Source organism: Protopterus annectens, chromosome 9.part0, assembly GCF_019279795.1.
Source record: "Protopterus annectens isolate FY-2018-M chromosome 9.part0, PAN1.0, whole genome shotgun sequence".
NCBI lineage: Eukaryota > Metazoa > Chordata > Ceratodontiformes > Protopteridae > Protopterus > Protopterus annectens.
In genome coordinates, this window is record NC_056743.1 from 441,095,061 (window position 1) to 441,239,239 (window position 144,179).

A 144,179-nucleotide genomic window follows, 5' to 3' on the forward strand; every position below is an offset into this window, starting at 1 on the left:
CACATACCCAGAGATGCTCTAGTCCACGATTGGCCTTAGGGACTTCTTTATGCTTTTCCTCCATTTCCCCTGATACCGAAACTCATACAGAAATCAAAAATCGTTGGGTTGCAAAATGATCCTCATTGCCCCCCTACTGGCCTCGACAGCTATGGTTCCCGTTCCTGCACCCATTACCTTCTTGATCAACCCTGGACTCTGGAACCAATTCCAGATTTTCTGATTCATCAATCAGGCGGGTTGCATCAATCCCTCCAAACTCTCCAGCTCACAGCTTGGTTGTTCCACTTCCAACCTTAGCCAGGCCTCCCAGCATTTCCCCAGCAGTACGTGAGATTATCGTCTCCTCTCACAAGTCTACAACGAGAAAAATTTATGCTAGCAAATGGAAATGTTTTTCTTGTTGGGCAGAGGCTAGGAATGTGGATCCCTTTTCAGCCCCAGTCCACAAAATCCTGGAATTCCTAGCACAACTGTTTCACTCCGGGTCCGCTTCCACTACGATCAGGGTACAATTAGCGGCCATTTCTAACTTTCATGTTGGTTTGTCAAATTCTAACATTGTCTCATAAGCTCTGTAAAGCTTTTTTGAGAGGGACAACTCTTCTTAGGCCTCCAGTGAGAGATCCTCCTCCTCCTTGGGACCTTAATTTAGTCCTAACTTCCTTAATTCTGCACCCTTTTGAACCAGCAACATCCTGCTCCATCAAGTTTCTATCTTGGAAGACACTCTTTCTGGTATCTATTACTTCAGCCAGATGCATCTCCGAACTTCAGGCACTATGTGTTCATCCTCCCTACTTGGTTTTTCATAAGGGCAGGGTTGCTCTGAGGACTAATCTTTCGTTTCTTCCTAAAGTCTGCTCAGAAAATAATTTAAACCAATATATAGATCTTCCTGTGTTTTTCCCTAATCATACCAACAAGGCAGAATACAAACTACACCAGTTGGACGTTCATAGACAATTGCATTTTTACCTGCACAGAACTAAAGAAATAAGGAAGTTGGACCAATTATTCCTTTCTTATGCCTTGGGCAAACAAGGTCTCCCAGTTTCCAAGGTAACCTTGTCTAGATGGTTGTCACACTATTACTTTCATTTATCAGTTAAGGAACAAAGCGTTACCTATTAAACTGAAAGGTCATTCTACTAGGGCCTTGGCCACCTCTGTAGCCTTCGTGTCGAGGTTGCCCATGGATTCTATCTGTGCAGCTGCCATGTGGGCAAACCCTCATACCTTTATTTCTCGTTACAAGCTGGATATATGGTCTCCAGGAGCACAGCTGACTTTGGTTCCACTGTTCTGAAGAGTCTGTTCCACTGAGCAACCCAGGATATTAGGTGCTAGAGACGCTGTCCCAACCAGCAAGAATGAAGGTGAGATAGACAACTTAAATGTACCTACCATAACGTTCCATGTTAGTTGTCTTCATCTTGCCTTCTTTCTTGCATCTCACCCTCTGTCCCCCTGTCCTAGTGGACTGAGAGGAGTTCCTGTTTCACTGGATGTGTGTTCTCTTATTTTTCCTCTATTGAGTTAGAGAATATGGCAGGTAATGTCAACCTATTTTTTGGAGTGGTTTATTCTTTTGCTGTGTCTGGAGTTAGCTATTTCAAACGAGATCTGGGTAGCTATCGCTAGGCATCATGGGATAAGGGGTAGCCTCAAGCCAGTAATCAGCTCTCGAGCTATTGAAGATGGCTGAGTCGGAGCTGAGGATCGGCTCTGATCCCAACCAGCAAGAAAGAAGGCGAGATGAAGACAACTAACATGGAACGTTATGGTAGGTACATAACTTCTTTTTATAGTTATCTTTCAGTATTTTACATGATCTACTAATTAAACATTTTAAACAGCAGTTTTTGTTCTAGCCTCAACTAAAAGCTCTGCCAGCGCTGGTCTATCACTTATCATTTTCATATCCCTTTCTCCTTGACTATACTCTGTAACTGGCAATCCAGACATCTACTTGGACTCATCCCACTCTTTCATTTTCCATTTCTATTAATTTGCTTTCAGTACATTGAGTTCCTTTGCTAATTTTCTGCAGTAAATTCTACCCCCTTGCCTATTTTCTATGCCACTGATAATAGACTTCTTATAATAAAAACATAACTATACTCCAGAGTTTCTCTTGGTATAATAAATCGAAAAGAGCATGGAGAAAATTCTTCTGGGGGAGCTGACCTCAGATACCTTGGAATATCTTAACCTCTTTCTGAAGATAATATGTGCTGTAAGACCCTATAACGTCATTAGTAGTGGTATTTTTAATCAACCTATGCAAATGGCAGAATCTACAGAATGAACAACTATATAAGTTTTTCTCAAGTTTATGCCAGTTACAACCTGCCTCAATTTTTCAAATGCACAGGTTTTCAGCCCTAAAGAAACATTTATTGCAAATCTATGCAAAAGTTAATTAAAAACTCCACTTTCTGGCACATTAACTTTTTTGGTCAGTGATGCCTATGGAAGCCTGGTTAATTTTTAATATTACTACTAAGAGAACATCTTCTTATAAATTTCTAAAGCCTTTTAAGTTTAGAGTTAAAGACAAAACTTTCATGGCAGCATTTTTCATCAGCTTCTGTTATGTTCTTTCTTGCAGCTCAAAAGGGAGTCAACAAATGCAGAAATACATCTGGGTGTTCAAAAAACACAAAACTCAGTCTTTCTTAAAAATGGCTAAAAATAATTAAACAAGAGTAACATATTACAGATATATCTGCCAAGGTTTGGACAGATGAAATGTATAAATAAAGTCATCTTTGACAATTGTGGAGTTTTAATGTCTTTGGAAATTTTATACAGTCTACTTTAGATCATTAGTCATACAGCAAATAATAAAAACATTACACTTACTGAATCCCAATCAAAACTGAATGACAAAAATGACGTATTTGTTGTTACACCCAGGATATGTAGGGCAGTGCATGAACTTGCCACACTGTACATCAAATAGCTCCGTACCACAGAGCAAAGGGTGTGCAGGGAACACTCCTCATTACTTGCACCGGTGACCACTAGACCCATCTCACAGCAGTATGATGATTCTTCCTTTGCTGGAGATGACCTGGAGGGGTTACTTGTGCCATCCATGACTACTACTTAGAAAAGAAGGTAAAGGCTTCTCACCTGATAGTGCTCTTAAGGGATCTGCTCTGGTATCCTGGTGTTGGTTGCAGAGGCTGGTAGGTAGAGACTAGGTGCCTGCCTTAGCATTGTGGAGCACCTCCTGGCATAGTTTGTGGAGTTGCAGACCAGCAGCCTCCCCCAGTTAGGTCACAGAAAGTAGCCTTGTATAACATCAGCCACCCATGTTTGTAATGGTTACGTTTGATGGTCTCTGGGCCACCCTAGTATCCAGCTAGCCCCATTCTGTTCTGCTATTTAGCAAGCATAAGTATTGGTATGCTGCATTAAGTAGATTGTTTCCTAATTAATAGATTTTTGGCTGTCCCTTTATTTTACTGTCAATGTCCCTTTCTATATTGACCATTCATTTCTCCCAGTGGTTGCTCATATCCTCACGGCTGCCTGAATGACTGTGATCAGTAACTTGCTGCAAAATGATTCCCCAGCATAATAATATGAAATGAGCTTTTTTTCAGCATTGCATCACTGGCAAATGTCTTCTAGTTCACAGATAGTTCTTATTCAGCTCCAACACAGTTCACACTGTTGCTGTCATTGCATCTAGGCATTCTACAGTAGCGTTGGGGTGATGATATTCTTCATAACAAATGCCTACATCTGGAATGTAGGACGTTATTTACAGTTCAGTGAAAGCATCAGGTTGCTGGTATTTAATATTAGCAGGAAGTTGTGTACAAATAGCACACTATTAGTTAATGAAATATTTTTATCTGTATTCTTCACTTGGATGTTAAGGATAAAAGTTTCAAAATGAAAAGAGGTACATTGCCTTTATAGAGTAGCAATGCTAAAAGATAATCCAATTAAATTGGATTGTAGTTGGAAAGAAAAGTAAACTAAAATACCATGTCAGTGATAAAGGTGCAGGTCTAGTTTTCAGTGGTATTAGTAGAACAGAATGCTATGCATAGTGTGTACAATGTACCACTGGTTGGTACTGAAAAACATTTTGCATTCTGTCGTACTTTTGTACACATCTGTATCAGTGAAAAGGATTCCTCATCTCCAGATAAAGCTGACTACCTGGTACATTTTCTCTGTTCAGAGTTTTGCAGAGACTGCCACCTTTACAGAACACCAAAAATGAGGTGCTATTGGGTAATGAATAAAATGTGAGTATGTCACATGGAACAAAAACACAGTCCTTAACACATATCTCTGTATAGAAGGTATTCTGGTTCACTTTGGTGATACTTCACGTGTTACTGATGACTGGGCTTAAGATCCAACAGAAGAGAATTCTCAGGCAATATGACAAATGTGATTGTTATAAGGCTAAAACATGGGAGTGGTTCTAGGAATTAGACAAATCAGCTACCTAGCTGGTACTACAACTCACAAGAATTAGACACTGACCCAGGAAAAACCTAGAAAAATAGAATAGGATAAAGAGGTACAATGTTTTGGCAATCAAAGATGGAGGGTCTCATTAGGAATTGTACTGTCATGATAAGTTCGGTAACTATGGCAATATTTTTTCCAGTTTTTAAATTAGTTGTTTGTAAGATACATTCCCTCCAAACTGGAGCAGAACCAATCTATATTGAGGTTTAATATATAATTAAAGTAATGTTAGTGCCTCTTTCAGAAGGGAAAGAGAAGTAGCTGGTGTTGTAACAGTATTTATAAAACTCCCTGCAAGAGAAATCCATTTCTGCAGATCAGGAGCATCAGCTCTTGCTAAAATCCCAGGTTTGCATTGAGACTTCACTCTGGGCTGCTGATCTCTAGCGCTTACCATGCTCGTATTAATTTAGTCTTTACCATACCAGGGTCATATCACAAACCTGTTTAGATAAAGCACATAATCAGAAAATGAATAACCTTTTATTTCTCCTCATGTTTCCCTAACAAGCAGCAGCTTTAGTGGGGCCCTCACACAGTCGAGCTAAAACCAGCTATGATGTTAGTTTTAGTGGAGAGAATGCCCCCCCAGCAGGATTTAACTAAGTCAAGGGCACTGTATCAGTGGTAAAATGTTAAATGAAATTGTGAAGCCTGTGATTTGACAAAACAATGTTACTATAACCAGAAATTTCTTTGAGTTTTAAAGGAGATATAAATGAGTTATTCTTATCCACATGGTTTATTAAGTACAAAAGACTGCTGCACTGACTTTTGTTGGACTGGCAAATATGTAACAAAATAGCAGAGTAAAATAACTTACTGTATTTGGGGGCCTCCCAGGACAAAGGGGCCCCATTGACTGCAGGGTTCACTGGTGCCTAATGCCGGCCATGCCATACCTTGCACCCACTACTAGGCTTGTATCCTGTGCAGGACTTTTTCTTTCCCTTGCAACCAATGGTGGATTGGCATCCTGCCCAGGACTCATTTTGTGTCTTGCACCCACTGCTGGAGAGGCACCCTACCCAGGACTCCTCCTCTGCCTTGCACCCACTACTGGACTGGCTCCCTGCCCAGGACTGGTTCTTGGTCCAGCAGTGGGTGCATGACAGAGAACAAATCCTGGGCAGGATGCCAGCCCAGCAGTGTGTGCAAGGCAAAGAGCCACACCTGGATAGGATACCACTCCTTCAGTGGCTGCTAGACACAGAACTTTTCCTGGACAGGATGCCTCACCACCAGTGGATGCAAGGCATGGAACAAGTCCTGGACAGGATGCAAGTCTAGCAGTGGGTGCAAAGTATGGGGCCAGTCATAGACAGAATGTTAGTTCAGAAGTCATGTAATACACAGAACCAGTCCTGACAGGATGTCACTCCAGCAATGGATACAAGACAGACAAACTAGGCCTGGGCAGGGTGCCAGTCTACTGTAGAGCACACACACTGCAGCACAGTGGTGAAGCATCTAGCATTGTCATCTCCCTGTAAGAGGTTCTCCATTTTGATTCTTGGCAGATTCCACTCAAGTCTCCAAAATTGGCATTGGTATTTGCAAGTGATGATAGGGATGAGGACCTGGCTTATTCTGACCTATGCTGACTATGTAAGGGGTCTGTATACATCTTTTGGCCAGTGTGTGTCCACCATAATGTCCAGTATCAATGAAACAATAAGCTACTGATCAGCTGGTGTCCAGTATACCAGTCTGGGTAAGCTGGGATAGCGGTGTTGAAGGTTAAGTACATCAGCAAGTTTCTTCTCTATCAAAAGTCCATACTACTAATTGACCTGCCAAACATGAGTTAATGATTATTAAGTTGAATAGAAATTCACTGACATGAAGCAGCTTAGAAGTGATGACTTGATGGTAAGGAAGAGACTGGACATCCACATCCAGTATATCCAACAGCCAAGTTGAAAGTACAGTGCAGCAAAGCCACTTGGCTTGGGATGGAAAGTATGCTACTCTGAGGAAGGCAGACTAGAAGTGATGCTGGAAATGTGATGGAGGATCTTCTGAAAACAGTGAGGGATGCCATCAAAATTAATGATAGACTCATGGCAGTAAGACTTCAGTGTAAAGATAGAACAGTGTTCATGATCTCAGCCTGTGCTCCACAGCAAGGTTGTGATGGTGAGGAAAAGAGAGCATTAAGACAGAAAACGTAGGGCCTATTAGATAAAGCAGAACAACATGAGTTGGTGTTGATAATGGGGGATTTGAATGTTCGTATTGGGAGAGGCAAAACAGGATATGAGGACTTCAGGAGGGCAATAGGAATAAATAAGTAGAGGCCATCCTAGACTTCTGTCTGGCAGTTGGCTTGATGATGATCAACACATAGTTCAGCAAGAGAGGTAGTCACAAGATCACGTCCAGGAGTGGATAACATACAACTGAGTTAGACCTCTGCCTTGTAAGGAAATAACATTGGGGGTAGAATCAGAGATTGCAAAGTCATCCCCAGTGAAATAGTTGACCCACATCATAAATCACTGGTTGCCACAATCAGCTGCAAGCAGTGGTTAGAGAAGGACCTGTAAGTTGACTGGAGAGAAAGCACAAAATTTCAAGGAAATACTCAGAGCTCTAGCACCTCAGAAAATAGAGGAAAAAGGAGTAGTTGAAGAAGATTGGCAGCGTCTCAAAACAACATGTGTGAAGGCAACACAACAAATATGTAGCCGAACCAGGTATAGAAATAACGTAGATAAGGAAAGCTGGTGGTGGAAGGAAGTCCAAGAAGTTATCAAAAGAAAAGAAAAAGTGGGAGAAAGAAAAGACAGGACAGAGTAAGAAGGAATATTGGTTAGCAAACAAAACTGGCTAAGAGAACAGTCACTATAGCAAAGAAAATGCCATCGGAGGCATGATGAAAGAATAAAAATAACCTGGCCTAAAAAGAACAGTACTAAGGAAGATGAAGTCAGGGGAAGCAACAGGCTCAGAGGAGGTCACGGCTGCTAGATCAAGTTGTTGGATGAATTACAGAAGAAATGGCTTCTGAGGATAATCAGCGGTATAGAGGGAAAAACATACCCAGATGATTAGAGAATAATCAATCTGGTTCCAGGATATAAAAACAAAGAGGACAGTTACAATCGTGGGTAGTACAGAAGTATCAAAATCCTGTCAGATTGCAGGAAAGTACTGAAGAGGGTGCTTAAAGTAATATGTGAGATGAGCAATTTGGATTCAGACCAGGATGCATGGCAACCCACTCAATGTTTGTAGTGAGACAGATAGTGGAGCAGAAGCTAGAGATAAGGAAATAGTCCAAAAGGGGATTCCTAGACTTGAAGAAAGCATACAAAAGGGTGCCACGAAAGATGATTTGGGCAGTCCTACAATGGTTTGAAATCTCTGAAACATTGGCAGAATTAGTGCAGGCTGTATATAAGGACACAGTTATACAAGTATGAACAGAGGGGTTCCCAGTGGCAGTGGGGATGCATCAGGGTTCAACTCTGAACCCAGTGCTGTTTATACTGGTGATGGACTAAATTAGCACACAGATTTGGAGGGTACAGATAAAAACAATCTGCTTGATGCAGACAATGTTGCATTACAAGCATACTCTGAACAAGAACTTCAGGAAACAATAGGAGAATTGAATGTAAAACTGAAGGCATGTGGTATAAAACTGAGTATAGGCAATAAATAATACCAAGCAGGCTCACAGTCCCTATCCAGGGAAAAGCCAGGAGAAATGTCTGGTCAAGTGGCTTGCTCAAGGTCACAGAGGAAGCAAATGAGGCTGATGGAATGAATGAAAGCCTGTACCATAGGAAGTACAGCTCACAGCCTTAGCCCTCTGTGCCAGCTGTCAGACTACAAGCCAGTAGTCACAACAGCCAATGGCAGAAATCAGAAGAAACTGAAACTTGAGATAGAAGGTAAAATAGTGGAACAGTTTAACAGTTTCAAATACATGGGAGGAGTCATCGAGGTGATGGGAATTCTGAATGAGAAAGTCAAAGCTAGAATCAGACCGTCTGCAGCCAAATGGCACAGAATGTCATGCGGACAGTGTGTGAAAGAAGAATGTCAAAGAGGCAGAAAGGTAAAGTGTACAAAACAGTGGTGCGGCCCTTACTACTATATGGTACAGAAACCTGGGCAGTGAAGACTGAGCAGTTGAGGAAACTAGAGATGATGTAGATGAAGTGCCTGAGACATATTGTAGAATGAACACTGTGACAGATGAAGTGATGTTAGATTGAAGCCATGGTAGCCCCAGTTACAGAAAATGTTATAAAGAACAGAAAATGATATGTTGATGGAGGTTTGGGAGAGACAGGGAGAAGACAAAAGGAAACGAGGATATCCAGCAAAAAAATGGGCAGACTGTTTGAAAGAAAACCTGTGACAGTCAGGCATGACTGTTGAAGGTAGGAAAGTGGTAATGAATTGCGAGAGATAGTAACTGTCAATGCAACATCCCAACCAGAAAATGAAAAGAAAGAGGATGAAGATAATGATAAATTCAGTTGATGGCATTTTGCAGCCGTAGCAAATTATCTTGCAGGGTGGAGATGAATTCTTTCTGCCTTAGAATTGTGGATTAGTTATCTTTTACTTCCCTTCTCCATTTATATGTGCCTGGCAGGTTAAGCTTGGGTAATAGCAATGATTTGACAGCATGTCCATCTAGTGTGCTTAAGAAGTTGACTGCAAATGTTGTGCCATTATAAAATATCCAGAAGCCAGAAAGACACTTCATTAAACTGGTAGGCAAGCTGACCTATTATACCTTGATTTCAGTCACGAGTCAGTTTATGAAGAAAATGATAAATTCAGTAATTATATGGACACTTCAATCAGTCCTTCCACATGACATGTTTCTTTGAGGAAAAAGTGTTACCCAGAGAAAATCTAAGCAGCACAAGAACATTCAAACTCCATGGAGTCAACAAAGGACTGAAACCCAGGCCATCGAGTTGTGGGGCACAACTCAACCACTGAGACTGAAAATCAAGCCAGTGGGTAGTGATACGGAACTTTTAACCACTGAGACTGAAAACCAGACCACGGGAATGCAAGGCAGAACTCTTAATCACCAAGACTAAAACCCAAGCCATAGGGATGTGAGGCAGAACTCACTCATTCAGGGGGCGGCATTCCTGAGTGTGTTGCCCTTTGGATGGGTCATTAAACTGCTGTCCCATTTGCTAGAATTGGTAGCAGCTTAAGTGAAAGTAAAAGATCCCATGGCACCTGTTGAAAAGAGTAGGTGAAGTACCTTGATGCCATGATAAAATTCCCCCTAGTAGTATAAATACCACCACAGGTCCCCCTGAAAAGAGGCTACTAGCCTAGTGGGACTAACCTGGTCAACAAAACATAAATAAATATTACTGATACTAAAACCCAGGCTATGGGAATATGAGGCAGAACTCTTAACCACTGAGCTTGAACTCCAGGCTGTGGGACAGTGAGGCAGACATCTGATGCACTGAAGTGAGTCAAGTTAAGATGAGAAATAACAGAACTATTGAGCAAAAGTGTTAAACATTCTGTTTCTGATCCCTGAATAACCAAGGTTGTCACTGAAGGTGAGGTGAGTCATCAGTGTTACATATATTACCTTCCAAGCCATCCCTGACACTTGTGCTGCAGGACCAGCTCAGGTAACACTTTGCTGTATATTTTCAGCTTTTACTCATGTCAGTAGAATTTTAATCATTTTATATAAGATATTCCACACAACATTTTGATTACCACAAACGAAGAAATATCAGACTTTTCATATCTCATTTAAATTATGTTCCACCACACATTTATTTATTCACAGCTGAGACTGTGAGTGTACTTAACCTTATTAGGACAAAATTACATGGCATTTTAGCACTTCTAAGACTTCCACCTTTGAAAGTAGGTGGGGGACTGTTTAGCAGACATACTTGTATATCTGGGACTGGCCTTCTGACCACTAAGCAGTTACTGATTTAATGTGTGAAGTGTAGGTACAACTGTGCTTCATTTATGCAGATTTATGCCTGTGCTACATGATGTAACACATCTAGGAAGAGTTTATGGCTTTTCTGATGGTCAGGATATAACAGCTTAGAAACACAATGCACGCTTTCAATACCTGCAGCAGAAAATAGATGTAAAAGCTTTTCCTTCTGAGGTGTGACAAGGGCTTATCAGTGTTTCTTACAAGCACTAGAAGATCCTGCCTGGCACTTTCCTATCAGCTTCACAGGCAGTGCACTTTTGATAGAGATGAAACGTGCTGATGTACTTAAAGTCTGGCCTATAATATTTAAACAGAATTATTAACTGTTTGGTAAATATGATAACAGTGGGCACAGCTGAAAGGTTCTTCTCATCAAATGCAACAGTTGAGGAAAAAGAAGCTGAAGTTAATATCAATGAAATTATGACACAAGAATTCAAGAGTCAAGTCTAGAAAGTAATTTATTGCAATAAACAGTTCTTACATGTTATAAAGTGAATAATAAACATTACAAAATAAACATTAAAAATATAATTTATGTAGCTGACAGACTACTTGTTATAAATATATATATATGTTTATACAGCCAAAAGCCAAATGTCCAAGAAACAATAAAAAGACACAAATTCATATAAAAAAAAAATCACATATCCCCAAATGAAATGCTTCAAACCTTAGAATAACCATTCTATAACAAGATTTGATAAATACGTATTGAAAGGTCACAGAAGCCAACAGAAATATGTGTAACTGTTTTTTTTTTTTTTAGAATATTTCACTTACTGATGGAAGCATCCGTTCAATCAAAAGAAAATTATGCATTCAGTAAATGGCAAGTATGTTAACCGGGATACTAGCTATCTTGTATTTCCCATCAGCTCTAAAATTCTTATATTTCTGTATTAATACTGATATATTATGTATATGAAAAAGTCGATTGTTGTTCTATGAATAATTATTGCATTTTTGTGGTACATTTTCCTGGCCAAAGCCATGATATTCTTCTTATCTCATAAGTGTTACCATGGCAGTACTCCATATCACAACACATCACTACAATTTTAAGCACTGAAGACACTATGGAGACTGATGAATGTAAAACAATAAAGATCTTGTTCTTATGGGAATATCTGCAGCACTAAACAGGAAGAAATTTAGCACAGTTTTTGTACTAATCACATTTTCTCTTCTTCCAAATGCATCAGATGTTTCTTAAGATAAAGCAATATCTGATAAGGTGCATACTTTTTAAGTAAATAATACACACATTTCAGAACGATTCTTCAAGATACATACTTTGTAATGCCCATAAAGCTGTTCCCATTAAGCCGGAGGATCAGTTTTTGAGATTAATTCAGTTATAACAGTGTGTGTGTGTGTGTATATATATATATATATATATATATATATATGTGTGTGTGTGAGAACATGCTAAAAGTAAAAATGACATTCCAATGACTGTGGCTTTAACTTACTCAAGGTCATACTGCCGTGGGGAGATTCTACATAGTTTAGGGGTATGGGGACACATTCCCCCTAAGAATAAAAAAAAAAATGAAGATTATTTTTTTTACTTTATTCATTTAATTGGATAAGCCCACTGGACACAAATGTCCCTTTTCTTAGGTGACCTGAGAGTATTATCTGGTTAAGTGACTTGCTGCAGGTAAATGGAGGAGAAATAAGTCAGTCCCAATACCCTGAACTACAGGAAACAGCTTAGCAGTTCAGAACCTTAGATAATGTTGCTTTTTTGGTGTTACCAGTGCTATGAAATGGGCTCAGGAAAACAAACCTAGCAATCCTAAAAAAAGATTGCACAACAAAAGATAATTATCCCATTTCATTAAACATGTGATGGGTGGTGCTCTGGGCATATATTAATAACACCTGGAGATGTAAGCCACATGTCTGTTAGGATCATGCCACATAGCATCCTGGTGTGCAGTAATCCCATCAACACACACACCACAATATGCTATACATACATATATTGGTGAAGAGAAATAACCCGTGATCCTTTGTAGAATTTTCAGAATCTATCAACAATCAAGGTTATAGAATTTTAGTAGAATTTTATTTTTAAATATATATATTTTTTAATTCTGACAGAGTATTTTTCACATATTCCTGATCAGCAGTTTGTATAATACATTATTTTTTTCTGGTACTTGCAGGAAAATGATCCTGGTAATCACATTATTTGAAGAAAAAAAAAACTGTCCTGATGCTTTTCTAAATTTCCCAAAACTAAAATGAAATATTGAAAATGAATGAAGTACCTTACCGCATGAATTCTGCCAGCAGAATTCAATATTCTGCAATATTTAATGTCAATTACACTGCACTTTCAGTCAGGAGACAGAAATATTATTAATATAGCATTGAGGCTGTAAGACAGGATGTATAAGAAATTAAAGGACTAAGTTGCTTCTTTGAAAACATCTGTGGTTTAGAGGTATTTTTGTTTGTAACCACGCATTTGTTTAAACACCAAACCCATGCAGTGATGCAGTGATCCATGTGACTCAACTCTCAGATATGTAATCATCCCATTAAAATATAGATCTTTATGTTTTTTTTTAATAAACATGCTGAGATGGCCATCTTTATATGTTGCAGTTTTTCCAATTGCCATTACCTGGCACACTACTGTACCTGTTTTGCCTTCATTTATTTATTTTAGATTTGTTGACCAATATAGTCCGACTGGATACATGTCATTTTCGGTGGAGGCCCAGAGAGAAAAGTTCCAATACTACAGATAAACCTTTACACGATCATCACCTGGCATCTTTGCTGGAAATTAATACAGAGGCACTACAGCATACTTTGAAAAGCCATGCTTCTGTTATCAGGCTACCCTCCTATTAAGGGGGTAGATGACATGCCTAGTAGCAAGGTGGAAGGTTCCAAAATGGAAATGCCTGACAAAAAGAGAGAGAAAAACAAACACAGCTCTGTTGCACCCTGATTCATCAACTCCCATGCTTTATTACTGCGTTGTATAACCTTTGGTTGGGGGTTTCCTAACTGCTGTGTCCTAGACAGTAGTTGCTAGCATACTGTCATCCCTGCATTAATTACAAAGGGTCGCTTCCCCTGAATGTGTAAACTGCATGAAGTTCTGTTAGGGCACTACATGGCATGATGTGTGTTTTGGTAGAGGAAGAAGGGCACAGGCAGGAAGAAAAAAATGTGTTAGCTAAGGTCCTGGAATCAGTACTGTTTGTTCCCATCATGGCTGCAGTCTTATAGGTATGACACAAGATAAGAGGCCACAGCTATAGGTCAAATAATCATCTGATGTCAAATACCAACTCCTACAGATATTGAAGGTCATCTCGGGGAAAAAAACATTAACGGGGGTTAAATATCAGTATAAATCTCAAAGAATGCTTGCTGGATACTGACTGGTTTTACTGTTTATTTGCTAGTGGTATTATAACAATGAAAAAGACAAAATGAAACCATTTAAACACACATGGGTTGATAGATAAAAGGCCCGTTTTCCAATCAAAGCAGGCCAGTCAAGGGATGAAGTATTACATTATCATATATAGCAAAGACAATAGTAATCCATTACCCCGAGACAGTGTTCATCCTGCCAGGCTGTGCTCCATGATTAGAACTTACAGAGGTGGGGCCCTATTGCTTGCCTGGGCATTGTCCTTATCCTTTCAAATTAGTATGATTACAGCATAGTTCTTACACAGTCATAACATATTTGTTTTAATTCACAGACAGCAGGAATGTTTTCAGAAGAAAAATCCAGTGGAGCAATGAAACATTTTCTTAAAGAGGTTTGATTGTCAAACCACTTCATGGGGTTAGACACAGCTATTACCAAATTAGTTATTCAGCAGTAAGGCAGCAGGCAATATGTTAGACATTGCACTGAAAAGGAACACTTCCTTGCTAGGAAAGCCAAAATGCAAAAGATATGTTTTCAAAGCCTCAAATGCAAGTTAGATGGAAAGCCGCAAGCTTTGCTTTTTCACTACTGAAGCTACTTAGTATAACCTACATCAATACAATCTGTAAAAATTGGTGGCTTTAGGGTCCATCACATAGATAATTTACAAACGAAATGTCTCATGTCTGAAATGACAGATTACCGGTATGTTGTTTTCTCTACTACTGGAGGTCTTTTAACGTTCATGCAGGATTCTGCCATGAAACTGTCCCCATATCAAGCAGAACATCGTGCCCCCTCCCAGACAGTGTTCCTTCCACAGAGACCATGCACAAGTGTAGACATGTCATCAGCGATGGAGGAGAAATACATGGTTTTCATTTACTGCTGCTTCATTTAATACATTACCATTGACGGTTGATCAAACCTTGTTCAAACACTCAGATGCTTTTGCAATTTAAGATTGAACTTAGGATTTGGACATGTGTTTTATTTTACACGTAATGTACAAAATGTGTCAATCAGTTATTAATATACTTTTGCATAGCACTGGCCCTGCCAGTATTTTATCTCTTCTATATTAATTATATTAACTGGGTGTATATGATATTATATATATGTGAGCGTGTGTGTATATATATATATTTAATATATATATAGGACTGATGCTCGATGGTGCTTTTCACTGAAGGCTTAATGGCTTAGCATATTTACACAAAAGTGCTTTTAACCAAAAAAGCACTTTTGCCATATGTATGCCTGCAGCCAGAGGGAGTCGTGGGGCAATGACTGTTGTGGATATCGTACTACTGGGTAAGGGAATTTTTTCCTTTTCCCCAATGTAGTGTGATCTCAGGGTGAGAATATTAAAGTAGGGGGGGGTGTGGGAGGGCACAGCCCCCCACATGGGGGGTGCAGGGGGGGCTATGCCCCCCTGCATAAACACCTTTTCGTTGTTTTTCCTTTTTTTTTTTTTTTTTTTTTTTTTTTACGGACTTTAACAAAGTGCTTTTTCAGTAAAAGTGCTTTCGTTAAAGTGCGTTCGGTAATTTTGGATTCGGACTGTTGAACGAAAACTTTCGTTCAACAGCCCTAGATTTTTTATATATATATATATATATATATATATATATATCAAGTAGTAATATTCTGCAGATGTTGAGTTAGACTCTCACCCCTCAATTCCTTTAAAAAAGGGTGGTACATATTGAGGATAACGATATCAGATTCACAAACACAAAGTGATTCGTTTTGAAAATGACTTTAGACTCTGTTGTGCATGTTTATGGCAATTTGTAGTAAACAAGTGACATCAAACATGTTACACTTTATCACAAAACCTGTGAGATGGACCCAAGAAGTCTCCTTTTCAAGGCTGTTGTGTAGGCAACATTCACTCCAGCAGCACTCACATTTGTTACTATGAAGACCCCTTTACTACAGTATGCAATATATCAGTAAGGTGTGCCTTCATGCTCATTATCTGTTTACTGACATACATCATTTACTTTTGTATTTCATGTTCTTCCGTGCACAAGTGGTGAGGTGCATAACTTTATTCTCATATCCTGGACATAATTCAATACTTCTGAACATATTACAGTAACTTCAGGATTTATTTTTATAGTGCAGTACAGCTGGTAATTTGTAAGTCACATTTTTTTTTTCTTCAGCTGTCAAAGCAGTAAACGTACAGTAGGGTATTCAGTCCATAGAAGAAGATATATTTCTAGTCCCGCATTCAAAGCTCTCAGCTCTCGGAAGGGAGGTTTAGACCCACTTTATGACGTGTGCATTGTCTGATACTGGCATCCAAACACAAGTAAGGCATTTTTCTGCACTGCAGTACACAACACTACTAAGGCAAATATCTGATTATACTGTTGATGGCTGGGTAAGCATCAGTATATCACTAGATGAGGAAGAGAGTCACAAAGAAGAATTTTCCAAGATCTAATTCTACTGCAGCTGTTAGCTTACTGTGTTGTACTGAAAATGCCACCTCATACTGCTTTGATGTTGTTTTTCTTCTTAAAAGTAAAGTTGCAGCATGTTTTCTGGGCCTGCAATAGCTCAGTTACAGGAAGTCACTCAGGTCCACTGATAAACAACTTTTGTTAGATGCTAGGTTCTCAGAATCCTTTATCTTCTTTTACGTAGCAACAGCAAAGCACTGAGAGATGCGACTCGTTCCTGACTTGCATTTGCAGTATTTTTATGGATTTCAAGTTTTGGGTGCTAATATTTCCATTTTAATGCCTCAAAAAATTGAAGAACAGTGATGAAACTTCATCGGGTGAGATAAGATGATCTTGTGGAAAAAAAATCCAAAATTTCGTCAAAGAAAGCAGCCAGAATAGAATGTGCTAGGTTGCCAGTCTGTTGAAGATTGCTGGCCAGTTAGGTATTTTAAAGTTCCAAGTGTTCCACTTATCTCAGGACAGCACCAACAGGAATGCATACCTAGAGACAGTGTTACTTTGTTTAATGAGCGAATGCTAGACTTGATAGCATCAGTAGTACAATTCACTCTGCAGTTACAAAGTCGGGTATAGTTCCTCTGAAGTCTTTGTTCACTGCTCTTAATTTGAGTTCATGATGTTGTACATCCAGTCATGGTATTCTGCCACCTTTGTGTAAACACCTGGCTTGTCCTTTTCTCCACAGCCTTCACCCCAGCTGACAACTCCTATCAGGTGCATCCGGCCATCATGAGAACAAACCAGAGGGCCTCCAGAATCACCCTGTGAAAAATAAGTTATATAAATTATTTTATGTTCTTTATTATGCATATCTACATAATTAAACTCATTGATAAAAGTACAATACAAACTATGATGCCCAAAGTTCAAATCCCTTCATGTTTTTTTTTATGAATGACTCCCCTCAGTCATTTAAATTTAAATGAGTTATGTGAGGAGAACAGCTGTTCACCCAATGGCAGCTGGAGGAACCACAAACTATTAAAGGGTCTGAGAACATGTCTACTGTACGATATGGATGATAGGCTCAAACCCCACTGATGGCAGTCATTCAGATGTACAGCAGTCACTTTGTGTTCTTCCACCTTCCATGCTCTTCTGCTTAGCAAACTACCTGCCTTGGCAGTAATGTCTGTAGACAACAACACAAAAACTTTCCAGCAAGTATACTCTCTGACACCGTTAATGCCAGCAGAGGTCATGAGAAAGTGATCTGATAGCCTACTCACACAAAAATATTACTTAAGGAAAGAACAGCACTACAGAATAATCAGCTGTTTTGAAAAGAAAAGGAATGTGGTTTATTAGGATCAGGAAAACCAGTGTGTAAAAAACATACTGTATCAAAACTGATGCCATGTTAAACACTTCATGCAGGACTTATCTCTGTCAGGGAGTACAATAATAATAAGAAAATGGACTAGAAATGCCTCATTTTTGCCTTCATTTGCTATTCTGATAAAAATGTTGCCAACTAAAGAATGCAATTGCGTTTGTTCATACATGCATGTGTGTGTGCGAGTGCGCAGATTTATGTGTAAGCAACAAGGCACTAGATTATGCAAGTTAATGGCTTTTAAACATGGTAAAACTGATTTTTTTAGAACAGTTAATTGAATATGTCAAACAATGCTTGTACTTCAGTTGCTTAATAAGTAATCAAATTAGTACAGCATATTCACGTTTTAGCAGATATATAGGCACCTGACAAATGTATATATAAATATATAGGTACAGAAACTGAAACGTTAGAGACCTTCTACACAAATTACATGTTTTTGTGATTTGCTAAAAGTGAAACATAAAGGCAAACGTTCACTATAGAAAGATTAGAAAGGGGGGAGAGCTTTGAAGGGTGAATGTACTGATTTTGTTTAGGATACAGCAATGTTATATCATCATAAGGAATGCAAAGCACCTGTGGCGGCATGGAGTACATAGCAGAGTTCTCAAGTACTTGGCAGGGACATTGGTGACACAAATGTCTTGGATCACTGAACAGTAGGGAGATGTCAGAGGACAATAGGAATGTTACAGTGCCTTATTTACTTATGGGTTAGAAATGGTATCAGGTATTACAGGCTTGTAAGTCTGGTGCTGGTAACTAGGAAACTAGTGGAAGAGTTTCTGAGGGATATACTGGTGTTTTTTAAGCCAGACCGTTATATTACTGTTGGTTAATTTTAAGAGTTGACAGGTTATTGTGTACTTGTTTTCCTACAATGGTCTAGCTGGTGACACAATACAGTTAAAGGCAGTAAGTCAGTACTGACACTAGAAAAGCATCATTAGCCTATCTTTAGAAACACTATGAGAAAAGTACTAAAATACAGCTGTTAGAACAACTGTCAAAATGTACTTCAGACCAGAAACATGTTTGTATTCTTAAAGGCATGGGTATAGTAGCTGTATGTTGCCACTTTAAATAAAGCTCATAGTAATGCTTTGTTTTGAAACAAATGAATATTATGGAACATTTCTTGTCTAAGGTGAGGAGTTAAGGTAGTCTGTTCTCATTTTTTACAGGTTTGGTTGTTTGTGCACTACATGGATGAAATTATGGGATTATAGTTGTAACAAGTATCAGCAGCCTCTGAATAATGATGACATATTTATACTGCCATTTAAAGATGTGAATTATGATTGGAATGAATTTTCCAGAACTATTGTATACTTTGTTTTATGCAATAAAAATCTCTAGGTGTCTGCCATGTTAGATTACGTTAGACTTCACTTTATGGTGCCAGTCTATTCTTAACAATGTCTTGCCTTATACTGCTTTTGTGTGGGAGTGGATATTTACTAATGATCAACAGCAGTAAGGACCCTCTTAAAAGTGTGTGTGTGTCTGTGTGTGTGTGTGTATATATATATATATATATATATATATATATATATATATATATATATATATATGAGTTTATCTTTAAAATGTCGCAACATACTTGTGCGACTGTTTATGTATTCGACCCACAATGTCAGAAATGACAACTGCAAACACTAGGAAGTGCGACCCTGGTACTCAGAAAAGTTCAACTCTCAGAGAATGTCAAATTTGCGCAAAACCACGTCATGTCCAGATGTCTGCTATGAATGTTTTGCAGGGGGCAAGCCCTTCTGCACCCCCATGTTGGAGGCCGTGCCCCCCACACAAACCACCCTGCTAATTTTATCTACTAACTCCATGATCGCACTACAGTGAGGGAAGGGGTACATGTCCCAATCCCCACTGTACTGCGATCTCCACAAACAATGTCACATTCACATGAGCAAATGCACACTGGCATTCGCTCTTTTGTGACTTCAGCAATTTATAGTTCGTTAATATAACTTTCGCAAACATCCTTTTGCACATCGGATCGTTGCAGATGTGCACTTCAACATTTTAAAGGTAAAACGTATATGTATATATATATATATATATATATATATATATACACACACACACACACACACACACACACACACACACACACACAGTTTGCCATCAAAATGTTATATCAGTTACGCGACCTTGGAAGGGCAAAAGGCACTATCCCAAAGTGTCATAACACTGATTTTTAAAATGACGAATCCACAACAGCGAATGCTAGTGTGCATTCGCTCTTGTGGATTCGTTATTTTGAATGGAGATCACGTTATAGTTGGGACTGGGAAATTTACCCTTTCCTTCACTGCAGTGTGATTTCAGTTTGTATATACATATATATATATATATATATAAGTAGCAGGAGGTATGGGGGGGCACATAACCGGAAGTGTAGGTATTTTTGGTAAAGTTGCCATTCCTGAGTTGTCAGCTTTCCTTAATTCCCTCTTTCGGTTATGTGAACAATTGTTTATTACATTTTAAGACATTTTGGGTCGCATACATGAACAAAGGAATCTTATGGAACATTTCTTGTCTAAGACGAGCAGTTTAGGTAGTCTGTTCTCATTTTTTACATGTTTGGTTGTTTGTCAGTTGCATACCTCTCAACCTGGAAACATCAAAAATCTGGACAAGGCCCATGAAAAATAGGTACAAATCTGTACACTGATTAACATAAAATTTGCATACATAATTATGTAACCCCCCCACTTTAATGGAATTGTGGGATACCAGCTTTCAAACGCAAACTGAGGAACAGACAACCAAAATATGGCACCGGAGTCCCCCTGTAGCCATTCCAATGTCCCATTACCTGGCTATTTCACCCCATTTACCATAAACACTAATGTGCATACTACTGAAATTACTTACAATGATTATTTGGATTTTACTTTTACATTTTATAGCACAATGCACAAACACCAATAGACATCTGCTAAAACAATACAGTCTCACAATGAAAACAGAGTAGAACCCACAGCCTTCTGCACCAAAAGCAAATATTTAACCTGTTATGCTATTAACAATGCAAGCAGCCTCTGCATAAGCAAAACTAAACTTCTCTTCCCCCAAAGCTCTCCGCTCCTTGTAAAATCCACTCGACACTCAACTGTATCTCTCAACTTTGCAGCACAAGAAATATGGATAAAGCCAAAATTTATTGGGAGGGGACAAAAGCCCAAAAAACAGGGACACATTTTAAACATTGCTTGTATAATTTTAGAAAGTTGCTAAAATAAAATGTTGTTACCACCATCTGTTTCACTGCCAAGTCTTGAACCCAGGAGGACCATGTGCACTAACCATGAGCAACATACCACTGTGCCAAATCAGCAGTTTCCTAAACAACAGGAAGACTGAAGCTTAAATGGCTATCATTTAGTGAATTCACTTCTCACCATAGCTTTCAGCTTCTTAGCACAAACAAACTTGGACAAAGTCAGTAATGGGGGAATACAGAATTCAGTTTCTACTTCTCACCATAGCTCTCAACCTCTTAGCACAAAAAACCTGGACAAAGCCAATAATGGAGGAATACAGCCCCAAAAATACTGATATTATAAACTTAGAAAATTGCTAGAATAAAAGTTTTTGTGTTTCATGTATTTTCTGAAGAATATGAAGTCTGACACACACACACCAGCTCTGCATTTGAATGAATGACAGTACATACCTCATACAGAGAACAGCTCTGCATTTGAATGAATAACAACAGCTCTGTATTCGAAATAATTAATGATTGATGGCACACACCTCTGCAGGCAGCTTCGGTCCCGTAGACACACCCTTCCTTATCATAATTTATTTATTGGTTAAAAATGACAGATTTTTTTTCTGCTGCAACATTAACACTGTTTTAAGGTGTTTTTAAATGGATTAAAAACTGAGACTATACTTGTTTGCTTAATTAACTGAAACTTTTTTTAATGTTTATTGTCCACTTACTATGAATAAAATGGGGCTTGATCACTTGTTCATAGGTAGGTACTAGGCTATCAGCCCTGGGGCCCATATAAGCCTAGCCAAAAAGGTTCCCTGGCTTTCGCTACCCAAGAAAATTATTTTCCTGTGCCCCTGTTGAGTAATGCCACAGAAGTGATCCCGGGGTGAATTTTCTATTTCCCATCCAGTCATCAAGATTTTTCTTAAAGAGAGCCAATGAGGAGCTTTGCTTGACATGAATGGGTAGTTTGTTCCAGGGTATGAGAAGTCTCTGGGACAGGAATCTATCCCACCAGCATGTTCTGTTTATCGTGGTGACAAGGTTTAGGTCCCAGGAGCGTGTGGTACGGAGAGTTTGGGATTTCTTTAAGTGTGGCATGTCCAACAGCTCTGGGTTTGACATAGCTTTTTATGTTAGGCAGGGATCGCCTCTGAGTAGGCGATATGCGATGGAGTAGAGCTGGAGTTTTTAGACGGTCTGCATATGGCATCCATTTGAGGCCAGTAATCCTCTTAGTGAGGTATTTCTGTGGCCTTTCCAGTTGTTGTAGGTGTCTTGTGAGATACATGCCAAATAGGGCATTGTACTCTATAAAGAGTCTGATGAGGGATGAGTAGAGAGGAACAATGACTGCCTTTTTTCTAGAGGAGAACCCTTTTGTGATGAGGTGTGCCACGTAGAAGGATTTCCTGACTACTGTTGTGATATGGTTATCAAAGGAGAGACTACTGTCCACCTGTGTCCCAAGGTCTCTTTATCACACTTTCAGTGTTTAGTGAGCTACCGCCTATGTGGTAGCTCATGGATACCGAGTTTTTCCAAAAGAGGATGACAATGCACTTCTTGGCATTGAGCTTGAGGCCATGACTTTGACACCAAGCATCTGTCTCTGTGAGGCCCTTTTGTAGAATGTCAGCATCATTAGGTGGTTCTATTATGGCTCCCAGTTTGCAGTCATCTGCGAACGTTGTTAGCCAAAGACCTTCTCTCTTGGCCTGCACTTCAAAGAAGTAGATGCCGAACAGGAGAGGACCCAGAATGGAACCCTGTGGTACTCACTGGTCTGAAGTCAGACTTGGAGTCGGCTACTTTTACTGTGTGGGTTGTGTCAGTGAGCCAGTTGGCCACCCATCTTATGACATAGGGATTTATGCCCAGTTTACTGAGTTTATCTATAATTCCAGAGTAGGGGATGATATCGAAAGCCTTGGTGGGGTCAAGATAGGCTGTGTACACTACCCTGCCCTCGTCTACAGCTCTAGTGACTGCTTCAAAGAAGTCAATCAGGTTTAGTAGACATGAGCTACCTTTTACAAATCCAAACTGAGTGGGGTCCAGGGTTTGGAGGTTACCTATGTCTTTGTTTATAAGCTCCAAAATGATACATTCCATGGCCTTGCAGTCCAGGCTCGTCATGCTAATGGGGTGGTAGTTTCTGGGGTCTGTGGTGGCACCCCCTTTGTGGAGTGGGATAACCGTCACTGTGCGCCATTCTGTAGGCACATAGCCTGAGGTAAGGCAATGATTGAACATGGTACTTAGGTGGGGTGCCAATTTGTTCTGCACTTCGTGCAGTACGCAGCCTGGGATGTTGTCTGGTTCCATGGATGCTGTGTTCCTGGCTTTGGAGAGTGTGGTCTTGTTCATCCATGATTACAGGGGCTTTACATTCTTCCGGTATTAAGATAGGCCCTATGGAGGGTGAGAGTGGGCAAAGTTAGCACTGAACCTATCTGCCAGGATGTTGGCAATATCGGATGGTTCTGTATATTTAGTGCCATTGTGCTGTAGCTCAGAGCAGATCTGTGTGTTGCCATTAAGATTATTGAGATAGCTGTAGAATGCTTTGTGATTGTCTTTGGAATCAGTGGCGATTTTATTCTCATAACTGGCTTTGGAGGATTTTATGAGGGATCTCAGCTTCTTGCTGAGGCTGACCAGGGAGTTCCTCTAATCTTGAGATTTTACTATTTTTTGCAACAGCTTCTTCCTTCTATTGTAGAGTTTGTTTATGGCAGGGGACCACCAGATTGGCTTCCTTTTTTTGGAGGATAGCATCTTGGTTCTGCTGGAGATGGCACGATCCATGCACTCATGTTTGTGCTTATACAGTGCATTGGTGTAAGATTCAGCAGTCATATCTCTATTTTCTGTCTGCATGGGTGTCGTGAAGTTTGCCACTTCTGTCTTAAGAAGCATGAAGTTGGCTTTGGAGTAGTTTTTGATGGTGGTTTCCTTAATGGGTGGTGGGAGTGAGATATGGATGTCTAGGGTGATTAGCTGGTGGTCAGATCTGACCAGCGAGGAGTTGACCTCTGGTGTTACCCATATTGGTAATGACCAGGTCCAGGATATTGCTGCCCCTGGTGGGGGTGTGGACAAGCTGATCCAAAGCGTTGGAATTTATAAATTCCAGAAAACATTGAGCAAATGAGTTGGTACAGGAGTAGTTTTCCCAGGTGATGGTGGGGTAGTTGAAATCGCCCATAATTAAGGTATTGGGTTGTACCTTAATATTTTCCAGTATCTTAAGAAATGAAGAGTGGGAATCCTGGGGCATGGTGGGGGATCTGTAACAAGCTACAATCTGGATTGCAGTCTTGCCCAGTGTTAGTTGCGCTTGGATAATTTCGGATGCATTATATTGAGCAACTAGCCTGGAGGTGTGGATATTCTTAATGAATATGGACACGCCTCTGCCTTTAGTGTTTCGGTCCAGGTTAGGTGGCCAAAATGTGTGGTATGGTAATGCAGGGGTGCTCTCTGGAGCTTTGAACCAGGTCTCTGTCACTGCACAGATGTCGATGTTGTCCATTTTAAGGAGTGCCTCAAGTAAGTGCATTTTGAGGTTTAGACTTCTAGCATTGAGTAACATTACCTTCAGAGTTTGCTTGCTTGTACCTGTTATGGTGGTGAATTTGGCATTTAAACCTTGCCTAAAAAAGGCACTATAGGTGTGGCAAGAGCATTTACCAGTGTCCGGAATCCCAGGGGTGACAGGTGCAGGCCATCTTTGGAAAAGCATCGTGGTCTGTCGACCATGTCATCCCAGGCAGACAGATACTGGATCCTCTTAGAATGACACCAGAAACTTAGCCAATTGCTGAAGTCAATCATTTTGGCCTTGTACTTGTACTTGTTGGTATCATTCTGGGTGATGACAGGATGCTACTCGGGGCTAGGGTCATACCTGCCTGGGCTACAAGATCCGAGAGCTCCTCCATGTCTCTTTTCATGCAGTCCAGGGAGGTATGTCTCAGGTCATTCACACCAACATGGACAATGACAGAGTCGTATTTGTACTTGTTGTGGAGTGACCTGAGTGCGTCCATTATGTGTCGGATCCTGGCACCCAACAGGCAACTGACAGTAACTTTCTCCTTGTTTAACCTGGTGAGTGGGACATCATTGTGCCTGACTATAGAATCACCTATGGCTAGTGTGTTGGGTACATGGTTTGCCTTATAGGCTGAGTGGCACACTGATTTTGTGGGCTATGTGTCATTTGGGTAGTGTTGGGGGGTGGTGGTTGTCTGCGTTTCAGCTTGGGAGGTCTCTTTTGCTTGAGCAGACTTTTATTAAGAGCCTCCGTGAATGTGGGTGTGTGTTTTATGTTTCTATGTATGGGTTTTGGTAGTGTGGGTTTTGAAGGACTATGTGTTGAGTGTGGTTTGGTGCAGCTGTTAACCTTCTCCTCTTGACTGTCTAGTCCAGTCTTGACTGGAGAGAGCTTGGCTTCCAGTTTGGCTATATAAGTGCAACTCTCACAGGTTGTAGTGTTTGGTGGTAGGAGGAGAGGGTTATCAGTGTACGAGGCAATTGCTAATGCCCAGATTCATCAGGTGGACAGGAAAAAACACCAGGAGCTGACCCATGGGTATGCCTGGATAAGTGCTTTTATTTAAGTACTAAGAACTGTTTTCCTCTTGACAAGTGAGGAAAGTCAAGTGCTGTAGTAATTTGTAGTTTATTTAGTCCTTACGAGTTTTGACGAAGTGTTGAGCACAAGGAAACAGTTTTGAGTGCTGAAACTAAAAAACTGGCTAGTTCTAGCTAAAGCTAGCTAGTTAACAGCAGTAAATTCATTGGGTGCTGTTTCTGCAATCAGTTGCACGAAAATGCAGTGCTTGATGATTGGTACCATGTTCATTTTAAACACAATCTGTGAATGGAATGTTCTATAGACTTAAGGTGATCACACAAACATAGTTATAAATATCATTTTCATAGTTGTTGGGATTTCCACCTGTAAATAACAAACATTCCTTTTGACGCACCTTGCATTATTATCACTGATGACTGGTACTTACCTTACAGGCATCCTCCTGTCCCTCAATATCTGCTGCACAGATCATGTTTTTTGTCACTGCAGGACCATACTGGTCTCCCCCAACTTTACAATGGGTGTAGGGGACCAGTTTTACTCTAGCTTCTTTCAATTTTTCAGAATAGTAAATTGAAGCTGTAAAATACAAAGATTAAAAATTTGTGATTCATACATTAAACTTTCTGTAACATTTCTTAAAATGTAAGCACAAGATAGGTGTTTCAAGTAATAAATGTAGAACGTTTACTGAACTCATTATATTACATTATATGATATTATTATAATATATTATCATCAGCCAGTAATCAAACTTTAAAGAAAACTACAAAGGCGCGGTGGTACAGCGGTTGCGTTGTTGCCTCACAGCAAGAGGTTCTCCCGTTTGATTCTCAGCTAGTGTGCGGGGAGTGCCTTCTGTGTGGAGTCTGCATGTCCTCCCTGCGGTCGAGCGGCCTCCGAAAGACATGCGTGAATGGGTGTGCCTTCCCTGAAGGTTGGGCATCGAGCTGGCAACTTGACACCATAAAAAACAACTGCCAATCATTAGCGGACTGGAGTTCTGCTGTGGCGACCCCTTACCAGGAAAAGCCGAAAAGACAAAACAACATATGCACAAAATGCCTGAAGGCAGAGCTGTAAAAACTAATCAACCCCCCTTTCTAGCCCTATTTTTCTACAAGGTGTTGTCAGTTGTAGCCAATGTTCTTGATTCAGTGCCACTCGTCTACTTTTTTTGACAAACATATCTGAATGTTGCAAATCTGTCATGCTCTTGCCCTCTTCCTGTCTCTCCCAAATCTTCTTTACCAAATTATCTTCTGCTTTCCTGTGCATGTGCCTGAAATAGTGTAATCGGTTCTTTTTGACCTTTTCTGCAATTGGAGCTACTTTTTCTTCTGCTTTGAAGTCCTCATTTTTTTGTCTGTCCTACAATGTGCTTCCTACCTTATGTCTTAGGCACTTCATTTCCATCACCTCTAGCTTCCTCAACTGTTCTGCTTTTACTGCCCAGGTTTCTATACCATACTGGTCACACCGTTATGTACACCTTACTTTTCAGCTTCTTTGGCATTTTCTATCACACACTACCCCTGAAGCCTCTCTAATTCAGCTTTGAAATAAAGATGCAGATTTCCCTTCACCTCAAACACCCCTCCCAGATACCTGAAGTTGTTATCCTGTTCCGCTTGTTTTCCTTCTTTCTCAGTGCTGTAACAAAGTTGATGAAAAATACTGCAATTGCAATATTGGTGGTAAGACAATCTGTACCCTGAAGAGAGTAATCATTTTTAAAGTGGTGCTGAGAAGTGAATAATGTACTTATCTATCTGCTAATATGTAATGGAGGAGAAAGGAGTAAGCAGGAACATAAGGTCAGCCACCTCATCTCTGTAGCAGGGAAGCCAGTGAAAATTACTGTAGGGGGAGTCAAGTGATGAATGGGACAAGCAAACTAGCATAAACTCACACCAAATGAACCTTATATTTTATGACTGGGTGATCAGAGAAACTGGTGGGTGTGCTATTTTTGGATTTCTGCCATAACTTGATTTGATACTTCACATATAGTTGGGGTGTGGTGGTAGTGGGACTAGAATGACAAGGCACATGGAAAACTAAATGGCTAGGAGAACACAGATAGCAGTTCTAAGTGAGGTACTGTCAGTAGAAGAACTGACAAGGGAAGTGCAATTTTTAGATTTGAGGTCAGCTTTACCTGAGATATTAGTGTCAGATAATGCACAAGGCAGGAAATGTGTCTTTACAGATAGCAGGAGATAAGAGTAGTTGTAAAAATGGGGGTTAGTCTTTGAAAGGCAAGACGAATGGGCAGAAAATAGCATGTATTAACATTTATACCATAAATTGTAAGGTGCTGCTGTTGGGAAAAGTAACCCTGAGGGTTTAAGAACTAGGAAGAGCACTACAGACAGAAATGATCCACATACATTAATCATAACTGGAATGAACTATTTGAAACAGATTGAGAGGACTGTGTCTAGGACCAATAGGTACTGGGCTACAAGACTCAATTGAGGAAAATGTAATTCTGTACTGTCCAAGACCTCAATACAGTCATAAAACAACACTGTGTAAAGTTCTCAAGGGCTTTCCAGAAAAGGTGCAAGGGGGAGTAGCTAGCATAATTAAAGTAGGAGACCTGTTATGCTATAAAAATAGGAATGCGTATGGGAGTGGAAAGAAGGAAGAGTGGGGTGTGTTATGTGTACACACTGAAAAGGGGGTACAGTGAGGGTCAAAAATGCAGGTAGGCAAAAGAAAATGGCAGAAATAAATCAATGGGACTACATAATTCAGATATTTGAAGGTTTTACTTCACAGAGAAGGTGGTTGATCACTGAATGATTTATTAGAACGAGATGAAACACACCATAAAAGATATGTTTAAGATGGTTTTAGATAGGTAAGATGTGGAAGAAAATGGGATGGGTAGGCCAGCTACTAAAAATGGGCAGACAACATAGAATCTAGTCCTTTTTTTGCTGGCACACTGATATGTCTATGTTTGTATGCTAAGTAAACTTAATTCTCAGTCATGTTATCAATATTGCTAAAAAGATTATCCTGTTTAATTTAAGTGCATTTGCCATATGACTTCATTTGACAAGTAAAGATGCAGAAATCAACCTCTGATCCTCTATTTAAAGTCGAGGGATAAAAAAACAATATTAAAAGCTATTACTCCATCTCCCTTATACTGACTTATATACCTTATACTCCCAATACTGACTGACCATAGCCTTGTTGAATAAATAATCAAGTTTACACTTTTTTCTTTCTTGGAATTTCCATGTGTGGTATTGATATCTATAATAAAACCAGTCATCAAAGCACACATTGCATGAGAGATCGTGCATTGCCTTTACCTGGCCACCACTTTTGCTAGTGCACACTGCTTAATCCTCCTTCTGTCAGAGTATTTCAGGAATTAGGTCACTTACTGACTGACTGATTGACTTATTGACTCGCACACTCACTCACTACTTCAGATAACTTCCTTGTCTTTTCTCTGTTGCCCAAATGGGACACCCTGAAATCTGATTTTACTAGATCTTTGAAGGATGACTCTGATTCTCCCTTCAGGGCAAGCAAACCAGTATCGTCGGGGTCCTCTAGGCTGGCATCATGACTACAGCACAAACTATTTTAAAACAATACCAGGCAAAACTGTCAGCAGGCTTACTTTCTTTTTCCTTCCCGTATCCTGACACTTCACAATCTGTCCAATCTGGAAGCTGTAATCCCTTCTCAGGAAGGCAGACCGTTCGAATAGATGATGCTTCCTGTGCACATTTCCCAGTGCTTGACTTAATCTTCAGTAAAACTGTAAGAGAGAAACAAAACAAATTCATCACTTCCTACATAGTGTGTGCCACAGCAGTTTACCTGTTGTAAAACGGTTTTCTAGTTCCTGTTTCCAAGCTGTATCCTCTGTTGTCATTTGGATGAAATTACACAAAATTAAGAACCTCATCCTGCTGTAGTCAACAGCATTTTTTGAGTGTCCAGCAAACAAGTTCTTAATGGGTTTTTCTGCTTGTCAATCAGATTGCCTAATTTTCATCCCATAATTCTGAGAAATAGCCCAGTCTGTGTTAGAACCCACTTACAGGTAAATATAAATTGTGAATGTAACAAAATGGAACCCATTCTTCCATGTTTCAGATGATGGCATTGCACTATGCTATGATTAAAAAGCAATGTGCCTAGCCTAGAAACTAACATACTCTACTGTTAACTGTCTGGCTTCAATGTTCACAGGCCTTAAGGACCTTTGAGGCCACAGACCTGAAAGTGTTATTTTGAATAAAAAAGTACCCAGACCGGGTTCCATTAAGAAACAAGACACCAATGCATGAGCACAAGGAGAATATGTAGCGTTTGGCATGTGCTGACCAATGACCAAACGGGGTGGTTACAGGACAGAATCACTTTATATGCTAATGGATTAAAGCCAGAATGCTGCAAAGGAAAGCAGTCGTGTGAATAAACCATCAAAAGAAGGAGATACAGTATCATGTAGTTCTTTGACAATCAGAAAAATTTACCAGAGCTTAATGTTTTTCCATAACGTCTAAGTAATCAAAAGTTATCAAATCATATCTTGCTAAGATAAGCTGTTACTACTCATAAAAGAGTGACATAAGGAAACAAAATGAGAGAAATCATTAAGTACGGCAACAAAAAATAAAATTTACAAAATTCAAATACATTACATTCCTAAAGTAAGTATAATTACCATGTCTATACTCCACACACTCCACCTATGAATGCCATCCAACTCCACACCTGATGCACCTTCTTATGATAGCATACATTCAGAAATGCTCATCATGCGGTGGTCTGAACTCCTAATTATAATTTAACTGGCTGTGCCAAGCTACATTCCTAGTACCATTTTTTTTTTTTTTTTTTTTTTTTACATACCCTAGATGTAAATTTCTTGCTGAGTTAGAGAGAGTGATTAGTTCAGACTTCTCAACATATGGGCATCCAGCAACTAAACTCTAATGGATGAGTGACAGTCAGGTTCAAACAGTATTTGGCTGGTAGCTCATCATGGAAGTCAGAAGGCGGTGGTATCAGTTACTGGTTCATTCAGCAAATAATCATTTATTTAGTACACATGTGAGTCTGGAGAGATGGACATTGGGTCATAGATTCATATCAAGCTTATGACCTAGTGGCTTTCAAGAAGCTTGACCACTCTTGGCCTATACTGAACCTTAAGAATTGACATGTTTTCTTCTAGTTCTGAGTTAAAGGTGAAAAATGTTGACACTTTTCATGAGGGGAGGGAGCATATTACAAAATGGAGGGAGGCAATGGACAAGTAATCAGTCTGGTATGCTACTGTCTATAACGGAGGTTTTAATGTTGATTGCACATGCATGTGTTTGCATGTATGCTGGCCTCCTGTACAGTGCATTCTAACTACTGTTTTAAAGAATAGGGGGTCCATCATGGTTCTGAAAGCAATGTGATTCAGTAACATTGACCACTCAAAATCCTCACTCTAAAACCACAGCATAATGATGGGTACTCAAAGACTCTGTAAACGATGCTGTAGATAACTAATCAGAAATCTGCAAAACTGAGAGACAACCATCCTGTACTATCCCACTGCCATACAGCACACAACCCCTGAAAGTATGATGCATCCTGAGCAAGTAGGTAGGATGTCATGTATACACTTGCTTCCACAACATCAACAAGGCTTCTCTGTTTCAGTGATAAGGAACGTACTGCTTAAAGGTCTGGCGAGTCTCAGCACATCTGAACCAGAGTCAGCATGTAACAGACAATGGATGCTATCTGGTGAGATTAACTCAAGCACACTTCAGCAGGCAAGAAGGCATGGGATAAAATCTCATTAAATTAAAAAAAAATGTCAAAGTAATTTCTTTAAAATACCAAAAGCAAAAAAATCTCGTGTTAAAAATACTCCTCAACACTAAACATTTGGTGGATAAATGTTATATGTACAAGTAGAATGAGTTCCACATGAAGATCATTTGTGTGTGTTTTTCTTTACAGTGTTCTATTTTCAGACATTATACTACCCACAGTTGCAGACCTCAAAACATTACGGAATTATTTTGGTTTTCTCCCTTCCCTCCCACAAAAAAAGAAAAAGAAAAAATGTGCATTTAGAGATGGTACAAGCTAACAAAGCTCTTGCACTTAATTGTGTTTGTTGTGACTAAAGAGGGAGAGAAGTGTTTCATACCGATATCATTGTCAAAGGTTATTGAGTTAAAAGCTTCATGTGAGAAGTATTCTTCCACCTCAAACTTCTGCTCCTCATCAGATGGCTGGACTCGATAAGTCCGTCCTAGCACCACTTTTAACTGGTCTGGTCGAAGTCTAAGAAAAGTGAGAGAAGAGCATTAATTAAATAATTTTTAGGGTATGCAGTATTTTTTTAAAGGAGTGAAAAATTCTAACTAATGATGTAAACTAAACATGCAAAACCTGTTCAAACATTATCACTACTTATTTACCAGACCTGAAATCCCACAGTGGTTAAGGCATCTAGATTTTAGACCTTTATGTGGAATTTGTATACAATTTTGTGCACTCATATAATGTAACTATTTCATTTATTGTGGCTGAGATGGCTGTGCAAGGTCAGACTACCTACTCTTTTTCTTCTTTGGCTTTTGTGTTAGCACAGAAGGTTATGAGATATCACAAGCTTCATTCTGTGGTCATGGGTTTGATTCCCACAGTCTCCAAGTGCACTGTGAGAGTTTGAATAAGCCATTTAACTAGACAGTATTCCAGGGTTGCTCCTGAAAGGAAAGACTTGTACCTAGTGGACATTCTTGTGCAACTAACAATGGGCAAAACTGCAATTCAAACTGTAGCCTGTTACAGATCATCCATCATGTCCTAGGACCCCCATTCCACATTTCTGGAAACACTGGGAAACATAAAGGTCCTACCAAACACCCTGATATTGGGTGATTTCAATTACCCAAATATTAACTGAGAGAACTACTCAAGTACTAACTCCCTTGCCCAACATTTCCTAGAATTTATAAACTCAAACACCTTGGATCAACTGGTCAACACCCCCACCAGAGGTGACAACATATTGGACCTGGTCATCACCAACATGGACGACTGGTGTGGTCAACCCCTCGCTGGTTAGATCTGACCATAAGCTTATCACTCTGGATAGCCACATTCTGCCCCCACCCCTGGTCAAAGAAACCACCGTGAAAAACTTTTCAAAAGCAAACTTCACATTACTTAAGACCGAGGTGGAAAGTTTCAAAGCCCCCATGCTAAAGGATAATGCTGCCCAAACTGCAAAATCCTTCACTAATGCAGTCTATGGGCACCTACAAGAATTCATGGATCGTGCTATCCCAAGCAAAACCAAGACTCGCTCCTCCAAGAAAAGGAAACCAGTCTGCTGGATCCCTGCCATAAACAAGCTATACAATAGGAGGAGGAAACTAGTACAGAAAAGAGTAAAATCCCAAGAAGGGAAGACATCCCTGCTCAGTATCAGCAAGAAACTATGATCCCTCATAAAATCATCCAAGGCTAGCTTCAAAAGAAAAATTGCCAAGGACTCCAAAGATAACCACAAGGCATTCTTTAGCTATGTCAAGAATCTAAGTGGCATTTCTCAGATCTGCTCGAAGTTAGTGCAGAATGGCACAAAATACACTGAACCGATCAATATCGCCAACATCCTGGCAGACAGGTTCAGTGCAAACTTCACCCCCTCTCACCCCCAAAAGGGCCCATAACCATACCAGAAGAATGTAGGGCCCCTGAAATCACAGACAGGTTAAAACAGCCCTCTCCAAAGCCAAAAACACAGCATCAGTGGGACTGGACAGTGTCCCAGGATGCGTCCTACAAGAGCTCAAAGATGAACTAACCCCTTACCTAAACTCACTGTTCAAACTCAGTCTCTCCACAGGCTACGTGCCTATAGAGTGGCACACAGCAACGGTTATTCCGCTCCACAAAGGTGGAGCCACAACAGACCCTGGGAACTATTGCCCTATAAGCTTGACTAGCTTGGTCTGCAAGGCTATGGAGTGCATCATCATGGATCTCAATAACAAAGACATTGGGAACCTCCAAACACTGGACCCTACCCAGTTCGGCTTTGTTAAGGGCAGATCATGCCTCCTAAACCTGGTGGATGTCTTTGAGACAGTTACCAAGGCTATAGACGAGGGAAAGGTGGTCCACCCAGCCTACTTAGACCTTGCAAAGGCCTTCAACACCATTCCCCAGTTCACCAGCCTGAACATAAACCCCTACGTCACGAGATGGGTTGCCAACTGGCTCACAGATAGAACCCACATGGTAAGAGTTGCGGAAGCTAGGTCTAACTCTAAACCGGTTACAAGTGGCATTCCCCAAGGCTCAGTCCTAGACTCCTCCTTTTCGGCATATACTTCTCAGAGGTACAGACAAGCACAGGAGTACTATGGCTGAGCAAGTTCGCAGACGATTGCAAACTAGGGGCTATAATTGACTCTCTGGCTGAGACAGACATCCTCCAAAAGGGTCTCACTGAGACAGATACCTGGTGTCAAAACCAGGCCTCAAGCTTAATGCCAAAAACTGCATAGTCATCCCCTTTGGAAAAAACAAAGTACCCACAAACTATCACATAGGTGGTAGCCCCCTAAATATGGAAGATGTATTAAGGGATCTAGGGACCCAAGTAGATAGTAATCTCTCCTTTGATAATCACATTGCCAAAGTGGTTAGAAAATCCTTCTATGTGGCCCACCTAATCACAAAAGGGTTTGCATCCAGATCAAAAGAGGTCATTGTACCCCTCTATGCATCACTCATCAGACCCATCATAGAGTACAACGCCCCATTTGAGATGTACCTTACAAGACACCTACAACAGCTGGAAAGGCCACAGAAGTACCTCACCAAGAGGATCACTGGCCTAAAACAGATGCCCCATGCAGCTCAACTGAAGAAACTCCAGCTGTACTCGGTTGCATGCCGCTACTCAGAGGTGATCTCTGCCTGACATACAAGGCCATGTCCAACCCAGAATTGACGGATCCACCTAAAGAAAACCATATCCCCTCGAACCACACGCTCTAGGGATCTAAACTTCACCACAACAATAAAGAGGATGTGCTGGAGGGATAGATTCCTGTCCCAGAGACTTCTCATACTCTGGAACAAGATTCCAATCTACATTAGGCAGAGCTCCTCACTAGCACTCTCAAAGAGAAACTTTGACGAGTGGATGGGAAGCAGAAAGTTTACTCCAGGGATCACTTCAGTGGCTCTGCTGGAGAGAGGCACAGGGAACTAATCTAAGGAGGGGGCGAAAGCCAGTATATTCCGGCTAGACTTATAAATGCCTTCGGGCAGATAGCCTAGTACCTACCTATGAACCTATAAATGAAATAAGTCCTTCTTCATGTCTTCAGCCTTTGTATATATTATTGCTTCTCTTCTGCAGCCTTTACTCATTTTTTTCTTTACATAGTGAGTGGCTTCTGTTTTGCAATTCTTATTGGGATAATTTATCTGATTTTATTTATATTCATACCATTTGTTTTCTTCATTTGTAATTTTAATAGCAGTATAGCAGACAGTCTGTGAAAATAGCTTAAATATATAGACCAAAGACAAATTTACTATCTTCCTATGATGAGGTTATCAACTAGCTTTGTCCCTGAGGTTTGGTAGACATCAGTTGTGATACTACTACACAAACAAATTACAAATCCATCAGCCTGATGAGCTTCATTTACAATTCCACGGAAGGGGTCAAAACAGGTCCGACAAATTATAGCATAAAAAATGTTACAAGACTAGACCTCCAGTGTTTTGGCTTTGTTAATGGTTGATCCCATTTAATGAATTTGATGAATTTCTTTTTTGAGAGGATAGCTCAAGTCGTGGACAGTAATCACACTGTACAGCATACATTGACCTTGCCAAGGCACTTGCCATATACCAACATTTTCCAAAAGCTAAATGAGGTCCAAATTGATCCCTCTGTAGTTAGATGTTGGAGGGACAGAATCCACACTGTGAGGTTAGCAGAACAGACAGTGTGGAAGTAACTAATGGAGTACTACTGGGATATGTGCTGGAACCTCTGCTGTTGGGCATATACTTTTCTGATCTCCAAATCAAAAATGGGGAACTCTGGTTAACAGAGTCTGCAGGTAATACAATCAAATGATAATAGCTAGTACTCTAAAAATGGACTTTGAATGCTAAAAACTGCAATATTGTTGCATTTGACAAAAGAACAAACCATCCACCCAGCTTATAGTATAGAAAGTGCCCCACTCCAAAACAAAGATGTTATAAGAGACTTTGAAATATAATTCCCTCTCCTTTGATCTTCATGTTACAGTAGTGGTCAGGAAATCCTTCTATTTATCACAGCTGATTGCAAAAGGTATTTCCTCCAGTCCCAAAGAAGTCCTTACTCACCTATATTTTGCATTAATAGACCCATCATCAAATACACTTCCCACTATGGGGTGTATCTTACTTCAAAAGACTTTCGGCTTTTCTCGTTTAGGGGTCGCCACAGCGGAACTCTTGTCCGCTCATAATTGGCAGTAGATTTTTACACTGCCGAGTTGCCAGCCCGATGCCCAACCTTCAATGAAGGCATGCCCATTCACGCTCGCACCTACCTGCATGTCTTTAGCGTCACTCGACCACGGGGAAGACATGCAGACTCCACACAGAAGGCGCTCCAGCTGAGAATCAAACGGGAGAACCTCTTGCTGTCAGGTGACAATGTTAACCGCTGCACCACCACAGCTTATGGGGTGTGGAGAGACCCTAAAGTTTTCTGACAAAAAAGATCATAGGCCTAAAGGACGTGAACTACCAAAAAAGGTTGGAGGCCTTGTCCCTTTATTCACTGTAATATAGACTCCTTAGGGGAGATCTGTTTTTGGACTTCTGCACCATTAAGGATCTGGCAGTCTAAGACCTCTTATTTCTCCACAAATCAAGCAGTCTACTGAACATCAGAATGAGAAATCTGAATCCACTTTAGCAAATAAACAATTCAAAATGGAGAGACAGCTGTCATGGAATGACAACCTCTTCTCTGGAACAAAGTTTGTCTCCAGATCAAGTAATGTGACACACTATCTTCCTTTAAGAAGGAATTAGACAATTGGATGGGAATTCATAAATTCACCCCCCCCATAATAAGCAAATTATCTCTCTTTGAAAAAGGAGGTAAGCTCTAAGGGTGAGTACTGGTCAGGTGTAAATGGTCACGTGGCCCAGTTGCCTTTTACATTCTAAAATTCTATGATTTTCCTGGAAAATGCACATGTGCACACATACAGACACAATCTCAAACACACACACCACTCTAGTGATACTTAGCAAATGATTATTTGTTACCTGTTGAACTCAAGATGTTCTTTGTGTTTCACTGTTCCAGTCATTACATTTGGGTAATCTGCTGGCAGGTTGCCCTCAGTCAGCCTGAATATCAAAGTCTTGGGTCCTGCGTCGGTTGCTGTCTCTTCTTCCATAACGTTAGGTCGTCGGGGTATAAAAAATGCAGCTGATGCCATTTTCTTTAGTCTTTCTTGCCACGCGGTGCCCAAAGCAGAAGCAGTTCGCAAGTGCCGGTCGGCCGACTCCTGAAATTTTCACATTTGAGTTTCAGAACCAAAGTCTTCAATTAAAGCTAAGTACCCCGTTGGGGAAACTTTTTCTTGCTCCTTTCCGATGTCAGTAAAAGTTAATAATTGCATTACTTGTAGGAAGCAAATACCTCATAAGGATTTACATTTGTACTGTATTCCTTGCCTAGGCCCAGATCATAATGTGCTTTGCTGTCAGTTTTGTGCTAGATTCAACCAATGCACTATTAAGCGTCGGTATGTCTTTGCTTTTAAATATTTTGGAAACAGATTTAACTACCCTGAAATGTCATCAAATAGTAATCCGACTACTGGAGTTCACAAAAAACGCAAAGAAAAGGACAGAGACAGACTGTCGAGGTCCAAAACCGACGACGAAGCTTCTCCTAAGCCAGTCGCCGGTTTGCCGGTACTCAGTGAGGCGCCTTCACAGCCCCTGATACCCGCTACATTCGAGTCGCAGGCCTCTACCGAGACCCATGTGGAGTTAGGCATGCTGCAAGATTCTCAATGTATTGTACTCGCGGATGTCTTTCCCTCGGATGGGTCCGGAGCCGCTGAGCAGGCACTAGTTTCTGAGGGTGTTTTCAGGCCTCAGCATTTCTATATAAAACTGACGCCAGATTCAAAAACAAAGATAAAAGCAACTCCTAAGGCCAAATAAAAACGACGCATGAGCCACGTGCTCAGGCCTCTATGCCCAAGAAATAGATGATCAAAATGGCTGAAGACTTAATTACCTTGATCAGGGGCTCCCACCCCCCACACACTGATAAGAGGCCTAGGCAAGACACTGATTATGAATCTTCAGATCAGGTTTCTATTTCTTCTGATCAGGAATTTTCTATACCACCCTATGAGGATTCGGATGCAGAGGAATCCATTCCATCTGCTTCCCCTCCTGAAGATGATTCTTTTGGTGAAACCTTGCATACTTTGAGGGAACATTTTCATTGGGAGAGTCAAGATTTCTCAGAATCAAAAAAGACGCTTAGGGATTTCCTTCTTCTCCCTCAACATCGGCCTTTGGCCATATCTCCTGTTTTAGACATTGTTGATGATGTGTTTTCGGAATCAAGCATGGCTCTAGATTCCCTACCACCAGCTCCTAGCAAGCCAGACAGATATTACAGGGTTCCTGACTCCCACAAATTTTTATTCAAAAATCCTGCTGCTGACCCTGAAACTATCTCACACGGTCCCAAAGGTGTAAAGGCCTCAACAACTAAGAATCCTACCCCCTCTTATAGAGATTTCAGGGCGCTGGATAGATGGGGAAAGAAGGTTTATACGTCTGCAACTTTGGCAATTAGGGCCTTAAACTGCCAATTTCATGTGCTTAAATATCAACAGCATCTTATGGGATTAGTGAAACAGAAAATGATGTTGATTTCTGAATGTGTGGAAAATAAAGAATTGCAATAATTATTGCATGCATCAGAACAGGTTGAAAAGCATACTTTGCAATGTGGTTTTGATTCCTTGGAGGCCTCCTGCAGGGCTGCAGTTACTGGATCTGTGATTAGAAGGCATGCCTGGCTCAAAGAGCAAAATCTGCCTGATCATGTTAAAGCTAAATTGTTGGATACCCCTTTACAGCATGATACTTTGTTTGGTAATAAGGCATAAGAGGTTTTAAAGAAAATGGAAGACAAAGCTAAGTCTATGCAAACTGTAAAAGACTTCTTACAAGTGCAGCCACCAAGATTCAGTAGACACTAGCCTACAAAAAATTGGTCCTTTCCTGTGTCCAACAGGGGCAAATCCAGGTGCTCAAAAGGCTCTAGATACCAATCACAAGGTTCCTACAGTTCAAAGCAATTGGGTGCCTCTACCTCCAAATCTGGAGGAAACAAAGCACAACCCCACAGTAAACAGTCTCAATGACTTCCCTCTGCCATCACCAAGCACTTATCTTTTGGCAGCCCCCTTAGGGGAAAATCTAGCACTTCATGCACAAAATTGGCAGTTAATAACCCCAGACAAGTGGGTATTAAATATAGTATCCCAGGGATACAGATTTCATTTCCATACCTTGCCAGTTCCAAACGGTTGGCCAGATCTGCCACAAAATCAATGGGCAGAGGCACAGAAACAAGTTACGTCCCTCATGGATATGGGGGCTATTCAGCCAGTACCAGAACTAGGAAAAAGGACAAGGGTTTTACCCAAGACTGTTCTTGGTACCCAGAAAAGACAATGCCTGGTGCCCAATACTGGATTTATTGATTTTGATCGCATTCTTGGACATGCCAAAATGCTGACTTTGCAACAGCTTCTGCCCATGCTGGGCAAGAACACTTGGCTAGTGACTAGACTTAAAAGAGGCATACCTGCATATCCCAATAAGGGAATCGTGGAGAAGATACTTCTGCTTCAAGGCTGGTTTTATGCATTACCAATTCTCTGCACTGCCCTTTGGCTTATCTACTGTGCCGAGGGTCTTTACAAAGTGTCTGGCACCAGTAATTGCATTCTGCAGACAAAGAAGCATACAAATTTATCCTTATCTGGACGACTGTCTCATTCAAGCAGAGGACAAGGATACTCTTCTACAACATCTGGTGTTTGTAAAAAGGCTTCTAACATGTCTAGGGTACACAATAAACGAAAATAAATCACAACTGGTACCTTCTCAAAAGATTACATTCCTGGGTGCAAGCTTGAATATAACTGCCCAGATGGCTTACCTTACACCAGACAAACAAAGGCAGCTGACTATTTACTTCAAACATATGGCAACAAAAACCCAGTTATCTGCAAGACAAATGCTGCAGGCTTTGGGGTTCATAGCATCCTGCATTCTACTAATTCCATATGCAAGACTGCATATGAGGAAACTACAATGGTACCTAAAAAGTTTATGGAGTCAACATTGTCACAATCTGGAAACGATGATTCATTTCATTCCCTGCCTACAGCAGGAATTTCTTTGGTGGGCAGAGACATGTCACCAGAACATGGGACGGTCTTTCACTCTACCCCTGCCAACCAAACCCTAACTACAGATGCATCAGACTATGCTTGGGGGGCCCACCTGGCAGGGAGATGCATTCAGGGCATACAGAGCCCAAAAAATGCATCTGCATATCAACCAGAAAGAGATGTTAGCTGTTCAGAATGCCCTGACAGCCTTCAAGGACTTACTTCATCCAGAACAACTACTGATAAAGACAGATAACACCACGGTTATGTGGTACATAAACAAGCAGGAAGGGGGCACACATTCCTACCCCCTTTGCTGACTAGCCATGGCATTGTGGGACACAGCCTTGACTTACCAAGTACATTTTCAAGCTCAATTCCTGCCAGGAAAACAAAATACTCTGGCAGACGACCTAAGCATAAATCTCATGGACCCTCACGAGTAGAAACTGGATCCACAAGTCTTCATCATGATAACAGAGAAATGGGGGAGCCTGGGCATAGATCTATTTGCCTCTCCCCAGAACTATTAACTGGACAAATTCTGCACAAGGACTTATCACAGACAAGCATGGAAAGTAGATGCCCTATCCTTCAGTTGGAAAAACCTATCAGTCTATGCCTTTCCTCTTCTGCCTCTTCTTCCCAAGGTCATACTAAAGGTCAGACAGGAAAAAACAAAAATGATCCTAATTGCCACAGACTGGCCTCGCCAGCAGTGGTACCCAATTCTAAGGAATATGTTTCAACTCCCTCCTTGGTACTTGCCTCAAATACCTCATCTACTGTCTCAGCAGAACAATCAAATTCTGCACAATCAGCTCCAAACTCTGAACCTGGCAGCATGGCTGATCATGTAATTATTCACACAACACCTCTCAGTAAATCTGTGATGGATGTCATTTTGGAAGCCAGAAGGCCTAGTAATAGAAAATCTTATGCTGCTAAATGGAAGAGATTCTGTGCTTGGAACCAATAACAAGGGGCTGACACAGCAAAGCCATATATTCCTCAGATTTTACAATACTGGACAGAGATGCTTGACAAGGGCCTATCTTTTTCATCAATAAAAATCCATGCCTCTGCCATCTCGGCTCATTACAACACTGAGCCTCCCATCTTTTCTCATCCTCTGCTAAAACAGTATCTTAGAAGGGCCAAAAATTTAAGGCCTCCCAGAAGATCAACAACTCCTGCATGGGACCTCAACTTTGTGCTGGAAAAGCTCACTCTGTCTCCATTTGAACCAGCAGCTACTGCAGATATAAAGTTTTTATCTTGGAAAACAGCTTTCCTTCTGGCAATCACTTCAGCAAGAAGGGTTTCAGAACTACAGGCCCTCATGGCTGTGGAGCCTTTTATTATATTTTACCCAGACAAGGTGTCCCTCAGGACCAATCCTTCCTTTATACCTAAGGTGGTATCCAGGGTGGCTCTTAACCAAACCATTTACCTGCCAACTTTTTACCCAAATCCGCAGAACAAGGGGGAACGGATTCTGCATTCCTTGGACGTACACAGACAACTAAGATTCTACTTAAACAGGACCAAATCTCTAAGAAAGTCTGAGCAGCTACTCGTGGCATTTGCTGCAGGATCAGAGGGAAAGTCTATTTCAAAGCAGACTATTTCAAAGTGGATAAGCCACTGCATTCATTTCTGCTATTTGCGTCATGGTAAATAGCCCAAGGGAATCAGGTCACATTCCACCAGGACTGCATCTACCTCAGCAGCTTTCCTCAGAGGGGTACCAACCAAAGACATTCTAGAAGCTGCTACTTGTAGCTCTGTTCATACTTTTACAAGGCATTATCATTTGCCTCTCTCCTCTAAGTCCAGGGAAGGCTTTGCCACTGCAGTTCTGCAGGGCCTTATAACCGCTCCTAATGCTATTTAGTTCCAACCTCCCATTCATAGCTTTGGAATTCTACCCAAATATAATGACTGCAACAGTGAAACATGAAGAACATAGCACAGTTGTGTACACTTACCATAAATGTAGATGTTCGAGTGTATTCACTGTTGCAGTCCGGGTTACCCACCCGCCATCCCCCTTTATTCTGGAGCTTCTCTTTCCTTCACTATATTCTACAGACTTTGTGGTGTATTTGCTTTTAGATGAAGGTAAAGTTTATGTTGTTACAATTGCATGTATATATATATATATATAAAATTATATATATTTTTGCTCCCCATTTGGGGGGGGGGCTCCTGACATCTGGGGCAAGAAAAACTAAAGAAAATGGCATCAGCTGCCTGTTTTATACCCTGACGTCATGGAAGAAGAGACAGCAACTGACGCAGGACCCAAGACTTTGATATTCAGGCCGACTGAGGGCAACCTACCAGCAGATTACCCAAATGTAATGACTGCAACAGTGAATACACTCGAACATCTACATTTATGGTAAGTGTACACAACCGTACTTTGTAATTATTATGCAAGTGATTACATCATGGAGAAGAAAGAGGATAACATATTAACCATGATGTCATCCTACACATGACAAGTAAATGCTGCGTGTGTGTGCACGTGCAAGCATTAAGAAATCTCCACATTATTTCCATAGTGAATTACACTCTTGCCTGTGACAATACAGCTATCATTTTTATTTTGTTTGACATTTGGTAACCAGGTTTGTCTGACTGGGTAAAATAGCCCTTTTTCAGCAGAGACCCGAGGAGAAAGCTCCAAGAGACACTGAAAAAATTACAATGTACAATTGACCAGACTGTCTCAAAAAAAAAAATTACATAGAACAAAGTGCAAAATATCAGAGAAGGCGTAGGAATTAACAAGATTAAGAATACGTGGTCAGTATACACATTCTTAATAAAGTACAGTGAGTTTTGTACATAAACTAAGATAGGAAAAATATCTTGAGAGGACATAGGCAAGAGGAGGCTTTAGGGGGAAGAAGAAAAACAGACTATCACAGGCATAGAATATACACCTGGGGTTAGAGGCCATATAAAAGGGTTATAGGGTTACAGGACATATACAAATAAAGTTTACATACTTTCTATACTGTTTGTAACAAAGGTCTGAGTAACTCAGAGAATCAATAGGCCTGTGGTCTCAAGGGTCCAGTAGTAAGACAGGGGTGTGTACACCTTAATATGTGGCATTTTCACTGTGCAAAAGTGTTTACTGTAATGGTTTAAAACTCTGGAAGACAAATGCAGTGAGAAAGAAGATCAGCATAGATATGACACACAAAAGGAGAAACAGCCAAGTCACACTTTATTTTACACGCAACAGTAAAAGATCCTTTTATAGGCAGGAAAATCAGATTATGGTATGAGAAAAATGTATGTTTACCATAGAGTTATCCCTTATAGCTATGTTAGGTTTTGACTTGGTCCTGTGTTGCTTTATTCTGTCCAGCCCACAGTGTGAAAGATGGCCCTCTTTCCTATGTTACCCAATGGGCAGTTAACTGGCAGTTGTGACATGTCCCTGATATATATAGCATGCTTGTCTTCAGTGAGATGTGCTGAATATCCTGCATTTTAGCACAGTTCCATGTCTGGGTGTTGATATCCCAGGATGTCAACCACTGGCATGGTTTTGTCATAAGGGCAAAGCCTGAGTGACTAAATAAAGCCAACCACGGGTAAAAACTGTGATACCCACCCACAGGAGTTAATTATTGCTATTACAGAATGACATTATTTAAAAGAAATTGCTTATTTTTTCTTAAATGATGTCCTTGTATGATAGCACTTTAATCTTTCTCTGCTCCTCTGTTTGGTGTAGATGCACTGTGCAAGGGCATGGCATGCATGTCCATCTGCTTACACAGTGCACCAAGGAATAGCAAGAGAGGTGACAAAGAAGACAGCAACTAGAGCGCTCTCTCTATTCATTCTGTTTAAATACTTCCAGCTTATCTTTGAATATTTTTGCTCAAGAATTCTGTATAGAACTAAAAATAATGGGGTGACAGAAGGCCATTAACATGCATAGGAAGTATGAAACATTAATGCCTGGCATTATTGAGTGACTGTAATTCTCTCAGATTTACCAGAAAATCAAAAATCTTATAAGGGACACAGGAAAATATGAGTAAAATCAAGGATATTTTGCAAAACTCTGTACAGTTGACAGGCATAGTCACTGGCAGTATGTTTGCATTATCCCCCCATGTCTGAATGGGTTTTCTCCAGGATCACTGGTTACCTCAAAAAAAAAAAAAAAAATACAGACCACTCTAAAACTGTCCGTATATAAACTGGATTTACCCCTGCCCTTGTGGCTCAGGTCATCAATGAAAAGGATCCACCAGTGTATTTCCCTGCTTAAGAAATTAATAAATTAAATAGGACACGTATTAGGTGAGCCTTCATAACAGAATCATGTTTTGATAGCACTTTTTGACAATGTAGTTTCTTACTGCCATATAAAATACGTGACTTTGGTCAGTAGTTGAATAACAAAGGAAATGGAAATTACCAGGACATATGAATATTTCAGAAGTACATACATCATTTTTAAAGAAGCTTTTTTAAAATTTATGCGTGTTTGTGTGTGTCTGTCTGTTGGGGTGATAAATAGCTACAACTCGAGAGGGCATGTACTGCTTCCACAAAAAAGCATCTTAAAAGTAAAACATTTCTCCATTTAATATAAAACATTAAAATGTAGTTGCTATAATAAACTGTTTTGTAAGAGGCCTGGATCTGAATCATTATGCCTTTCTGACTATTCATATCTAGAATTATATATTGCCCATTATTAACCCTTCTTAAACTTTATGAGATTCTCTTTCTGGTTCAGGACCACTGATTGGCAGAAACATGAATGTTTAGAAGTATTGAGTTGGGCAAGTTTTCTGTCTCTGTTTCTTCCTCTTGGTGTATATGAGTGTTTATGCATATGTTTATGCATATGCACTCATCCATGTGCATGTAAATGAGTAACAATGACCTGTGTGCCCTGAGCTACACAGAATATTATTAGGAAACATGAGCTTACACTCAAGGCATTTAGTAGATTAGATGGATGTTTTCAAAGTAACATTTTCCAAACCTGTACTTATGCATGTTTCTTGTAAAGTATGCAACTGAAATTGTTATAATGTTATGTCAAATTACTAATCTTTTTTTTTGTTTTATTTGTTAAAGATTCTGCAGTATTAGTAGTTTTGAACCATTTATCTACATAGTGAAAACAAAGAAAACAGAAAATGGGTATCATATTCCCTTCATCTTTCTCTCTTTGTCTCTTCATAAAACATAAGCTCACACCTTAAATGCCATATTTACTGTAATCTTAAGTCTTCTGGCTATAGGTTCATAAGTAGGTACTAGGCTATCTGCCCGAGGGCATTTATAAGCCTAGCCAGAGTGTGTCAGCTTTCGCCGCCCCATTGATTAATTAACTGAGCCTCTGTCAAGCAGAGCCAATGAAGTGATCCCAGGGGTGTATTTTCTGTTACCCATCCACTCGTCAAGGTTTCTCTTGAAGAGAAAGTTTTTCCATCTAGTTTTAGTAGGATAGGTGTGAGCTATTTATGTAATACAGCAACAACTGCCAGATGAATGAATGATTTAATGCTGATATGCAATATGAAAGAGAATAAAACCGGTAGGTACGAGTCATAAATGGATGCATTTTAAGTTCTGCTAAGCATGCAGCAGTAAGAGCATGCAAATACCTAGGAGTATAACTGGGCAAGAGTACACTGACCAGGCAGCTGCTGAATTCTTCATCTTATTACACAGCTCTGACCACAGATTGCTCACACACATGCTCCATGAACACAACAAGGGCCTTTGAAATGCACACAAAGGGGGTACACATAACTACACGGAGCCATGCATGCTAACACTTGAAAGATAAGAAAGAAAAGGATCTGATAAATTTCAAGTCACATTGAAAATATTTCCTCTATTACTGCTAAAACCACAGTAAGATTACTGTCTGTTTTATGCTCTCAGAAACCACTTTCTATATCTTTGTATTGCTCATTGATATAAAATGCTAGAGGAGTCATCACTAAAATCAACTGTGTAATATAGACTGTATGTGTAGTATTTGCCAGTCTGAGTTTGGAATAGGTGCTGAGAGTCAGCTGGGGGGGGGTCAAGGTGAAAGGGAAAGTGAGAATATCTGGCACAATAATTCCCTTCCCCAGTGGAGATGAAGAAAAAGCTGCTGTATAGTACCCTTTCTGGTTGGGTGGCTGACAGTAGGGCAGCAGGGAACACATATTAGTGACTAATTAAACAGCTATGATCATGCAAATCTTGACATCTAGCAAACTCAGTCATGCTCCATTATGGTAACCTACCCCTTTTCAAAGCAATGAGCAGCTGAGATGACCCAGCAGGGGTTTATCAGGGTACCTCCACACAGGAACGCCTGCCCCCTCATTCGGGATACATAGATGGCTGCCTGCCAAGGGTGCATGCTGATGTCTATGTTTCGGCCTCCTTTTATTCGGAACTGATGCAGTTTAGGTTGGCGCTGTCCACAGGTACCTGAGGAAGAAATAAATAAAAAATAAAGTCATTGTTCTTATCCTAGATTCTTATTTCAATTAAAAAATGCTTGGGATCTGTAACTGGAAAGTCAGCAAATTTCAGAATAACCCTTATAATTACAAAAATGATATGCTGTTATGCTATTCATACTTTTAAATAAGCTGCAGATTTGCTGTTTTTTTGCTGCAAAATGTGTATCTGCATGGCATAATACTCCTCAATATACATCTTCACACAAGTATAACATTATTAATCACATTTGCAAAATATTTGCTGCTTAACTCACGCAGACACTCCTACACATTAAACTAATTTGATTAATGTTCTAACAGAAAGGCACTGCCAGTTGGAAATGAGTACATATGCTTGGTATTGCCATTTGGAGAAATTAACCTGAAGCTCTGTGTGCATTTAGTATCTGTTTCTGCAAAGACACACACATGCATGTCCATATATGTCAATGTGTGTCTGCGCAAACATGCTGTAATGAGCGTGGGTGCTGACTTAGTGTATATCTGTGTTTGTTTCTGTGAGTGAGTGAGTGGGTGGGTGTGCGTATATGTGCAAATGCTTTGGGGTTGGGAGTTGATGTAATGGTTAAGATATTTACCTTACAGACACAAGGTAGAGGATTTGATTCTCACCTTTGGGAATCATGGCTAGGTTTAAAAAGGCCCCCCTGGGGTCATTAGCCTAATAATCAACAATGCACCAATGAACTTCATGTGCATGGATGCTGACTCTGTTTGTGTGTGTGTATGTGCATGTATGTGCATGTGTGTGTGTGTCTCCTTACAGGGAGGTTCCTTTGCTACTGTGATACATGGCTGGTAAGGAGAACACTGGCACAGAATCAGGTCTGACAGCACAATATTCAATTCAGGACAAGGTAATGAGCTGCTATTCCGGCCAGTTAAAGAGGGCTGAGAGCTGAATCCTACAGACTGTTCTGTTCATTTGACAGCAAAAACAAGGTAAACTGAAAAACTAGACAGTATTTCACCTTGCCTAACAGTATGAGTTAAATATGATCTTATTCATTTATTTCTTTGCTTATACACGTCTAACCATGCAGAAAAGTTGGTCAAAGGGTAATCACCTATTAATTCTATAACTTGTCCCAAGCTGGAAGCATACAATATGTGACAATATTGCTGTAGTTAAAGGCAGTCATAATTATTGTTGAAAATGTATTGTTTAAAACTGTAATGTCTGGCATTATTAAAAAAAAAATGGAGGTGCCCTGAGTGGCAGCGGCTGCTTTGGATCCCATCAGAAAAATGCATTATTTGTCTTGTTTTTCACCAGAAACTTCAGGAAAATCAGTTACAGATGCAGAAAATGAAGGTATATTAAGCTACAATGCAGAGAATCTTCTAGAAATTGGATCTACAATCTCGTCATGCTGTGTGTATGATGCGCTACTAGAAGTGAGGCCTGTAAGGCCGAACATACTACAGGAACTCCTAAAGCTGGGCATTTTGCTAGAAAATGTAAACATCTGGCTAATCATACATTTATCACTCTTGGCAAACACTTAAGAAAAGTTGTGCAAGATCAAGGAAAAGAGGAACCATAGCTGGAATTACAGCCAGATTAAAAGCTAAACCTCATAGGCCTGTACAGTCTTCCATACTACTGAATACTAGAAAGTAAGATGGATAATTTAAGGCTGCAACTCTCTTCACAAAACAAGGTGAAAAACAGTTGTTTATTTATGTTATCAAAATGTGACTAAATCCCAGTATCAATGACAGCACTGTAAATGTAGAGGGAATGACTTTATTTAGAGATGATAGAATTCAATTACACTGTGACAAATCTTGCGGAGGGGAATATGTATATATGTGAACAACAGTTAGTGTAGCAACTGTGAAATGATTACTTCATTCTCCTTGGAGAATGTTGAATTCCTGTCTGTAAAATGCAGGCCATACTACCTGCCTAGAGAGTTTAATGGAGTATGCATTATGGCAGTCTACATCCTACACAGTGCAAACACCAGTGAAGCACTGTCTATTCTTTATCAGCCCATAAGTGATCTCCAAAACAGGAACCCAGAGTTTGCACTGGTTATTGCAGTGACTTTAACCAGACCAACCTATAGACAGAACTACCCCACTACCATCAACATGTGAATTATTGCCATGAGGGGAGTGAATACACTGGATAAGGTATGCAACAGTATAAAGCAGGCATATAAGGCAGCGCCTTATCCACATCTTGGAAACTCTGATCATCTTGCCATAATGCTGGTTCCTGCATATGTGCCATTGCTAAAATCTGGCAAACCAACAAGGAAACAAATAAGGCTATAGCCTCAGGGGGCAGTCTCAGTACTGCAGGACTGCTTTGAGTGTACAGACTGGTCAGTGTTTAAGGAGGCAGCCCTGTCAAAACAGCCAGATTGACCTCTAAGCATATACAATCAGTTACAGCCTGTATCTCAAAATGTGTAGATGATGTAACTACCACCAAGTGCATCACCATATGGGTGAACTAAAAGCCTTAACCACTGAGGTGTAAGTAAATAAAAGCACAAAATTAAGCATTCAGATCCAAGGACAAGAAAGCCCTAAAAGTAGGCAGAGGCAAAGTAAGCAAAGATATAAAAGAAGCAAACATAACCTATGGTAGAAAGATACAGGGTCACTTTAATGATCAAAATGATACCAGAAGTCTGTGGAAGGGCATACAGACCATAAGAGAGTACAAACCTGCATTATCATTTTGTGATGACAGCACTGAATTCTTGAATGAGCTGAATACCTTCTTCAGCGGGTTTGAAGTAGATCTCAATGTGGTGGCAAACTAACTCTCTGTTGTTAAGAATGAGGTCGTTCTGTGCCTAAACACGATAGATGTCCTAAGAACTTTGAGATGTGTCAACCCAAGAAAAGCAGCTGGCCCTGATAACATTATGGGCAGGGTACTGAAAGACTGTGCATCAGAACATCACAGACATTTTCAACACTTCGCTGCAACTAGCCAGTGTACCATGGTGCTTTAAGAAGATGACCACCATTCTATTACCCAAGGAACCACAGTCAACAATTCTAAATAACTTCCTACCAGTTGCTGTGACTTCGACAGTGATGAAGTGTTTCAAAAGGCTGACTACACAACCTGAAGCATACCAGCAACTTTGGACACACTACAATTTGCATATAGGCCAAATTGCTGCAGAGCAGATTCCATCTCTGTGGCACTTCATGAAACCTTGACCCACTTGGAAGGTAAGAACTGCTATGCCAGAATGCTATTCATCTACTTCAGTTCTGCCTTCAACACTGTCATCTCTCAGAATCTAGTAAAGAAACTGGTACGGCTGGGCATCAACACCCAGTTATGTAACTGGATCCTAAGTTTCCTCAAATACAGGCTTCAAAAGGTTTGTGTGGGTGACAACAGTTCTGGAAGCATAACTCTGAACCCAGGGGTACTGCAGGGATGTGTCTTGGGTTCTTTATTATTCACCTTGCTGACACATGGCTGCATGGCCAGACAGGGTTCCAATAAATTCATCATATTTGCAGATGACACCACAGTCATAGGTCTGGTCAGGAACGGAGAGGAAACGGCATACAGAAGTGAGGTGGAGCATCTGACAGGGTGGTGTGATAGTAACATCTTAGCTTTAAATGTCAGCAAAACCAAATAACTGATTGTGGACTTCAGAAGGTTTGAGGAAGCAGATAAACCTCTAGAGATAAAAGGGTTGTCAGTGGAGAGGGTCAAGAGCATGACATTTCTGGGAATATTCATCTCAGAGGACTTGTCCTGGACACAGCACACCAATTACACTGTCAAAAAAGCAAACTTGTAGCAGTCCATCCTCCAAGCATTCTACATGGGCAGCATCGAGAGCCTCCTAACCAGTAACATCATAGCCTGGTATGGGAATTGTAATGCTTCTGAATGCAGGGCTCTCAGGTGAGTAGTAAGGGCTGCATAGAAAATCATTGATTCTTCACTTACACCCTTGGAAGACTTGCACAAGACTCACTGCATAGGAAGAGCCAGAAAGATAACTAATGACCTTATCCATCCTGCAAATGGTATGTTCTCCGACACCTCTCCTCGGGCAGAAGATACAGAAGCATGCACTGCAAGACTTCCAGGCTGAGCAACGTTTTTTCCCTTTATCCATTAGACTGTTGAACTTTGTCGAAAGGCAAACCAGAAGAAAGTTACCTCCTTCACCCCCCAGTTACCTACACATGTATATGTCTATCTGATCAGGAAAAGTACACATTGCAGGCTCATCACATTCTACTACTTACAAATTTTACTCAGTTCATATGACTGTCCATATTTGAATGTGCAATTCTGTCTGTTCTTCATCTGTACCCTTATATGAGAAATTCAAGAGAGTGCAATATACATTGTCTAATAGCTATATGTCATTCTATCCATTTCTATTTATATGCCATGTTTTTGTGATGTCAATTACTTTTTACTATAATACTTTTCTCTATGTATGTCCTTGCACTGGGAACATAGCAATGCAATTTCTTTCTGTAACATTGTGGTGTAGATTTGAATGACAATAAAGTTTACTTTGACTTTATAGAGTGAATGTAGTTGTCAATGACTTACAGGAAAATCAAAATTTTTGCAACAGACCAGCCAAAAATATAACATAAAATCAGGTACATTCTGCAAAACTTTGGACACTTGAGAGGTACAACTAGGTCTGATGCCACATTCACAGTACATCTGAAGCTCTAAAACACTCTACATTTGCGCTGACTGAAAGTTGACATCCATACATAAGATACAGAGACAGGTAGAGCTGGTCTGCTGGTGCTTTGCTTGCTTCCTTTGCCTTGCATACAGTCAGCCATAGTCATAATGGCGGCTCTAGTGATGTCAGGTAAGTGATGCCAAAAGGCAATAAGCATAGGCCAATGACACGAAGGCTGGTTAGGGGATCAGACTGCAGCAAATCATAATTTAATGAAGCCACTTTGTAGTTTGGTGCACCCTGCTATTAACAGGCTAAATTTGGTATTTTCTGGAAATACTGGCGAGTTGAAAGGCACGTGTAGGTTTCATATTTTCGGGTTTGCTGATACCCTTGGTGCTATGCTGAAACCTAGACTTACTAAGACATTAATTATTATTACTTCCAAAAGCAGAATTTAATTTTTTACGCCATGTTTCTATATTTTTTCCTTCAGCTGCTGCATCATACAAAACAACTTTAATGGCTCGATGTTTACATTATTTAGGCTGAACATTGCAAAGAAAATACTATACTAAGAAAAAACTTAGAAATTAAACTGGAGGGTTACAGAGTTTCGAAACTTGTACACATATCTGAACACCGAGACTGGCAAAGATACCTGACTGCTACCCCATTATAACTGTATTCTTGTACTGAAGATGAAAACCTGAACTCCAGGGAAGAAGAGACTAACACATAGAATTTCCTTATTCTTGCATAAGGTTACTAAGACATGTGTGTGTGTGTGTGTGTGTGTGTGGGGGGGGGGGGTTAGGAGCTGAACTAATATGATGTTACTTAACCTGTGGAAACAGGCAGATTAGAAAGGCCATGTTGGGCTCACTTATGAAGAGAGTTTATGTTCCCAAGTAAAATGCCGTCTCTGATACTTAATGCAGAGAATATATTCTAACTGCAGGTAAGGTTACTCAGCCGACACACTCAGCTGGGAATGCACAGTACCAAGTTAACTTACAGCCTTTCTTTACAAATGAAAAGAGTTCTTTTAAGTCTGCCCCATGAAACTCACAAGCTGCCTCCCCATTGTGTACCAACAGTCAGCACTGGATCTAGGGCACTGACCTGTGGCAAGATGTTTGTTGCAGCTTGTTTTAGCTGATTGTTTTTCTCTGAAGATGTCAGGTCTGGCTCATAGTTTAACCTGCTTCATATGGTGCCTGAGAATTATTTGTCACCAGTGTATGTAGCTCGTGCTACTCTGCTTAAGTGAGAGGCAGGACATAGAAATACTCTGAGACATCTCAGGACAGGATGTAACATTGTTATAGTAACGGTGAAAGCAGGGATCAAAATAAACAAAATACAACACATTTCCTAGGAAGATGTACTTTATTCGAGTGTCTGCAGTTCCCAAGTACACCTACTACATCCACTTCATCGCTGAATTGGCTGCCTGGACCTCCATCTCCAGGCTACAAATACAACACGTTTCCTAGGAAGACACTTTTTCGAGTGCCTGCAATTCCCTAATACACATACTATGTTTACTCCCTCCCCCACTGAATAGTCTGCTTGGACTTCCAACCCCAGACTACAAATACAACACATTTCCTAGGAAGACTTATTGAGTGCCTGCAGTGTATGTCTAGATAACTGTTTTAGTTATTTAAAGTTAACAAGTCATGAGTGTAAGCTACTGGTATGCATACTACTCGGACTCCTCTTTTTCCTCCCTCATACAGAAATAATTTCCTTTATATCTGTTTTCGTGGGCTCGTTTAAATTATGTTTGAAGAAAAACAAAACTATATACACAGGAAAAGTAAACGTTTAGCCACTGTTACTATATTTGAGTCAACTAGAATTATTGAAAATTATCTTATGGATCTAGGGCACTGACCTGTGGCAAGATGTTTGTTGCAGCTTGTTTTAGCTGATTGTTTTTCTCTGAAGATGTCAGGTCTGGCTCATGGTTTAACCTGCTCAGCTTGGGCTCATTTTGCTTCCTACCATACCCCCGAATCCCTCCTATCCCCACTACACTAACATTTACAGTTAACTAAACCACATCCCTTTACCCAGTTATCCAATCACTGCTCCTCTAATCACTACTCTTACCCCTAGACCATCATCTCTACAGCTCCATCAATAGGTGACTCAGATTCTCTATTCCAACACATCCCTTACCCTAGTCAGGCCAATCTCTATTTCACTGTTTACTAAACACCTGCCCCTAACAAACAACACTATTCTCCACCTACTAAACTCTGTTTTAATCACATCTCACTTCCCTCTCTCTCTCAGGCGGGTTTATATCAGAAGATCAAAGTTTCAAAACTTCGAATCTGATAAGGTCGACACCATATGATCAAAGTTTTGAAACCTTGAATCTTTTAACAGAGATCTCCGTACAGTACAGAAAGGGAAGATTTCCCTTTTCTGCACTGTAGTGCGATCTTGGAGTTGGCATATTTATGTACTGGGGAGTGTGGGGGGCGCAGGGGGCTTGCCCCCTTCTTACAGTGTTTAAATGTTTTTTTTTGTAGGTTGTCTTTTATTACATTTTCAGAGTTTCGACACTTCGATTATATGGTGTCGACCATATCATATTCAAAGTTTTTAAACTTTGATCATGTAATATAGACCCTCTCAGACACCTCCCAACTCTACCAAGCTAACAGCAAACATGCTACTACCTTACATTGCACTCCTTACCTTGCATATCATGCCACCTCCTATCATGAGCACCATATCATAAATATGTACTCTCCAAAACACCCAGTCACCACTGTACCCAACACTACCTTCACTACTATCTTCATATCCCCACTTCTATACAATAGCACTAACACAAAGTTCTTCACATTTAAATATGCCCACACACATGCATCACCAGACTTACTCCATAAATATTCCAAACTTTTATCCAAAATCTCTCACCTGTTTCTGCTCAATCTTACTCAGATTAAACTAGAAGGGGACATTCACCCAAACCCAGGCCCCCAACCCCAACATCAAACCACCCTTCTAATGCACAACACACTTGGACAATATAACAATAATCTAACATACAACAGGACTGACCGCCTAAGTGTAACATGAATCTTAGAAGCATCCTAAACAAAGTAAATGAATGTCATGCAACCTTGCCCTTTACTTTCCCAGTGAAGCAATCTTAACTGAAAGCTGGCTGAAATCCCACACAAAAGATACAGAAATTCTAAACCAAGGCTACAACATACTCAGACTTAACAGGATAAACAAGTGAGGAGGCGGCATAGTAATTATGTACCAAGATACGCTCAAATTAGAACACCTAGATTATAAACCTCCCGGCCTCTGTGATTCAGAAAAACTAATATCCTGTCTACAACTACCCCCCCCCCAAAAAAAAAAACACACACACACACACACACAATAATAGCTACTTACAGGTAGCTCCAGGTCATACCTATCAACTGTCCCAAATTACTCTGTTTTTACTGAGTTTTGGGGTCCAAGTAATGGGGTGCCATGATTCCAGAGTGGCACCCCTTCATTTCCGATTTTTTTCCCTTTAGTTTTTTGCTTTTTTTTTTATTTTTCGCACTTTGAGCTGACGTCATCGCGCACGCGATGACATCAGCCCATCAGGGCTACCAGCCTGTCGGAATCAAGCTTGTGGCATATTTACAGGTGGTTTGCGAGCAGGAAGAATGTATTTTATTTACAGGTGGTTTGCGAGTGGGAAGGATGCATTTGAAATGGCATTTTATTTAGAAGGCTCCAAAGAATGGAAAGGAATTATTTTATTTAGAAGGCTGGATAAACGGAAAGGTAAGGATTTATTGCTCGAACTTTATGACTGATGAAAATGTAATGCCTTTCTGTAGGGAGGAGGTGCTGGAATTGATGAATTTACATTCATTTTTGTGCAGAGGATACTGGTAACAAGCTGCATAGTGGCTGAAGGTGATGCATCGTAGCGCAGTTTCTGAATAATCTGTCTATAGTCGGGTTGTGGATTGTCACTCCCACTTGTTTTGACTTTCCTGAAGCTATTACTAAGTTATTAAGTCTGCATCTGTATCTACTGCACTGCATGTGGCATCTGAGCCATATTTGCAACAGCTCCTGTTTGACTGTGCTCCTACAGAACATGCCAGGTGGTTACTAGAAGCAGGAAAACTCTAACTGATATGATGCTTTTGAGAAATTTGTGAAAAGGTAAACAAATTGTTACATAGGAACTATACTGTTGGAACCAGTCTTTAGGGCCGATGCCTCACCTCTGCCCATTTCTACAGGAGGAGCTTATCTGCTCAGCTCTGAGCTATAAATCTTTGAACATGTTGTTGTCTGTGTAAACGTTGTATATTGAATTTACCTACAGGATGCCTGGCCTACCTGTGAAGGTCACTCTCTTATTTCTGAGGCACAACCTTACATGTTCAGCATTTACATTTTACTGTTATAATTAATGACGAGTTTCTACTTCTGCGTATTTCTTATATATCTTATATGATGAGTAGCATATCATACAGTATGAGTGAGGCAATTACACTAGCAAAAGGTCAGCACGTTTCTCAGGTGCTGATTTTGGTAAAACAGAACATGAAGAAGTTGACTGAATAATGGCATTAAATCTGCAGTGACATTGGTAAGTTCTTTATGGGAAGTAGTATTGAATTCTATAGTCCCTGTGATGTCTTAGGATGTGAATATCATAGAGGATTGTGATAGGGTCTCTGATCTTAACTAATGTATTATGTGTTTGAAAATTGAGGTCCAGAAATTCACCTCAAGATTGGAGATCCAGTCATTACTGTTTGTCCAGGTTTTTTGTGCTAAGAGGTTGAGAGCTACGGTGAGAAATGAGAACTGAATTTGTATTCCCCTGTTATTGGCTTTGTTTGTCCATTTTTTTTGTGCTAAGAGGTTGAGAGCTATGGTGAGAAGTGAGAAATGAATTCACTAAATGATAGCCATTAAGTTTCAGTCTTCCTATTTTTCAGGAAGCTGCTGATTTGGCATAGTGGTATGTTGTTCTGATAGTGCATAGGGTCCTGTTGCATGGTGGTAACACAACATTTTATTCTAGCAACTTTACAAAATTATACAAGCAATGCTTAAAATGTGTCCCTGGTTTTTGACCTTTTGCCACCCCCCAAAAAAAATGAAATTGAAAATAAGTGTGAGACGCTGTGCAAGATGCCTATGGCTTACACTACTGTCATTTTATTTATAGTGTGGGTGTGGAAGTAGACTTTTATGATGGAAATGTTCTGAATTGGGCAGTTTGGTCATTGGTTCATGCATTTTGTTTCATCGCCTATAGTACAGCTTACTGGAAAAATGTTTAAACAATAAATTTAAAATGCGCTCTAACAAATGTGTTGTATTATATAAAGTTGGGAAGGTGTATCAAAAAAGAGAACACATGTCTGTTTCTTGTTTTGTGTGCAAGGGGCCAATGATCTGAAAACAAGCCAAAGGCAATCTTTATCCACCAGTGGCCAGATGCATTTTCTTTGGATGTGGTGTGGGTTTAAATGAATGTGAGTTTCAAGGGCAGAGAAGTTTTAATGCCAACTTTCCCAAGTTTATTTTCATTCTTCTTCTTCTTTTGGCTTTTCCCAGTTAGGGGTCGCCACAGCGGATCACCTGTCCGCTTATGATTGGCAGTGGAGTTTTACAGTGTCGAGTTGCCAGCCCGGCACCCAACCTTCCACAGAAGGCACACACACACACACACACACACACACACACACACACACACACTCACACCTAGGGCCAATTTAGAGTGTCCAATCCACCTACTGCATGTCTTTGGGATGTGGGAGGAAACCGGAGCACCTGGAGGAAACCCACGTGACCACATGGAGGACATGCAGACTCCGGACAGAAGGCACCCCAGCCAAGGATCAAACCGGAGAACCTCTTGCTGTGAGGCGACAATGCAAACCACTGCACCACCGTGGCCGAGACAGTATTGCTTTGTTTACCAGATGTCTGTTAGTCTTTCTGCATTGTTGTGCTGTAAAATATAAAAATAAAATCCAAATAATCATTGTAGAAGTAAAGCAGTATGCACACATTATTGTTTATGATAAATGGGACAAAATAGCCAGGTACTGGGACGTTGGGATGGCTGCAGGGGGACTCTGGTGCCATATTTTGGCTGTCTGTTCTTCAGTTTGCTTTTGAAAGTTGATATCCCATAATTCCATTTGGAGTGGGTGGGGTTACATAATTACATATGCAAATTAGATGTTTATCAGCATACAGATTTGTACCTATTTTTCATGGGCCTTGTCCAGATTTTTGATGTTTCCAGGTTGAGAGGTATGCTCCAGGTAACAACCAATCTTGAAAATCTCCTGGTCAGCTTCCATATTTAACCAGGAAACTATTATCTTAGGGGAATTTAACTTGGATTAACACACCTGCTCCTCAGAAAACCCTACCAACTTTATTAACCTCTATGGCTTCTCTCAAGTAATACTCTCCCCTACCAGAAGACATAAAATAAACAATCAATCAATCAATACTGGACTGGATACTAACAAACAGGCCCAAACTCTGTTACCAATCAGGCTGCCTCCCAGACTGTCTAAGTGATCATTTGCCCACTTTTCTACACAGTCAATGGATATGTACTCCAAAAAAATATCATATTTAAACTTGTTTGTAGCAAAAGAAAAAAACCTCTCCCCAGTAATATTCAATACCCTCCTACAACAATGTGACTGGACTCCTTTAAAACACCTCCATTTAGACGTAGCAGTTCAACACTTTAATAATACATTTCTCAGTATTTTAGTGTTAAATCTAAACAACTGCCATGGCTAAGCAGAGACAACAAGCTACTACTCAGAGAGAGAGAGCCTGGTCACTATATCAACAGAGTAAAAAACCAAGACAACCTTAACATCTAAGAAACTGAGCCAAAAAGCAAATCAAGAATGACAAAAAAATCATCACAAAATCCAACAAAAACACCAATACAACCCTTAAAAATTCTGGTTAAGTATCAAACAACTCCTTAATCCAGGGCAATCCATTACCCCCTCACCCATCACCTCAAATACTACAGAAAGCATAGCTTCACAATTCAACCTACATTTTATCAAGTCTATAAAATCTGTTATTAAAAATTATATCACTACTCCCCTTTTCAATTCCAAACAACCTAGGACCAAACCTCAACTCATTTTCTATCAGGCCAATACAAACTAGTACTGTAAAAACCTTTAGAAAAAATTAAAGCCCTCATCCCTCACTGATGGCCTATTCCCTAATGAATTTCTCAAAATGGCAGCAGCTAAACAATTGTTCTATTTCTGAACAATACATACCCACATTGCTGCAGTGATGGTGCTGTGGTAGCATTGTCGCCTCACAGTAAGACGTCCAGTTCGATTCTCAGCTAGAGCGTCTTCTGCGTGGAGACATGCGTGAATGGGAGTACCTTTGTTGAAGGTTGTGCATCAGGGCTGGTAACTCGGCACGTAAAAATCAGCTACCAATCATTAGCGGACCGGAGTTCCGCTGTGGCGACCCCTAACCGGGAAAAGCCGAAAGACACAACAACAACATACCCACATTCTGGAAAATATAACATATTATCCCATTACAAAAAGGTGGGTCCTCAACAGACTTCTCAAACTGCAGACCAATTGGTATTCTCCCTCCGCTAGCCAAAATTCTGGAAAAATGCATTCATAAACAACTCCTTGACTATTGAATCAACAATAACCTTATCTCGAATTCCCAACATGGCTTCAGACCCAAGCACAACACCACTACTGCACTAATTAACTTTACCAATACTGTAAGCCATCTCAAAAATAATCGCCAACTCGTCTCTTCCATTTTCCGTGAAATGTCTAAAGCATTCAACACAGTATCTCACCAAAAACTACTCAATGAACTATCATCCTGTAACCTTACTCAAACTGGCACTATCATGGTTTCTCTTAGACAACAAGCAGTCAAGTGGGAAAACAAACTCTCCCCTCTCCTATCCATCTCAGTCAGTGTCCTCTCCTATCCATCTCAGTCAGTGTCCTGCAAGGGTCAATTCTAGGCCCCCCTACTTTTCATCATATTTACTAGCAAGCTCTGCTCCACCACTCACCTAGCCTCCATTATACAATTTGTCGATGACTCCTCCCTCATTTGTTCAGCCCCGACCCTTCCTGAACTCCTCGAAAAAAACAAAAATCCCTCCTTGACATAGAAAACTCTCTCTCCGACCACCAACTAATACTCATGGTCTTCTCCAATATCAGACTAAAAGAAAACCTTCCCCCCTTAATCATCTACTCTTCCAACAAAACTAAAATTGCAACTGTGGAACAAACTAAACTTCTAGGGGTCACAACAGACAGCTGTCTTAAATTTGATAAACACATAGCACTATCCATCAAAAAGGTTCACATCAAACTTGGCTCACTTTGCAGAGCCAAACCACACCTTACTAACACCACCAGACTATCCACAGCCAGAACACACCTACTATCCACCCTTCTGTATGCCTCTCACATTTTTACTAACCTTCGAAAATCAGAAATGAGCAAACCAAAGGCATGTTACAATACAACTGCCAAATATGCTATTAACCAACCTCATAGATCACACCACTGCACTTTGCTATAAGAACTCAATTAGAATGAATCACCTAACCTACTATCCCTGAACTAACTATGGTCCACTCCATCATTTAGCAGCCTCAAAACTGCCCCAGACCAGACTCTTAAAGACCTGGTTCAAGCATTTACTAACTGTAGAACCCTAAGACCCTCTAAAAAGTTTCTTATAAAATTCACTAAGGCCAACAACACCTTTGGAGATTCCCTGTTCTCCAACAAAGATTCCAAAAGTTGGAACTCAATCCCACAATACATACTAAACATCACATATACTTCAAAATTTTAAGCTACTCCTCAAGAACACTTCAACCACTGGCTATGTTCCTGCACATCTCCTGGATGACTGCACTTTGCATCCTTTTAGCAACCAATACCTATCCTCTATTCACCTATTCTAACCAAACATACCCATCTTTTTTTTTCTCACTCAGCAACGCAACGTATTTCCTCGTAGACCCCAAATACTAACCTATTCACACTGCTGGGATGCTGTGAAGTAATTATGTTGTGAGTACATATTGCATTGTTAAAAAAAAAAAAATATATATATATATATATATATATATATATATATATATACTTCCTTTGTAGTTTTGTTTGTTTAATGTATATGTTTTTTTACATTTCTTTCTATATTAACTTGTCAAACTATAGCCTGTTAACATTTGATTCATGTAATACCTCTGTATCATTTCCTTTATAATGGAGCTTTTCTCCCCAGGCCTCCACTGAAAATGGGCCCTTGGCCCAGTTGGACATTACCCGGTAAACAAATGTAAAATAAAATAAAATGGATTCCAAAATGGTGGTCGTCTGAGAAGCACCCTCTCCTCATAGCTCCTACACTACCTAGTAGGTTAATTTCATAAATTCAGTAATTCCTTGGTAAAGACCCCTTATCTTTGAAATTTCATCTGCCTAAGGTCGGCTGTATCTGAAATTTATAGAAAACTGATAGGCTGGTACTTTAGTTCTACACCTAATAATCAGAAACTAAGTGAAAACGATCGTACACGTGGATTTATAGAGGCCTAAGGCTTCAGCACCACAGTAACTGACAGCAGCCACGAGAAGTGAAACAAAGGTAATAATGCCAAAAGAAGCTGAAGTTATGGAAACCCAAACATCTAAATCCAAATTATCGCCCATATCTTCTTCTCCTGAAAAAGATGTTATTCCTAAGAGACTGAGAACTTTCAAAACCTATCAAGAGCTTCCAAAGGAACCAGGAAAGCAGAAGGCTGACAGAATATTTCAAATCGATGAGCTGAAAAGTGCCCTGTTACCTCTGCAATCTGCCATTCAAGAACTATCTGAAAAAAATAAACTCTTTCAGGACCTCAATCAACCAAATTGCCGACCGTTTGGAATTAGTTGAAGGAAGATCCGAGACAAATGAAATAGAAATTGAACACCTAAAGGATGAACTAAAAATTAAGGATAAAACGATAAATGACATTCAAGCAAAAATTGTGGATTTAAAGGCTAGAAGTAGGTGGAATAACCTGATAATTAGGGGTTATCTGAGAAATATGAACCAAACCACCTACTTGAAACCATTACACAAATATTTAACAACCTACTTCACGAGAGAAGCCCTCCAACTAAATGCATCATTGAAAGAGCGCACAGAGCTCTGTGGAAGCAGCAAATTACTTCAGTCCCAAGACCCATTTATGTCAAAATGCTTAACCATCAAGATGCGCAAGCCATTCTCTCAGCCTATAAAAAATTAAATCACTTTATATGGAATAATCAGAATATTGTCATCTCCCAAGATCTACCCCTCGAAATAAGAGAGAAACGCTGCAAACTTTCTCCCTACTTTGCTGACCTTATCTCACGTAAAATTAAGTTTCAAATGAAGTTCCCATATTCCTTGTCCTTTGTCTATAAAGAAATTAAATACTCTGTGTCCTCACCCAAAGAAGCGGACACAGTTTTTATCAAATGCTTTGGATCGGCTCCGACTATACATTGAAGACTGCTTCTTTTTGCTTACCGGAGGCTTCGGTTGTGCTTTCCGATCTTATCTGATGTCCTCTGATGATGTTTGTTAACTTTCCAGATAATACATCATCTATTTTTATCTGTATTTTGCTTCCACTGTTCTCCTACCGATCCTAGGAATGTTTCTTCTGGATTTGTCTGTCTTGGGAATCCTTGAGAGTGACAATCTGTTCAGGACTTTACTGATACACCTCCTAAGCCGGAAGTATATTAGTGTATATGATATTGACCTACGGCGCAATGTCAGATTTAAAAAGGCCTAGTGTCGTTAACTGTTGAGTCCATTTTCATCCAAACTGTCTGCTGGAACATGAAACAAGCTATTAATAGGACTTTACTGCTGGGAGGGGTGAGAGTTGATATTTTTTATGTATGTGCAACTGTTGTCTAGCTGTAGAGACAAAATAGATTCTCTCATAAGTCACCCCTCTCACACAAGTTTTTTGCTTTGAGCTTCGATCTGCTCTGCCCGTTCTGAATTGTTGTCAGTCTTGGCATATGCTGTCTAAAACTGGTTGGATTGTCACTAGCCTTAAATGTAACATTATATAACTTTTGGTTACAATATGAATACAGTTCTTTTTGTCAGGGGATAATGTTCTGTGAAGTTATGTAAGATTATTACTTTTCATGTAACTGTTTTAATTCATTATTCAATCTATCTTGTGACACCTAAGTTATGCTCTATTATTAATATAATAGATGTGGTTGCAAGAAAAGCTTTGCCCATCAATATTAAGCTAATTAATCCAACTTGAAAGATTGCTATATATTCACTGAGTCCTCTAAATTTTAGCCACATATTTTAAAGATTCTAGCTGCTCCTCATTAACACGTTTGGTATAGGTGTTCGTTTTTTTTCCTTCTTAATGTTTTTGATACTCTTTACGAGTTCACTTTCTGGGAATTTGTACTGCGGTTCTCTCTTATGTTACGCTACCAATGCAAGTAATCAAATAGTGGCAAGGTGTTCAAACTAGGATATGCTAGACTTTTTAAGGGGAGGATATATAAGTCATATAATCTTAATTCATAACTGTAGGTTTTATAGTAAGTCATTAACCTTTACTCTCATATCTATATATTTTACTAGCCGTTTCCCGAATGTCAGTTACGTGTTGTTAACTTTAGAATATATTAAGCTATTTTATTCAGTAATATACCTGGTTAGTGTAATGGGTCAAATCTTATATAGTTGACCAACTCCTACATATTACTGAACCTTTTTCGGAAGCTATTTGGATATAATAATAAGGGTTTCTGATGGCTTCATTGGGAGTTAGATTAGTGATGTACATTGATTGTAAATATTGTTGGTATTTTGGTTTTCATCTGGATCTCAAATGTATGATAAGCCCATGCTTATCTAATATGTATAGTTTTCTTTCTCTCTCAGTTATAGAGGTTTTGTGGGTAGGCATGGGGATAAAATGAATGAGTTTTGTGCTGTATTTTTTAAAATTATCACACACTGCAATTCCGCTGGAGCTTATTCTGAACCATATATCTCACACCACAGATATCCTTATGGTTTTACCCTGATCCCTTTCAGTCATAGATAAGGCTTGGAACATTATTTCCTGGAATGTCAGAGGGCTTCAGGAGAAAAATAAGAAAAATTTGTTAATGCATCTACTCTGTAAATCTCACTCAGACGTCTGCTTTATTCAAGAAACGCACATGAAAAATGAAGACTGGTTTAAGGAAAAGAATAGAAAATGGGTTAAAGACATTATCTCATCGGGATTTAGTGGTAACTCCAAGGGGGTTGCGATCATTATTAAAAATTCCTTTAAACCTTCAATTGTTGGCAAAGGGGCTGACCAAGAGGGTAGATGGTGCTATATTACATGCTTATCTCAACATTTTAACAAACCAGTCCTATTTCTAAACCTTTATGGTCCATGCTCAGGACAACAAGAATTCATCATGAAAGTCTATAACGTTTTACTTAATTTCCCAAGTCACATGTATATCTTGGGCAGAGATTGGAATATGGTTATTGACCCTAACATTGACTGCTCCAGTAAAGCTAAAGTTATCAGTACTCAGGATTCTCTAGCTTTGAGAGAGTTAATGCTTGATTTTGATTTGATGGACCCGGTTTCGTTTGATAGCTATTCTGGAAATAATTTTTTTCACATATTTTTCCAAATGCCACCACTTCTGGTCTCATATAGACTTTTTTCTAATGTCTAATATCTTAGCTAAAAGGCCAATTAAATTTTTAACTGAACCTAGATTCCTTTCAGATCATTCAATGTTAGTCTTGGGGATAGATCTTACACCAAACTCATCCCTAGTATATAAAGGCTCTAACTGGTCTCTAAACAGCAACTTACTAAAAGACCAGGAAGTAATCAAAGAAATTACCCTAACTTTAAAAGAACTCTTTTCTGCTTCTTGAGACAGTGATATCCCTTTTGATGTTAGATGGGCGGCATGTAAAGTTTAAATTTAGGGGAATTTTTATTAAAAAATCTAGCTTTCTTAAAAAAATGAGCAAAGAGAAGGAAAATAGTTTAGTGGCAGAGATTAAGACTCTTGATGATAAGCTCTTAGCTATATTGGGCATGGAAAAAGAATTGCGAATTAAGCAAAAAGAACTTTTTGAACTCCATCAATCTGACTTCTCCCTCCAAGAACTAAGATATATTACTAGATACTCCGAATGGATCCAAACTCCTTCCAAAGTTCTAACCAGATTGATAGAGAACAAGCTTAAATCCCCTAGAATTGCACTTATTCAACATCAAAATACACTATATACATCAGATACACAAATTATTCAACTATTTCACCAAATATATTCGGATATTTATGCTAGCAATAACTTGCTTTCCTCCTGTGCTGAGATGGAAAAATATCTGAGTAGCCTTACTTTACCAAAACTAATTGAGTCCCAGAAAAATATCCTCTCAGCCCCTCTGGCTATTCCAGAGATTCCAGAGGCCATAGATAATCTTAAAATAGGGAAAGCCCCAGGCCCAGATGGTTACTCTCCTGACTTTTATAAAACATTTAAATCTACCCTAGCTCCCATTCCGCTTAAACTATATGGATGTATCTCAAATAATGGTATTACTGACCTTTATATTAATCACTCTAAAACTATACTAATCCCTAAAAATAATCTAGATGGTTACAATTTCAATAATTATAGGCCAATCTCTCTTATGAATGTGGACATAAACATTCTTTCGGCCATTCTGGCAAATAGACTTAAAAAAACTATGCATTCCTTAATTTCTCCAGAACAAGCGGGTTTTATGTCCAATAGACATACCTGGGACAATACCTTAACATTGGAAACGGTGATAAATCTCACCAAAAAGACAGAAACCCTAGATATTCTATGGTTTTAGATGCTTGCAAGGCCTTTGATCGGGTAAATTGGAACTTTTTGTTCATGGTATTGTCTTTCTTTGACATCCCTCCTGATTTTATCAACATTATCCAAAAGCTCTTATACACGTCTTTATATAAATAAGCAATACTCTAAACCGATAAAATTTGCTAATAGTACTAGACAGGGGTGCCCTCTATCTCCGCTGCTCTTCAACTTATATTTAGAACCCTTCTTCCTGTATATTTTACAGAGAGCCTATCATTCAATTCCTAAAATTCTCAATACTAACACTAGCTTGACTGCTTTTGCTGATGATCTGAATCTTTACTTTGAACATCCTTTGTCTGACACTAAAAAGATAGTTGAGTCTTTGAATGCCTTTGCCTGTATTTCGGATTACCAGGTTAATCAAAACAAATCCTTTATTTTCCTGATCAACCCTATAGCAAATAGACAACATCTCTTCCCAGACTCTTCTTTTCGTATGGTTTACTCCCGTAAATGTCTAGGATTTCTTATGACCACTCTTCTTCTTCCATTCTACATGCTAATTTATTAAAAACCTGGCTTTCTATCTCCCAAGACATCTCAAGATGGCTACAATTAAAACTACCTACGTTAACTAAAACTTCTATCATTAAAATGAATATTCTTCCAAAGCTCCTTTATCATCTCAATGCATCTCTCTCCTCTACTCCAAATCTCTTCTTTAACAGAGTGCACAAAGCCTTCACAAAATTCATATGGCACCCTAAGGCTGTAAGAATTTTGTATCAAAGACTTACTTTACCAAAATCTAAGGGTGGCCTAGCGATGCCCAATCTCCTCCTATAGTACAGAATCATCCACGCAAACAGGATAATTACAATTGCTAATCATCAATCAAACTCTCCTACTTGGACTCCTCTTTGGGTCAAAATGTGGTATAATCATGCCCTAAATAATAATCTTAACCCAAAAACTCTGCCTTTTTAAAGTAAATTAAACATTAAGAAACTAAAACTACATTACTCCTTAAAGGTTATAATAAAAACTTTTCAGGAGTTATTCCAATCCCTTAATCTAGGAAATGCACTCCTCCTCTTTCAGCCAATCCATTTTAACCTGAACTTAAACCTGAACTGTAAAATGATTAATTTGATCAACTACCCTTTAATCAAGGACTTCACTCTATGGGATATCCATAAACACAGCCACCTTTCCCTAACAGATCTTCAGATTGCTTTAAATTTACATAAAAAATATACCGTTATTTTGAGGCAAATAAGAGAGCTTACTTTATCAGCATTTCACAGCTATCCCAGTATTGACGTTGATCATAACCGAGTGGCCACTCTGTTACAAAACTTAGTTAACAAGAAAAACATGTTATCTATAGCTTACAAAACCTTTTCTTCAATTCTAGATCAAGGAAACATTATATTTGCAGATTACTGGGATCACCAGGGGACAAACTTCTCATTGGAGCAGAAACTTCTTGCTATTAAATCTACCCTTATGTATTCGCCCTTTAAAAAAACTTACTTATACACAATTTATGATTACAAATAATTTATATTTTACCCCAGTCCACTTGAACACATTTGATTCAAATGTATCCACTTCATGTTCCTGTTGCTCTTACCCACATGCAGATATTATTCATAATTTGTGGTTCTGTAGATATTCCCATAGTATCTGGTGTTCACTCAAAGTAAGACTTGACAAAATGGGTTACCACAAATCAACCCTGTCCTGGGAAATGGCATTACTACATGTTACCATCCTTAACATACCTAAAATTAAACTTCATGCCCTAATTACACTCTACCTCCTGGTCAAATTTTACATTACTAAACATTGGTTTGATCGCTCCAAACTGTCCTGGAGGGGTTTTACGAGTTTGGCTATCAAATACATCACTTCTCAAAAATTGTTACTAGCTAAACCCCGTAAGCGGACTTTATATCAGAAATTCTGGGACTTTATTTTTGTACTTCTGACTGACGATTAACAATTGCTTCCTCTGTGTAATTTTTAGCACTTATCCCTGTTCACCACTAAATCCTTTAACCCTTTTGTCCCCTCCCTATTTTTTCTATTTGATCATGGACAATTTGGTGCTTGATATTTAATCTTCCTCCTTCTCTCCTGAAATCTGATTATTCATTAATGTGAATTGCAGTGTGGTATATGTTTTATCTATACTTATCTAACCAGCTTTCCAGCTAGAGATTTCCTTTTTGCAGTAATTTTTTCTGTTTTCATTGGTACATATGTATATAGTGTATTACAGGTTATGATTTGGATCTCTTCTGCATTACTATGCAGGATTAATCCGTCTATTGTTGTAATAGTGTATTTTATGTATATGCTAAAATCAATAAAATTTCCATTTGAGAAAAAAATAAATAAATAAAATCCACTTTAACTTTACAGCTGTCATGATTTCATCATTTTTATCTCCTTGGCTATATTTATGTCATACATTTTTATGTGTTCACTGTCTTCTGTAAAGTAAGCATTATGTATATTATTATACGTGGGGGGTATGTATGTACGTATATATATATTTTTTTAACAAGATGGCTAGCATCCCTTTGGATATGGCTTATATGTCTGAAGAGGCAGGTATGAAACCTTCTACAAAAAATGTTCAGAAACTGAGTGAAGTTATCACAGTGACATTTTTAACCTGGAAATATTTCAAGAAAGTAACAGTTTATCACACGTACACAGCATATGTTTTTGAGTAGTTATTGGCTGTGCCTGAGGTGAATGAAGTGATAGCTACTGCTTATTCTGTCTGATGAATCTGGGATCTCTTCATGCTGTGTCCCTGAATTCTGATACTTTATAATCAGCTGTTTTACAGCAGTTCTTCATAAAAGAAGCATACTTCTCTGAAAAGATGACATGACTACCTGAGCCTCAGGGCCTTCTCCACGTATGACATTCAACAAGTCAGATCACCATTGTCATACCTCAGAGTTAGCAGTACTAAAACATTACTGTGTGGTACCCAGAAACACCTCAGTATATACAAAGGAAAATGGATCATTTTTGGACAGATGAAAAAAAATGTGGAATTTGTACAAACGTCTGATCCAGCTCTAAAATTCTCTACTTGCATTGCTAAAGTAGAAGGTTTAGTGGCTACTCTATGCTTTTCTTGAACTTCAACAATCTTCTGACAGTCTCCAGACTACAAAGGCAAAATGATGACTACAAAACAGGTAGAAAAGGGTGACTGTGGGCTACTCTATGCTTTTCATGGGATCATAGGAGATTACTAGGCCATCGACCTGGAGATCATTTAAAGCCTAGCCATTTCATCTCAGTGTAATACCATAGAAATGCTAGTCAGTACCCAACACTGCATTTAGTGTTGACTACCCATGTCCAGGAGGGTTGTGGGCTCTATGCCCAGTAAGAATGTATGGTGCCCCATAAATTCTTACTGGGCATAGAGCCCAGTAGGAATTTATGGTGCCCCATCCACTTGTCCAGGCTCCTCTTAAAGTGCATCACAGAGGTGCCCTGTGTCATTTGAATTTCTTTAACTTCAAGAATCTACTGACTACAAAGCAAAATGGTGACTATGACTGTTCCAGTCCTGAAATATGCCCTATATGTCTTTGTTTCTCCCACCTCTCACAAACTTCAGACCACACAGAATAAAATTTCTTGATTTGTCCCTGGGGAAGTATATGAGGCAATATCATTGTCTCAACATCATGTTACCCATTATTCTTAGCATTGCCCTTTTCAACAGAACCTTAATCTTCAGAATAATATATCTTTACTAACGTACACCAGTTCCCAAGGTATTACAGTCAAACACTATTCAAGGAATACTAGATTATCAAACTCCACATCAATTACCTGCATATTGGGGGGCACATACCTATATTTTGGCTTCATTTACCCCTTTACACAATGTACCTATTTTTGCAGGTATGTTCCTATCTGAATTGCTCCTGTTGCACATGATTTTGAAGCTGTGTAGTACACAGTAACCTAGACTACATGACCAATTGGTGGTACCAATAATTTAAAGAAACAAGACCCTGGGAACTACCGACCAATAAGCCTGACCAGTCTGATCTGTAAGGCTATGGAGCGAATTGTTATGGAACTCATAAATGGAGAGATTGGGAACCTTCAGTCGCTGGACCCCACACAGTTCGGCTTCGTCAAGAGCAGATCATGCCTCCTGAACCTGGTGGATTTCTTTGAGACAGTTGCTCAGGCTATAGATAAGGGAAAGGAGGTACACACGGCTTACCTTGACCTTGCTAAAGCATTTGACACCATTCCCCATTCAGGTATTATTGATAAGCTCACCAGCCTGGGAATAAACCCTTATGTCACAAGATGGATCGCAAACTGGCTCTCAGACAGATCCCATAAAGTAAGAGTAGAGGGATCTATGTCCGAATCCAGACCAGTAACGAGTGGTGTGCCTCAGGGCTCTGTCCTGGGGCCCCTCCTGTTTGGCATATACTTCTCAGAAGTACAGGCAAGCACAGAAGGGCTGTGGCTGACTAAGTTTGCGGACGACTGCAAACTGGGTGCTATAATAGAGTCTCCAGATGACATGGAGATCCTCCGGGTATCCTTTCTCTAAAAAGAAACCTTTAAGGGTGTCAACTTCCCCAATAAAGTCCTCTAATGTGCTAGACATTCGAGATGCCCAAATCAACTGTCCCTTAACTGTCCCTCTCTTCTGAAAATGTTGGTGCCCGCTATTAAAATGCAGGTAGGAGTTAGAAAATGAACTTCATGTTCCTGTTGCTCTTACCCACATGCAGATATTATTCATAATTTGTGGTTCTGTAGATATTCCCATAGTATCTGGTGTTCACTCAAAGTAAGACTTGACAAAATGGGTTACCACAAATCAACCCTGTCCTGGGAAATGGCATTACTACATGTTACCATCCTTAACATACCTAAAATTAAACTTCATGCCCTAATTACACTCTGCCTCCTGGTCAAATTTTACATTACTAAACATTGGTTAGATCGCTCCAAACTGTCCTGGAGGGGTTTTACGAGTTTGGCTATCAAATACATCACTTCTCAAAAATTGTTACTAGCTAAACCCCGTAAGCGGACTTTATATCAGAAATTCTGGGACTTTATTTTTGTACTTCTGACTGACGATTAACAATTGCTTCCTCTGTGTAATTTTTAGCACTTATCCCTGTTCACCACTAAATCCTTTAACCCTTTTGTCCCCTCCCTATTTTTTCTATTTGATCATGGACAATTTGGTGCTTGATATTTAATCTTCCTCCTTCTCTCCTGAAATCTGATTATTCATTAATGTGAATTGCAGTGTGGTATATGTTTTATCTATACTTATCTAACCAGCTTTCCAGCTAGAGATTTCCTTTTTGCAGTAATTTTTTCTGTTTTCATTGGTACATATGTATATAGTGTATTACAGGTTATGATTTGGATCTCTTCTGCATTACTATGCAGGATTAATCCGTCTATTGTTGTAATAGTGTATTTTATGTATATGCTAAAATCAATAAAATTTCCATTTGAGAAAAAAATAAATAAATAAAATCCACTTTAACTTTACAGCTGTCATGATTTCATCATTTTTATCTCCTTGGCTATATTTATGTCATACATTTTTATGTGTTCACTGTCTTCTGTAAAGTAAGCATTATGTATATTATTATAATGGGGGTATGTATGTATATATATATTTTTTAACAAGATGGCTAGCATCCCTTTGGATATGGCTTATATGTCTGAAGAGGCAGGTATGAAACCTTCTACAAAAAATGTTCAGAAACTGAGTGAAGTTATCACAGTGACATTTTAACCTGGAAATATTTCAAGAAAGTAACAGTTTATCACACGTACACAGCATATGTTTTGAGTAGTTATTGGCTGTGCCTGAGGTGAATGAAGTGATAGCTACTGCTTATTCTGTCTGATGAATCTGGAATCTCTTCATGCTGTGTCCCTGAATTCTGATACTTTATAATCAGCTGTTTTACAGCAGTTCTTCATAAAAGAAGCATACTTCTCTGAAAAGATGACATGACTACCTGAGCCTCAGGGCCTTCTCCACGTATGACATTCAACAAGTCAGATCACCATTGTCATACCTCAGAGTTAGCAGTACTAAAACATTACTGTGTGGTACCCAGAAACACCTCAGTATATACAAAGGAAAATGGATCATTTTTGGACAGATGAAAAAAAATGTGGAATTTGTACAAACGTCTGATCCAGCTCTAAAATTCTCTACTTGCATTGCTAAAGTAGAAGGTTTAGTGGCTACTCTATGCTTTTCTTGAACTTCAACAATCTTCTGACAGTCTCCAGACTACAAAGGCAAAATGATGACTACAAAACAGGTAGAAAAGGGTGACTACTCTATGCTTTTCATGGGATCATAGGAGATTACTAGGCCATCGACCTGGAGATCATTTAAAGCCTAGCCATTTCATCTCAGTGTAATACCATAGAAATGCTAGTCAGTACCCAACACTGCATTTAGTGTTGACTACCCATGTCCAGGAGGGTTGTGGGCTCTATGCCCAGTAAGAATGTATGGTGCCCCATAAATTCTTACTGGGCATAGAGCCCAGTAGGAATTTATGGTGCCCCATCCACTTGTCCAGGCTCCTCTTAAAGTGCATCACAGAGGTGCCCTGTGTCATTTGAATTTCTTTAACTTCAAGAATCTACTGACTACAAAGCAAAATGGTGACTATGACTGTTCCAGTCCTGAAATATGCCCTATATGTCTTTGTTTCTCCCACCTCTCACAAACTTCAGACCACACAGAATAAAATTTCTTGATTTGTCCCTGGGGAAGTATATGAGGCAATATCATTGTCTCAACATCATGTTACCCATTATTCTTAGAATTGCCCTTTTCAACAGAACCTTAATCTTCAGAATAATATATCTTTACTAACGTACACCAGTTCCCAAGGTATTACAGTCAAACACTATTCAAGGAATACTAGATTATCAAACTCCACATCAATTACCTGCATATTGGGGGGCACATACCTATATTTTGGCTTCATTTACCCCTTTACACAATGTACCTATTTTTGCAGGTATGTTCCTATCTGAATTGCTCCTGTTGCACATGATTTTGAAGCTGTGTAGTACACAGTAACCTAGACTACATGACCAATTGGTGGTACCAATAATTTAAAGAAACAAGACCCTGGGAACTACCGACCAATAAGCCTGACCAGTCTGATCTGTAAGGCTATGGAGCGAATTGTTATGGAACTCATAAATGGAGAGATTGGGAACCTTCAGTCGCTGGACCCCACACAGTTCGGCTTCGTCAAGAGCAGATCATGCCTCCTGAACCTGGTGGATTTCTTTGAGACAGTTGCTCAGGCTATAGATAAGGGAAAGGAGGTACACACGGCTTACCTTGACCTTGCTAAAGCATTTGACACCATTCCCCATTCAGGTATTATTGATAAGCTCACCAGCCTGGGAATAAACCCTTATGTCACAAGATGGATCGCAAACTGGCTCTCAGACAGATCCCATAAAGTAAGAGTAGCGGGATCTATGTCCGAATCCAGACCAGTAACGAGTGGTGTGCCTCAGGGCTCTGTCCTGGGGCCCCTCCTGTTTGGCATATACTTCTCAGAAGTACAGGCAAGCACAGAAGGGCTGTGGCTGACTAAGTTTGCGGACGACTGCAAACTGGGTGCTATAATAGAGTCTCCAGATGACATGGAGATCCTCCGGGTATCCTTTCTCTAAAAAGAAACCTTTAAGGGTGTCAACTTCCCCAATAAAGTACTCTAATGTGCTAGACATTCGAGATGCCCAAATCAACTGTCCCTTAACTGTCCCTCTCTTCTGAAAATGTTGGTGCCCGCTATTAAAATGCAGGTAGGAGTTAGAAAATGAACTCTTTCTGTACAATTTTGATTGAAAACATTGGTTAACATAATCCTTAACAATAGTAACATCTAAATAATGTAACTTATCATTGTCTATTTTATGTGTAAACTTCAAAAACGGTGTTGTGTTGTTAATGTAGTGCAAAAATTCAGAAAAACTCTCCTTTCTACCCTCTCCACAAAATACAAATGTCGTCTAAATACCTTCTATAATGTAAAATGTCATGGTACCATTTACTGGAAAAAATAAATTTCTTTTCCCAAAAATACAGTACAATGTTAGCATACAAGGAGGCACATGAGGCCCCCATTGCCACATCTTTCCTTTGACGGTAAAATTCACCGTTAAAGTGGATGAAGTTGTTCTCTAGGGCAATTTCCATGAATTCTAGTATAAGATTAGTAATTGTAGCATTATGGCCTGCCTCTGATGTCAAAATATAACCAAGCCATTCTAATCCTGTTTCATGGGGAATACTCGGGAAGAGTTCCACTACATCCACCGTAACCATCAAAACTTGGGGGTTGAATAAACTCTGATCAATACCCCTCAAAAAATCCCAAGAATCCTTACAAATGTGGACTGTCGTAGCCACAAATGGTTTTAAAATTGAATCAATAAATTTGGCCAAAGGTTCGGTAATACTACCTGACCCTGCAACTATTGGTCTAAACTTGAGTGGTTGTAGTGTTTTATGAGTCTTGGGAATGCCAAAAATTTGAGCAATTTTTGGCTTGTCCACGTACAAAAAATTATAAAGTTGTTCATTGATGGCATTCTGTAAAAGGTGGTCAAAAAGTTGGAAGTTAATTTTGGCATAGGCAATATTAATTTCATTTTTGGATACCAGCTCATATTGGTCCAGGTCTTGCAACATATTGTGAATGTGGGCCTCGTAATCTGCCGTATACATCAAAATATACATTTTTTTTTATGTATACATTTTTTATTTACGCCTGTTGTGCTGAGTTTGAATATGTTTGATCATACACATTTTTAATTTTGTAGTTTATATAGGGATTTTACAAGTTGTACTCTCATTAGGAGATCTTGTTTATTTAGCGTACTGTGTTTTATGAGTTTTTTAAATCTACAGTTGTAGATTAATTAATTTTATCACGTGACCTAACTGGATTATTTAATGATGTGATCTGCAGTGCTGCTACATTTGACCTTGATAAAGCCCGGTAATAGTCGGGCGAAAGCGCTTGGTGTATTTGCCATTTTCAATAAAGTTTGCTGACATATACGGACTGGACTTGGCTACTGCTATCATTCTTTGGATTTATTTTCTGCTGGTTTTTGGGTCCTGACTTGCTGGGCTTGTTGTGTTCTTGGTTTATTACACTGCTTGTACAGTTACTATCCTGCTTTTTTTCCCCTTAATTGCCACTGTAAGTAGGAAAAAAGGGTCAAGTTCACTTACCTGTATATATATAATTATTTTATTATCCATTCATTAAACAGTGGGGATCTTCCTTACCACATTTGGGGATGTTACAATGCTCCTGGGTCAGTGATGATCCTTTAAAGACATAGCACCAAGGTTTTCTGTCTTTGTCAGGGTTTCTGCAAAACAAAACGTATCTGTGTTAATTGCACAGAGTAACATAAAGCTTTCCTCAGTACAGTCCTATGAAAAACATCTGTGCTTTCCTCAGTACAGTCCTATGAAAAACATCTGTGATAACAGAGCTCTAACTACAGTTTAAGTAGTACACTGAGTATTAGAGACACAGACATTGCATGACAATCTCAATAGTTGAGCAGGTTGGATACTTTTTGTGACTAGATCAGAAGGCTGCTGGTTCTGTCCCCATACCAGGTGTTTGTAATCTATTGCTGACTTTGGGCCCAATTCTTAAAGACTTGCTTTCAGTGTAAGTGACTAATTACAATGAGAGAAGGTCATTTGGAATCTGACTCCTGGTGTAAGCCTACTTATAGACAGGCTTTACACCAAAGTAAGTCACTTACACGGACAGCAATTCTTTTGGAATATGGGCTACTGTGTTGCTACATGGGGACACTAGTCTTCAAGTAAAACATTAAACTGACATGCCAGCTGTTGGATGTGGTGGTAGTTAACGTGGATGCAAAATACCAAATGAATTTTTTTCAGTAAAGAATAACAGCCTAGGCTGTAACTGACAAAGCCTGGGGTCAGTGTGTTACCTGGTTTCCAAATAAGTACATTAAATTAGCAGGACAAGTGACAATATGCAGAAGCACAGGAGTAACCAGAGAAGAGATGCAATTAAAGTGAATCAGTGGAATTTACTTCCTTCTAGACTACATATTTTGCAGACAATTAAATCCTATCTACACTTGTGTTTCCCTTCTTCAAGATGCAAAGTTATCTAGTGAGTTTGCATTCATCCATTTTATCCAGCAAACAGTATTATATTAATTCAGATTCCATCAGCAATGTTTTGTTTGAGCCAACATGTCTTTAGTGTTTGTTATAAATGAACACAGGGACTCCACTTCCGTAATTGGTGACTCTACATTTTTTTATTAATTACATGTTATTTATTTACTTCCTCCCCATATAGAACATGCTGGAGGGACAGGTTCATAACCCAGAGACTGCCCATGCTATGGAATAGACTTCCCATACATGTCGAGCAGAGCACCTCACTGGCCCTCTTTAAGAGAAATCTTGATTAGTGGATGGGAAATAGAAAATTCACCCCAGCGATCACTCCAGTGGCTTTACTTGACAGCGGCACTGGGAACTAAGGTTGGGTGTCACGATGCCAGGGTAATCCTATGGGCTAGGCTTGTAAAGGCTCCAGGGCCATTAGCCTAGTACACACCTATGAAACTGACATTGAGCTAAAAGGCCAACTTATAAGAGTGACCTGGGGAGAAAAGCTTCACAACACACAGGGACATTTTCTGATTTTTACACCAAGTTGCCATGCTGTTGTCCTCTCTCAGAGTGCACCTTTTGTTTTGTGTTAGATAATATTCTGTATATACATAATTACAAATTCAACACATATGCTAAGACTTTTATACCAGAGCCCTTTAATATCCTGTAATATAAGCAGCCTACTTCCCTGTGAGCACATTTATTATCTTTGCAGATTCACTTGAACTTTTTTACTTTCTTTGTGATTAAAGCTTGGGTACTTAACTGCTTTTGTGTTGGCCAAAATTCTAACCCTTAAAATGAATTCTTCTGCCACAAATACTAACAATTTTATTTTATTTTCATACTCATTTTGCATTTATTTTGTACATTTTTTCTCTTTTTCTTTCATACTTATCTCAAATGCATGTATTTTGTATATTTTCTGTTGTTTTGTTTGATGTTTATATTCTTTTCTTATCACTGTATATTTTATTGAAAGTGATATTGATCTACTGCTGTAGTTTGTATTCTATGGAAGCTTTTCTCCCTTGGCTTAAGCTGAAAAGGGATTCTTCTCTAGGCAAACGTTCTCAGTAAACAAATTTCAATAAATAAATGAATGGCCCCTGAAGGTACATATCACATACAGTCACTTGATCATTTATCTGTACAATAAAATAATAAAAACTGCAAGAAAAACCCAGCTAGGCTAGAGTTTCCACTGTGTGATACCTTAAACCTCTGGTAATGGAGGCCCATGGGATATATGCAAATGACCCTTAGGGACATCAAGTGTTTCAGCAATGTGCTTCTGAATGTCTGTGACTTTTTTTACTTTTTAAGTCTTTATGGTTGCATTGGCTTCATTCACCTGAATGTAACCATAAAGACTTAAAAGGTTTAAAAAAAGTCATTCAGAAGCCATGTAGTTGAAACATGATGTTCTTAACGGGACATTTGCATATATCCCATGGGCCTCCACTGCAGGAGGTTTAAGGTATCACACAGTGAAAAGTCTAGCTTGGCTGGATTTTTCTTGCAGGTTTTATTGAATGATTAGTCTGCATGACTGTTTTACCCTTTGGTTTGCACAATAAAATAATATAGACTAGTACTAGACAGGTATTACACAGGACTGATTGCGCCAAGAATGTTGTAAGTAGTGTAGCTTAATGCATCAAAAGTTACAAACTGTTTTACAGCTTTTATACATTTCCTACAGCTTATATACTGTACCTCTCACCTTCCTTATCTTAATATATTTTCCCATACCTCATACTACATTTCTCCTCTCCATATTCCTGTACACCACGACTTTCTAACAAATGTTTCTTACCATACACTATAGAAAGCTTCATAGTATTATTATGGCAGTTTTACTAACATGGATGTACCCTCACTTCATTTGTTTATGTTATTTGTACATCAGATCTTACTGTACAATCTTTGGTACTGTCCACATAATTCTTATAAATCATGTAGTGTCCACATAATTCTTATAAATCACGTAGGATATAGTGCACTTCTTGATTCTGGCCTGGGTGGTGTTTGAAAAAGGGGCCTTTGAACCATTAATTTATCTAGCAAATAAAATAAATAAGTACTTACTTTGATGTACTACTATGGACATAAATAAAATATTCTCTTCATCTTTGGATTAAACTGCACCACATGGCTTTATTACTTTGGTCATAGAATCACAGTGATTAGGATTCTATCAGCTTTATTTAGTAGTCCAGTTTCTTCTGGTTTCATGGACTGCAAACAAAAACACCTGCTTCTTGTCACAGCTCTTGCCTCTAGAAGTCTGTCTGTCTCTTTTCTTTCCACTGCAGTCACAGTGATGTCACTAATTTCTGTCGCATTTACCATCCTTCCATCCACAACTTCTTTTTCCCATTTTTTGTACATGGGGTTGGGGTGTCATTTCAGCAGTGACGATCATCTACAGTCATGGTTTACACTGCTGGGTGTCCAGCCCTGCTGCGGTATTTCGTCCACACCACACTTGCAAGCACATTCATACCTATGGCCATTTTACAGTGTCCAATCCACCTATTGCATGCCTTTGGAATGTGGGAGGAAACTGGAGCACCCAGAGAAAACCCATGTGAACACAGAGAGGACACACAGACTCTGCACACAAGACACCCCAGCCGAGAATCATACTGGGGGAATCTCTTGCTGTAAGGTGACGACTATCTACTGTGCCACATAACTACAAATTTATTTTTCACTATGTGCCATGAAAAAAAATAATTGTTACAAATTGCTAACACCAGAGATCGCTATGTGTAATTGCAGTTAGCAACAGTAACAAATTTTCATTGGTGTGTGCTAAATTACAAAACAAGCCTCTCTGGGCTGCTTTAGGAAGTAGCAGTTACACATATGACAGTTACACACAGATACCTAATGGCTACAACCATCATCACCAGGGACACTGTTTTACACTGCAATATCCAGCACGTGCTGTTCAACCCAAGTCAAGACTGCTGCAAACTTTTTTTTTCCCTGCTTCCCAACTCAGTTGTCTGCCATCCATTAGCTGTATACCAAATACACACACATACAAACACATATTGAAGAAATTGCCATGTTTGAGACACGGGGCCATAAGACCAGAGAAGGAGAAATGACAAACCTGCAGTAATTGTGAGACCCAAGTCCTAGTTGGCGAGAGTCCCTGCTCCATGCCGTACTGGGCTTATTTCGCAGGATTTGGGAGTTCCAGTTGATGCAGTTAGTTCCAGATTCTGACGTGCTCCAAGTTCCTCTGTAGCCACTTCCATTTCCAGTGTAGCAGTCCGGTACTGCAGCTAGAAACAAAGAAGAACGTTACCAGTAAGTGTGCAGGAACAGACATTCGGGATAAACTTGGTGTTTTGAGCTTAAATCCCTCTATGATATCCAAAAGTAATTCGGGTTTGCTATTATTTCACTAGGCTAAAAGAGGGATTCCCACATGATCGCGTTACTGTAAAACTCAAAATGAATTTCAGAAGCAATGAACATTTTGCAGAAATCCATGCTAAGTAAAAGCTGCTGTTCAATGGACTTCATTTTCTACATGTATTTTCATGTGCCCTGTCAATACAGTGGAAAAAAAAGTGTCCCTAAAGAGAACTCAATCTCATTTTTTTAACAGTTTTATAGTTATAGTAGAGAATAAAACATTTGCCTTGTTCACCAGTAGAGGGGGCAAATGTGGCATATATTTACCTGTCACGTTCTTAAAATGGTGCCAACAATTCTATAAAGTAGTGACAAAAATTATATCCTGACTTACTGTGCAGTCATAGACACAGAGTCAGATATTAACATCATTTTAAAAATAAATACTCTGTGTCAATTAAAATGTTTAAAAATGCTAAGTGTACACATGTAATTTTACTACAGTATTTCCATCCTATTTCACTGGATCTGACTGAATGGTATACGATGTCACATTCACGTACTGTTTTATATATTTATACTCCTGCTTATTTGTATTCGCAGATAAGGTAGTAAGTGTGGATATGAACTCTTATTTTTAATAAACTGTAGTTTATGTTCTGGGATTAGTCAGCCAAATATTATTTTAAAATGGAACTGAAGGTTGGATAGCACAGTGACTCAGTGGTAACAGGATCTAAGAGCTCCATTTTATAGTTTCCAGGGTCAGGGTTTCATTCCTGACTGCCGGTCACTATCTTTGTCATTTTTTTTCTGGGTGGGTTTGCCCTGATTGCCTTTCCAAAACAGGCTGTGTACTTGTGTCTGTACGTACGTGTGTGTGTGTGTGTGTGTGTGTGTGTGTGTGTGTTTGTGTTCTGTTCTGTTTTGTTTACCGATTGTGACCCATGCTGTCACTGACAAAGTAACAATAGACAAGCTTAAATAAATAATACTGGAGATTTCCTTCCATGTTTCCTTTAAAACTGAGACCCGGTCAATGAAATACAAGGATGTAAGTTCATGTTTTGAGTTTATTGCTTGTAGCAACAATCTGAATTCTGTAATTTTTTGGCATAATTTATGTTTTTCTTGCATATCTGTTTTGCCCACTAAATGCTGTCTGTATTTTGCTTTGTAGTTTTTAGAAAGTATTGTAGAAATCCCAGATTTATTACAGGCATTTTAAAATTAAAAGTCAGATAAGATTACTTGATTAGATGTAATTTATATGACTTAGTATTTGTATTTATTTAGCACTTACACACACTGGGTAGATCTCTTCTGGGGCATTTGAAGAACTGCATTATAGCTTCAATACCTTAAAAGTTCAAAACTTCAGAGGTGCATTTACATATTCATCATCCTAGAACAAACCATCTAGAAGTCTAGGTCTCATCTGTAAAGTCTTTAAACTTGACCAAGTAATATATCTAGGTTTATTTTAACTTCTGTGAGGGTACTTGAGGTTATAAAAGACTCTGTACATTGATTCCACAGTTTAGGTGATTGGATCTGGAATAGTCTGTTCTTCAGATGAGTTCTGTCATAATCAATAACAAACAACAGGTTTTTGTTATGTGTATGAAAATGGTGATATCCATCAGAGCAACTGGGTCACCACTTAAATGACGCATAAACATTTTATTATGTTGTGTCTGATAATTCTGCAACATACAGAAAACAGGTTCAACTTAACTAGTATTTGTTGCTAACTGAGATCAGCAATGACCTTAATAAATCTGGACTGTCCCCTTTGAATACATTTTAGTTTACTCATCTTTTCTAATGAATAAAGGAAAAAGGATTTACATTATTCAATCAATGGACGTAAGTGCTTTGTATAAAGGTACCAATATATTAATGCTTCTAGAGGAGAAAAAAAACATTTAATGGTATTGATGAAGAAATATGCATTTTTACATATATTCTTGGTCTGGTTGTCAAAAGAAAGAGGCCATTAACTCTTGAAATTCCTGTCAAACTTTGTAACCAGACTAAAAGCAAGACTAAACCAGATGTGGGGTGGGGTGATGTTTTAAGCACACAGTTTAGTTGTTGATGAAGAAATGTACTAATATGTACAGGCTACATTCTGTGCACCTAATTATTTACAAATATTAATTAATCAATATGGGTTTACAGAATACACATCAGGACAGGATGCTGAGATGACGCCTTTCCACCCAAAAAGGTGTCATACAAGCAGAAAAAAAATGGCTGAGTGCTTGATGTCTTTGTAAGAAGCTCTTACCTCAGAAGTCTGTGCATAATTACCATATTCATGTTATAAAACCAGAGTCAGATTCAATTTAATTTATTTAAAGAAAAGAAAAATTATCAAAATGAATGTAAAATAACATTTTAAGCTACTTTTTTTAGCGTTTTTGTTTTGCCAGTAAGTAAGTGTTGCCTATTAAAAACTTTTGAGTTATTACAAATTACTTACTTAAGGTAGCTATGATAGTCCGTCCTTAGCGCTAATGACAGGTTAGTGTGCACTGAAATGTGTGCATGTATATATAGAGAGACAGAGAAAGAACATATATAGCCCTGTGCATATTATTTATCCTGCCATCATTTGAATACTGTGTATCCTTTTGTCTACTGTAAAATTCATACAGGAGTCCAAGATCCACAGTCATCTCTACAAACAGATTTGCAGATTTACATTTCTCAACGCAGGATGAGAGATGCAGATTTCTGTTCTACTATGAAAAATCAATTTCCTGAAAGTCAACATGCTGAAAAGATGAAAAAAAATGCCTGAAATTCTGAAGGGTGGAAAACTAATTTTTAGTTGTATTCTACCAGGGTGACAAGCTTCCCCCTGTACCCCAATATGGGGGCAAGCCCTCTCAACCTTATATACCAACTCCATGATCGCACCAAATCGAAGAAGGAAGAAATCTGCGAAAACAAGTGAATCATTGCTAATGCACACTTAGAATCTGCACCAGCAATAATTTTCTATGGGAAACAGGGTTTGGCAGTATACCATTATTTTTTGTTTTTCTTTGTGCTACTGATCTCGAGCACTTTCACCTCGAACATGTGCAGGTGAGCTGCAGATTTCTCCTAAAAACCAGAAAGTGTACTGACACACAGTAACAGACAGGTCACTATAATGCCCTCAGACCAACAAGCCAAACTCCACTAGTTAAAGACCTGTATATCACTATGCATTCAATATCCAATGTAATTAGTATGTCTCCCATGTAGCATTAATAAAGGGAAGTTACTATAAAAATGTATTTCACTGTATTTACAGTATGTCAGTGTGCTAAGCTGGTATTTTTCACTCAGACAGTTAAATGTGACAAGTGCAATTGTCCATACAAAATTCAAGCTGAATGTGTGTCATTTTCCCTCTGCACTTTGCTGAAAAAGAAACAGGAGTGTATCTATTTTACTAAAGGCAGCGTGGTCCAGTTTATCTTTAACAATTCATTGAGACTTGCTCAATTCTTTTTTGGGTTAGTCTAGTTTAGAGAGCAGGAATAGTTTCCCACTTCATCACTGACCTTTTCTAACAAAATTCAGGGAGTGTAAAGGATTTTACAAAAAAATCTCTGCATAAAAACAAGAATTTTATTGAAACAAGTGTAAAGAATAGCATAAGATGTTAAGCACATATTGCAGACTTAAACAATACAGATGTGGGCAGACAGTGGGAATATGAAGTTAATAAAAATGAGGGTAGAAAAAAAAAAGACATGAAAGCCAAACAACCCAACAATGCAGACTTACACTTTGGGCACTGGGGGACACTGCAAAACTCCCAGCTCCGCTGACTGCCTTTCAAGACGTGGCACCACGGTTTAGTGTCGTTATCAGGATTTCTGCAATGAGAAGGAAGGATCAGAACATTTGTTTGCGCTATTCATATTTACCACCTGACTTTTATCATAGAAAATATCTTTGTCAGAGACTCATCTGATTCTCAGCATGATGCAATGCTCTTGGAAGGCACTTAGATGTATATGCTAGCCACAAGTAACTGCAAAACTGTACTTCTGTTCTACCCACTTGAACATCAAGACAGCAGGGGCATATAACTGTGGTAAAATGCATTTAAATACTAACCATATTAGAAACATCTCTTGGGAATCTGGAAAGGTGAGAGCACAAGTGTGCACAATGGGGAAATAAAAGGAGTAGGGTCAGCATGACTTGATGCATGCACAGCAGACACAGGGGAAAAAACAGGGACAGCAAGTTCATTATAGTGAGCAGCTGAGTACAGACAGCTGCAAAATGACAGACAGCTTTCTTCCCTGAAATGATTTTTTGTTTGCATGGTCACTAATTCATTAATGGTGCTGTTTTGTCCTAAACCAGAATCATTTCTAGTATTTACTGCATATGCTGTTATACTAGATACATCCTTTTTAAATCTAAATCAGACTATGCAGCCTTGTAATATTAAAGCTCAGTGATTCCTAATGTGAAAATAGCTGGTCAGATTGAGCTCAGGTTTGTCAAAATATAATTGCAGGGAAGAGCTTTTTTTTTTATAACTTCTGCCATATAGTGAGTGACTTGAAATCTGTCTGGTGTGCTCCTTCATGGTTCCTGCCCTGCTAGTATTCAGTCTTGCCCAAACTGGGAGGTCTGTGATTAGTGTTACCAGTGCCTTTTGCTCATCTCATACCTCTCTCCATCCTAGCTTGTGAGCTGTTACCCAAACATGGATTGCTGCTAACATGTGGAAGAATTCTGCTTTGTGCTACCAGCTAGCTTAGATAGTTCAGGCTTTTGGTAGTCTCACCATACACAATGACAGACCTTTCTAAACAGTTTGCATCTGTTTAATGTACCTAGTACAACTGGGAACCTCTTTGCATATTCCCTCCTTTACCTGCAGAAGTTATGGGTTCCAAGGCCAAGCTCCATGGAAAGGTGGCGGTGGGCATTATAACGGCTGTCACGAAGAATATTATTGTCCCAGTTCAGACACTCTAGCCCACTAGATGTCATGCTCCAGGTTCCCCTGTAGGAAGTCCCTCTGCCTTCATAGCATTTAGATGTTGCATCTGTTTATTAAAGAACAAGTGAGAAAAAAGAACAGCACAGAGGAATTGTTATAATTTAAAAAATAAGTAACTGGGATATCGAGTCAGTTTGGTCTTTATACCAGTCATAATAGTAAAGACACTTCACAAATCTATGACAGTTTTATGCAATCAGCTGTACTTTCAATGCAGTTAACTTTATGAAGAAAAAAGTCACTTTCCTGGAGTAAATGGCAGTCAGCTTCCATCAGGAACTTTCACTAAAATTCTTTAAAACACATACACCAGCAGTGCTGACTGCTTACATAAGTGCACACTTGACAAATGTAATTACACTTTTTATGAAATGCTGTTCTGTTATAATAACAATTTAGGAGAGAGGGATGGACCCTAGACCTTTGGCCAGGGGTGCATATAAAAATTTTTGAATTGTGTGTCATCATCCAGAATGTAGCTCTGTCACTCACAAGACTATCCCCTACCTCAGGCAGTGCATGTTTCTGCACAGTACACCTTTTGATTACTGGAAAAATGCTGCAATGTCAGTGATGTATTCTGAAAGTGTCATTTACCAAAAATGTATACCCATAAACCATGACAAATATTACATCATGTTTTTATTTAACTGCTACCACATCTCATGGCACAAACTTAATTATTTCTAAAATGTGCATGTTGTGCTACACTCATGCCCTGGAGCTATGACACACGATCCTTAATAAAAACAGTTACTAAGCTTCAGGCCATTAAAATTCAAAGTTGCTGTAAGAAAGACAGACAGCTTTCTTCCCTGAAATGATTTTTTTGTTTGCATGGTCTCTAATTCATTAATGGTGCTGTTTTGTCCTAAACCAGAATCATGACATGGAAGAGCTCTCGGATCATGTAGCCCAGACAGGTGTGACCCTAGCCCTGAGTAGCATCCTGCCATTGCCGAGAATGATACCGTAGTATAAGGACAAAATGACTGACTTCAATAATTGGCTAAGCTTCTGGTGTTATTCAAAGCGGATCCAGTATCTGTCTGCCTGGGACGACATGATTGACAAACCATGATGCTTTGCAAGAGATGGTTTGCACCTATCACCCCTGGATTCAGGTTACTGGCTAAGGCTCCTGCCACCCCTATAGCGCCTTTTTTAGGCAAGGTTCAAAAGACAAAACTGCCACCATAACTGGTACAAGCAAGCAAAATTTGAAGGTAATGCTACTCAATGCTAGAAGTCTAAACCTCAAGGTGCACTCTCTCGAGGCTCTCCTAAAAATGGAGAACATCGATATCTGTGTAGTAACTGAGACCTGGTTCAAAGCTCCAGAGAGCACCCCTGAAATACCAGGCTACAACTCATACCACACTTTTCAGCCACCAAACCAAGACTGAAACACTAAAGGTGGAGCAGTGTCCATATTCACCAAGGTTATTCACACCGCCAGGCTGGTGGCCCAACACAATGCATCTGAAATTCTCCAGGTGTAACTAACACTAGGTGAGACCTCAATACAAATTGTAATTTGCTACAGATCTCCCACCATGACCCAAGAGTCTCACTATACCTTTCTAAAAATACTGGAAAATATTAAGATACAACCAAGCACCCAAATACTGGGTGATTTCAACTACCCTGTCATTAAATGGGAAAACTACTCCTGTACCAACACCTTTGCTCAATGATTCATGGAAGTCATAAATTCCAATGCCGTAGAGCAACTAATTCATAGTCCCACCAGGGGTACCAATATCCTAGACCTGGTCATTACCAACATGGGAGATCGATGCTCCACACCAGTGGTCACCCCCTTGTTGGTCAGATCATGCACATACCACCCCCACCCCCCTTTAAGGAAACCTCCGTAAAAAACTTCTCCAAAGCCTGTCATCATGCTTCTCAAGTCAGAAGTAACAAACTTCATGACACCCATGCAGATGGGAACTGGAAGTTCAACTGCTGAATCCTACACTAAGGTGCTGTACAAGCACATTCACTCGTGCATGGACTGAGCCATCCCAAATAGAACCAAGATGCTGTACTCTAAAAAAAAAAAAAAAAAGGAAGCCAAATATGATGGGCCCCTGCCATAAACAAGCTGTACAACAGAAGGAAAAAACTGTTGCAGAAAAGGGAAAGAACCCAGGGTTAAAAAAACTCCCACACCAGCCTCAGTAGAAAGCTGAGATCCCTCATAAAATCTTCCAAAGCTAGTTAAGAAAACAAAATTGCCAAAGATTCCAAAGACAACCACAAGGCATTCTATAGCTATGTCAAGAATCTAAATGGCAATACTCAGATTTGCACTGAGCTACAGCAGAATGGCACTAGATATACTAATCCCAAGGATATTGCCACAATCCTGGCAGATTGATTCAGTGCCAACTTTACCCCCCTCTCACCCCATAAAGGGCCCATCTCAATACCAAAAGAATGCCAAATTCTGGTAATCACAGCCACTCAGGTAAAAACCACACTCTCCAAGGCCAAGAATATAGCATCCATGGGACCAGACGACATCCCGGGCTGTGTACTGCATGAACTACAAAATGAACTGGCACCTCACCTATGTGTCATGTTTAATCATAGCCTCACCTCGGGCTTCATGCTCACAGAGTGATGCACAGCTACAGTCATCCCACTCCTTCCCATCAGTCTGACTAACCTGATCTGCAAGGGCATGGAACGTATTATCATGGAATTTATAAACAAAGACATTGGCAACCTTCAAACACTGGTCCCACCCAGTTTGGGTTCATGAAGGGCCGATCTTGCCTTGTGAACCTGATTGACTTCTTCGAATCAGTCTCCAGAGCCATGGTTCGCACAGCCTACTTGGACCTCACCAAGGCTTTCAACACTATCCCCCACTCTGGAATCATAGATAAACTTACTAAGCTGGGCATTAATCCCTACGCCACTCGATGGGTTGCATACTGACTTACTGACAGAACACACACTGCCGATTCCAAATCCGGTTCCAGACAAGTGACAAGTGGTGTACCGCAGGGTTCTGTCCTGGGACCACTCTTATTTGGCATCTACTTCTCTGAAGTACAAGCCAACACTAAGGGACTCTGGCTTACAAAGTTCACAGATGACTGCAAGCTGGGAGCCGTTATTGAATCCCCAAATGATGTGGCTATACTATAAAAGGGTCTTACCGAAACAGATGCCTGGTGCCAGAGCCATGGGCTCAAGCTAAATGCCAAAAAATGTACAGTTGTCCTCTTTGGGAAAAACCACGTACCTCTGAACTACCACATAAGTGGCAGTACAAGTGTGATAAGAGACCCAGGAACACAGTGGTCTGACCTTTGATAACCACATAGCCACAACATTTAGAAAATCCTTCTGAGTGTCACACCTCATCACTAAGGGCTTTTCATCCAGAAAAAAAGGAGGTCATTGTCCCTTTGTACTCATCCCTCATTAGACCCATTATAGAATAAAATGCCCCGTTTGGTATGTACCTGTCCTCACAAGACATCTGCAACAACTAGAAAGGCCACAGAAATACCTCACAAAAAGAATCACAGGCCTAAAACAGATGCCTGATGCTGACCATCTAAAGAAGCTCCAGCTATACTCTGCTGCATATCGCCTACTCAGAGACAATCTCTGCGTAACATACAAGTTCATGTCAAACCCAGAGTTGTTGGACATGCTACACTTAAAAGAAATCCAATACCTCTGAGCCACAAGCTCCAGGGATCTTAACTTTGTCATCGCGATGAATAGAACATGCTGGAGGGATAGGTTCCTGACCCAGAGACTCCCCATACTCTTGAATAGGCTGCCCATACATGTCAGGCAGAGCGCCTAAATGGCCCTCTTCAAGAAGAACCTCGACGATTGGATGGGAGATGGGAAATTCACCCCGGGGATCACATCAGTAGCCCGGCTAGACAGGAGTCCAGGGAAGTAAATATTTGGGGGAAGCAATGACCAGGGAATCATTATGGCTAGGCTTGTATAGGCCCTAGGGCCAATAGCCTAGTACCTACCTATGAACCCATGAACCTATAAAGAGGAATAGGTAATAGTGAGGGAAGTTGAAATGAGCTAGGACAGGAAGGTAGGACCAATACAGTTCAAAGATTTAAAGTACTACATTGAATATAAAGTTTTATATATAAATTTACAAAACAGTCGACACAAACTTTGGTAAAATGAAAAAGACAACTAAGGTGGAGGCTAGTAGGAGGTGGCAAGGAGAGACATTAGTAAGTTTCAGAGGATGTATGTATTAGGAGAAGGCTAAGAAAATAAAGGTTCAAGCTTGTAGGAGAGCTATGTAACAGTAGCATGAGCAACAACACTACACTGGGTTTGGTACTGAGTCAATGTTGTTATTTTCTTAGTACGTTTTAAGACACATTGTGTCAGGTGATGGTTATCTGAGTACCCTAGGGTAGTGTGAAGTATAAGGTATAACTCACAACACCTTTGTAATTATGGATCAAGAGGTTGGAGTTAAAAGGGATAATTTGTTGGTGTCAAAAGGCTTTCTGTATATAATACTGTTCACATGAACCATAAAGTGGTTGCACTTCTATTATTAAACAATAAAATATTGCTGTAGAGAAGTTATGGTGCAACCAGCAGGTCAGGGGAACTTTGGCAGCAATGTTGTGAGTACAGTCACTGGTATTCCACTAAATATGCTACAGTTTGATCATTATATAATATTAGTGCACATTTTTAGCATATTTTATTTGGCAACTGGGCTTGGCCACAGACCCTTTACAGGGTACAGGTTAGAACCATATATCTTTAGGTACAGCCAATAAACTATCATGCTTCTGGGAGGAAAACAGATTATCACAAAGGAAGACCATGGAAACTCCATACAAACAGCCACTGCACATCGGGAATGAATGTCAAACATTACCACCTAGCCACCATGTTTTGTCAGTTTACAGTGTTTGCAGGTTCACTTCTGCCTCATGTCTCACACTATCTAGCTTATTCACACGTGATTATCTCTTTATTCAAGGATAGTGTAATGGAACACAGAAGGGGAGGGCTATTTATTCATTTATTTGAGTTTGTTAAGTGGGTGGGCCAGTCCAGTGAGTCTTTCAGCCATGACCTGGGTGCAAAAGCATAAACCAGTTTAAAAAAACATTAAATACACTGAAGTACAAAGCAAAAAATGTATGTAAACAACTTAAGGACACTTCCAAGAGAGACAGTATATGTACATGCTGTATGGAATGCAATTATAATTGGGAAAATAGAACATCACCATAATGTAATTATGCACAACATATTAACTGAGTAGATAGTTGTACATGGCAGACTTAAAATATTCTTGTAGTGAGTCATGACTACACTAGACCCAATGGAGGAGTAATTCCCAGGTAATAGTAAGGTGACAGATCAACTTCAAGAACTGTAGGATTAAATAATGGGAAATAAGGTTACAGAAGGTAGAGGCTGATGAAAGAAAAAGGGGTAAGAGAAATATGGAAAGGATCATTAGGGTAGTTGTATAGGTCAGGTATCACACCAGCTTTGTTACTATTGCCTTATGGTTTATATTGTTCAAATGAGTAGCAGTGACTGTATCTGTCAAGATGTAATCATTGAAATACTGTTGGACAATTTAAATGATGGTTTAATGATGAGATCAGGGAATTGGCAGGGCATTTGGATACTGCTGGGGAGGGGGTAGTACATAAAGTTACAGTTTAGACAATTGGTAAAGAAAGACACATTAACCCCTCGATATGTCTTATGTCCTTATTGATGAATGCATGTTTTTAGCTTTCTGCAGTCTTTCTCTTTCATTCTCTTATACACACACTAATACATGCAAGCACATACCAGCTGAAACAGATTGATATGCTATGGACCCATTCATTTTGTCCTGGATGACCATGCGAGCAGAACCATTTCATAAGAAATGCATACAAGTGGTATAATGCATGGGAGGCTGGTGGAAAGGAAATTTTTTGTTATATTTGAGATCTGATACAAACTCAGTAACTGAAACAGAAGAAAGCTGGGGGAATATATGACAAACATTAAACAAAGCAACAAGGGTGTGACCAAAGTCATGCAGTACCCACCTATTTCACACAACTTTCCTTTGAATCCATTGGGACACTGACAGACAAAGTGGTCTGAATAAACTGCTTCCTTGCATTGGCCTCCATTGTAACACCTCCTATTGATACATACTGCAGGTGAAAGAAAATCAGTCATAACTAAGTTAGTTAACACCACAGAGACCAGATATAAATAAACAGGGGCAAGACCCACATTATTGTTTATGCCCAAATGTGGAAACAAATGTCATGGCTATAGCTTTACGTGAGGCTAGTTTCTACCATAGATTATGGATAGCATTTTGTGTTATTAGGGATGCAACGTATTAGTTTTCTAGCATTTCAACTATCATCATCAGATGTGACACAGATAGCAGAGGTCTGACATATAGACAAAGACTACTTTTAGGTAGAAAGACTGCATACAAACTGTCTGTCTTCCCTCAAAAGGTGTAGAACAGCTTGTAACTCATCCATCCTCTGCTGGACAGAAGGCTAAGACAGTTCACCTGCACAGCATGGACATAGGCCTTTGGGTGGGGGAGTAAGGCTCAGATGAGCAGGGGAAGGCAGGCAATGACTAAGAAAAGTACTGTTTGCTAAAAAGGTTCACAGTATTCAACCACAACAACCTTTATCGCAAGGCAAGTCAGCTGAAGTTTACTGTATGGGAGAAAATATGCACAAGAGAAAAGCATTCATTCTCACATTAGGTGGCCAAATGCATGAAACAGGGACTAATGAACCCCCCCCCCAAAAAAATACATATACATTTTATATATATATATATATATATATATATATATATTTTTTTTTTTTTTTTATACACACACACACATATTAAACTCAACCAGCGTATATCTGGGACAGTAAGGTACATTCGGCAGGTATACATGTTACGTACTAAAGACGGGCACTGAATGACAGAGCAGTTCTTCATTCTTCTCACATCTGCAGTATTCCACCCGTCGGCCAGCAGTACGCAGCCATGTTTCACCCTTCTGATATCTTTCTATTGTTGTTGGATCTTGGCAACCTATGAGAAAATAACACAGTTTAGAAAACTCAAGATGATGAACAACAAAAAAAGTGCTGCCCTATCTGCAGATGAGCTGATGTGCAGGAAAATAAAATGGAATTCTTTCCCTTCTGTGTAGTAAGAAACTGTTCTCAGATTTCATAAAATTAGAGTGTGAAATGGGGTACATAACTGGATAGACAATATGCAATAGTCTATACAAGGCAAGATAGGATAAGTGGCCCATTGCAGCAGAATCCTGAGCAGATTAAGCGTCCACTCCAGGGACTGGTAGCTTGCTGCTGTCCATCATTATTTTCTGCCATTATTCTGGGTAGGTTTAAACTGAAATGTGCCCTGTAACATTTGGAAATTCTAGCTTGTTACTAATATGTGCAAAGAACACTGCCATGGAACATTAAAGCAAATGGGAACAGACTTTTTTTTTTGCTTTAAATTATTCAGTATTTTTCAAATTAAGGACCAGAAAGCCCAACTCTAGCAGTGTGTCTTCTCTAGTATTACATGATTTTCTCCAAATAATAATTCTGCTATTCCTAAGTTCCCCACACCTCCTTTAACAACAAGGGACTCTATGATGTAAAGCATCAAAAGAAAGACTGGGGGGTTGTGGGCAGCCTCCACGGAAAGAATGGGGCCATCTGCTAGAGTTTATTACTTTGGGCAGAGGGACAGAATCACATAGACTGGTGCTGGGCAGAGGGACAGAATCACATAGATTGGTACTTTCCTGTCCTGTAACAGGGAGGCATCCTTACTTATCTCCACAACCCATCAACTCTATCTCACTGGTGTCCATGGCTCCCTCTTAAACTCAGTTGATACTAAACAGCATGTCACTTTAAGATAGCAGAACACACCGATCTGGCCTTCATCCAATTCTGTCCTACTCCAACCCACAGTAAAATATTTGCGTTAGGTTTCACCAGCAGATGGGGCATATTTGTGATGTAATGTACTTCTGTGTCTTCCAAGGGGAAAATTGTGTGTGTGTGTGTGTGTGTGTACACCATGGCAGATCTCTGGAGAAATGGTTTCCAGTTAATGGGAAGGTGAGACAAAAAGTATCTTTGCATGAGCTGGCTGATAAACAATAATTTAAGCCCATGCAGTAGATCATGAGAAGTCTGCCTGCTATCATGGGCTACTGCATTAGTAATTATTACATATAAATATATAATGTTTTTCTTTTTCTATACAGAAAGTTCATTATGCTAGTAGCTTTTAAAGTAAAACAATGTTGTCTCTAATCTCAGGTAAATGCTCCTGCATTCTTTTCTGCTTCACCAAGCCATAAAACCTTCAGATTTGTATAGGACTTGTTTTTGCAAACAGCCCTGTCATCTGGAATTGGTGCTGCCATTACACCCCAGCTTCATCCTAGCAGCTGTTACTCTGTACACTCAGAGGACAGAAGTGAGGTTGTCCTCACACTTAGATGGATCTGCTATCTCCCTACCAGACAGGAATGTCTGAAGAACAGGAGACTAAGATAAAGTACTGCCCATCCTCGCACTTCTGATCCAGTGTCTCCACAGAAGGATGCATCGCAGTATCTGGAATTTTGGTTAAAGTATAGTCTTCCTTCTTAGCCATTCAGCATTTTCCATTCAATACCTTTCAAAGACAGTATGCATTTTTGATTGTGGGGTTAAATCCTACATGAAAGTAGAAGTCGAGCTGTAAGAAATACAATAAACATCAACATTCATAATAGCATAGTTAAGAAGTAGCTAAATGCAGAGAGACATTTTCATCAGTCATTAAAACAGTTATAATGACTGATGGCATGGGTATGAGTTCTGTTGGGCAGGTGCTCTGCAGCTGATCTGTTACCTGACGGTTAGCCAAGAATGAGGCATAATATGATACAAAGACTAGCTTATATCCTGGCTGACAGTTTCTGTACCAGCTGCACTCGATGTATCATTTTGTCTGAATGAGAGTTTTTTTTCTGTCTTCATAGAATTCAGCAAAATTTAAATAAAAAGAATTCAACATTTTGGGGTGGGAAGGAAAGTGTGAGGGACATGGCTCTGGTACTTATCAAAACTTGTTGTGATCTACTTTCTTATCCCACAAAGCTCTGTTGCTAATGCTGATACAGTACTCATGCATTATTTATATTGGACATCAAAACATTTAATCAAATATGGACTTAGATCTCTAAGTGCTGCTGTTTAAAATTTGATGACGTTGTGGTACCAGTGAGACTGAGGGGCCAATATTCCGAGAACAACAAAAATGAACATACTGTCCTTCTTACCTCTAGATGATCTTGCTCCTCGTCTTGTCCGGATATGAATGTCCTGCACACAGAGAAGAAGCAAAATGATGATTCAAAACACCAGTTTGTTGTTTTCAAGTATTTATCATGAATGCATTTTCTAGGACTTCCTATATCACTAAAAGGCTGGCCCATAGACAGGACCCAAGAAGTCAGGATCAGTGAGACCACTTTCACCAAGCGACCAGTTACCAGTGGAGTACCTCAGGTCTCCTTGCTGGGCTCTCTCTTATTTGGCACCTGTTTTTCAGAAGTCATGTTTAATGTACAAGGCCTCTGTCTCACCAAGTTATCAAAAGACTGTAAATTGGGATCTATTTTAGATTTTCTACCAAGATACCAACATCTTGCAAATGGGTTTAACACTGGTGCTAAAGCCACGGCCTAAAACTCAATGCCAAAATATGCATTATAATTCCCTTTGGGAAACTGTCAACCCAAGTTAATTACTCCCTCAATAAAACACTCGTTTCAGTAGTAAGGGATCCAGGAACATCTGACCTTTGTCCAACATATAGCTAAGACTGTAAGAAAATCATTCTATATTCATTTACAGGTGCATCCAGGTGCTAGGAAGTTATAGTGCTGCTGTACTTCATCAGCCCAGTCATTGAATACAATATCCCCTTTGGCAAGTATCTAACTAGACACTGGCAACAGCTGGAACACCCGCAGAGGTTTCTCACCAAGAGAATTCAGGGCATAAATACCCTGTCCTATCTAACTAGACACTGGCAACAGCTGGAACACCCGCAGAGGTTTCTCACCAAGAGAATTCAGGGCATGAATACCCTGTCCTATCTAACTAGACACTGGCAACAGCTGGAACACCCGCAGAGGTTTCTCACCAAGAGAATTCAGGGCATGAATACCCTGTCCTACACTGATTGCCTAAATGCTCTGCCTCTGTATTCAGTCTCCTACAGGCTGCTGAGACAGAATCTTTTCCTTGCTTACAGGGCTTCATCAGACACAACCCTGATGGATTTGTTGCACATGTGCAAAACAAACATTACCAGAAACACTAGATCCTTGGATCTGAACGTCACTTGTGACGTAAACAGTACATGTTGAAGAGACAGATATGTGTCCCAAAGGATCCCTTCACTTTAGGCTCCCTATCCATATAAAATAGAGTTCATCCCTGACTCTATTCAAATGAAACCTTGACAGCTGAATGGGAAATCATAAATTTATCCCTAGTTGACCCCAATGTCCCTCATGGACAGAGGTGCTCAAAAAGAAAAATATTATTGTAAGTTACACCCCCTGCAAATCCTTAGTTACTTCCCTACTAACATGCCCAGGACTCAATTTGGGGTGAATGGCTATGCTTGTAAGGACCATAGTGGTTTTTAGCCTAGTAACAACCCTGTGAACCTACTTCTGCGTGGAACTAAACAGTTGGCGGACACATCTCATACTGATTAGGTACCTTGGCACATTTCCCCTTGTGCACCATAATCATATCTTATCTTCACCATTAATTCACAGCCAGTTTTTAAACTGCCTTTTGACACACTACAAAACATCTCTTACATTAACTCTCTGCATTAGATCTCTTCTTCATCACCTGTCTACCACCCCCCAAAGCACTGACTGCATTTTCTCCATAATATTATATCCCATATCAGCATATCAGTAAGGACCCTGAGCACCTCTGAAGAACATGCATGAACATTTGAAATGTCATAATAAACACCTGCTAATCATTATTATTTACATTAATTTTTAGTTTGTGAGACTATCATTTATTTTAGACAATATGAAGTCAATCAAATTACTGCACTCCAGGATGTTATAAAGAAAACGTATGATATAAGGTGCACACGTATCTCTTTTTCCAGTGATATGACAGGCATATTTTTTCTTTAAACAAGAGTCAATAAAGGAAACAAATATGGAAACCAATTTCTGAACATGATGAATTAATGTATACTTTTACAAGTGTATTTTTGGACTTAACATTCCTGAACATTACACCGTCTTGCTTTTAATTTGTAATATATTTCATGAAGGTGCAGTACTTTTTCTTTTTGGACAGAAGAGCAACTGCACTCCTTCCTTGGTTAAATGAAGATTGTTCAGCTACCAACCTGTTGACACACAGGTAAAGCAGCCATCTACACCAGTAGTGATCCAGCTTAGGGAACAAACCTAAGATGTCAGAATGAATGAGCATCCAAAGGCTTGCCTCTTATCCTAGACATTTGGAATATATGAGTCCTCAACAAATGACTGCCCTCTGCTGGATATTCAAGGTATGGCACCACAAATATATTTCTGTGTGGATATGTGAGAATTTGTATGACTGCCATGACATCACTACATACTTCTGCCACTGTAAAATGAATAATTGTAAACTTTATTAACATTACCTCCATGGATGAAGCAGAAGCAATGGTTACAATGGCTAGGAAGCACAAAAATTTCATTCTGTTGATTTTCACGTTACTGTTCTGCAGTTCACAATCAGTTCACCTAAAAAGACAAGGAAAGGGAATGTACTTCTCAAGCTTTTTACTATACTGTCTTTGGTGTGCAGTCATTGTGAAGCTCAGAAAAAAAGTCATTGCAAAAACTGCAGAAAAAAATCTACAAGACATTAACAAAGAATGAAGCGGATGTTTGCAATCTCACTGGATAGTTAATGTTCTGAATGATATTTGTATTCTCATTGTAAACTCAGAAAGACTCACTTGGCATGAGTGTGTCTTTTTAGGCATAATCTGTAAGACATGTCAAGTTGTAGTCATTCATTCATTCACTCATTCATTTGGCCATGAGCATACAATCATTGTTCATTGTGACTGGACTGGCTGAAATGTAGAAAGACAAGTACAGCAAAAATAAAAGTACGAAGGTGCACTGAACACATTGTACACATGTGCAGGAAACTGACATGCACTTGATGACAGTGTGGCATGTGATATGTTGTCAGACCATAAGCTAACAGTCAAAAGTATATATAACCAGTAAGCAGATGTTCTTTTATATGCCTTGCCTGTGTAATATCTGAATACAGCCAAAGTTTAGTAAAGTCAAGATTAGGCCTAAATTTGCAATAACATTATCAAGAAAATGGTACTTTATACATTAAGTTTATTAAATATTTTGAATATTGTACTTCATTATGCTGGGAGAGCAATTACATATAGCTAGGTTAAAGAAATGTCCTTTGCACTCTTTGGTGAAGTTAGAAGTGAGAGCAAGTTTTGCATATGTTTGCTGAAAGACAGGGTTTGTATAAAGAGACTGATAAATGAAAAACCCTCTTCTCCAGCAACAAGTCTGTGGGTAAGAGCCACCAAAATGGTGAGAGTATCTGCAGTTTTGCTTTGTTGTTTTAGATCTGCTAGTAAGGCAGAGGACATCAGTCCATATAAGAAAACTTGTAGATTAGTTTGTTCAGTATAAACTACAGTCTGCCTGAAAAAGGCAATTGTTTTACCTTTTTGACAGTGGTTCAATAGTGCTCATTTTAAGGAGCAGCAATACAACACAGAAATTTTTATTCTGCTCAGAGTATCATAGCAGAGAATGAAGGAATCAAACCCTTGCCTACAGAACACACCACATTAACAGTTCATTGATTAAACTCACTCTGCTCTACTTGAAGATGTGGCACACTTCCACATAACTGTACCTAACACCTACACCTATATAAGAATACCCTGACAGTGGAAACAAAAGTGTCTTCTTTGTTTGCTAAATTCTTAAAGTGATTTGCTGACATTTCTATATATATCATAGCATTTGATGAGTCAGGTGCCATGATGTATTTTCCAGCTTTCCCTTCCTTATTGTTTTTTGGAAGTTTTTTTAATAAAAAACTTCATAAACTTTTACTTAAAAAAAAGCCACAATAATTTTGCTTTTCCAGTGTGACATTACCATAAGGTAACATGAGCTACAAATCGCTTTAAGAATTAGGATGAAATAACGATTGCTAGCAATGGACCAGAACAGATTTATAAAAGATGGTTTAGTCTGTGTAGCAGAAACAGATGCTGGAATATGTGACTATCATCAGTCTTGAGTTTCAAAAATTGGTTCACGTTCAAACAGGCAGTTGGGTTCTACTGTACAAATCTGCAAAATTCATAAGAAAAACACACAGTCTGTCCTTTGTATGAAAAGTGGAGAATATTTTGAATCTACCACTCAATAATACTGAGATAGCATTTACTTATAGCTAGTCACAGAAGCACATCAGTTGTGTTACTACCTCACAGTTCAGAGCCTGGCTGGGGTTGCAGACGGCCCTACGTCTATGTGGGTTTTCACTGAGTGCCGTTGCTTCCACTGACATCCCTAAGAAATGCAATATGTGAACCAGTGATCCTCTAATTTGCCTCTAGGTATGTTTACAATGTGTGAGTGAAAGTCGTGTGTGTGTGTGTGTATATATAGATGTGTATGTGTGCGTGTGCGTGTGTGTACACAGATGTGTGTATATGGATTATGTATGTATGTGTGTGTGTGTGTGTGTGTATGCGTGCTCGCATGGATGTGCAAGTGCGTGCATAGATGTGTGTGTGTGTGTGTGTGTGTGTGTGTGTGTGTGTGTGTGTATATATATATATATATATATATATATATATATATATATATATAGATGTGTATGTGTGCGTGTGTGCGCACAGATGTGTGTATATGGATTATGTATGTATGTGTGTGTGTGTGTGTGCGCGCATGCGTGCTCGCATGGATGTGCATAGATGTGTGTGTGTGTGTATGTGTGTGTGTGTGTGTGTGTGTGTGTGTGTGCATGCACATGTACATGTGCCTTGTGATGAACTAGAATCTCATTCAGGATTAGTTAGCTGACTGCCTTACATCCACTGTTTGTCAGGATACTCAATGGATCCACCCATGGCCCTGAAAAGGATGAAGAGATACTGGAGAAAGAAGTTACATCTAGTGTAAGTCATCTACTTCTATTTTCCATTCTGATTTGACCCTTGTGTTAATGTTTCAGTAAAGTAGTTGAAAGTAATATCTTCTCTATGATAAACTCTGCACAAACCTACAGGGGTTGTTATCTGCTTTTAGTAACATTCAGTGGTTTAATTATACATATAATTACTTACCTCATGTCTAAGACATATCTAACAAAGCCTTCCTGCTAAGTCTGTTTATATTGTATACTTTTCATATCCTTTCTGCTGATTTCCTATTATTTGTTCTTTTTTTATCTGCCCCCATTGAATATTTTGTTATGATCATGTTATGAATTAACTATTTCCAGCAAAAATCAAGAAGTCTTGTTTCTTTTTTTCCCGTGGATTTGAGAATGAAAAGGGGGTACTAAAAAAGGTTCTAAGCTTCTGTTAACTTGACTATTTCTATTTCTTTTCCAATACCTTGCAAAACTTTGAGAAGTGAGTGAAAACATAAAGTCAAGAATTTTATGAGTTATGTCCAGTACATTCCCTCCTCTCCCAGCTGTGTGAACCAAAAGGTTGGTCAAATGCTCTCCAGTAACAGTAGGGCAAGGTGTTGGTAGTCACTGCCCATCAAATTGTAAGCCATGGAAGCTGGCTTACTGTACTAGTAGAATTAACAAAATGAAAAGGGTGAGTTTATCCTTAAGAATAACAAAAGTACTAATAGGTTATTACACCAGGCAAATAATTTTGCTTCCTTAAGGAGTCAGCGCATCAAACCGCCATGTAGTTCAGATATGTTGTTTGTCCACAGTTGGTTGTTTACTTAATTGTTTCAGTCACATAGAATCCCAGGGCTCTGCATTCATGAGACCAGCAGGCATGCATCAGAAATATGCAGTTAGTTGTTGATTAATTTGTTAAATGATCTGTGGTGACAACAAATAAAGGGGATGGTGCTGACTGTTTCATCATTCCCCCTCTGCGAGCCATCATCGACCAAAGCAAAGGAAAGCACTTAAGAATAAAATTCCACTGCACAATTCAGTAATTTAGTTATAAACACATCAGAGCATCGACAATAAGGCCCTCAACTAATGCTTTCAAGACTGATAACTTGAAAGCCAGGTTTCAGAAAAGAAAAAAAAAAAAAAACATTATCACACCGTGACCAAGAAACTGCTTTCCCCATCTAAATGTAAACTTTCCCCAAGGTGTCATAACTTTTTTTTTATCGCTTAGGGTGTACAGGAGATTTTTATTTACACCTAGAATCTGAATAATTAGTTGTGAAAATCTGAGTTTCCTGATGCTTTGCAGATAGTGGTTCTCCAAGTGTCATATATTATAAGTACGTTTATATGACATAGCCATGACTGAGCAAACAGACCCATCTAAATGGCGTGACTACAAAATGCTCTTTTTATTCACTCTTTTTTAACTTCTACCCTTTACCATCTAATGTCTCTGTAAATTAAGAACCGCATGAATTAAGTTGTTTTAACGTCATATACAGAAGTATCAGAAGTTATTTCAGATTACTATATTTACAAGCAAAATGCACAGCTTCTGAAAGATGCAAAAACAGTTATCACTTTTTACTACTGTCTCTTTTAGTCTATTAGTCTGGCAAGGCCAGCTAAGGCAAAGAGCTTTTTCTAGTTGTACCGAGTAGTGTAGGTTATAATTGACTTGATTAAGCCCAGACAGCCTACATGCAAGGGATTAGTTATGAGAATGAACCAAGATCTGATGCATCTAATAAGCTAAATTGTGATTCATTGCACATTTGTGCCATCCTGTATACTATGGTAAATCTATTTTTAATAGTACAGTACAGCAGAAACACAAAGGCTACAAGGGGCCTTTTAAATGAAGAGAAAACTGCAGGGGAAATGACTCAGCATAGACACAAAGCATGTCTTTCTTCCAGACATGTCAACCACATATATTAGTCTGTACTGATAAATGCAATGTGGTGTATAAGCAGGTTATTTTAATAAGTTTTAATTTATTTAATATGTATTCATGGATGTCTGAAAACCTTTACACACTGTGACACTATGAGAGTCAAACCCAGGTCAATCTGCTAGATGCTCATGAACCAAGTTATTATTTCAGTGTCTTCTCTATATGTCAGTTCCACTGTAAATGAACTGCTGCCATTTTTTTAAAGAAAGGAAAATAAAATATTCATTCCCACTAAAGCAATTTTCCCAAGCTAGCATGGCAGATTACAATTGGCATAACTTCTACGAACAACCTTTTGCTTTAGTGTCTGAGAGCTGCAAACAGTTGCTCATTTGTATATTCCCATGTACATTTTCAGTCTCCCTTTTGGTGATCACTAAATGGATTCTGTCTGACAGCATTTGGCTGAAGGTCAGTTCTGCTTGGCAAGACATAAGTCAGAGTACTTTAAACTTCCCCCTCCAGTCTCCGTAATTGCTTTGGTGCTACAGGAAGTGTTGGGTAAGCAGACGTTTGTTGAGGCTTCTGTCTGTTTTCAGTAACATGGCGAGGAACAATTCTTCCCTTGTTTCCATATGTAGCAGGTGACCTTCCCCCTTTTTTCTAGATATTTTCAATGGTTTGGTTTATGTATGGCATCCTGTAGGTAAGTTTTTCTTTCAGTCAACAGCATAGGGAGGTGATGGTTTACTTGGTGATATACAGCAAACAGTGGAAAGACTTGGTCTTTTGAGGCCTGGTTCAATACTTAAACATAGCATCCACCTTAAAGTAGACAGACTTGTCCTCTGAAAGCTGCTCCTCAGGTAGTAGCCAAATGAATCATCTATGCTTTGTGGGACAAATATTGTGACTCACAGATCGCGGACTACGCAACTACCATACATATGGAGAAAAAATGCCATATAGTCTTGGTCAGCTCTGTAATTTACACCAGCGTAGATTTGTCAATGCAGTTATTTGGAGATCACACAAAACTATACTGTTTGCCACTTTTACACTAATCAGAAAATAGGGAACAGCAATTTCATTTTAATTTTTAAATGTATATACTTGTCAATTGGTCTTACTAAGACTCTTTTCAGCCATGACTGGTTCCCCAAGGGGAATAGTAAATACAGCATATATACAGACATTTTAGAGTAACCAACTAACCCACGTTTCTGGGGGGAAATCAGAGTACCTAGAGAAAACCTACTGAAATACAGTGAGAGCATGCAAAACTGCATACAGTGACCAGAGTCATATGATCAAATGTCAGGAAAGCTTGAATCCCTGCACTATGGAGCTCTTAGGCAGAGATCTTATCAAGCTGCCCTGCTACCTAAAAGTGACGAGGAATATCTTTCAGTTCTCACAGAATAAGTCAAATGCATTTTGATTTATATTTCTCTCACAATCATTATATAATATGACAGCTGTAAAGCACACTGGAAATAACATTTTCAGTTTAGCAGGCAGAGACCTGCTGGTTTTTCATGAGCCACAGCCTGTTAGACTGCAGTATTTTAATACATAGTCATCACGTTTATGAAGTAGACAACATGGGAGGTTGTGATTAAAGAGCTCACAAGACTGGAATGAATTATTGTGTCTCTTGCAGACGGTGTCTGTTTCCATCTGACTGTACATCTAGTCTTTTCAGTTATCCAAATTTTTCTTGCTAATAGTTTGCACTACAAGACAGACTGTCAAGACTTTAAGGCATTGTTTGCAGTGCACAGGACCCAGTTAAGTGCTAGAACCAACATGGGCTGGATTGGGTCCAGAATCAGAGTGGGAAAATAAAGTAACAGATGAAAAATGTAAGGGAATGTAAATGATGTTGGCAGAATCAATGCAAATTGGTGCTGGGTTTAGGGGTTGTGTGTGGGCTCCGGATATTAATGTTTACGGTCAGAGTGAACCAATAAATGGATAACTGAAGTTTATCTTGGTTCAAAGTTTTTATCTGTGGAAAACGGGCTGAGTGGATATTGATCGACGACTTTCTCTGGGGTAGTGCACATTCTTCAAATTATATATAACAATTTTACAACACTGCATTGTTATTAAACATGGGAAATGTGATTAGGAGCTCTATATTTACAAATACATAGCATCTGTTAATGTGATTGTCTAAATTCTATCTGCTTTCCAGTCTAGCTGACTTGTTAAAAAGTGCTGAACATGTTAAATGAATGTGAAATGTTACATTCCCAACTGTTCATGAGTGCACAAACCAGTGTTCAAAAATATTTAAATGCTTGTGAGACATCTCAACTTCTTTACTCAAGAATTTTAAGTAAAGGCAAAAGTAATGGGAGAACAAAGGCCCAAAATCAAGGAAAATGTTTTGAAAATTACTTTAATTCACTTAGAAAGTTAATAGAACAAGTTTTGCACCAACATGCATTTTCTGAAGAATAAAAGGTATGAAACTTTAATGGCTGGCATTAGTCACATAAAGTAGTCATCACTGATTTACCAGAAAATCAAAAATTTTATGAGGGGCAGTATGCAAAATCAGGTGCTGTGGAGAGGTATCTGGTGAGGTAATTTGTTATGGAAAAGTGTGTATGCAGAGAGTTTGTCAGTGCAGGGGACTAAAGCTCCGAGCGCTTAATGAGCTACTTCCTGTTCTCCAGGGCGCAGGGTTTTATTATGTCCCACCCTCATAGGTTCAAAGGCAAGTACTAGGCTAGCTGCCCTTAAGGGCCATTTTAAGAGTAGCCAGTTCCTCTTTTTGTGCTGAAAATAACCTATCCCATTTGGTTACACACTGACCTTACTCATCCTGTGGTTGATAATTATATATTACCCCAATGAGAATAATTGGTATCATGCTATAGATAATTTGAGGGGGCTATGCATGGGATAAAGCATTTAGGAGTTGCATCTGTCCATACTTGGTGCAGGGACTGTCCTGGGGTAAATTGTCTGTTTCCCATCCGTAGATCTAAGTTGAGTTTGAAATTGACAGGGATTAACTTTGTTTTATGTGGAAGAAAAGTTTGTTCCATAGTAGCGGTATCCTCTGCGGAGTATTGCATATTCATTTGAATATTCATTTGCCTGCTGTGTCACTCTGAATAAGTGACTTAACTAGACAGTGCTTCCAGATCCACCACTAAAAAGGTAAATTGTTTCCAGTAGGCTTACCTGGTAAACAAATAAATTAAAAAAGTGCTCAGTTGATTATGGTAGCCATAAATGCAGAAATTCAGCATTCTATAGTCTTTAGAAGAATCAGACTTCAGCTGCCCACCTGGGCCATGGGTATCAGATTTAATACGAGTTTGTGTGACGTAACCTCACTTTGTGAAATCTGCAGCTGTTGGGCACATAACTCTGCTCAAAAATGTAGAAACGCTGGACTACTTTTTGTTACAATTAGTTTGTTTTATCACGTGTAATATAAAAGGAAGCAGAAATCATATGTTATGTATACCTCGGAGAAAGGGAAATTGCCCAAGATATAGCAATTTTGAAGTTAGTATATATTTCCTCCTAATTGCACTTACATTTTCACTACAATAAGGAAAGCATTTATCATCTTTGAACTTTCATCAAGAACCAAATATAAATAGCCAGACAGCAAAAAAAAAAAAAAAAAAAAAAAACAGTTTACATGACACATTATTTCAAAGCTTTTTTTCCGCATAATGAAACCTACAGAATTGAGTTTAGAAGAATAACCTTCAACAGATATCTGGAGCATGTATTCAGTGGAATCCATGTGGTCACTGTTACAACCTCTGGGGGGGGGGGGGGGGTTGGTAGGTGGCTAACAGATATTTAATGCAGAAGATCGGACTAGAGAGATGGAGAATTAAAGTTCATAACAAAAATCACATGACAAGCAGCTGTGCCTTACCTTTGTTTAACAGTCACTGACCGATTCACTATGAGTTTGAGGGAAGAAAACGTTTTTTTCAGAAAACTAACCAAATAGCTAGAACTGGAGACAGATGCCTGTTTCTGCTGTTAATTACTCCTTTTCCCTGTCTGGAATGGTATTTTAACATGTGTGCAGTTTTTATTTTGTAACTGTTTTGTTTTAATAAGCACCTAGCATACGTAAAACAAAAATGTGATTGAAATTAACATTATAGCTCATAGGATAGTTTCAGAAAAAATAATACAAGAAGAGCTTAAAGAATATAAAGATTCATTTTCAAAAAGCTATGCTAAACATTTCTTCTTTGGAGTACAACAGAGGTGGACTGTGTAACATGGGATGTGGGGATGGAAAGAATGCAGGGAAAACAACTACACTCTCTTTTTTTAATTTAGAGAAAATACAAAAATATTTTCATATTGGCAAGTTGTTTGATATGTATATCTGTTGTATGATTCCATTCTATTATTAAGTTGTTTTTGTCTTCACAAATATTTTATTGTTGCCTTACTGGTTCAGGTCATGACTGAAAAGGGTCTTTGGATCAGTTCATTTACCTGTTAACAAATGTAAAGTAATTAAGTAAGTAAATACGTAAATAAACAGTCAAACAAACACATAAATAAACTAGGTGGTGGATGTGTGTGTGTGTGCTTTGAAGCTCGTCTTGCTAATTTCAGTTTGCAGAAGTTTTGAACTTCTTTATTCAATAATCATCAAACTGCAATTACTGTAATAATGAGTAAGTTTGGGGGAACCCCCAGTACCCCTCTATTTTATGTAGTAAGTCCCGGACCACATATTCTCACTCTTTATTTTATAAAGTGAGGGAACAGCATCTGTAATAACAACACTTCACCCATTCTACCTTATGTATGCAGAGAGGCAGACAGCAATTCCAGGCTGTGGAATTTGGTCGTGTCACTTGGCCAGTTAATGTTTGGGCAAGTGAGCAATTCTCAGCTAGAAATATTCTTCTTTTTTAAACTTTTTTGGCCTCTATGGAGCACACCTTCAGCTACTGCTGGTGCCTCTCCTTGATCTTGGATGCTGGGACCTTTCCCTGACCCCTGCAAAATTATTCTGAAAGCCTTCTGTTGCCTCCCAGTGCAGCACCATACTTGTGACCCAAGAGATTTTTTATTTCTCTTCCCTACTCATTTCCTCACCCCAGTGTCTGATGTGCAGTGATATAAGGTTGGTACAGTCGAGAATGTCAGTCTGTGGATGCCCTTGGCATTTGTAAGGATGGGATACATACCTGTAGTAAAACCACCCTGTAATCCCTGCTTATAACCATTCCCCTCCCCAGGATAAGTGAGCTGGTAAAATATCACTGCCTTTCCTTTCTGCCAGTAAGGTCCTCAAGCACCAGTCAAACCCATGTTTCCTGGGCCATTGTGAGGATTCTCTTCTTCTGCACCCCTAGTATTGTAAAACCTGGCATTCAGCACATGGTCAGCTATATTTCATAATAAATTAAATAAAATAAATTATATGAGGCTGATTAATACAACTCCAAAGTTCGTAGGTTAGTACTAGGCTAACTGCCCCTGAGGGCCATTTAAGCCTATCCATGTGAGAATCAACCCTGTACCTTGTGTCTTTAAGGTAAGCATCTTAACCATTATACCAGCCTCAAGGTAAGCAGAATCTTGGGTATCTCATATGAACATGTTTATATTACAAAATAATATACACACTCACTATACAAACCATTACACCTACATTTGTACTTCAGCTGTTGTAGGTTGATTGTGGGTCCTAGAGATGCGTTTCAGTATAGCAGTCCAAGATTTTAAATTTAAATGCAGCAGCACTTTGGAAGAATTACACAGCAGTCAAGTAAGGGTCATTCAGATAACTTGCTCTGACTGGCACAACAAGTTTGTAACGTAACAGAAATGAGTTGTGCCTTAATTCGTGCAATGCTTTCTTATTAATTTGACAGAGTAAAGGCAATAAGAATGTTAAAGGTAATATTTGTAGCAGATACCTATGCCATATATATAGGGAAGACAGAAAGGCCTTTAAGGCGAAGAATTTATGAACATGTAAATGACATCTCTAAAAAGAAAGACACAAACGCCTTTTACAAGCACTATATACAGTGCCCTGATATGAAACTTAAATTTATGGTACTGGAGCAGGTTGCACAGGACCCTAGGGGAGGAGACTGGGAAACATTCCTGCTTATATGGCAATTAAAATTAGACGCAGCTAGATCCCCAGGTTTAAATGACAGTATTAGTATTTCAAGTGTACTCAAACTACGTAAAGTGAAACTGTAATGTTATATATGGTTATATACATATTACATATATTTTTTTAGAATTTTATAGATAGAACATTAATATAATATGGTTGAAAGAATGTTTTTTAATAGTGAACAATGTGTCTGGAAGTATTTTGGTATTAATGTATTGTTTTTTTGTAAGTATATGGCTTGTTAAACATTTTGCAATGCAAAAATGTGGGTGAGGTTTTTAACATTTGTTTTTTAAAGGAATTCAATTGAAGTAATTCTGACTGATTAAATTAACTTAAATTGAAGCAATTAAAAAAACACCATGTGACCAATGGTTATTGTATTTAAGGGCATTACTTTTTTATGTTTGTATCTTGATAAAGCCTGGTAGGAACCAGGCGAAAGCGCTTGAGATATTCAATGTTTTTTGGATTTTAAAGGTTATTAAAAGACTTTAAAACTACAGTTTGCTGCAGCCTGTCGTTTCTCTGCTGTGGACTTTGCTGTTTGTATTCGTTTCTGAGAGACTTGTTAAGATACCTATGCCACCCACAACAGCTAATGTCCCTTTTAGTCTGGAACAGTTGCGACTCACCTCTGCCAGTCCACTTCACTGAGGCAGTACTGGGCAGTACTTACAGGATGAGAGTTGCATAATATGCACAATGAAAGGGAGAAGCTGCAGAAAGTGCTGTCTTGCGATCTTGGGTTGAGGGTGATGATCAGTGGCAGTAAAATACTGGGTGATAACAACGTTCCTCTTAAAGCTTCTTTCAACACTAGAGATGAACTCTACTTCAGAAAGACTCATAGCTGCATAGAGCTTGAGGAAACTGGATGTCTGTGGCATTAGTCACAGCTTCAGGAACAAAACCGCAGGGATAAAGAATTAGAAAGGCTGGGGGCAGGGAAGCTCTATCAGTCTCTGTGGCACTGCTTTAGAGTGTGAGTGAAACTAAACAAAGATGTTTAAGGAGAACTACTTGATTTCACTGTAGTACAAAACTTCAGAAACAAGAGCTATTTGCTAAGACCCTGTTACATTTGTTGCATAGTATCTGACACATAACTAAGTGTGTGTGTGTGTAGTAATGGATGGAACTTCCAAAGCATGTAGCATGTTAACTTCTGCAATATTTATGATTTGTGGCTCATCTCATCCCACAAAGCGTACACATTTTCTTGCAGGGAACTTTTGGAAAATAACAGGGCCGGAAAAGCAATAATGATGTGGCAAGAAACAGAGTAAAATGCAGAAATGCTTTGCAGTAACTTAACATATCACACATTCTCTCATGTTGCTTATAGCACCAAAAACCTCACTTAAACGCAGTGTCCTAGCTTCTGTATAAAAACACTGCTTCTGTATAAAAAGGCAAACAGTGTGTGCAATAGATTAGAAATAGTTAATCTAACATTACGCATGTGAGATAAAGATAACAAATTGCAATATTACTCATGTGAAATGAATGCGAGAAGGGGAGATGCATAAAAACTTGTTTACATTATCAAATCAGATGTGACAAACATTTAAGAAAGGCTACAGCATTAGAGACTTGCAAACGATTAAGGAAGGCAGCAGCATTAGTTCTATGCTGTATTCTGATGGCACAGCATTATGGTAAGACTACAGTACTAAGGAATGAGCTAAGAGTGAACAAAAGAAGACATAGTCAACTTAGAAGAGGAAAGAGGCAACCAGTAGAAAGGCACACTGGGATACATGTTGCATTTTAATGTAGAGTTCAGAGCAGAAGACTTGTCAGCTAAATGGTGCCTTTTATTTTGATGTATTGTGATAATACAGTGATTGCAAGTGGATATGGATGACATGGTACAAAAACAATTCCTGCTGCCTTAATAGTCTTAATAAGACCTTAAATACTGAGTATTTTGTACATTAAGGGTAAATAGCCTGTGATGTGACTCATAAGCTTTAAACATTGTCATGCTTAAGGCATAATAGCAAGCGGTATTTGTATATCAGGATAACAAGAGATCTTCAGTAATGATTAGTCCTAATAAACTACCGGTGTCATCAAAATTATTCTCTTATGAGTACATACTTTGGAATGTGTTATCTCTTGGACATTTGGACTGACTTAGTAAAGCCTCATGGCACAGTTACAGTGTATATTTCTCAGATAGTAGCAAGGCTGAGATGTACAACAGAAAATCTACTGCAGGATTTTCCTCTGTACATTGTGTCATGGAATGATAAATATCCTGTTATGTTTTCACCATATATTCCCATTTAAAAGCTTGAAAAGGTCTAGTTTTTACAAATGCGCTAGGTTAGGTTGCTTCACAATGTAGTCATTCCTATAGTTAAAGTATGCTTCTAAACCTCTTAGCCCAAGAAATCTGGACAAAGCCTAAAATAACGGGGTGAAAAAGTCCTAAAATAGGGACATGTTTTAAATATTGCTCCTATAAACTTCAAAAGTTGCTAGAATAAGAGGAATTGTATTAACATGCATCTTCTAAAGGATACAAAGTCTGAAACTCAAATATCTGTCATATTTATTGACTTGAATTCTCAGTGATTTGTTAGAAAACCACAAATTTTATGAGCAACAGACCAAAAATATGAGGCAAAAATCTGGACATTCTGTGAAAATCTCTACAGTTGAGAGGTATGATAAGGCTCAAGCATTTTATGTTTTACTGTTTCCAGACTTAAGGACAGCCATCTAGTTAACAATTGCATGAGCACGTCTAGCTTTAGGATGACAGTTCTTACTTTATTCACTTCATTTTAATTTGCTGACTTGTCGTTCCAGGTGCCTAAGATCTGTTTTTTTTAATTTGTTTTGCCTTGGGATACATGTTTTGAAACAGCCTTACTTTAGCTTTTAAACTGCAGTTAAGACTGCATTATCTTAACAGTGGAATACATTTGTGTGTAGGAATTCTCTCACAGAAAGTTATTTGTTGAAACCTGTGTTTCCAGTCTCAGTGTAATTTGTATTAATCCAATTTTATATGTCCTGCATTGTCTCTTGTTAAACAGCTGCAGCCTTTGTAAGGTTTCTGCTTTATCTTCTGCACCACTGAATGTGGGCTGGCTTGTGCTTAAAAGCTGTAATCAACAAGTCAGCAAACAAAATTGGTATCAAATGTAAGTAAATTAACAGTCTTTGGCAAAAAAGGTAGCTATGCTAGGCAGAATGTTACTTATTTCAGAGCTGAACATTAAGACTTAAGAATTTTCAAAACAGCTGTTACGGGTTATGACATGATTTCCATGAAGACAATAAAGAAAAGATGTGCAGTCAGAGAATGTTGAAAGAGAAACTAGCCTTGAAATTGCACCTGGTACATAACTTTTTTTAATGTTTTCCTGCTCAGGTTGAATGGTATCCGTATATCCGTATACATGTAATCTTCCCTTAGAGGTTTATAGGCTAGCTGCCCTTGTCAGCCATTTTAAGCCTAGTCAATCTCCCTTTTTGTGCTTGAAATAACCTATCCCATTTGGTTATAGACTGGCCTTACCCATACTGTGGTCAATAATTATATAGTACCCCTAATGAGAATAACTGGGATCATACCATAGATGACATCACATAAGGTAAAAATTAAGTGCTGTTTTGCTTTCATAATTAACACATTTGAAAATTACAGGAAGGGGGAATCCCTAAAGAATAGCCATCTGGAAAACTTTAGGACTGTTCCTGCTGCATATCTACAAGCTGATGGTAACAGCTACCCTTAAAAGTGAGGTACAAGCAGTCATTTCCTATTACGTTATACACAGTCCAGAACTACAGCATTTGAATTTACCAAACAGGAAGGAGACTTGTAATTAGCACTGAAGCATATACTAAACCTATCAATGGTGTTTGCCTGAGATGTCACAGTTTTTGCAGAACTAGTGGTCTGAAGAGGTACTTGCTAATTTCAGTTGATCTGGCCTTTGCCCTTTAGTAATTGAAGAATATGTGTGCAACCACATTGAGCCTTGCTGTTAACCTTAAGACACGGTTAAGGGCTTTCATGCCTGCCACAGTGCCAATTTAAATTTAATGTATAGAGTAAGAAAGGAGTGAATTCAATGTTTTCACATTGATGCAAAAGTCAGTTCTCCTACATTCAAATTGACACCAAACAGAAGTAGCAGAACACGCTCATTACAGCAGCGCATCCTGGGTAGCAGATACACAGCAGCTGAAAGCCATATATTTATTTATTTATTGATTGATTGACATTTGATTTTATATAAGCTTCACACAAACTTACTTAAAACTTGCAGTAAAAAATGGTAGTCAGAGTCCTATCTACATACAGAACTTTTGGAAGATACATTTCTGCAGGGACAGCAAGGAGGGGGTGTTAAATAGGTTCATGTGGAAAGTCACTGCTGTAAAACAATGAAGAGGATGGGAGCGCCTGATTAGTTCTGTGCAACAATGTGAAGAAAGACGCAGATGCAAAAGGTGCTGAGATTCATTTCTTCCCCATCTGTTTTTTTTTTAAACAAGGTAAGTGCCATACATTTTTTTGTTCTGTGATATTTTTGTCCTGTGCCTGCTGACCATCAAGCCAACTGCATGCACCTGTAAACTTACTAATGAAGGCCACCACCAAGTAGAGTCCTGTGAACTGTAGGCATGATTCCCTGGGCACTCTTTGCAATGCCAACTCTTCTGTGAGGCTGCATGTTTCACTGGGCACTATTTGCAATGTCAACTTTTCTATGAAACCTTACAGTAGCTTGCACTCCTGCTCTTTGTCAACCCCCCCCCCTAGTATGGGCATATCCAGCCTCCTCTGCCACTGTCATTAAATGCCCAAATCACTCATTGAACCTGATACCCACTTGTGTTGTCAGTTAAGTCACATAATGTCATTTGCTTAGTTTCAGATGTGACATGAGCACTTTTATTTGGGGGTCACTTGCTCAGATTTGCAGAGTTTATACTTGGAGGTTGCAAGATTTAATTATAAGCCACTCACCTTTCAGTTCTGTGACCTGTGGGTAATACTGTCTGTCTGTATGTAGTAAAGTGATTTATGAGTGCTTTTAGTATGAAGGTCTAGCAAAAAAGTTTAGAAAAGCATTGCTTTAGTGGTAACATCTATTAGGTTTAAGTTAAAGTGCAGTGACCCAGCTGTCAGCAAGATTCATTTTGCTGTATATTTTCTAACAAAATCTATTTCAAAATCACACAAATATTCTGTTTTATTGTTTTTGCAAAACACAAGAAAAATACATTCCCAAATTCAAAGAAGCAAAATCTTGCTTTGGAACATTTAATTTGTTTGAGCCAGCGTTTCTAATGGAGTGACTATGTTTGGAGAGAAAGTAATTTTATTTTTGATATCCTGAATCTGCATTTGGCAGGTGCAAAAGTTTTACTTGGACATGTCCTGTGTTGGTAAATTTATAGAAAAGGGGAGACAATGTGGACCAAGCACTCTTTAGGTGCGGGTGGTTTTTACATTTGATACTGGTTGTAAGTTATTTATTAGAATTACTGGAGTATTTTATGTCACGTTTAGGTTTGCTTGTCAGATGTGCAAAGTTGAAAAGTATAGTAATAAAACTGTAATGCAGGGATGTACCCTGGAAAGACCCCAAAAGTACCTCACCAAGAGGATCAAAGGGCTCAAACAGATGCCATATGCTGCCCGGTTAAAGAAACTCCAGCTCTACTCAGTGGCATACCGCCTGCTCAGAGGCGATCTGTGCCTGACGTATAAGGCCATGTCTAACCCGGAATTAATGGACATGCTGCACCTCAGAAAATCCAAATCCCATCGAGCTACACACTCGAGAGACTTGAACCTCAGCACTAAAATAGGACATGCTGGAGGGATAGATTCATAACCCAGAGGCTCCCTTCACTCTGGAATAAAATCCCAGTCTAGGTTAGGCAGAGTCCCTCACTGACTCTCTTCAAGAGGAATCTTGATGAGTGGATGGGAGATCGTAGGTTTACCCCTCTTCTGTGTCACTGTTATACAGAGGCACAGTATACTAACCTCGAAAAAGGGCATAGCAAAATGAATTTAAAATGGGTGGCGAAAGCCAAACACACTCTGGCTAGGCTTATAAATGTCATAGGGCAGATAGCCTAGTATGAACCTATAACCTATAAGACTAACACTAAAAGAACATGAGTGCATTATGCTTTTATGTGCTTAGCAGGGAGTATTCTAACAGAGATGACAAGGCCACCTTCAGACATGTACGCATGGTTGTATGTGTGTGTGTGTGTGTGTATGCCTGAGCGTGTGCTTATGTATGTATTCCCATGGGACATTACACGAACAATAGAATACAACACAGAAGAATCAATTTATGTGTGTGACATACTGTAGGAGGTTTTAGTATGCCTGCAATGGACTGTCAGCAGATGAGCAAATGTGATCAAAGACATTCAACCAGGAAACTGGATAAGACTGGACTTTATTCCTATAGTTTACTGCTTAATGAAATCTGAAAATTGTATTCCCTGAAACCTGGTTGGGGTGGACCATCAGTGGTGGTAAGACAGTACCTCTCTAGTCTAAATACTGATTCTTTAACAAAATGTTGTGTCACATAATTACAAGACTAATTACAATTAAAAACAGAGGACTCACAAATCAATAGAAACAGACACTGGATCCTGCAGACGATCCCAGCATACTGTGCGACCATGGCCATATCTCCCAGTCTCTCACCACGGACTAGACTACTCTTAGAAGTAAGCTTCAACTAAGAAGTCTTTGCCTAGTTAAGGATTCGGAATAAGCATTAAAATAAGCTGATGAAAAGCTTTTCTGTGACAAGGGCAAAGTATTTATACATATTAACTCTTGGATTGAAAGAAAGCAGAAAAAAATTGCTGCAATTAGAGCAATACTTTGCAAATAATGTTAATTTGCCAAGGGAGATAACTGCTTAGAAAATTGCCGAACGCTGCCCACTGATAAACTGGTAATTATTTTTAATTATTTTTGACTCCGGAGGACCTGCTGCTGCCTTACTGTCTCCACTTGCTCCCCTAATTATCATGCAGAAGAGGATGAAAAATATCTGGGTTCATCATGCTTTACGCGGGTACAGGACTTTTTTTATCTAAAGCTTATAACCTAAGCAGGACATATTTGTGGGCACTCGACACTATGCAGGTCATTATACTTAATGTGTCCTTCCACATGCTGTGCAACTCACAGTAGCCTATTGTGTGTCCCTACTAACCTTTCTGATTTGCTGCCCAAGAATAGCCCTGGCTTTGACTAGGGGTCATTACACTAGCAAAATCTAAATCCAAAGGAAGGAGATCTGGTGTCTGAATAACTGACTTCCACTGCTGGCTGAAAATCAAATACGGGTTACCAGCACCCTCAGAGAATAACTCCCCAGCTACACTACTTGTCTACAAGCCATATATTCATTATTGACTGAGATGTGTTACTAGTCTGTCCAGGTATCATTTTGAACTGGTAATGTGACTGAATCTAAGACAAATAACACGTTAACATAGTGTCTGCTTTCTCTAAGTGATGGTGTAAAAACTCCAAATTTCACAAGAGGATCAAAAAGAGATGCAGGAACAGAAATTCACTTTGAGCATATTGTGTGTTGGTTAGCTCAGGAATTTGCATACTGATGACTCATATCGACATTTTTATAAGGAGTTTTTAAAAATACAACTGTAGCTTTGTGATCACTGTTTTAATTATAGAAAACAGTATAGAATGGATTATCACTCTTTATTACAACTATGTGAAAGTTCATTCCTTCATTCATTAATTTCTCAGTTCCTGCTTTATTCTATTCATAATAAAGGAACCATGGCCTATGTCCAAGTGGGTGCAAAGCAGAGATGTGCCTTGTAAATGTGGACTGACAGCAAAATTTGTACCCATCATTTCCACATGTGCCTTGTGTGAATGACCAGAATAGCCAGAGTTACCTTCAAATCATGTTCCCATTGGTATGCCCAGCTGGGACTATATTAGTGGTGATCTCAAAGTATTCACTAGTGACTGGCCGTCTTGTGATTGATCTTTTAAAGGAAAATGATCTACTTCCTATCCTTTAGTTTGTGTGATATTCCAGATGAGCACCACTTTTGAATGTAAGTGGTTGTTCTGGTGACTCACATAAGGCTTGCGTGTTAATTGATTTACAGTTGACAACTTGCATAACATAAAGCAACACATTCCATTGTGAGTTGCACATCCAACCAGGATGTACAAAGCAGAGCAATATGGTTTTAGTGTCTTTTGAGCACTGTAAGTTCAATGCTGCAGTGAGAAGGTGCCTGATTATGTGAAGTGATGCTTTTCAGGGAAAGTAATTTCTCACAGGATATGAAAAATGTGTCATCACTGCAAAGGAAGCTAATTCAGGAAAAACCTGGATGTGAGACATCATTTCCTGCATACATGTTGTGAGTTTCTTCCTATTTTGAGAGAAGAGACTTAACATTTGTAATATAATGCTGACACTTGGTTATGTCAACTGATTTTTGTTTCTTAAAGATACTTATTTAAGTTCAGTATTCTGATTGGTGCCAATTAATGTCTATAGTGCCATAAGTCTGAAGGGAGAATGTGAAAGAACTGCACTAGTTGATAATCTTTTGCAATTATATTACATAATTTGGTATGGTATAACACATCCCAGATCCTTCTTGCTGAACTCCTGTCACTACTGTAATATTTGAATAGCCAGTACTGGACAGCATTGTGTCACAGTTCAAAAAAACTCTTCATGTGCAGTTTTATAACTTATTAATGAAAAGACCACCCCATTGCTGTTTTTGCAGGTAAATGACACACTTCTTGGGGATCAAGTGATTTGTAAGAAGTTATATAAACGGTATTTGACTGTTGTCAGATTTTTGAACTAATCCCAGAAATATATATCTATCCTTTCCTGCTTAAGATTTCATGCAGAACAGTTAGGGATGCATTTTACAACTGCCTATATCCCACAGAAATGTTCTGAAATCCTACGGTTAGAGGTCTAATTAAGTGGAACTCCCAAATCCACTAACATCCCTCTGTCTCTTGCATTTTACCTGATGCTTAGTTATCACTTGACTTTCCATGGCATATGTTCCTTCCAAGCTCTAAAATATAGTTGGAATGATTTCCTCAAAACTATATGAAAAAATCTTGTAAGATAGTTAAATATCCAATGTGGATTATATTTGTACAACTGGGAGAGGTAGGTAGTTATTACAAGGAAATAGTATCATATCCTGTGTGGTTTGAATTAAATTAAAGGCCACAAGCCAAGTGCTTTATACTTAGAAATTATTCTGTTTCATGCTTTCTGCCTTTTTTTAGTTAACTTTAACAGTTTTATCTTGGAAAGTATTTTAGAAATTAGGGTACGTTTAGTATGTTGACCAAGTCTTATATTCCTTTAAATTTATGAATTGCATATTATTTTATTCGTTTGAGCTTTTTGTGGAGTATGTAGAGATAATATTTAAATCTGAGAGACTGAGTAATTGATTAAACATAATATATTCCTCTTGGTTTAGATTTAAATGAGATAAACTACATATATTAATCACTATGGCAGCTTTTTGTACTATTTTATCCACAAAGTTGTAGCGGGATTAACATTAGAGGTAAGCTATTAAGGTATTTAAAAGGCAGCGGGATAAGTGTCAGGGGCTTGGGGAGGTAAAACTATAAGACAGTGGCTCACTGGCTCCCAGATTAAGGCAGTTAGAAACAATTTGTGCTGACTGTGAATAAATAAATGTACATCGAACAGAAAGGATAGGTACCTGCTTAAGGCATATGCATACATATAGATGGACAGATGAAGAAGTAACCTCAGAAGGAGAGAAGGAGGAAGCTTTTAGGGCTTTGAGAGATAAGGCACAGACAGTGCATGAGAGTCCTCCAGACGTACTTAGAGACTTTATAGCAGTGAATCAGTTAACCACTGATTAAACTACACAGAAAAAGAAATGAGGTGAAATGGGACTACAAAAAACACTGAGACCAGAAGTTAAAATGCAAGAGTGAGAAATAAAGCTAAAAAAATTTCTGTCCAGAAATAAATAAAGCTATGGGGTATGCAAATTATAGGCTATAATATGGTTCTGTGAAAATGACTAGAATCAGGCTGGAATAGTTCTTAAAATATAATCTGGATTTGTTCTGAGAGCAATACTGCATTGTTGAAATAAGATGTAAGCTGCTACAAAATTTACTACAGTACCAAATGTGCAATGGAGTGGAAAAGGAAAATAGAGTATCTTTTCATCTATGGCAGCAATAAAGCAGGTTGTTATTAAGAAAAGGATAGCTATAAAACAGGACTGTATGGCTGGAGCACAGTACACATGATCTGGGTGGCACTTTTGTATTTGAAACGCTATAGTGATTTAACATTATTTGTGTGATCACTAAAGTGTGAATGGATGGCTTTTTCATGGAAGAACAAATTGCTGGTATACTGGAGATTTCCCTTTCCTCTAATATGGTACAACAATGGAATTGGTACATTTTATATATATATATATATATATATATATATATATATATATATATATATATATACACACACATAGCGGGGGGTACATAGAGTGCATCTCTACTCACACTGGGGGGTAGCAAGGCTTGCCTCCCTGCAAAATTGCTTGTGTAATGTGATTTTTTTCATTCCTGAATGTTGTTTGTATTTTGGAAGTTTCTCTTATTTGTCATCATGTTTGTGTGAGGTGATTATTAATGAGTTCTGTTCTTATTGGGGAGCCATATGGTATGTGGGTACTCATGAATGTCTTTGTAATTTATTAAACTGTTAATGTAGAAATCTGTCCCTAACATTTACACGTAGTAAGAAAACTGTTTTCTGAGTTTCTTAACCTTGAAATGGTTGTGTAAGCAAATAGGCAGAAGTCGCTGACAGTGGCAATGAGGCAGCAAAAGGAGCAAGTTGCAACGGTCAATTTTCACACTCCTGGGGGGGGGTGTGTGTGTGACTCATGTCTTACCTCACGTGAACTGAACATTGTTAAAGTACATCAGCATTCAGCCATTCATGATCACAACCTCAGCACAGGCAAGTCATTGGGGAATATTCCATGCAACTGTTACTGCCCAGCACTCATGCCAAATATAGTCACTGTCCCCAATACTAAGTAATGGGACAGTGATCCCTCATGGACTGCTACCTTTCTTGCTAGCGGGACTCCTGGTCCAGGGGTGGTAACAGTTCTCCTGCTTCACAGAGATACCTCTGTTAATCACAGCCCCCTACATTGTTAGCCAGAAGTGCTGTAAATGAGGAATGATTTACACATAATTCTTTCAAATTCCACAATCACAAATGCTACCATGTACAGTTAAAGGGCTTTGAAAGGGTCTGGGTGACTTGTAACATTAAGGACGCCTGCGAAGCACCAGTCCTATGTTTAGGTTAGGAGCGGACCCTCCCCGGGAAGAGGATTTTTATGGTATTTCTCTTCCTATGTTCACGATAGAATGGAAGACTTTACCCTCCCATTGTTAGGTTACCAGGCATCCTTTCTGAGAAACACAACCATTTCTTCCAGTTCAGAAATGTGGTTGCGATAATACTTAAGTACCGCCCACTGCGATAATATTGTGGTACAGCTAACCATGGGTACCTGGGACCTATCAGCCAATACCACAATAGAATACCAGGAAGTATAGTCAAACATTTCAGTTAAAATACTACCCATTATGAACAAGAAACACAACAAGCCTTATGCATACAGACTATAAATGCATGCAGAATTGCAATGACTGTATACAAATACATGTGTGAGATACTGTTAGAAAAAAATCAGACAGTTTTTGACATTTCAATTGCAGACTTGTGAAAACGCTAGGCAATAAACAATATTGCATATGTTTATAATTTTGAAAATAATTTTTATGAACTACAAAAATCAAGCACTTCTTAACCATGGGGTATTCTGAAAATACTGCAAATATGCTGCATTAAGTGGCTGTGCAGACAAAACTGTCCTAACCACTGTCATCCCCTCCTTACAGAAAGTACTGCCTCAACATAATCTGTAATGCCCCTACACATTCCCCATGTCCCAAATTTATTCATCTGTCATATGCCATTAGACAGTAAAAGGCTGCCAATGCTACACAGTGAGTTAAGGTAATGAATCAGCTACACTGCAGACTTAGGTTTGATTCCCAGAGCTCCCAGCTGAAGTGTAATGTGCTTCTCCAACTAAGTCACTTAATTAAATGAAATTAAATAAGACCAAAGTTAGTTCTCAGGCCATATCTGAAAACATGTTCTTGTAACTGTGTCTTATTAAGCAACCTGATTTCTCATTATTACCATGGAAATGAAATCACATTTTTTAAATAAAATGTGCTAGCTTTTCTGGAATACTTTTACAAAAACCTGAAAGGATATTTAGTGCAAGTGAATAATAGGTTAAATTACTCTGAAAATATATTTAGAATCTGATACAGTTGTTTATAGACACTTCCATTTGACCAAAATTCTTTATAAAACAATGGAAGTATAACTCCGTAGTACAGTTAGAATTTTTCACTTAATTTCCTAATTTGCTGACCCTTCCTTATTAAGATTTCACTAGAGGACCCTTTCCTATTTTTTTCATATAAAAGTTAGGTAGATTTAAATAATTGCCATGACTAAGTAGTGAGTCATAAGCCAGAAAGCCATTAAAGTCAAATTCCTATCAAAGAGATGAAGTCTGTTTACTGCTTAGAAAGTATGAAAATGTAGATAATAATCTTTTAGGATGATTAGTTTCCAGTCTTCAGTAGACAAGAAACGAATAACACAGCAGTGCAGAACAAGTTAGTATTCAGACTTCAAGTGACCACACACATTTCTGTCCATTTTCATTACTGCTTAAAGATTTTTACATGAATTCAAAACTAACAGAACACTTTAGGGTATGGAAGAGAGAAAGAGGATGACAAAAAAGACACTGTTTAGGGTGTGCAGGTGTGAGAACATTCTTCTGAAAATTAAGCAAAGATACATGCAAGACATATCACCTATAAAAGGAGTTTCTAAATGTCAGACACTATGACAGTCTGAAAAGTCTAGGATGATCATTAGCTCACTTTAAATAACCCAAATGGGGTGAACAGCAGAGAATTTCTTTTTTTTTGCTTCTTTTTCTTAATATTATTTTCTACTTAATGATGGCAATAAAAAGTGATAACGTTTAACATGAAGACTGAACACAGGAGATTAAATTTATTATCATTAGTACAGAACAATGACCCCTTCTACTTAATAATGGCAGTAAAAAGTGATAACTTTTAACATGAAGACTGAACACAGGAGCTTACATTTATTATCATTAGTACAGAGCAATGACTTACTCCTTCAGTTTGATACTGCCAACAGCTGAGTTCATAGTTTTGTAATCGTATGAGTGTGATTTGCTGAAATACACTTTGCTGATATGGAGGTCTGTTTGACATGGTGCGATACCCCTCAAAGAGATTTTTTTTGCTTATGGTAGTATCAGAGGATGTTATGCTTATGTGGAAGGAAAACAAAAATTGCTCAGCATACCTACCTTGATCAGCTATTTTTGCATTTGCTGCCTTGATTTCCATTATGACAAGTAATATTTGAATGATACAAGTGCTCCTCAGGGAAAAATATCAAACTACCATTACAACTCTTTCACCAGATAGCCACAGGTAATGATTGCCTTCAGCCTCCTACAAGCATGGTCTGGGTCAGAAACACAGGTTTGTTAATGCTGTACCATAAGTTTCATACCTCTTTGTCAGCTGTTTACTTACCTTGAGCTGTCAAACGTTTTATATTATATTACTCAAAATCTTTTTATCCACATTTATTAGCTGCTGTAACAGTAATACAGAATTTGCAGAGTCCAGTATGAGTGACCACATGTTGCTGAAGTCCAGTGTTCAGTGGGAGGTTTACCACTAAAAGTTTGCAGAACTCAGCCAGTGGTTCAGCAGTTTGCATATTAATTTGGAGGTTAGATCTTTCTTTGGGGGTAGGGGTGTAATTCTATACTAGGACCTCACTAAACCCTATAGCAGTACTAACCCTGCAGGTAAGAAAAGGGAACCCCAGCACTGGATGTACTACCTTTACAGTTAGATGGTAAACTGCTGTTACCTATGGCCACAAAGCCATTTAAAAATCCTGACAGTATGTTACTTCTCAAAACAACAGGGATAGCCTTCTGGGCTCTGAACAAGATAATTCCCTTATTATTTCCTAAATGAAACTAATTATATGAATGTAAACAGAATTTGTGGAGCAGCTGATCTTTATGTTCTATCCCATCTTAAGACGAAGATGAATCAGTAGGAATTAGGACCCACCTCCAGTTGTAAATACTAACTATAAACAGGTCACTGAAGGTGCAAAGCAGAATGGATCATGGAATGACCCATGTTATGAAATGAATGTCCCTTGTTTTACCAGTAGCACTTATTGTTTGGGCTTAGCTATTGTCATAAGGGCTGGAACCAAGTCATGTTGAGCCACGATAGGTGTTTCTTACCTAATTCATAGCACAAAGCATTACACTTGTTATTCTAATTAATAGATGCCTGCACCTCTCAGAGGCACTGTGTTACCAAAGGCAGACACTTCACATTAAGCACTACTGCTATTTTATATATTTCAATACTTATGACAGTGTGTGTTTGTACAAATCCACTGGACATATTTAATTCTCCCTTATTATTTTGTCTTTTGTACTGTTCTACATACTGAAATGAACTGTCCAGTTAATTTATACATCTTTGGACAGTAAATGTTAAACAAATGACCTGGAATTTGCTCTGTGCAAAACCTTGACAGTTTAGTTTTATCATCTAAACAATGCCTCATAGCTGGTTAATAAAATAAATAACATGCAGAATATAATTATCAATACTTACACAGGTAAGACAGAAAAGTCCCTTGGAATAATCTTGTCTTTCTTTGTTTGTTTCAGCTTTGTGCCTCTGCTGTTGATTATTTCTGGTTTGTCCCAGCTGTTAGCTTAGATTTGTGCCTGGTATTGTTGAGCACAGCTGATTGTTCTGTGTGTGCCCTGCAGCCGTTATTTTTTTTTTAGTTGTAGTTCAGGTTTGATTGATGCCGTTGTTCAGAATCGTACCTCAGTCCCTAATATGGATCCTGCAATTAGTTCTTGCTGCTGACAGTGCAACTCTTTAGATAAACAGAATGAGACAGTAAAGTGAACAAAATATAGCTTGGATGATGTCCTCCTGAAAAAGCACACAGTTCCCTTCTGTCTGTCTGAGTCTGTTGTATTTTGCTGACCCCTCTGAGCCTGTCTTTGAGGCAGTTGAGTTATATTCTCTACTGAGGAGGTGGAGCTATTTTTCATAGCAGGAGGGGGCTTAGCACTGATGGGCAGGTGGTGCTAAATGATACGAGTTAGTGGTGAAGTAAAAGGAAAGTAAACTACCAGGCCATTCCCAAGTGGGAGGGCTGTAGATGGTGTCATTATACTCTGAAGCCAAGGCTCAACATCCTGAGTCACCAAGTTAAAAGTTTCAAACTTAATTTCATTGTTGATAACCAGTGTAGTGTGCTATTTTCTTTTCTAGGGAAGTAGGGGGCAGCTGAACTGTTGACATACTTCTCAGCAGTAATTCAGAATGAACCATTAGAAGTTCTCACAGCTAAACTTGATGAAAAGCCACGTCTTTTTATTATTTTTTGGAAGCTGTATTATACTGACTATCTCATCCGTAAAATGCTCTTCACTGGAAGTATATTTACGGGTCACACTAATATGACAAGAATAAATGGGATGCATGCAAGTGTTGTGGAACTGAGTTAATGTAACTTAATAAAACATAAACTAGCTATGAGAATGCGACTTTCCACACTTACTATATTGAAGGTTTAATAGAACAGAAATATAAAAAATAAACTCACTGCCATCACAAAAGAAGACTTAATTCTGTCTGGTCTGATTGTTGCAGCTAGTCTGTTTGGTTGTTGCAGCTATTTTACTTTACTACAACTAGGCAGCTTTTCTCTTTGAAGTTCTTTCCCAGACCACTGTGTGTCCGACGTTAATTTTCTCAGCTGTCTTGACTTCAACTACACATTCTAGTAACTGGTCTAATTTGCCAGCCACCCTCTCTGTAAAAAAAAAAAAAAAAAAAAAAAGAAAAGTTCCCTTGATATGTTACTTATGTCTCAATCTTCTCTTCTCTGACCAATTATTCCTTTTCAGTCAAATCCTCTGTCATTTCCTTCAGTTTTATTATAGAACTATATCATATCCACCTGTTTCTCTTTTACAGTGGAAAAAAGGCTGAGTTCTCTGCTGTTCCTCCTATGCCAGAGCCTGTCTTACTCCCACCACTCTAAACACGTGCTTCTGTACCTTCTGCCAATCATAAAATAAAGCACCAATCTCACCCAAGTCAACAAATACTTCTATACAATATACAGCTGAAAAGAAAATCCCGAAATGACAGAATTAAAAAATCATTAACACAATATGTAACTTAATATAAAAAGCACAGTAAGAATATGTTATGGCCTTTTAAAATTTAAATTCGAATGCATCTCATTGCACAAAAATAAATGCATTATTTTAAAAAAGTGCATGACATGGTAAGCAAGGTGCATGGCCAGCAACACCCTTGACCCTAGATTTATACTGTAACCTTTGATTTGTGTTTACTGCTAACCTTTTACATTATACCTGCTTTTTGTTAATGGTAAACCAAGTTCCTTCTACTGTCTTTGTTTTTTCATCCTGCAGCTGTATATGCTGCCCTTGTGTTGTCATTGCTTGTGTACACAATATACTTGCATGGATTGAATCAAAGCACATCTCAAACTTCAAGTCCAGTCTCCAACCCCCCCCCCCATACTTGCTCCCTTGTCTGTCACCACCCTGCATTCATGGTAGTCACAAATGGACTGATCCAGTTTTCCATACCATCTGGTAGTCTGAGACCAAGACATTGACTAGGGCTGGAACTGGTGCAGATCCATGTGGGACACCATTTATCACTTTCTTACCCACTGGCAATTACTTTTTCTTCCCATTCTGTAATTACCTCCCTACCTATCTGCATGGCTTTCTGTTTACTTCTACTCCCTTTATCTTTGTAAGAAGTTAAAATGATTAAATCAAAGGCTTTACTAGAGGAAAGACAAAATCAGTGTGATCCCTATGCATCTCCATCATGATCTGGCTATAGAAATTAATCAGGTTAACCTGACAGGATCCTCCTGATAGTAATCTTAGCTGGAGTTCATTGAGTACACCATTCCATTATTTCTATGAATTTTCCCACAGTGAGATCAGGTTAAATGACCCATTGTTTCAACATCTACAACTTGCTCTGCCCTTGCAAATGGGCACCACCACTATTTTCCCCCGGTCCCTGGAGCCAACCTTTCCATAAGGGATCAACTGGAATGCTCTGTCAAAGCTTGTAATAAAACCCCAATACCCCTGTTCAGGATCCTTGATAGGAATCCTTCTGGTTCCTGTGCCTTATCCTTTTCCAGACTCCTACCTTTTTTGCTTCTTATCTCTTTACCTGTTCATCCTTCCCATATCAACATCCTGCCCATCTAGCCTTGCTCCTTTCTTCTGCTTGTATTCTTGCCCCTACCTGTATAGTGCTTCAGTCTTTATCCCTGCATTCTTTGTTTTTCCTAAACACATGAAAAAAGCCTTCCTTCCTGTCCTACTCCTAATGTTTACTTATAACCTTCTCTCCTCTGGATACATGGGAAAAAGTCAACCACTCTAATGTTACTCTGTGTGTATGTGAAGTGGAAACTGCTTCAGAGCATTGCTAATTTAGCAAAGCACACACAAAAAGTACTTTGTGGGGGAAAATTCCTTTGTGCACTTTCTACTCCAGTGAATCTACCTCTAAGGCTGCTTAGTCTCAGGGGTACTTGAATACTGTGCTGTTGTTGTTTAGTAATTTAGTTGAGTCCAGTTCTTTGTGACCTCAAGGACTTCAGCACACCAAGTCTGTCTGCCAGCAGCTGTTTCTTTAAATTATGCAGATTTGTATTTATCACTTCAGTGATGCCATCAATCCAACTTATCCTGTGACACCCCTTATTATTTTGCTTTCAAAAGTCTGATGCTGGGAAAGACCAAAGGGAGTCTTTCTCAGCCCCTACAGTGAATGGCCTTGTACTTAGTCTATTTAGTAAACACAGAATAAAGAAGATAAATCCACAGACCACCAGGCTGAAATCAAAGTTCTTTTATTAAAACAAAAGTGAAGTTAGCGCTTTCGGGTAAAAACCCTTCCTCAGACATAAAAACATCAAACAATCACAATATTTAAAATACATACTGGCCAATCACCAAATAGAAACAATAAAACACTCAACACAATTATTTTATATAGGGTCTATGCCTACTAATGCTTTAAAGGCACCACTCCGTTTAAACCAGGATATCTATTAGCTCCCAGTTCAATAATCCATCTCGTTTCATTATACTCAGTATTATTTACAATGTCCCCCCTTTCTATTACCATCTCTTACATGTTGCAGGACTTGAAATAAGAAACTATGATCTTTGTGACCCTCTATATGCATGGCTAGGGCATTATGCTTATCAGATAGTCTTATTGCTGAAAGATGTCATAAAATTCTATCCTTCAACCTGCAATTCATCTTGCCTGCATAGAATGCTGCACAACAAGTGCAGGAAGCCAAATAAATAATATTTTGTGACAGGCATGTAGCAAAAACTCTAGGTGAGTACTGTTTGTGTGTGAGTACTCTGTGTGTGTAATAGGATGTTTAAAATATATGTTCTATTAGTAAACCTACATGCTTTACAACATTGACATGGAGATGTGCCTATTCTATTAGGCATTGTCATATCACTACATGTCCTATTACAAAGAATCTGTTTTAAGTTCTTATTTCTCTTGCAGACAAAATCAGGTTGTCCACCTACCAAGCACTTCAGGGAGTCATCTGTATTTAAAATCTTTCAATTGTCTTTTATGACATCTTGTACCCATCTAATGTCACTACTATAGGTAAGATAAAGGGGAACATGACTTTTAACATTGTGAGCACATCTATTCCTATAACAGTGTGGTTGATGTACCATGTTATTATCTCTGTTAATCTTCCCCTTTTGTGATAGCCATGGTGCTGCCATAGTTTCCCTTAACCTAATGGAATCCTTCATGGTGTCATTAACCATGTCTCAATTGTAACCTCTAGTCACAAGTCTATCAATAAAGGTACTCAGCTCATGCTCAAAGGCCTCATCATCAGTACAAAGTCTGGACTGGTGTAGAGTTTGTCCTTTCACTATATTATAGGTTCATAGATTAGTACTAAGCTAACTGCCCTTGCAAGCCATTTTTTAAGCCTAGCCAATTGTCCCTTGTGAGACTCAAACCTTGCACCTTGTGTTTGTAAGGCAAACACCTTAACCATTAGGCCACCCTCCTAACTGGAAGACATGGCCTGAATGCATGGTATCCTTAAATAAAAGGCCATTCCTCCAACAATTTTTTTCTGAATACCTTAGAGTGTATAACACCCTCATAGGTTTGTTCTAATTTAACATCTAAAATATCTATCTCCTTAAAAGAATAATTCATAGTAAAGGATAGAAATTCTGTAGAATTTTCTAGGTATTCAATAAACAATTTTAAGGAATCAACAGTATCTGTCCATAGAAAAAACACATAATCTACAAAATGTGAGTAGAAAACTAAATATGATTTCCACATATGTTCTGCTTTAAAGACAGTGTCGATCTCCCATTGTGCAAGAACCAGGTTAGCATAAAAGTTGGCACAGGGGGTGCCCATGGCAACCCACCATCTCTGCCAATATCTACACCTATTAAAAAGGTAAACATTGTATTTCAGAACTATTTCCAAAAGACACAAAATCTGCTGTATTTTATATGCTGTCATTGTGGGTTGTTCAATCAATAATTGCTTCAAAGCCCTAAATCCAAAATCATTGGGTATCACAGTGAACAAATCACGGCCATCTAAAGTTACTAGTAAATACTGCTTACATACAGGTTGAGTAGCAAGAAAGTCATAAAGACTAGTCAAAAAATTGCTGTGTCCTTCAAGATACTAGATACACTAGTTACAGTGGTTTTAAGTTGTTGTTCTACCCAAATGGAACAATTCTCCGTCACCCAACCTCTGCTAGATACAATCGGCCTGAAGGGTGGATCACATGAGTTTTTATGTATCTGTATTTGAAAGTAGGAATGGTAGGATGTTCTATGAGTACAAAATTGAAAACTTCCTCCATAATGACACCTGATGACTGCAAGTTCTCTAACATGTCCTTTACACATATAGCAATGCTGTTTACCTCATGAGAACATATTTTAACATAGGTAACAATACCATTAAGCATAGATTCAATTTTATCATTGTAGTATACAGTATCCATCAGGACCATGGCCCCTTCCCTTATCTGCCGGCCGTATAATTAAATCAGGATTATCGCACAATATTTTCAAAGCCTCTCTCTCAGCAGAGGAAATGTTATAAAAATTAGAATTATAATTTACTTGAGCACGTAACTGCTCCTCACAGAGTCTGATAAACACATCTATGGTTGGATTTCTGTTAGGAATAAAGAGGCTCAGTTTTTTAACTTTAGCATCAGGTTGATTATTATTTTCACTTTCTCCAAACATCAATTTCAATTGCAAGTTCCTGCCAAATTGCTCCAGTTCAATAATGGTGTCAGTAAACGCATGTTTAGTGGCAGGCACAAAATTTAGACCCTTACTGAGCACTCGTGTTTGTAGATCAGATAACTGATAGCTCGACAGGTTAAAAACCAAGTCAGTGCCTGTAGTCAAACAGAGGTTTTCCTCCGCTTCCTTTCATGACTGTTCGACCGTTGTGTAAAAAATTCCCCTTGAGGCTCCTGTCTTTTTTCCTTCTTCTTTTTCATGGGGACCGGTAAAGGGTGTAGAAATAAATGTGAGTATAAGGTTTTTGGCCTGGCTCCTGGATCCGTATTCATGGCTCATGCTTCAATAGTCGAGGGATGTTTCATTGTGGTGGTGGAACTACCAGCCAAAGGCTCCAGCAAAGACGCGGCCTCATGAGACGCTGTATCATTGTCTACTCCCCTCCTGTACACTAGGCAAAACTGAAGGTTTGGCTTTTGTCATCACAGAAGACTGATCAACCATAATCATCTTTAATTGGTTGTTGGAAGGGGTAGGCAGACACCGTTCTTCCAGTCGTTCGCCTGCGTTTCTCAGCCTTGGATCTATATCACGTTGCTGTGGTGCTGTACCATTCCTTGGCCAAACAAAAATGATGCCAAGTGAAAAGTCTGTATAATCTCTGTTAAGTTTTTTGGTCTTAATATGTTTTAACTTAGTATCATAAGCATTCAGTGCGTTATACAGATTATCCAATTTCACCAAATAGTCTTCACTGCAAAAATTCTTTTCCATTTCTAGCTGTTTTGATTCAATGGATGCAATCAATTTCTGTTGCGCAGGCAAGAAAAAGTCAATTATTAAACATGCGTATTGAAAGCTAGTCTTAAGATTAATAGCCTGCCATCGAGCTAGTAATTCAGGATGTCAACCACCATAAGTAGGCATGCACAGGACTCTCATGCCTCTAGGAACAATACGGACGTGTATACATGCTTCCAAATGTAGCCGCTGCCATTGCAGCCTTTTAAGCTGATAGAGTTCATTCTCTAGTTTTTTAAACAGTTCCATGAATAACTCACCATTCCCTCTTCCTTGGATTGTAGGCAGTTGATGGCCATCTCTTAAGAAGGTGGTATTCAACAATGGGTTGCTACTAATAGAGGTGAGGTGTTTCATCCTTTCAAGGAGCGATTTGGTTACAGGTGTGGTAAGTCCAGATACCTGCTCAGTAGGCTCCATACATACGCCTGTTAACTGCCACCAAAAAATATACTAAATAGTCAGAAAAGTGATAAGGTTGGCAGATATAAAAGTCCGTGGTTTAAAACAATGTAAGAATAAAGAAGATAAATCCACAGACCACCAGGCTGAAATCGAAGTTCTTTTATTAAAACAAAAGTGAAGTTAGCGCTTTCGGGTAAAAACCCTTCCTCAGGCATAAAAACATCAAACAGTCACAATATTTAAAATACATACTGGCCAATCACCAAATAGAAACAATAAAACACTCAACACAATTATTTTACATAGGGTCTACGCCTACTGAGTATAGGCTTTAAAGGCACCACTCCATTTAAACCAGGATATATATTGGCTTCCAGTTCAATAATCCATCTCGTTTAATTATAGTCAGTATTATTGACAATGTCCCCTTCCTATTATCATCTCTTATATGTTGCAGGGCTTGAAATAAGAAACTATGATCTTTGTGACCCTCTATATGCATGGCTAGGGCATTATGCTTATCAGATAGTCTTATTTCTGAAAGATGTCGTAAAATTCTATCCTTCAACCTGCAATTCGTCTTGCCTACATAGAATGCTGCACAACAAGTGCAGGAAGCCAAATAAATAATATTTTGTGACAGACGTAGCAAAAACCCTAGGTGAGTACTCTTTGTGTGTAATAGGATGTTTAAAATATATGTTCTATTAGTAAACCTACATGCTTTACAACATTGACATGGATATGTGCCTATTCTATTAGGCATTGTCATATCACTACATGTCCTATTACAAAGAATCTGTTTTAAGTTCTTATTTCTCTTGTAGACAAAATCAGGTTGTCCACCTACCAAGCACTTCAGGGAGTCATCTGTATTTAAAATCTTCCAATTGTCTCTTATGACGTCTTGTACTCATCTAATGGGGGGAAACAAGAATGTTATTCTATGATTATATCATGTCTGAACAGTAGTATTCAAAGGTACATGGGGGGAAACAAGAATGTTATTCTATGATTATGTCATGTCTGAACCGTAGTATTCAAAGGTACATGGGGGGAAACAAGAATGTTATTCTATGATTATATCATGTCTGAACCGTAGTATTCAAGGGTACATGGGGGGGGGGACAAGAATGTTATTCTATGATTATGTCATGTCTGAACCGTAGTATTCAAGGGTACATGGGGGGGGGGGACAAGAATGTTATTCTATGATTATATCAAGGAAAATGTTACAACAGCAGTGCCTTTTTGAGAATTTACATATTACTAATAATTCACACTAAAAACTAAGTCAGCAAAACAGCAACTAAACTGTTAAACTGTTTTAACTAAAACAGCAGACAGAATATCATACTGGGTGGATACAGCTTATTTTTGCATCATTTCTTTCCCTTTTTCCTTTCTCTCTTGATGAACGTTTTCAGTTTTGACAGTATCATGCTTGACCTTTGGGATATCGCTGTTTCTGGCATTAAACATGGAAATGTGACCCACCCTTCTGTGACATTATCACCACAGTGGTCACTCATTGAAAACGGTAAATTAAGTCCTTGTCAGAAGTCAAGCTAGTCTTCCTCAAACATCATTAAGTACATCAGGAAAAGCAGGGCCAAGATACGTCATCCTCCAGGCGGTCTTTATTTTCACACTACACCTCCTAACAACAGGGAGTAAGTATCATACGTTACCAAATACAAATCAAAAACTCTGATAAAAAATGTTAACAGCTGACTGTATTTAATGTACTAATAGCATTAAGCAGAACACCAACTCACATCAGGGCCAACCCACATTTTTAAAAGAGGTCATGGAACAGTTCTCTAGATTGCTACTCATAACCCAGTTTTTGTACATTTGTTTAATTTCCAATGACTTTGTTCACCTTTCTCACTTGATCTTATATCATGCTCACATGGAGAGGCAGATTTCCTGTGATTGTGAAACACTGTATTAGTCCTGTACTGTATATTATGTGGTCTATGCCATTTTTGTATTTTCATTGGGTGTAGCTGTTTGTTTTAGCCCTGTCTGACAATCATTGCACAGCTGTGTCAGGGAATTCCCAGGAGCCCCCTTACTGGCCTCTTGCTTGCATCTTGCGGAAATCCACTTTGTTATATCATGCAAACAGGTTTGAGTCAAAATGTGTGCATTTCCACATTGGTTTGGCCCTGCCTGTTGATGGGAGCCACGGCAAGTGTATAGTAACAATGCAGGGGTGTGGTTTCCTAAAGAATAAGTAAAGCCACTCAATAGCCATACTCATTGTAGCTTGCAAGATGCTCTAGTCTAGAAAGCAGTGCTGAAGGGGCTGCTTAGAGACAGTGATTTAATTACCTTTTTTGCCAGAAATGTAAGAATCTCACAAAGTTGAGGGTACTCCCTACCAGGTACAGCATCATATTATACAGTATATAATGCAAAAAGCATGTTTATTTTAAGACGGCACTGATGGCCTTTACCTTCCCCTATTCTTTCAAAACTTAAAATGCAACTTCAACATCTAGAGCGTAGCTGCCAGCATAAAAAGAGTCATGGAAAGATCAGTGTAGCACATCAAACCACGATTAATCTTTAGGGAAGACTTCCATGGACAAATGTAATGTGGCTTGGTGCAAACAAAGCTAACCTTCACTGCTGGCCATGTTCCATATGACAAATGTGACTGGCACTGTCCATCAATACAGCAGGGGTAGGGTATCTGAGTTTTGCGTGTGCCTTTTTTAATGCTAAGTGGTACAAGAAAGTGGCTAACATTTCCCTAGTTAACATCCACAGTAAACCACCTCAACTGGTAATGTCTTAAATGTCTTATTGTCAGTCATTCATTCTGAGATGCCATACCCTCTTGTTGCAAGAAATTTAAGACTCTGCAATGGTCTTGGTCAGTTCCTGGCTACTCTTAAATGGAATGTCTGCCTGTAGTGGCCATGACCCCATCCCCAGACTCATAGATCCACTATTGCCAGTGAGATAGCTTCTGTGTTACCTGCTTCCATTGTTTGACTGATGAATTCTCCATCCACTGATCCCACCACAACAGAGACTCACAGCTCCATTGATTTTCATGGAAATGAATAAAAATTCCTCCAGTGAAGTAACTTGGTCAGTATTACTGAATATAATGAATACTAAGGAAAACAATGTCAGGCTTACATGATATAATGGTTTATCTGCTCATTACTTTAACATTATGCGTCATACTGCCAGGAATTGGTTTTCAAGTGGGAAAATCCAGCACAGGCTAACAATATGATAAGTAAACTCATCAGAACAACCTCACATCATGTGTCTGGGTGTGCTAACCATGGCTTACAAGTGCTAGGAATGTGTGTCACCTACATGGGACTGCGTCCAGCCTTCCATATGAAACCCAGGAGTCCCCATTATTAATAGGTTCATAGGTTCATACAGGTGCTCTGCAGTCTCTGGGTGATGAATCTGTCCCTTCATCAAATCTGGGTTTGACATGGCCTTATATGTCAGGCACAGGTCACCTCTGAGCAAGCGGTATGAGACTGAATAAAGCTATAAGACATATTTTGAGACCCTTTCCTTTTGGTGAGGAACTTTGGGGCCTTTCAAGCTGCATCAGGTGTCATTGTACTCAATCATAGGTCTAATGAGTGATGAGTACAGGGGACGATGACCTCCTTGATCTAGATGTGAATCCCTTCATGATCAGTGGGCGATATAGAAGGTTTAACTACTTTAGCAACATGAGTGTCAAAAGAAGGCCTTATGATTGTCTTTAGAGATAATGATCAAGCTCTATCTTGTAGTAGCAGTTTTGTTTGGGATTGCCTGATCCATGCAGTCCTGTAGGTGCTGGCATCTTGAGATTGAGACTATCATCTTATCAGTTAGATTTATAGCTTGAAGCAGCGAAGAGCTAGGATAGCAGGGGGCTGGCCCAATGGAAAACAACCAGCTACTGAAACTACTACTAGAAACAAAAAACTTTCAAAAATCCCAGGACAGGTCAGCCACTCCCTTTCCTGGTCTCAAAAACTTCCCTCCCCACCCATAGGAAACTTCCTCATCAGGAAACAAAGCAAAGCCCAGGGATCAAACAAAAGCAACTCTGCAAAGTGGGTAACTCTGGAAAAGGACTTTTTTGTTCAATTTTTTTTTTTTTGAAGAAAACCCAGAAATATTATGTAAATAAAACAAATGTAAAAAGCACTTAATTAGTGTGTAGCTTACAGTGTAGATTAGTGTATAATTAGTAGTGTAAGTGCAATAAGTATAGTAATATATTACTATTACTATAGTAATATATTACTATTACTATAGTAATATTAATAGTATCACTAATTCTAATTCTCACTGGGCTCAAGACAGTACATTCTTGTGTTACTGTATGACAGGTGCACTCCCCTCTAACCATTTTCAAACGAGAAATGTTTTGTTTGATATTTCCTATGACAGAGGACTATTTCTTGCACCTGGTACGGCAATAGAAATTTCATGCAGCCCTCTTGAGTGCTGAGTAGGGTATTTATGGAACTATTACTCCCTTGCCCCATTGACAGTGCCTAATACTTCATCTGCACATACTGGCATAACTGAAACAGGTAGACACATAATATTTGTTCATAGGTTCTTAGTTAAGTACTAGGCTAGCTGTCCTTGTCAGCCATTTTAAGCCTAGCTAATTTCCCTTCCAAAGTGAGAATTGAACCCAGTACCTTGTGTGTATGGGGTAAACACCTTAACCATTATACCAACCCTAAAACCCTGTTGCATTAAGTATTGTTCTCTACTGTCAAAGCCTTCTCCCACTGTGCTCTTTTCATACATTGCTGAAACCACAGTGATTGCAATCCTGTTTAGACCTGTAAATACACAGTAACTGCTCCTTATCCTTGTATGTATATATATGTATATATATATATATATATATATATATATATATATATATATATATATATATATATATAGTGGGGTTTGGCTTTATTGGCCTGAATGTACCCATAAAGACTTGAGAAGTTAGAAGCTAGGTAGCTGAAATACTGACATGTAATTAAGGAGTAATTTGCTTATATTCCATAGGACTCTACTATAGAAGGTTTACACAGTGAAAACTTTTTTACGGACCGGAGTTCCGCTGTGGCGACCCCTAACCGGGAAAAGCCGAAAGACACAAACAAAAACACAGTGAAAACTTTTTTAACATTTTATATATATATATATATGCGTCCATTTCCTTCCCCAGCTGGATTTTGAATTCTAGCTTATAACAATAAAAGTGCCAGTCTTGATTAATTTACATCAAAAGGTAAAAAGGTCACACAGTCAAACCATTCAGTCAAACAGACAAACCAACAGGAGGTTTAAGGTTTTACATGAAAACTCTAGCTTGGCGTGATTAATTTATACCATCCTAGGTTCATAGGTTCATAGGTGTGCACTAGGCTGCTGGCCCTGGAGCCTTTACAAGCCTAGCCCATAGGATTACCTTGGCATCGTGCCATCTGACCTTAGTTCCCAGTGTCTCTGTCGAGTATAGCCACTGGAGTAATCCCCGGGGTGAATTTTCTATTTCCCACCCACTCATCAAGATTTCTCTTGAAGAGGGCCAGTGAGGTGCTCTGTTTGACATGTATGGGTAGTCTATTCCATAGCATGGGGCAGTGTCTAGGTTATGAACCTGTCCCTCCAGCTTGTTCTGTTGATTGTGGTAATGAGGTTGAGGTCTCTGGAACGTGTAGTGTAGAGGGATTGCGATTTCTTTAGATGTAGCATTTCTAACAGAGCTGGGTCAGACATGGCTTTTGTAAGTCAATCAGAGATTGCCTCTAAGTAGGCGATATGAGACAGAGAATATTTGGAGTTTTTTGAGTCTGTCCATATAGGATAAGTGTTTAACGCCTAGGATCTCTTTATGAGGTACTTTTGCGGCATCTCCAGTTGTTGCAAGTGTCTAGTGAGGTATATGCCAAATGGGGCATTGTACTCAATTATTGGCCTAATGAGGGATGAGCAGAGGGAGACAATGACCTCTTTCTTCCTGGATGCAAAACCCTTGGTCATGAGATGTGCCACATAAAAGGACTTTCTGACCACAGTTGCAATGTGGTGGTCAAAAGAGAGGTTGATGTCAACCTGTGTTCTTAGATCTCTTATAACGCCTTCTGTGTTCAGTGGACTACCATTGATGTGGTAATTCATGGGAACTGGGTTTTTCCCAAAGGAGATGACGACACATATTTTGGCATTGAGCTTAAGGCCATGGTTCCGAAACCAGTCGTTGGTTTCAGTGAGGCCTTTCTGTAGGATGTCAACATCACTTGGGGAGTTAATAATAGCTCCCAGCTTGCAATTGTCTGCGAACTTTGTCAGCCAGAGTCCCTTCGTGTTGGCCTGGACTTCAGAGAATTAGATACCAAACAGGAGAGGACCCAGGACCGAACCCTGTGGGACTCCACTTGTGACTGGTCAGCAGTCTGACTTGGAGTCAGCTACTTTCACACTGTGGGTTCTATCTGTGAGCCAGATTGCAATCCACCTAGTGATATAGGGGTTGATGCCTAGCTTAATGAGTTTTTCTATGATTCCTGAGTGGGGAATTGTATCAAAGGCCTTAGCCAGATCAAGGTAGGCTGTATGAACCACCTTGCCTTCATCCACAGCTCTAGTGACTGACTCAAAGAAGTCGACCAGGTTGAGCAGGCATGAGCTACCCTTCACAAAACCAAACTGTGTGGGATCCAGAGTTTGGAGATTCCCTATATCCTTATTTATTGATGATGCGTTCCATAGTTTTGCACATCAGACTCGTCAGGCTAATGGGGCAATAGTTCCCATGGTCTGTAGTCACTCCTCCTTTGTGGAGAGGGATGATTGTAGCAGTGCACCATTCGGTAGGGACAAAGCCTGAGGTGAGGCTGTGATTGAACAGGGCACACAGATGAGGTGCCATTTCACTCTGTAGTTCATGAAGAACACAACCAAGGATATTGTCAGGTCCCATAGAAACTGTATTCTTGGACTTGGACAGTGCTGTTTTAACCTGTGCAGCAGTAATTACTGGGTGCTGTTAGAAAAATATGTATTAATATGTGTTTGCTTAATGACAAATTAATAATCAAGTGTTTTTAATATGCTTTTCATTCTATTTCTTATGCACTGTGATTTTAATAAATTGAGTTTCATATGAGGCCGAAAATAATCCTTATTGAAACTGCAGCATGCTTACTGAAACTTGCAAGTTGCCCTCTGACCTAGTAACTGCTAGCACAGCAATATTCTTGTTTATGCCTTGTGGAAATGTACTTGAAAAACAGGTGTTAATCTGCTAGGTCAGAAGCATATGAATAGACAATATACCATTGAATAAATGTAATGATTTCAGACAGACAGCTTTGTTCAGAGGATGGGAACCTCTGCGGCTGCAATAGTTAGAGATAAGTTAGACAAAGGCTTTTTAGAGTAATGAACTGCTAGCATTGTGTTCGATTTAGCTATAGTATCTTGAATGTAACATAACAAGTATCTAACGGAAAGTAACCAAGGCCATGTTGTTTTCCTCAGGATGTTTCACATAAAAATTGTTTAAATCAGCAGAAAATCATGGGAAAGATGGTCAGCAGATGATGACCAAAAGGTGGTAATTCGTTACGTCAGCATGGTAGGACAGGATTAATTTGATAACCTATAAAAATGAATGCATTTCCTGTTTCTGGTTAGATAAACTCTGTATTAGCACATTTTTGTCTCCTTGCTGCAAGATTAAAGTGCCTTAACCTGAACCTACCGTGTTTTGATCATTTTTAAAGTATATTTTTCCTTTCACAGATTGGTCCTTCGAGCTGGAATACGTACCTCTCGCTCTGGACCTAGGTCAGAATTGGGCCCGGTGGCATGCATCCGTACGGAGAAGAGGCCAAATCGGCTCTTCTGCTTTCAAAGACCTCCGACTGAATTTTCATTCGAAAGAGGCCAGCCACTGTTTCTGATCTGGGATTGGAGGACGAGTCAACGATCCGGTGGATCAACTCATGGAGGGTCAGGTAAGGAGGAATTACCTTATTTTGTTTCAAGATCAGGGACTAGTTACAGAATTATTCTTTTTTTGTCAGGTAAATTGCTTATGCAAATTAGAGACAGAAGAAGGTATTACTGTTTTTTGTCATAGATCAGGGAAACATGATAGGTAGACAGTTATTCTAGATAAACTGTAAAAAAGGTGTAGACTTGTGGTACCACGTGATAGAAAGGGTTACGTAACAATTTACAGCTTAACTAAGACACCAATGGGAAATCAGTGCACAAAAAGCTCCCGGGACACACCCCTAACCGAAGACGTGAAGTATATGCAATTACAGTGTTCCAATAATGTTAAATATTATACCAAATGGGTTGATAAGTACAAATTCAAGGGTAATTTAGATAAACTTGCACTTATGAAACTTGTAAAACAGTTAAAAATAGACGCGAAAGGAAAATTGAAAAAGCAGAGACAATTAGGAGTCCCTCAGGCGCACAGTTGGCTTGAGGAAGCAAATCGTAGGGAACAAAGAATTAAAAATTCAAAAACGATGTTTTTAGACAAAGAAAATAATAATTTAGTAATAGCGACGGCCCCTTCTTCGCCCCCTCCACTTCCGTTACCAGAATATGAAGCAAGTGGACGTACTGATCCACCTCCGCTATACCCAGCAGACCCTGCAAAAGCACAACCGTTTGTCAGGGATCCCATCGAGACCAGGTCTTGAACACGCGACTTGAGGAGGGAAATTGAATTAAATGAGTTAAATAGAACATCACAAGCTATGAGCGAAGAAGAGATATGTCCGCTCATAGAAGTACCGAATCCTCAGGCAGGACAAGATCCGACTGTTTTAGTTTATAGACCGTGGACACCGGAAGATATCCAGAAAGCCACAGAAGGTATTCCCCACCCAAAAGTTAATTTTAGGAAGTTTTTAGAAGATTTACAAGGTATGAGATTAAGTTACCATTTAAATGGACAGGAAGTAGAAAAAGTAGTTAGACAAGTTGTAGGTCCAGATTGGCACATGATTTGTGGCAACTGGAATCCTCGTGACGCACAACTTAGACCACTCCCACATACTGATGCCGAACTGGATGGCAGAGTGAAAAGTCTGACAGACCGGATCTCTGAAAAGTGGAAGCCTAGGGCTGATTGGGCTTGCATTAATCAATGTATACAGCAGGAAAAAGAGACAGTAGATAGGTACTATGCCAGATTATTAGAATGCTTCAAAAATCATAGTGGCATGACAGTTCCTGAAAATCAAGAGAGTGATTCCCCGTATGAACAACAATTAAAAAACGCATTTTTGAAAGGGTGCATTGCACCTATTAGTAGCTTCATTACGAAGCATATGATGGATCATCGAACAAGTAGGTTACAAGCCTTACTTGAATATGCTAGACATGCAGAAAGACATTTTAATAGTAAAAAGAAAAAGAAAACCCAAGTATTTTCAGCAGAAGATGGGTCAGAAGTATTTGTAGTACAAACTGGGAAAAAGGGTAAGAAAAATGCCCAGGGAAATAAACAATCTGACAGACGATCAGAAGATTTCGAAGAAAGAAAAAAAAAGGGTGAGCATTTTAAGTGCGGGAAAAAAGGACATTTAGCAAGGGATTGCAGGCTAAATAAAAAGGCGACTACAGAAAATAAGGAGGATGAGGAATGACTATATGATAGGACCTAGCTCTTTTGAGCTTAGACCTTTACTTAGCAGATACAAAACCGAAGTGACGCTTCTGGTGGAGGGGAGGGAAGTCAAATTTTTGTGTGACTCAGGGGCTTCACGGACCCTGATACACCCTTCCAAACTACCAGAAGATACAGAATCACCAGACTATATACTAGTGAAAGCAGCTAACGGACAGCTATATCGGGAGCCACTCTCCCATGACATTACAATAATAGACCCTGTTTCGGGGATGACTCAGAAAAGTAAAATTGTAGTTTCTGCAAAATGCCCAGTGAACCTTTTGGGTAGAGATTTAATGCAGATATTTGGCATAGCAGTAGTTCCAACCATGCAGGGTATGGAAACACAGCAACAAATGGACACTTTTGTAGTGCGACCGGAGGGTGAAATGCATTATTGGTACAGCCAGGACTTGGTTACGACTGGTCCAGGTGCAGTAACTGAAGAACTAATGAATGTAGCTATCAGCAAGTTCCCCTCCCTCGACATTGACAAACAGCATTTGTTGCATTGTGCTCTATATTACTGTAATAGACCAGGTCCTGATAAAGATTATGAACTAGAATTATTTCAAAACCATGCAAATAGGCTGGTATTGCGAAATTTGTACTGAGACACAGAAGGGAACAGTGTAGCAAGCTGTTCATTGCCCCAGGAATTTTTGACACTCTACAAATCTAATTGACTGCCCCATGTAAGTTTGACTAAGAGTAAAACTCTAAAATGGGCAGACTTAGGTGAAAAAGTCACGAGGTGGGAAAACCAGACAGAACTAGAACTCTCAGAACAAGGAGTACAGAAACAGAAATTGAATTGGATCACACAGACACACCCAGCTGTACACTCACAGGCTAGTGAGGATAGCTGAGTGTTACTATTGTTAGAAGAGGAAAAAGCCTTGCGAGACATACCAGACATTCTCTGGTCAGCAGGGAAATCAGATGTAGGATTAATACGAACAGCAGGACCAGTTACCATAACACCAAAGTCAGCTTTTAGGCCCCAAAAAAGACAGTATCCCTTGAGAAAGGATGCAGAGGTGGGAATCAAACCTATCATCTCAGCCTTACTCAAGGAAGGAGTCTTAATAGAATCCCCTGATTCACCGTGTAACACACCCTTATTTCCTGTCAAGAAAGCAAACGGGGAATGGCGTATGGTCCAAGACTTACAAGCAGTGAACAATGCAGTTGTACCTACAGCACCAACGGTGCCAGATCCACATACCTTACTGAATGATTTAAAGCCAGAACAGAAATATTTTTCAGTGGTAGACATAAGTAATGCATTTTTCTCGATACCGATACACCCTGACAGCCAATATTGGTTTGCATTCACATTTCAGGGAAAGCGGTATATATATATATATATATATATATATATATATATATATATATATATATATATATATATATATATACCAGATTACCACAGGGGTATTGTGAAAGTCCAATGATATTTGCACAAGAAATGGCAAGTAACCTGGCGGGATTTATCCCACCGAGAGGTAGTCAGATTCTACTTTATGTAGACGACATTCTGCTGGCAGCCCCCACCCAGCAAGAATGCAAAGAAGACACGATAGCTTTGTTACAATTTTTAGCTACTCAAGGTCACAAAGTAAACAAAAACAAGTTACAGCTTTGGAGAAAACAAGTTAAATACTTAGGATATGTAATATCCAAAGAAGGTAGAATATTAGATGAAGATAGAAAAACAGCGATTTTACAAGCACCTAGACCAACTACCAAGAAGGAAATGATGTCCTTCTTGGGAACTACTAATTTTTGTCGGAGTTGGATACCAAACTATGCTTTGGAGTCTGCTCCACTGGCCGATTTAATATTTAAAAAGCTGATGGCTGCACAAGATTTATTACAATGGACACCTGAAGCAAAAGCAGCTTTCTGTAAGCTGAAACAATTGATAGCATCATCCTTAGTTTTAGGATTACCAAACTATAACAAGCAATTTATTCAAACTGTAGATTGTAAGCAAGGTTATATGACATCAGTGTTGACACAGCAACATGGGGACAAACAACGCCCCATAGCTTATTATTCATCACAGTTAGATCCAGTGGCGCGGTCTTTGCCCCACTGTGTACAAGCAGTAGTTGCAGCTGCAATGGCAGTGCAGGCTTCAGCCTCAGTAATATTGTTCCACCCTCTCACATTGAGAATGCCTCATGCAGTCGCAATAATTTTACTGCAAGAAAAGGTAGCATATCTTTCTCCAGCTAGACATCTTTCCTGTATGACCATTCTGTTGGACCAACCTCATATGACAATTGAACGATGTGCAGCTTTGAATCCGTCGACTTTGCTTCCAACCCCTGTAGATGGTAAACTACACTGCTGCCTGCAGCAGATTGAGCAAAAGACACTACCTAGACAAGACCTTATGGATGTTCCCTTGGATGATGCCGAGGTGACATGCTATGTGGATGGCTCGTGCAGGAGGGGTGCTACAGGACAGAACCTAGTGGAGTATGCAGTCGTTTCTGATACCGAAACTTTAGAAGCAAAATCTTTGCCACACAACTTATCTGCACAAGCAGCAGAATTGATTGCCCTAACAAGGGCATGTATCTTAGCAAAAGGTAAGAAAGTGAACATTTATACTGACAGTCAGTATGCTTTTTCTACTGTACATGTTTTTGTGCAACAGTGGAAAAATAGAGGAATGATAACATCTACTGGTAAACCGATTAATCATGCGCAACTTATTTTAGACTTGTTAGACTCAATTCAGTTACCTAAGAAAGTAGCTATTTGCAAATGCGTAGCTCATACAAAACAACAGGACAGAATTTCAAAAGGTAATGTACGGGCTGATACAGCTGCAAAACAAGCAGCTTCAGCCACAGAAACTTTTCTTTTGAGCGAGGAATTACAACCCTCAGAGACTTTAGATTTAGAAATGTTAAAAACAATGCAGACACTTACTACAAATCTTGAGAAACAAAAGTGGATAAAACGAGGAGCAATCCTCGGAAAGGGACTGTACATCTTCAAGGAAAAGAAACCAATTTTGCCATCTAATTTATTTAGATATGCAGCATTGTTGAGCCATGGGCGGATCCATGTCTCAACAGGGGGGATGGTACAGTTAGTGAATCGAGTGTTTACAACTTATGGGTTTACAAACTATACAAAAAAATTTTGTGCAGTATGCCATGTTTGTAACAAGCATCATGCACAAGGGGCATTGAAGCCTAAGCGAGGGAATTCTCCAATACCACCATATCCGTTCCATACCATTTGTATGGACTTCATAGAATTGAATAAATGTGAGAATAAGAAATACTGTTTAGTTATTATAGACATGTTTTCCAAATGGGTAGAAGCGTTTTCAACTAAAAACCCAGATGCAGCTACGGTTGCAAAAGTCCTTGTTAAAGAAATAATACCCAGATTTGGGATACCGGAAAAGATTTATAGTGATAACGGGACACATTTCGTGAACCAAACAATTCAGCAACTTAGTCGTTACTTCGGAATATCGTTGAAGAATCACTGTGCGTATTACCCCCAATCTGCAGGACTAGTAGAGAGGCATAATGGGGTACTGAAGAATAGACTTAGGAAACTGATAGATGAGACACAGAAAAATTGGGTGCACTGTTTGCCTTTAGCACTGTTGAGTATGAGAACTGTTCCAAATGTAAAGGGATTAACTCCTTTTGAAACTTTGTTTGGGAGGGCATATTACACACCTCAGTGGAAACCTCTCATGTCTACAGAGCAGGAGGCTGACAGTTCACTTGCAGGATATATGAGGAGAGTTTTGAATAACAAACTTTTGCAGTTAAATTCTGTTTCAGATAAAGAGCAACCAAAATCGGAAGCACCAGTAGCCCCAGGCACTTGGGTCTGGGTGAAGATTACGAAGCGGAAGAACTGGAGCTCTCTGTAGTGGGAAGGTCCGTACCAGGTACTGCTGTCAACACCCACCGCAGTCAAAATCGCAGAACAAGCTTCCTGGATCCTTTTGACACACTGTAAACTGGTTAAAAACTTTGAACTGGACAAAAACCTTGTTACTGTTGCACAACAAGAACAACAAAATGGCCAGATACAGAGTGAGTAGAGACACTGAACAATTTCAGAAAACTTGTACGATTGTTTTTGTTGCAATATTGATCACACTGTTCTTTTTGCGGTGGCCATACTTTTTCCCTGCCACAAAGGTTGAACTGATTAGACGTAATGAACCATAGACTGGCATCCGAACTTTAACACTTATCAGGCAATTACACGTGTATACGCAGAGACTTTCAATGTTTTGAACTGCTGGGTCTGTACGGCCATACCAACAGCATACGGGGGTTTGTTAATGACTGTTATCCCCCTAGGGGTCAAAGAGACCTGGGAAAATCTGTTTTTTGACACAGTTGCTATTAAAGCACAAGATAAGGTAGCACTGTATTTGCCTGTGACACAAAAAAGAATTGTATGTTTTTATAAAAATGACTCCATCCAAGTTGGGTGGAGTAAATGTAATGTTACTGTACAGTACAAATGTTATAGAAAACCAAATGATTTGAGTGTATCTTGTAGTACAGATTTTGACTCATTTTTAAAATCTATGCATAAAACTCTTGATCAGGTACAGCAAAATCCTGTACTTTTCAAACAACTATCAGTGATAGATAAGAAAATGTTTCATGCAGGGCAGTCATTTCGTAACAAAGTAATGACAAAAGTGGAGGACTGTTATTTTGTATGTGGGAGAAAGGCATATAAATGGTTACCTGAGAATTGGTCTGGCAGTTGTTTTTTGGGATACCTGGTTCCAGCCATCCGACACACTGCAGCCTTGCCTCAAGGGAGTATTCGAAATACTCGAGACGTAACCAAACAGACTGTTAAGAAACCGGAGAATCCAGTGGGACGAATCAAAGCAGGGTGGAAAAACCATCATAATGTGGGAACCAAGCTTGTGCACATGGACTTGAGTGATGCTGTTATATCCTCACCCATGTATGGCAGAGTTCAATCAATCTGGGAACTGCGAAAACTGTCTAAACTTCTCGAAATAATGAGTAATGCAACTTTTTCTGCCCTTGAACTGATAACTGATGAACTGAATGCCATGAGAACTGTAGTGCTTCAAAACCAAATGGCTCTTGACGTCACCCTAGCGGCAAGAGGTGGGACTTGCGCTTTAATCAAAGAAGAATGCTGTGCGTTTATCCCTGACCATCAGCATGAGATCAACGATCATCTCGAGGTAATTCAGCAAGTGTCGGCCATGACCAAACTAGGCCCAAACCCTCTGACAGAGTTTTTTCAGAATGCCTTTGGGGGGGGGTTCCGTCTTTATGAACATACTGATTGCAATTGGGGTAGGTTTACTCCTAATAGGAGCTTGCATTTGTTGCGGAATCCCCTGCATGAAGAAATTAATTAAGGAACTCATAGATATATCCATATCTGAACTATGTATCAAAGTACTGAATCTGAAGAGCTGCTAGAATGTGAGACGCTTTCATAAAAGTTAAACTAAATGACTTTCTTAACTGCAAATCCTAAATGGAAGAGGTTAGGAAAAGAAGTAAACTGTTTATCCTTTTTTTGAAAATAGAATAAAATGGTTACCTGAGGAGGTTACCAGGAGGGAGATGTTAGAAAAATATGTATTAATATGTGTTTGCTTAATGACAAATTAATAATCAAGTGTTTTTAATATGCTTTTCATTCTATTTCTTATGCACTGTGATTTTTATAAATTGAGTTTCATATGAGGCCGAAAATAATCCTTATTGAAACTGCAGCATGCTTACTGAAACTTGCAAGTTGCCCTCTGACCTAGTAACTGCTAGCACAGCAATATTCTTGTTTATGCCTTGTGGAAATGTACTTGAAAAACAGGTGTTAATCTGCTAGGTCAGAAGCATATGAATAGACAATATACCATTGAATAAATGTAATGATTTCAGACAGACAGCTTTGTTCAGAGGATGGGAACCTCTGCAGCTGCAATAGTTAGAGATAAGTTAGACAAAGACTTTTTAGAGTAATGAACTGCTAGCATTGTGTTCGATTTAGCTACGGTATCTTGAATGTAACATAACAAGTATCTAACGGAAAGTAACCAAGGCCATGTTGTTTTCCTCAGGATGTTTCACATAAAAATTGTTTAAATCAGCAGAAAATCATGGGAAAGATGGTCAGCAGATGATGACCAAAAGGTGGTAATTGCTACGCCAGCATGGTAGGACAGGATTAATTTGATAACCTATAAAAATGAATGCATTTCCTGTTTCTGGTTAGACAAACTCT

General features: G+C 39.1%; 1 protein-coding gene across 1 annotated transcript; it reads right to left on the minus strand.

Annotated features, from left to right (window-relative positions):
- Positions 1–15,498: 15,498 nt before the first annotated feature.
- Positions 15,499–121,625, minus strand: PLAT (plasminogen activator, tissue type). The gene is made up of 14 exons (XM_044082983.1): positions 121,218–121,625; positions 95,731–95,833; positions 93,332–93,374; positions 90,931–91,062; positions 90,048–90,158; positions 83,830–84,004; positions 82,719–82,810; positions 78,679–78,853; positions 74,658–74,743; positions 46,404–46,593; positions 31,767–31,903; positions 29,220–29,360; positions 25,998–26,149; positions 15,499–17,134 (listed from the first exon to the last, which is right to left on the minus strand). Exons 2-14 carry the CDS (start codon positions 95,785–95,787, stop codon positions 16,973–16,975), a joined length of 1,653 nt encoding a protein of 550 aa, XP_043938918.1. The 5' UTR covers positions 95,788–95,833; positions 121,218–121,625; the 3' UTR covers positions 15,499–16,972.
- Between the last annotated feature and the right edge of the window lie 22,554 nt (positions 121,626–144,179).

What these genes read in the sequence shown, in the direction of transcription:
- PLAT (XM_044082983.1), bottom strand. Translation starts at nt 95,787, where the DNA reads ATGAAATTTTTGTGCTTCCTAGCCATTGTAACCATTGCTTCTGCTTCA. An exon ending in GGGTCTCACAATTACTGCAG is followed by an intron (nt 74,744 to 78,678) that starts GTTTGTCATTTC and finishes TTTGTTTTGCAG; the next exon opens with AAACCCTGACAAAGACAGAA. An exon ending in AACCTTTGACAATGATATCG is followed by an intron (nt 29,361 to 31,766) that starts GTATGAAACACT and finishes TCTCTCTTACAG; the next exon opens with TTTTACTGAAGATTAAGTCA.